This window comes from Varanus komodoensis, unplaced genomic scaffold (assembly GCF_004798865.1).
Source record: "Varanus komodoensis strain SLA01 unplaced genomic scaffold, ASM479886v1 scaffold29_1, whole genome shotgun sequence".
Taxonomy (NCBI): Eukaryota; Metazoa; Chordata; class Lepidosauria; order Squamata; family Varanidae; genus Varanus; species Varanus komodoensis.
Window position 1 is genome coordinate 7,425,407 of NW_025335759.1, and position 115,600 is coordinate 7,541,006.

The 115,600-nt window shown below is 46.4% G+C and overlaps 5 protein-coding genes and 2 long non-coding RNA genes across 10 annotated transcripts; 1 reads left to right on the forward strand and 6 right to left on the reverse strand.

Moving 5' to 3' along the window:
• Positions 1-7,759: 7,759 nt before the first annotated feature.
• Positions 7,760-12,176, reverse strand: LOC123026105. Its single transcript, XR_006415238.1, has 2 exons — positions 11,970-12,176; positions 7,760-8,791 (listed from the first exon to the last, which is right to left on the reverse strand). It is a non-coding gene; the product is annotated as an uncharacterized LOC123026105 (long non-coding RNA).
• Positions 12,177-15,667: 3,491 nt separating this feature from the next.
• UBXN11 (UBX domain protein 11) lies at positions 15,668-34,602 on the forward strand. The gene is made up of 14 exons (XM_044435055.1): positions 15,668-15,732; positions 16,387-16,424; positions 16,867-16,977; positions 18,908-19,008; positions 20,714-20,768; positions 21,180-21,256; positions 21,762-21,876; positions 23,218-23,435; positions 24,784-24,861; positions 28,759-28,879; positions 30,030-30,133; positions 31,557-31,627; positions 32,864-33,010; positions 34,403-34,602. Exons 1-14 carry the CDS (start codon positions 15,668-15,670, stop codon positions 34,572-34,574), a joined length of 1,473 nt encoding a protein of 490 aa, XP_044290990.1. The 3' UTR covers positions 34,575-34,602.
• A 3,447-nt stretch (positions 34,603-38,049) lies between these two features.
• SH3BGRL3 (SH3 domain binding glutamate rich protein like 3) lies at positions 38,050-43,108 on the reverse strand. Its single transcript, XM_044435326.1, has 3 exons — positions 42,983-43,108; positions 41,810-41,977; positions 38,050-38,952 (listed from the first exon to the last, which is right to left on the reverse strand). The coding sequence occupies exons 1-3, from the start codon at positions 43,028-43,030 to the stop codon at positions 38,887-38,889; spliced, it is 282 nt and encodes a 93-aa protein (XP_044291261.1). The 5' UTR covers positions 43,031-43,108; the 3' UTR covers positions 38,050-38,886.
• Positions 43,109-44,332: 1,224 nt separating this feature from the next.
• On the reverse strand, positions 44,333-62,683 carry CEP85 (centrosomal protein 85). Of its 4 annotated transcripts, XM_044435170.1 has the most exons (13): positions 62,606-62,683; positions 60,001-60,135; positions 57,069-57,748; positions 55,643-55,776; positions 54,823-54,940; positions 53,911-54,096; positions 52,816-52,968; positions 51,836-51,990; positions 50,455-50,572; positions 49,400-49,450; positions 49,207-49,314; positions 47,917-48,142; positions 44,333-47,066 (listed from the first exon to the last, which is right to left on the reverse strand). In XM_044435170.1, exons 2-13 carry the CDS (start codon positions 60,053-60,055, stop codon positions 46,903-46,905), a joined length of 2,148 nt encoding a protein of 715 aa, XP_044291105.1. In that variant the 5' UTR covers positions 60,056-60,135; positions 62,606-62,683; the 3' UTR covers positions 44,333-46,902. The 4 variants fall into 4 exon arrangements, with proteins under 4 accessions (XP_044291105.1, XP_044291106.1, XP_044291108.1 ...); XM_044435171.1 differs by lacking the exons at positions 60,001-60,135; positions 62,606-62,683 and adding an exon at positions 58,068-58,283; XM_044435173.1 differs by lacking the exon at positions 44,333-47,066 and having other exon boundaries at positions 47,961-48,142; positions 49,207-49,324.
• Positions 62,684-67,446: 4,763 nt separating this feature from the next.
• Positions 67,447-96,390, reverse strand: CNKSR1 (connector enhancer of kinase suppressor of Ras 1). The gene is made up of 23 exons (XM_044435285.1): positions 96,339-96,390; positions 95,718-95,796; positions 94,208-94,283; positions 93,249-93,464; positions 92,925-93,127; positions 91,652-91,736; positions 86,041-86,082; positions 85,464-85,583; positions 83,582-83,641; positions 82,959-83,027; positions 82,306-82,434; positions 81,318-81,403; positions 78,552-78,685; positions 76,840-77,021; positions 76,107-76,137; positions 75,310-75,482; positions 74,383-74,456; positions 73,747-73,818; positions 73,216-73,289; positions 72,091-72,155; positions 71,472-71,610; positions 70,077-70,258; positions 67,447-68,296 (listed from the first exon to the last, which is right to left on the reverse strand). The coding sequence occupies exons 1-23, from the start codon at positions 96,388-96,390 to the stop codon at positions 68,090-68,092; spliced, it is 2,550 nt and encodes an 849-aa protein (XP_044291220.1). The 3' UTR covers positions 67,447-68,089.
• A 1,495-nt stretch (positions 96,391-97,885) lies between these two features.
• On the reverse strand, positions 97,886-103,764 carry LOC123025879. Its single transcript, XR_006415206.1, has 3 exons — positions 102,615-103,764; positions 99,847-100,800; positions 97,886-98,115 (listed from the first exon to the last, which is right to left on the reverse strand). It is a non-coding gene; the product is annotated as an uncharacterized LOC123025879 (long non-coding RNA).
• Positions 103,765-109,452: 5,688 nt separating this feature from the next.
• On the reverse strand, positions 109,453-113,690 carry ZNF593 (zinc finger protein 593). Its single transcript, XM_044435248.1, has 3 exons — positions 113,460-113,690; positions 111,566-111,628; positions 109,453-109,972 (listed from the first exon to the last, which is right to left on the reverse strand). The coding sequence occupies exons 1-3, from the start codon at positions 113,654-113,656 to the stop codon at positions 109,840-109,842; spliced, it is 393 nt and encodes a 130-aa protein (XP_044291183.1). The 5' UTR covers positions 113,657-113,690; the 3' UTR covers positions 109,453-109,839.
• Between the last annotated feature and the right edge of the window lie 1,910 nt (positions 113,691-115,600).

Genomic DNA, 115,600 nt, shown 5'->3' on the forward strand with positions numbered 1-115,600 from the left:
TTATTGTCATTTGTACGTTCAACCAGTGGAGGGCAATATTTGTTTCACACATCACATTGTGCAAGAATCCTTCCCCCAGTTTTACCCAAGAAGCATCTTTGTATGTATAGGTCAGGCTCTTCACTGTGTTGCAAAAAGTGCAAAGCACGAGGATTCTTTCCATAGTTTTCTTGAAGATGCAACTTTGCTTGTGCATCTCAAAGTGCCTGGTCACTTTTTAAACTTGCACAACGCATACAGATTTTTTGCACCAGTCATATTCCTGTGGTTCCTGACAGATGTATGGACACTGTAGGGAAAAGCAGGAAGTGTTCTCTTTGTTGGTTATGGAGTTGACTTCTTTTAATACCTGCATGCTAAAGTACAGTGTGGCTGTAACATGATAATGCTATTTGAACCAGAAAACTCATACCAGGATGCCTCATTTTTGTAACCCTAATCCTACCCTGGTGCACACCCCTAACCCTAATATATGGGTAAAATACCATTGAAAAGAGGGCAATTTTGAAAAACCCTTCCTTGAATAGCTTTTTCTGCACAGCTCATCATTTCTGCCCATTCTAAACACATTCCAACCATCCAAACCATGCCAGGACACCTCCTTTTTCTAACCCTAACCCTACCCTGGTGCACACCCTTAACCCTAATATTGGGCTATTCACAGTAGCTCATTTAATCCACAGCCAACCTTCAGCGGCAGGGTAGGTGGTGAATGCCACCCCTCATCACCTCCGGAAGTTCTGTTGAATGACTGACAACAGCCTAGTATTGGGCAATGGACAAGTCCATCTAGTTCCAGTAGTGGGGCCATGGCTGGAAGTGTGGACCACACGGCCACAGCCCCATAAAGACACTGGCCATGGCAATTGCATTCTCTCTCTTGTCTAGTGAAGGTGTGCTGCTACACAACAAATCTGCACAGTCGCACCCAATATATTTGTTTCCTGAATTCACGTGGCCCTAGAAAAAGGTTTTAAAATGGCAGAAGAATGCACCTGCCATGGCTGTTGAATCAGTGAGTGGAGGAAGATAGCAGGTCTCCCTTCCTTCCTCTCTTTAAAACTCCTGGGTACAGCAGCAGCAACCACGGGTTGTAGCTTTACTGCACAGTCCCATGTGTGTTTTGGCAGGAAAAGATCCTACAGCTCCCAGCATTCTGCAGACAGCCATGCTGGCTCAGGAGTACGGGGACTCATAAGGCATTTTTCTGTATAAATGTGCCCAGTCTTGCACTCCTGGGTTATCAGGTGAGCTGGCTGTGGCATAGAGCCAGTGTAACGGACAAGTTGTCTTCAGATTGTTAAAAGAAAACAGAAGGGCCCCTTTGATGCTTTCCTGCCACCTGGTGAAGGGAGGGGCTCTCTTTTTGCCCTTTTATAGCAAAGAAAAACTGTTTGTTCTCCTCGCTCCATTGCTCACCCACCGCTGCATGAAATATTTAAGGCTCTTTGGACAGTTTATCATGTGTGCACCTAACCGTTTGTATGAGGCATTTTAAAAGAGTGAGAAGAACACTTTGCAGCCTTTTGCACAATTACGCTCAGATTGCGTTGAAGTGTGCACATTTTCTGGTGTTTCTTTCAGCCAATGCGTTGTGCCCCAGGAATGTATGTAAAACACTTTTGGGATGCGCACAACTCCCAAAGTCTGCTGGAGTCTCTGCATATTGACCAGAGAATATATAAAATGCTCCTAAAATATGGACGGAGATCAAGATTGTGTTTAATGGCTGGAGAATGGGGCCAATTCCCTTATCATGATGTTCAACACCTTTTTCAGACAGCGCAAAGTGGGCAGTTGCCGCGCATATTATCCATTCAGCTGACGGTACCCCTAACAGACATATCCCTACACATCCTTACACTTCCTGCCATGACCCGCCTGATCTTTAGACACCTGCCTGCAAAAATTTGGTTCAACATTAGGGATGTGACAAGAACAACGTTTGTACAGTTGGTTAAACCAACAGCCATCCTGCAGCTGTGAAGGTAACTGGCATCATCAGTGCCCCCGAATTTTCTGTTCGCATGATTCAGGCCAGCAGAGGTGGCTTTGGGAGCAGCTTTCTAACACTGAATCATGCCCTGCTACCTGCTAACCAGGGCATTTGCTGAAAGAAAGGGATGGAAGCCGGATAGACTTTGCTGCATCGGTCTCCCAGGATGAGCTGCCTTTCGGCCTACAGGTGTTCCGCTCCTGTTCCCCCCCCCCCCACACACACACCTGAATCTTTCTGAGTGAGTTTTCTTTAATCCCTGAAGTCAACTGCCCCCCTCTCCCCATGCATGCACCCCTTTTGGCAAATAGGGGTGACATTGGGAGATGGGGTTGTTTAAAGGCATACATACATGCACCCCAAGACTTTGGAGCATATACAGTTATACAAAAGCAATGTACTGATATGTAAATTAGCACTTGCAAATGTTAAATTCCGGTTGCCCCATTGGCCCAAGCCCTGGACCTTTTTGGCACCTAGCACAGCCTCTGCAGGCTTTCTTTCGACTCTCTTTTGGCCTGTGATTATCTCGGCCTGTGGCTGCTCTGGGAGTTTTGCAGAGTTACTTCTTTCTCAGTGGGAAGCTTAGTTCCAGGGCAAGTTCCAGGGCAACTCAGCACCCCTTCCCAGCTTGTGCCCGCCTGATGTTACGCTTCAGATTGCACGGGGTTCCCTGCTGCTGCTTGTATGAACCCCACACTCCCTCAAGAGGCAGGAGTGGAATTGGTGGAATCTGATGAGCATCTGGCCTGTTCTCCTCCCACCTTCCTATTCTTGCCAAGAAAGACTTGGATACACAGAATACAAAGACTTGCTTTGTTATATGAAAATAGAACAGACAGAAACTGAGGTGCAATCTAATGTCAGTCATGCTGTAGAAACACAGAGCAATATAATATTCTTGATCTGTTCCATCACATCAATTACCCCCAGCATACAGAGCCCCTCGATGGAGAAATTCTAATTTCTTTAGCATGGACCGCCCATGGCATACACTGCCTGTAGCTCATCCCGTGAGGCTAGTGGTGAGAATCATCATGTACAGCAAAGTCGTGCTGTGCTGTGTTATCCCGTTGCAGTTTGGATCCTCTGGTGTGAGGTTGCAGCATCTTCATCTTGGGAAAATGTGTCCTGCTACTGAAGAGAATGCATCCCAGTGTTGCCTCTTCCTCAGGCATTTTGGTGTACTTCCTTCCTTGTTTGACCCAAACCCTTTTCTCTTTTAAACTATCTGCATTTCCTTATGAGGAAAGGAAGGGCTGTGTGAATGAATGAGAAAAACTCTCTTCATGCCACAACATCATGCCTTTTGTTCTCACTGTTGTATCCCCTAGGCAGACATTTTAATTTAAGTTAGAATTAATTAAGCCCGTCCTGATGAATGTATGTCTCCCAGCTCAGCCTGGGTTAATGTCTTCATTCTCCAGTTATCTGTTTTCTGCTTTTCCCTCTTTACTGACCTAATTTCAGCAAGACAGGGATTCCCTGCTTGTGATTCCTTAATATTATCTCCATCTGCAGCTCCACTTATTTCCACTTTTCATATCAGAAGTCAATTTGATTCTTCTTGGCTATTCCCCCATCATATGTAGCAATGCGCCAGGCCTGTTGAGGAGTTTGCTTCTTTTCTACATGGATTTTTGATATACTGCAGCATGCCAAAGAAGACTTACTAAATCATTAAAAGCATAGTTCCCACACATGACTGCTGGACCGTAATTCCAACCATTTTGGCTACAACTTCAATAATGATTGCAATGGAAACAAGAGAATAAGCCTGAAGATATAGGAAACCCAACCAAGCTGGGCTACTTTGAAGAATAAACCATTCTTTTCCTACACACTGAGACTTGTGTTCATTGTGGATGATGAGTGTTGCAGTCCAACAATGGTGGGTGTCAAGTAGAATAGAACCAGTCTCTCTGGTTGTTTTTCTCAAGAGCAGCATAGTATGAGAATTCACAAGATGCTTCTAATTTATTTATTAGATTTTTCAAAAGAACTCAAAACAGCTTACATCATTCCCCTCCTCCTGCCCTCAGTCTTATCCCCGCAACAACCCTGTGAGACTCTATGACTGGCCCAAAGTCACTCAGTTGGCTCCACGGCTGAGTGGGGAATAGAACCCCGATCCCCTGAGTCCCGGACACACGCTCTTAACCACTGCACCACACTGACTCTCACTGAATGCTTCTTGATTCATGACATGTATGAGTATTTATGTGGAACATTTTTATCCTGCTCTTCCACCCAGAAAAAGGCTCCCAGATTATTAATGTCAGTTGCTGCACTCAGGTTTATAACCTAAATGACATGACACAGAAGGAAAGGGGAATGAGAGGGAGGAAGAGGAAAGAAGCAAGACCTCTCCCTCTCACGCCCACGCCTGTTCCCATGCCCAGGTAGGTGGCGTTTCATTTCAACATTCTCCTAGGTGTTCTTTCTGCAAGGAACAGCAATTTGCATTCCTTGCAGCTGCTCCTTCACTTGCCAAAACCAACCTCAGGCTGGTTTTTCCCTTCCTGTCATGAAGTGGGGGCGCTCCAAAGGTTATTGGAATACACCTTGCATCACTTCCACCCAATGGCCATGCTGACTGCAGCTTACAGGCACTAGAGTCCAAAAGCAGCTTCCCCACACTCCGAATTGGATAGTTGTAGAGAACAGAAGGACATCAAGTCATCTGATTTGCTGTACCGCACTTTGCCTAACGCTCAGCCTAGGGTGACCACTGGTAAATGACCAAAAAGGAGGGCAAAAGGCACCAGAATTACATAAAAGGTGCATAAGCTATTTGATATGCACAGATGCAGATTTAGAAATGATACTAGAATTTTAACAGAAATATGAGGCATCTTGTAGAGGGAAGGACAGCAACCTGCCAGCCTGGCTCATCTGCTGCCCAGATTAGCATTTTCCGGGCTCTCTAATTCTTCTTTCTGGCGGTTCGTTCTCCGATTTAGACTTGAGCTAGATATCGCTTCAGATGCTTTCAACCAGCACACAACCCCCTGACTGCCCTTCAAGCAAGGGCTGCAAAAGAGGGTCCCAGCCCAATGAAGACTTTCGGAGATCTCAAAAGCGCACTCAGAGTTTGTGTCAGTTTGGCAGGTCCTAGTGACGGGTGTGAAAGGATGATTTGAAATAAAGGAGTAGAGATTTAAAAGGGTAACAAAGAAAGCCCAAAGGTGGGGATGGGCCAAAATCAGGTAGCACAAGGTATGGGAAAACAGGCATGTAGGCAGAAGGGCCAAATACTGTTTAATTGACAAGCCGGGCAGAACAAAATGAGCCTATTGTAGCCCACTGGGGGCAGGGCTGGATTGGGAAGAAGGGCCGGTGTTGGGGCAGCGTGGAGTAGGCGGGCGGAAAGAGTGTAACCTCTCAGTACCCTATTAGCCAATTAAGGGAAAGGAGGAAGGAACAAGGGGCCGGGAGCAGGGTTCAAAAGGGGTGTGTGAACATGTGCTCAGGTGAACAGAACAATGGAAAGGAAGCCATTCCTTTCTGTTCCCTTTATTGCAATACAGTTTTAAAAAGAAGTCTCTGCCTGCCTGGGATATTTTTCTCTTCTGAAGGAAAGGAAAGAGTGTTTTCTAACACTAGTAAAAGCATTGCTTGATTACGGAGTCTGGATTTCCACCCTCCCCTTCTTTGACCCACATAGCTTCCCATGTTTACAGTCTGTCTTACGCATTTGGGGGGAAAATATTTCAAAAATTGATTTCAGAGATAATCTCCACTCCCTGTTATGGTGGTTGACAACAGGAAATCCCCATCCGATCTTCATGTAATCTGAAACTGCAGATTGCAGCGTTCATGTTTCATGCAAAATGGAGCATGTGTATCTCTTTGCCAAAGAAAGAATGGGCTGTATAGGCATCCTGTGCTAGATGCTTGCAACATGCCTTTTCAGGAGCAGCAGGGAAACTGTCAGCTCTGCTGCTTCTCTTTTTGATTTTAAACTTTTCCCTTCTATGGTTTTGTAACTGAATGTTGCATTCATGCCATAGCATTTTGCTCAAGCCAGGATGTTAACAGCTCCACCCCACAGGTTTTGACAATAGTCTCAGAACCAACAGTGGTTGATTCCAGACAACAGGCCAATCCCATATCCTGTGCTAATCAGAAGTATTTTGTATTACTTACCCATGTCACCAACTTCGCAGCGGCACCCTGTAGCTAGTTGCTTAAGCAGGGCATCTGTTGAACGCCATGCTATGAATAGTTCTAATGTTTACTTGGCAAGTTCTGAATTTGCAGAAGTAGGGCTTTTTCTCCTGGTAAGCTGGCAACTCTCAACAGCCTCTGGCTCAGCTTTGAGGCCACTCATTGGGACTTTTAAATGCTTGGGGTCATCGTCCCTATGTAAACACAGAACTCTTCCTGCAAAGTCTACGGCAGGATCCTGAAAGAAGGCTTTTTGGTCAGGGCCAGCCCATTTTGCTGCCTGAGGCAGAAGACTGAATGACAGCTACCCACCCGAGCCCAGAGGCCAAATACTGAGTGTGGGGCTGACACAATAAAGTCCTCTATGCACCGCACAACAAGTTTCATCATGGAATTCACTGCATGTGGGTGGGTCCTGCTGCTCAGACTGTGGTTGCGGTTGCGTGCGATGCTCACTTCACTTATGCACATTAGTTGCGATAAATAGCCCAAAATGGAGGTAGCTTGAGGAAGTGTGCAGGAGCCCTCCCCAGCCTGAGACTCTAGAAGTTGTGGCCTACAACATCTTTCATCCTTGGCTATTGACCTTGCTAGATAGATAGTTTATTTATTCATCACACACACACACACACACAGAGAGAGAGAGAGAGAGAGAGCCTTTCTTCCTCTTGCAAGAAACTCACAGTGGTTCACAAACTCCTCCATTTTGTCCTCACAACAACCTTGTGAGGTAAAGTGGGCTGAGGGACAAAGACTGGCCAGTGACTCACCCTGTGACTCTGTTTGGAGCCAGGACCTCAGTCTTGCCCGTCCCACTCAACTGCTCTCACCACTACCATCCTATTGACTCCTCCTTGGTTCATATGTGCTAAGAAGCTACATGCAAATTTCCCCAGGGGCAGGGGATCATGTGGTGGTTGCAGAAATATTCAAGTATTCAGGGCATGGTGGGGCAGGGCACTGGAACCTTCTCATTATGTACAGAGGTGGGTGATTAACACCTATCCACAACCCTAGCACAGCCCATGGGCTCTAGGTGGCTTCTCAACCACTCCAACAACCCACCTTTGCTGGTTTCTCACATAAAGAGAAACCTGGGTATGCTCCTGTTGCACCCTGATTATTCAAAATGGTGGCTACCACCACAACTGAAAAACCCTACAGGGAAATTCACCCAGGTGTCTTCTCTTTACATGTAAACCAGGTCCCTCCCTTGTGGACCAAAAACCAGGAGCAACCCAAGTTAGGGAAGGTGTGTTTAATCCTCTTCCATCCCAGCTCTGAAACAGTCTCTTATGAGAATCACCCCACCCCAAAGCTGACATTTCCATCAAAGGAAAGCCTACACCAAACCCAAAATGGGACTTTCATGGAGGAAAGCTTTATTCCAGTCTTTCTTAACCTGGTACCACCTAGATATGTTGGACTACAAGTCCCATTATCCTCAGCATGGCAGGCGAGAAGCAAATTGGGGAAGGCTGACCTTTCCTATATGCCAGGTGCCAACATGCATTTGACGCATCCCACTGCTTTTGTTGTGAGGTGTTTTTTGCTTTTTCTAAAAAAAACCAGCCAAGTCAATGAAAGAGCAAGTTTGCCAGCCAAGAAGCTTTAATTTCATTCAGGGAACCAAGCTGCATGGAGATTATGGAAAAAAACAGAATCGCATTTACAAGTACCACTTTTCCCTGGCATCATTTTCAGCTCTGTTCCACAGACGTGACATTGACTGACACCTAAAATGCCATGGCTCAGGAGCGACCTTCTTGAAGGTGAGGCTCTTGCCATGGGCGTGTTTTTGCAAATGGTCCCTTAGCCAGGAAAAGACTTCCCTCAGCATCAGCGTTCATGGCACATTTGCACAAACAGAAGAGTGCAGTTACTCATCAAGGCAAGGTGAGAGAGTTGACTTTGAATTCGGGGGTTCCCATGAAGGGATACAGGTCTCAGCCAGGATGGCTCAAGAAGCTGTAATAACTGAAATGAACAGGAGTGGTTCCAGCAGGTTACGGTGTTGATGCACATCTCCTGCCTGTTCCATGACAGCCTGCCCAAGAAAGTCTTTTGGCAGGGTTGTGCTTCTTGCGAATTCATGGATATGAGGAGGCACCATCCTGTGGTGAGTCTCACGCACCAAAAGCTCTTTGCAACAGTTCATTCTCAATCTTCCATGTGGTAACTGTGCTTTTGCATACGCCTTCTCTGAATATCACCCGGTACAGAGACCTTCTCAGTGTGAACTTGTGCATTTGGTATCTATGGCAGACAGTCCTCCAGGTTTTGCTTGAATTTTGCAGGTTATTTGGCTATGTGGTGAAGACTGAGTCCAAAGCCTTGGACTGTGGATATTGGGGCATGGCACAGCATTCTCAGGCTGATGGCAGCAAGAGCAGAGTTACTGGCTGGGTTGTCAGGCTGCTAGCGATGCAGAGGAAGGATTCCCCTGGAGCTGGGCAAGGTAACATGGTTCCCCATGCAAAACTCTCAAAGCCTTCAGGATTAGTTCACTCGAAGGAGATAAATTGCAACCAGCATGAGTGGTAGCAGAAGGGAAACTGGGCCACCAAAGAGCATGGCCTGGCTGTTTGATTTGGGGGTGATTGTTTTTGCTGTTGTCACAGGCTCCTGAAGAGGAAACAGAAAGGGTGCTTAGTATAGGGTCAAAGAAGTACTCAACAAAACTGGAGATCATTAAGCAGTATTGGCCACTGATGCAGAGAACTGAATTGAGCTGCCCTTCTTGGAGTCTGCCTTTCCCAACCAGATGTCCTCTGGATCTGTTGGGCTACAGCTCCTAGAGTCCCCCAGGCAGCATAGCTTTGACATCCTTTTATTCCCACCAGATAGGTCTGAGAGTCTGCCCAGTCAGCATCTATAACACATGCAAGCAGAGAAAGTGCAGCTTCCAGACATTAACATAGAACTCATCCTAAGCAGCTCCCATTGTATTCTCGCCTGATTTAGGGCCTGACTCAATAGTGGGGAGACCACCAGTCAGTACATCTGAGACCATCCCATGGGAAGAGGTGCCACTTTGCCTCAGGCAGCAAAATATCTTGCTGGCTCTGAAAGAAATATTCTAGGTGCATTTAAAGAGCAAAGAACTCTAAATCAGACATGGAACCAAATCATGTGCCAACTGTTTCCAGTTATCACAGACAAGTCTCAGAATTCTGTTGTCTGAATCTGATAGCTTACACACACACAACTCTTTTTATTGTGTCTCACTTTATTACACTTTGCACATACTGCATTTTTTACAAATTGAAGGTTTGTGGCAACCGGGCATCGAGCAAGTCTATTGGCACAATTTTCTCACTTCATGACTCTGTGTCACATTCTGGTAATTCTCACAATATTTCAAGCTTTTCATCATTATTATATTTGTTATGGTGATCTGTGATCTTTGATGTTACTATCATAATTGTTTTCGAGTGCCATGAAATTAATCCATCTATGATGGCAAACTTAATAAATGGTGTGTGTTCTGACTGTTTGACTAACTAGCCAATCATCCCATCATTTTCCTTCTCCTTGGGCTTCCCTATTCCCTAAGACACAACAACATTGAATTTAGGCCAATTAATACCCTTACAATGGCCTCTAAGTGTACAGTATGGTGCAAACCAAACTTTTATATGCGCTGGGGAACCAAAAATTTGTGACTCATTATTGTGATATTTACTTTATGGCGGTGGTCTGGAACCAAACATGCAATATCTCCGTGGTATGGCTGTAATCACATTTCAGGATACACTGCTCTCACTGATTAGTTTACAAGACCAAAAAAGAAATGAAAATACAGCTGCAGCTTTCAGCCCTGCTCCTCTGCCAGAAAAGAGAATGGGCTTTAGAATTCCACCCCGGTACAGTCCAGTTCCATCAAATATGAGTTCAGAATGTTTCTCCTCTTTCTGCCTTTTCCTTCCAGATGGTGTGTTCACAATTTGGAAGCCTTATGTTTTTTCAGGATGTAGCCCCCTGCCATCCTGTATCTCTGGTATTGAAATGCTGAGCAGATGAGCGTATGGCAAAAGAAGAGAAGGATGCCCTGCTAAGGTCAGACCAAAGCTCTGCTGGATGAGCCAGCTTTCTGTTCACTCAGTGGTCAAGCAGAGGCCTACAAGAAACCTACAACCTCAAACCTGGGGGCAGCACAGGGCCACCAGGACCAGGAGTTGCGGAGAGCTCCTCTGGGGATTTGCCCCATTCCTCTTTGAAGCTATCCAGAATGGTGCTTGTCTCTAACTCTTATGCAAGTGGTCTCCCTAGTTTATGCACTGTGGGAATAATTTCTTCTTTTTATCTGCCCTAAATCTCCCATCAGGGGATTTTGTGGGTTCTAGCATTATAAGGAGAGGAGGAAAAAATGCCACGTCTTCGATAAGTGTGAGCACTTCCTTCCTCAACTGTGTTGCAATTATCTCCTGTCTTTCCTGCCCTCACCCACTTCCCAGCACCTCATCTGGGCTTTGAGGTTGTCAGAGAGGCTGTGAAGAGCTGCAGCATTTCAAAAAGTAATGCGAGCTCTTAAAAGCCGTTTCCTGTCATTGCAGCAACTCTTCCATTCTTATGCACAGGGAAGAAAAGCTAGAGAAGACAGAGACCTGGCATTTGCAGAACCACAAGGAGGAGGATGTGATCCAACCTCCGATGGAAGCGCACAGAGCCATCAGGAAATGTCTGTGAGGTGGGGAAGCCACTGACCGCACCTGGGCTCACTGACTCATCAAGGGAGGGGCCACCAGATGAAGCTTCTCTTGTGCACTCACACCCTGCCTCTTACCAGCGATAGGGGCTCCAGCCCCTGTCACCTTCCATTTGAACCTCTTCTGCATTTCCTAACTACTACTTTTTTTCAGGAGATCTAGTGGCATAGCACAACCTCCCAGCTGCACAAGTGTGTTCTCAGTTGTGCTGTCCAACCAGAGTCTGAGAGAACAAGCACGAACCAGTGGCCATGATCTCTTGCCTTTGTGGCAAAGCGACAGACAGAAAGCACCACTTAAGCAATTCCAGACCACATAAACTTGAGTGGAAAATTAAGCATATGTTTAGCATTTATGCACTACAAGCCATGGATCACAAAGCAACTTACATCTGGCTGATCATAACCTGACAAAATAATTGTACGTCTTTGATACAACACATAAATTGTTCCTTACATCCACTTTGCAATTCAAGCTGGGTCTCCATACTTGAGGGAAAGTGCATTTAAATTTGTTTTCCCCTTACAAACTAAAAAAAGTGATGATATAAGCTTTTGAGGAGCAAAGTACACTTCATCAGAGGCATTGAACGAGTTCACAAGTAAGCGTGTATACACACACACACAGAGTTGTAGGAAGAAGGGGAAGAAGAAAATGTTAGCCATGAGTTCAGGGCGGAATTAAATACAAGAATCATAGGCAGTATTAAAGCTCAGGTGAATGTCAAATAATTAAATGCCTATTCACAAAGCAGTGCCAGCAGACATCTTGGTAAGTTAACACCTGTAGGGGATAAAAACCCATACATTCAAATAAATATGCACAGGACAGGTGATATTCTTTTTTATTGTTGTATCAATTGTGATTTTTATTTGCTTTTTATTTTATACTTTTAATCTTGTAACCTGCTCAGGGAGCCTTCTGGCTAACAATACAGCATAAAAATCTAATAAATATCAGCTCTGTCCAAGCCCTGTGTCTTCATCGCAACACTGCAGCCAGTATGCAAACACATGAAACGATTGCAGATTTTAATTTCAAATGACACATTTCAGCCTGTAATTTTACCTTTGTCGAATGAGACTGGTCCTTACCTGAAGTTTGTCAGCCACAGCCAGACTCATCAATAGAGCAAGAGCAACAAGCAGGATGGCCTTCATGGTTAAGCTGTCCACTGCTCAGAAAGGTGGGACCTTCTGTGTGAAGAGACTCAGATGTTTTGCAGCACAGATGGAAAAGAGGCAGGAAGAGCACACCAACCACCAACTGCTTATTATTTTCCTTTCTAGAGATTCTGATGACACAGGAGGTAGTTTGTGTTCGCGCGCACGCGCACGCACGTGTGTGTGTGTGTGTGTGTGTGTGTGTGTGTGTTCTTAGAGACAGATTTATTGCCAGTGGCAGGACCTTCAACATGCTTTTTAAAATACTAAAACTCCACTGATCTGAATTGGGCAGAGCAGTGCTCCTCTGCTTCCAACCCTAAATCCTCTGATACACCAAAGAACAACTCAGTTTACTGCAGATTTTTGTCAGTTATTATTTTAAAAACTGGGATATATTACTTCTACAAAACTTAAAGTTTATTTTCTTCTCTACCAATATAAATATCTCTCTTGGCCTTTTTCTGTTGTTTAAATATACTGTGTTTATCTTGCCACAATAGCAAAATCTCATATTTTATCTAATCCCAACATTCTTAGAATGCATTATTTGCACTTTCCGATCTTTGCAGAAAATATTCTTACAACAACCAGCATGTAATGTTGTTTTCTCACAAGCTCACCCGTAAAATTAAGTATATAAAATAAGGGATTTAATGGGATTTTGTAACCCAGTATTTTCTACATTGATCATTCATCAATACAGTGGTACCTCAGCTCACGAACACCTTGGTTCACGAACAAATCAGGTCACGAACAAAAATTTCTGAAAATTTTTGACTTGGGTCACAAACACCACTTTGGGTGGTGACCAAGATCGCAGCCATCTCCCCCACACCCCACAAGTGGGGAGATGGCCACGATCCCAGTTGCATTCATGCAGGGAAGTCAGGCGTGTGCTTCCTCTTCCTCTTCCAGTTTTGTGTGTCTTAATCACTTTCAACCCTATTACTCATGTATAGAGCAAACTGCCCATGTATAGAGCAAATGTATAGAGCAAACAGCCTCCCCAAAACTATGGATGTACAACTGATAGGTGATATTGCACAGTAGTCTTAGTAGTCCCTTTGGGGGCTGCCTACGTATCACATATATTTGATGTATGTCTGAATAAACTGTAAATGTTCTTTGGATTGCACACTTCGTACAGTGCACCCTCTGTAATCTTTCTTGTCAGATTCTTGTAGGTAAAAAGGCGGGAATATAATATATCATCTTATCAGGGAGTTTAACCGCTAGGTTAAAATGTTTGTTTGTCTAACCACAGCAGACAACAAACCACCAGCAAGAGTCAGAAGAACAAAAGCTCTTTACCGAAGCGTGCACCCAACAATACGAAGCAGTGGCTCTCCCTGCAAAGGAAACCACCAGCAGCCAGTAACCGGCCACGTTTTTATACCTTTAAGAGGAAACGCAGTTGTGGGTCACTTTGGCCTGTCCACATGCCACACTGTTGACCAAATGGTCCATGTCCTGGTGTGCATATGCCCAAAATACACAACAGGGGAAGGGCTTTTTTGGAAAGATTTATTCTTGAGAACAACCAGCTGCCAACGAATTGTTCCAGATGGTGCACCTGAGCAGTCCTCAGTTGGCACATTTATACATTGATCATCAAAGGGTTACATATAACACAGTTAGCACTTTCCAGTAAGTTACAAAAGAAAAATGTTACAATGGCCTGATCTCTCTCATTTTCATACCAAAGAAGATGCTCTGAAGAAGGGGGAGAGGGGTGCTATTACATAGAGGAGAAAGAGGAGGAGGAGGAGGAGGAAGGCTGGTGTGAATTGCCATTTCTTTGAGCTGCTGTTATTTGTCAAGTACCAAGGAGCTTTCTCTGGTGGGTGCCAGCTACATTTGAAGTGTGCACACTTGCTGATTTCTAGATTTCTCTGGCCTAGCTGTGTGTCTATGAAAGTTATGCCTATTGATTTGTGCATCAACACTTATCTGAACGGTGGCCAGTTAAGCAGAAGTTGGGTGCCAGCAATTGTCTTCTCACCATTATCACAACTAAGGATGCTGTTTCAGCCGAACAGTTTGGGTTACATCAGTGGCACATCCCTACCCACAAAATGTTGAATTTCCGCGCGACTTGTGAGGGGGGCGCTTTTCGGGTCGGCGCCTCAGCAGCGTTCCAAAGAGTCAGACATTTCATCGGATAGAACGCTGTGTACCTCTCACCCCACCAAGCTGAATGCTGGGAATTGTAGTCCCTGGAGAGTCTCCGGAAGCGTCTCCTAGGCGCTGGCCCGGGAGTGGTAACCGTGGCAACCGCCTGTAAACAAGATGGCAGCGCCTCCTTCCGGGCTCCAGATGGGTGGATGGGTCTCGGGATAAGCCGGGAGAGCGGGTCCCTCTTAGAGGGGGCGGCAGGGGCCTTTGCCACCCCCACGGCCGCTGCTTCCACCCCTCCGTCTCGCTCACGAGTCCGCGCTGCCCCCGATCTGCCTTGCGGCAGAAGCAAGAAAAGCGCCTTCCTGGCACCTTAAAAGAGCCTGGGCGCGATCCTGTGCGTGTCTGGCTGCGGGGGGAATGTCCTACGAACGTTCCCCAGCGAGCGCAGAAGAAAGGCCCTACAGCTCCTGACGGGAGTAAGGAGATAATTAGGATAGCGCCCCAAAAGTCGCGTCCAGGATCCGCCTTGCAGAAGTCTCACTCGTGAGTTCACTGCTGTGAGTAGACCAACATGGGACGCAACCTTAATTGTGTGCGTGCTGACACAAAAGTAGCTTCGGCTGTCTTCCTGGGTGGGTGTGCATAGAATAGTTGAATATAGCTGCTTCCCTGGTAAATATGCGTAGGGTCGCTTCCATGAGGTGCTCTTTTAAGTGTGTGTACTCAGATACGTGTGCCACTAAGTTCCTTACAGCTTATTCCCTGGCAGGTGAGCAGCCCTTCCAATTGCACTCCAAAGTGAGTGAGGCTCATACCACTGAGGTTAGTGGTGTTTTCTCCTTTTGGCATAGCATTGTTGTTTTGCTGGGATGCAGTGCTCTGCTTGCATAGGAAGACATAAATGCCACTGCAATCCCTGAAATGTGTTTCCATGCATAGGATGGAATTGTAACATGTGTGCATCAGGTGCTAGAGCTCCTCCTGGTCATTGATTTTATCTTGGATACTTTTGGGCAATGCAGACATACAATTTCTGGTTTACTTTTCATGGTTGTCTGGCTCTTGCTCACAATGGGTTGGCGCTAGGATCATTCCCACTCATGGATCTCCCCCAGTGGTGACTGGCCCCATCTGCTTCTTTGCTAACTGGAAGGCAGTCTTGCACTTTGGACGATATCCCAGTTTGGCACTATATCTCACAATCAGAAGTGCAAGAAATATAAATGGAGTTGCAGTCTAGGCAACCTGGAGGCTTTTCTAAGTTTTATGTTCAACCATGAGGTTGGGCAAAGGAGCAGCCTCAATTAACTCCTTGATGCATCCAAAAGTTTAGATTACGAGGGTCAGATGTGCTGTAGAAATGCATCACATCTCCAAAAATTAATCATGTACAAGATGTACCCCTCATGTAGAGGAGTGCCAGCAACAATTCAGCGTTTCAAAAATTCTAATGTATGTTTCTGCCTTTTTTTTCCCCTTAGGATTTAAAACTGTGTTCAAGATAAACCATGACATCACCTCTCTCCTCTCTGGGAAAGATTCGCAAAATGCCACTTCAGCTGGAGTCAGAAGGGTGAGTGAGGCCTTACCTTCACAGCTACATGGACTTGTGGTAGCTGCAGATGTCTGCACATGTGTTGTAGTCAACTTCATTTCTTCATGGGTGTTTTCCTTTTATGTGTACATATCAGGAAACTAAGAGGTTTGATTAATGCATGTCTCTGGTGTGGATTCCAAAAAAAGAAATAAACAATGGCTGTTGTGTAGTTGCGTACCAACATAATGGGCAAGGTCAGTGATGGTCTGCTGCAGTAGATGTTTGATTTTAAAAATGCTGTTTTGCTGTGCTATATGGCCCCACACATGGGGCAGCGTGAAAAAGTGTGGTCCTTGGTCCCTTCTGAACCAAAGTAAAGACTCTGTTCCTCAGTTTCGTTGATTTTTCTGCATTGCTTAAGTGTATCTAGAGACCTTGCAAAAGAGGAAGACAGAACAATTAGGCCTAGTTGTCTGCACCTGTGGTAACTCGTTGATGCCACTCTGATTGACCTCACTCTGCTCCACCAGCCTCCGTGAGCACTTGGCTATTGTTATTGCACTTCAACAATGATTTAGATTGCAACATTAGAGGCAAGTTCCTTGCCACTTGTACTGAAACTATACATTTATATAAATAACCACTCATTTCCTGTTTGCTTTATGTGTTACCTTCTTTTTTGGATTTCAGAAAAAGGGCAGTGCCATTCAAAGAGAATTTCCAGACGGGTAAGTGATGAACGTGCTGTCATTTCTTTGTATATCTTATCCTAGATAATTGTTTATAGATCAATATGATGTCCTCTTAATCCCTTTTCATTGCTTTCCAAAATTAGCTGTGAGTCACTTGTTCCCTTTTACAGACAGAGGGTGAGGCTGAGAGAGTGTGACTTAACCAAGGCCGCTTAAGAGTCCATGGAAGAGCAGGGAGTTCAACTTTGCTTCAGTCCATTGACTGTGAGATGAGAAAATTCTGTGTGTATCTTGTCTTTCAAATTTGCATCTCCTTCAGCTTTGATAATACAGTTTATGGCCCCCAAAACATTTTCCCATTTCCTTTACACATCCATACAAATCACCTTTGTTTTAAGTACCCTATCACTGGTGAAGTCTGAGCAAGAGGAAATCATTGTTTTGCTTTCGCTAATGCCTTTATCACTTTGGTTCACAGAAGATGAAAACGCTATGATAGATGAAATCCTGGGGCCAGGAGCTCAAATTCCAGTACAAGTCAATGTGCCTTCCTGCTCAGATGGAGTGACAGCAAATCCAGCTGCACTTGGTATAACTGAAAGAGTTGGTGATAAGTTGGGCTAAGTTACACTATAATGCCAGCTCAGCTCAGAGGTTGCATGCTCTGTATAATGAAGAGTGTTTTGCCTTTTGTGGTTCCTCATATGCAGGAGGAACTGGGTATTTCATAGATTTGGGTTCCCTGCATCCTCAGTTTTGAGTATTAAAAAGAAGGAAGCATGCATTTCTAGGCTCCATGGTATATCTCAGCATTATGTAGTAGTGACCAGAATCCAAAGAAATGCAACAGGGCTTTAGATCAGTTTTTCTCAGGTAGTAACCCACCCATGCCAGCTAACAAATTGGGTTTGAACCTGGAATGAGTGATAGTTCAGATGTTCATAGAAACAAAATCAACAGTTCCACTGGGCAGGCACAAGCCTTTGAGAAAGCCTGAAGTAGATCTTTGGATTCCAGCTGTTTCCTGTTTGTTTAGGGAACTCAGTTTGTAAGCCCTTCTTGTTCCTCTATTGTATAATAAATGAACTCCAGACCAAACTGGAGAGACTGTGGGCCTATTTCACTGTAATGGAGGTTGTGTATATTCCCTTCCAGCTTCCTCTTCTGGCTTATCTGTGCATCTACTGGTTTTTAGATAGCCATGCTGGCTGGGAATGATCAGAGTTGTAAGTTTAGCTGATCCAGAGAGTGCCAGATTGGAGAGGCGTGGTTTAAACCTTGTTAGTGAACAACCCAAGATAATAAACTCAATGGGTAGGATGCCAACAGCAATTCCTCAAAATTCCAAATGTCTCCAAAATCCAAAAAGGTTGGGGATTTCTACTGCATTAGTTTAATATATCCAAAACCTCACTTCCCCCCTGCAAATAAGCTGATGCCAGATTCAGAGAGTGTTGCACAAAATCTGCACAAATTGTGCAGAGGGTTATCTCATATCAGAAAGCCTCCAACACCCTCACAAACCCTGCTTGACCAAAAGCATCAGTGAGGTCAAAGAAATGTGCACGATTAACATCACAGGAAGTGAAACCTCCCTGAAACACAGTTCTTTTACAACATAATGTTTATTTGCCAGCTAGGGATAAAAGGTCATGCAGATTGGAGAAGTATATGCAAAATTAAGTATCTTGATATAAATGGCACCCATCTCAAAATCCTAACCACGCCTTTTTATTTTTTCACCATGGTTTGTGTTTTGCATTTTACACGTAGCAAAGGGGTTTCCTTTGCATCAAATGTGGAACTAATTAGCACAGAGTATGAACAGTGTTGCTTATCACACTGGTTGAACCAGTGAATGAATAATGGTGGCTTTGATACCTCTAATTAAAAGATGCAGGTGCTCATTCTGGGGACTTACACAAAGCTGACCCATAAACCACACTTCCTCCTTTCTTGCAGAAATTTACCTAACCAGATGGAAATGAAGACTCACCCATTCTCTTTCTTCTTTTAGTTCAACTTGTTATTTTTTCTACTTTTCTTACCTCCTGCAAGAGGAAGAGAATGGAGCTATGGTTCCCTGGCTGTCTCTGTGGCCTGGTTAAGCTGCTGGTTCTTTCTTTCTGCCTCTACATGTGTGCACAACCTGGACACAGAACGTAAAATAGGCAATCACAAAAAAAATTCATCTGCATGTGTGGCGTAGGTAGAAATGTTACACTTGTTTACTGCCCAGAGAGCTTTGGCTGTTGAGCAATATAGATGAGAAGAGAGTAAAATAAAAGGCACTGGAACACTCCCACTGGAACACACCCCTCCCCCCACACCCAGGAATTTGGTAGCCCTTAAAGCAGTTTTCCCCCTGTTTCGCCCAAGGACCTGGTCAGAGCACAGGCCACATGCCCACCATTCTGGCCCCTGCCTCCTTTGCAAGGAGCACAATGAGCCACTGTGTGTCCAGCAGCAACATGCTAGACCCTGAATTGTTCTCCTGATGTCTTGCTGTTGTGCCTTAGGACCTGCTCCCACAGACATGGAGCTGATGGCCTCCATGATGCAGAAGATTGCTTCTTTGGAGCACATGGTCAAAACTCAAGCACAAGCGATCCACCAGAAGGTGACGATGCTCTCTTTGGGGAGAATGAGGGGACGGTTGGCTTGCTTGTAAAACTGAAATCAAATCCCAGTAAAGATTTCGGAAAGAAAGAAGAAAGCAGAGGAATAAAAGTTCACAGAGTGGAAACCATATTAAGAACCACAAGATCATTTAAAAGGGCTGAGAAAATAAAGGGGTCTTTGGCATGCAAAAGTGATTAGGACCTCATCAGGGAGGATGTTCCACAGTTTGGATGCCTCTAGTCAGAAGACTCTTTTGCTTGTAGAAACCCACATGCCTCAACTTGTTGGGGCACTCAAAAAAGGACCTCATAGGATGATCTCAAGGTCCAAGTAGATCCATGTGAGGAGAGGTGGTCTTTCAGACCCAACTTCTGAAACCTTGGAGGGTTTTCAAAAGGTTAAAACAAGCAATTAAGCCCAGAAATGGACTGAGAGTCAGTCCATTGGGATAGCATGTTCACAACAAGTTTCAGTTAACAGTCCTTCGGCCATATTCTAGGGCAGGGGTCTCAAACTCAACTTACTTGGGGGCGGTCTGGGTGAGGCTGGGCTGCATCAAGTATTCCACCACCGCGGTGGTGGTGGGCCGCTCACCCCACGTCCGGCCCGGGCGCCGCCGGCGCTTTGAAGGCCGCAGGGCCCCTCCCCCGTGCCCCGCCTGTCCCGGCAACTGGCCCGCGAGTTTGAGACCCCTGTTCTAGGCAAACTGAAGTTTCTGGATTGTTTTCCAAGGTATTGACATGTAGTATAACAGATGGCAACCATTTAAACAGGAGGTTGCGAAAGCATGCATCATGGAAGCCAGTACCCTTCCTAGGGAGAGCTGCAAACTAGAGTTTAAGCTGTTAGAAGAAGAGTGATTGCAGGAGGAATTTGAGTGGTTATGCAAGAGGGTTTCCTTTTTGGTTTGGCTTGGTTTCATTTAGTTTTAAAGAGCCAAGGGTTCTATAATTGTGTATGAGTTTTGAGGCACATTGTTCAGGCCGCCTTGCCTCCCACTGAAATTCTAAGCAACTGACTTGCCATGTAAAAAAGGCATAAGATGGTCCTGCTTTCAAGTCAAGCTGTTTTCGCAGCTGAGAAAGCCAACCTCCCATTCCAAGGTGGCAGGTTAGACATAGAATTAGAGAGACAGAGTGGTAAGTCAGAGCTACTGGGGAATTGGCACAGCCCTCCTGTTCAGACGGGGGTTCTAAGAAAGTCCTGCCTTCCCAAAAGTTCTGTTCCTTGGGAATCCTCTGGGCAGTGAATTGCTTTGACTGCCATGCTATTCTGTGCTGCTCCTCCCTCGTCTTTTACCATCTACCTTCCCTAATCGCTAGTCCTTCTTCCTTCCCTCCCATTCACAAAATCCAAGTTCTGTAGTGGCGATAAATTTGGACTGCATGTTTGGCATTCAGTATATGTAGAAAACAAGCATTGAGACAGGTATGTAGCATAGCATGTGGATGGCCCCTGGAAGCAGAAAGAAATGGATCAGAATTTTCAATGGCCTCTCACATGAAGGGATGAAAGGTGATCCTGTGTTTCCCCCACTGAGACATCGATGCCATTCCTAGATTATTGGGGGGGGGGGGGTGTAATTGATGCACGAAGCACCCCGAGATGAATATATACTTGTGTTCACACAACAAACAGATAATTCAGCCACTGTGGATTGTGCTGAATCCCTAAAGATGACAATGTTGTCTTTTGCTTTGCAGAATAGGAAAATCAAAGAGTTTGAGAAGCAGATAAAAATCCTTCAGAAAGCAAAAGGTAATATAGGACCATACTTCCCTTTGCCTTTTCTTTCTTCCTCCAGCAAAAGACAGGGGCCATGTCTTGCTAGAGATGGAAGAAGTGTGATTCAAGACCATTTTCCAGGCCAAAGCATTGCGCTCATGAGCATATGAGATGAACATCTTTCTGAACCTCACCACAGGTGAAGGGATGAAGTTCTTGGGCCCCGGTGTTCATAGCTGGCCAGGCTCATGTGTGAAGTTGCCCATTTGGAAGATTCATATCCGGGGTGAACCCCAACCTCCTTCTTTCCTGTTCCAAGTCAAATAGCTTGTCATTGATAACAGATTCCCGGACTATCTATGCTTTTTGTGCAAACAAAATACTAAGCAAAATAAGGAGGCCTAAATCTCTTGTAATCTCTCTCTCCCGCCACCCTGTTATCAGAAACTTCAGGACTGAGCAGAGCTAAGGAGCTGGAAGTGATATGCCTTCAGCTGCAACATCAGATTTGGGAAATGGAGGTAAGAGTAAAGGAGGGTAGTAGAGGTTATTTATTTCTCTAGAGCTATTGCTCTAGAGTTTTTTTTAGCTTCGGGTGACCGTGGAAGGGAGATGGCAGAGAAAGGTGGCCGAGTCCCTTACTATTGCCCATGTTGCTGCTCCAACTGAAAGGAGAAAGAACAGGGAAGAAAGAGGGTTGTTTGGACATGGTGGGCAAAGAGGACTTCTCCTCCCACAGATTGGAATGCTGAAGTTCAGGGATCAGAAGACTCGCGTTTCATCTGGACTTGGGTTTGTCACCCCCTTGGGATCAAAGCCAAATCAGGCTTAGGTGACTTCTTGCGCCATCCCTGTTTAAAAACCTACTGATTTGTTAGGATAGGAGCCCTGAAACAAAATCTCCTTTTGGGAGAATTGCTTTCCTATTTTGTATCAGAATGCTAAGTATATCATGAGTTGGTTGTTCACCATGTTCCCTTTCCTATCACCTTCTAAGTTATTCTCATTCTACCCCCATCCCTGCAGGAATTTCTGAATGACTATGGATTGATCTGGGTTGGAAAAGGGACATATTCCCTAGAAGAGGTGGAAGCACCAAAGCAAGAGGAGAATGCTCCATCACAGACTCTCTGGAAGCCGGGTTGGTTAGGACAAACAAATGTCCATTTTCAATATATTAAGAGCACGCAGTATATTTTACTTTGTTCTCTCCCTCCTCTCCCCCTCTTGGTTTGATGACTATTGATATTTACACTGTAAGCTCCTTGGGACAAAGGCTTGTTTTTTGTTTGTACAACACCATACAATATAATGTACACTGATGGCATTGTATTGTATACACAACAAATCCTACCCCTTGGTATTCCTTAAATAACCATGCAAAGAATTGTAGAAAAGGATCTTGTAGCATATAATACAAATATTCAGGCTCTGAAGTGGTTTCAGAAAAACAGTTTATAATTGACTGCTGCTATCAAACTGACTTTTTCTTCAGGCTTTTAAAGACAAGGCATGATCAGTGGTGGACCCGTGACTGTGGATTTTTTCCCAGCAAGAGTCTTCAAACCATCTCTTTTCTTGCTTTCAAGCACCCTCTGCAAACCTTCATATTTTGGAAGGGCTTTTTGAATTTATTGATATGCTTGTCTTGGTCTCCTGAATATTAACTACTGTACTCTTTCAGTTATGATCCATTGAACATTGTAATTGGCTTTAATAAAGCTGCTTCAGTTGTATTGGAAGCTACTTGGTACGAATGGAAGGAAGCCCAGTTCAGCGGAGGATGCTGGAGATCCCACCCCTTCCTGGTGCTTGGCCAGGGCCTCATCTGGGCAGGTGCTTGCATAAGCACTCCTCCCAAGCAGACTGCTGTGTAGTTAGCTGGATGCAAACAGTGGCCCTAAAGCTGTGCTTGGCAGGTGGTCTCCTCTGTTCTTGGAGTCTTGTTTGTAACGGGGACAGGGGAGTCCAAGAGCTCAGACAATTGACTGGGGAAACTTCTTGTCTTGGCTGTCATTTGGTGTGGTGTAGTGGTTAAGAGCATGGGACTGGGACTCAGACAATCCGGGTTCGAGTCCCCGCTCGGCCATGGAGCCAACTGGGTGACTTTGGGCCAGTCACAGACTCTCAGCCCAACCTACCTCACAGGGTTGTTGTTGTGGGGATAAGATGGAGGAGGAGAATGATGTAAGCTGCCTTGAGCCCTTTGTAGGAAAAAGGCAGGTTATAAATCGGGAAAAAAAAATCTGGGCCTGAAGTTTCTTCAGAATTGTTGGGGATGCGGGAGCTTGCTGGGAATTCCTGATCATCCTCCAAAGATACTCTAGGATCGAGGTCTGGGCAGGGCAGAGTCCTGACAATGGTGGGACTGCTCTTCCAGCACTCTTTTGATACTGGAGAAGAGTTAGGAATAAAAATTACAGGAGTTAAGAGTTGCCTGGCATTGTCTTGCCCTTAGTAATGTTTCCTTTCTCTGTTGTAGGTGATGCCATCATTTCAGAACCTTCAATCAATTTTGATCTAATTTTCGAAAATCTGAAAGATCTAAATGCACTGGCTGGGGAGGGCATGTCCAAAATCGAACACACCTCAGGGGGTGCTCGTCTGAGGCAAATGGACTCAGTCCCCCTCACTTTCTATCGGAATGGAATTGTCATGTTCAACGGACCCTTCCGGTCCTATGAAGAACCTTCCACACAGGTATGCATCAGTTTCCGGCTGGCTGGGGTCTCACAGTAACTGCTAAGGGGTATGAGGGAGGCCTTTCGTGGAGATGGTGGCAACCTCAAAACAACCCATTCTGCCCAGAAGGAGATGGATGCCATTTGCATCTCTAAAGGAAATCTTGGTGTATTGTAAGAAACCTGCTAAGAGGGTGAGGCTGAGACCAGACGGCTCCCTGGGCAGCAGTCCAGGGAGCTGCATTCGACCTCTTTGGTCAGAGCCAAAACTGAAAACTGAGCTCGGGGCCAAATAGAGGAACCAGTCGGGAAGAGCTGCATGCAAGTGTTTGCCAGTAAGTGAAAGAGGCAAGGAATCAGTCCTGAGCAGAGAGTGCAGCTAGGCTATGGCAGGGTTTGCATGTCACAAGCCAACAAGTGGCTCTCTTGTTGTGGGGCCGGGGTTCCACAACAATGGGTTCTGTCATTCAGGTTCGGATGACATGCTGATCTGCTGTGAATCAAGCAAACCTGCAACAAACCATTGGTTCTTTCCATGGTTGCCAGCTGCAACTGGGTTGCTAAACGCTATTGAGTCCAAGCAAATGGCAAACAACCAGCAACTGGCAAACAACCAGCATGGCTGCTTGTCATGTTGTGTGAAGCCAGTCAGAGGCTCTTAGTTGTGGGTACTGTTAAACGCTTGGAAGCCACACACTTTTGCCCATCTGTTGAGAGATGTGTCAGTAGGACCTGACCTTCCTATTGTCTAGCCCTGCATGGCATGAGTGGAGCCAGGGGTCAGACTAGATGGCCTGGGAGGCCCCTTCTGACTCACTCTGTTTCTATGTTGCTCAGCATCCACTTGTCTGCCTTCTGCTCTTGCTACCTGCTCTTTTAAGTGCCCAAATTTCTTGCTCTAGACCCCACTGTAATCTGATCTTTGCCAGAACTGGACCTGCAGGATTGCTATCCAAAATTGTGGCCCCTTCTGTCTTAGAAAATAACACTGTCCCTCAAACCATTTGAACTACACATTCACCTTAGAATCTTGGTCTTAACATTTGCATGTGGTTTCAAAGTGGTGAAACTGGATGTGTTGCTTGTTAAAGTATGTTTTTACTGATTTTAAAGTTATAAAAACATACAAGCAGTAACATATCCCAGATAATCCAACATCTGATCAGACTGATTACAAGTAGCAAATGTTAATTTTTTAAGTAGATTGTTAAAAAAATTCAATTTGAGCTCTGAGCCTTGGTAAGAGAATACGTTTAAATAAATAAAAAGAACCCATCAGAAAGGCCTGGGTTTGAATGAAGATGCATTAAGGGTGTTCAGTTATTGCAGAAGAAAATCTGAGATCCAGGTCCTGCTTCTGGTTTCAGCAATGCCTGCGTGACCTCATGGATGGCTATTTTCCTTCTGAGCTACAGAGATACTTCCCTGATGGGGTCCCATTTCAGGTCAGTTTCCTGAGTGTTAATTGAGTACTTGATTTGCAGAAGTTCTATCTATTTATCACAGAAATGTGGTCAGAGGGTGGGACAACTTTCTGTTTAAGTCACTGTGTTGGTGTTCAACCCAAGCATGTGAACTTGTTTTAAAGAACTGAGAGAAGCTTTCTGCTTAAGCAGTTATGACTGATTTCTGCTTTTGAAAACCAATTGCTTAAGAGACTAGAAAATTTTCTTTCTCGAAGAACTGAGACTATTCTCCTGCTTCCGCTTTAAGTGAATCTATTTGATTACTCTTAACAATGACAGGCAGAAATATTTTTATGCAATGAATCGCTGTGGCTGCATGGATAAGCTTTGTGATTGCATTGTTGTTATGTGCTGTCAAATTGTCTCAAAGTTTGGATAACCCTCCAGAATGTCCTGCCTACCATCACCTTGCTCAGCTTTGTAAATGCAAGGTAGTGCTGTCCTTTATGGAGTCAATCCATCTTGTATTTGGTCTTCCTTTCCTTCTCCAGCCTTTGACTTTCTCTAGCATGATTGTCTTCTCCAGCGAGTCTCACCTTCTCATGATGTGTCCAAAGTATGACAGCTTCAGTTTTGTCATTTTTGCATCTAGGGAAAGTTCTGGCTTGAGTTAATCTAGGACTTTTTTGTCTTTCTGACAGTACAAAGTAATCACAAAGCTCACCTCCAGCACCATCTTTTGAAAATATCTGCTTTCTTCGCTGTCCACCTTTCATGCCCATACATTGTGATTGGGGTTACAATAATATTTTGGCCTTGAAAATTACTTCATATTTCACTGTGAAGCCCAAGAAAGGAAAAACATACACACCGGAAAAATGCAGATATTGCAGATTTACTTAATATAAATTTTACTTATTTGGAATATGTTGGAATAGTATCATTAAGTAAAAGGAAAATAAAAACATCCAGAAATAAAAAGACGAAAGATACGAGAATACTCTGTAAAAAGGTAAAAGCAAGACATAAAAGCAAGAAGTATAATTTCCCTAAATAAAAGCAAGAAGTATAATTTTCAATGAAATTTTTCAATGAAATGCATAATGCATAAAAGGCATCATCTGAGAAGAAGCATTCCTTCTGCAAGGGGGAGAAAAGAAAATACCTCTTTTTGGAAGAAGACATGATGTAAAGTAATTATTTTCTAAAAAGACAATCTGCTACATTTCATGCACAACATGGTCCAACATAAACACAGAAAGAGATGGGCAATTTGACACCTTTCAACAATCCAGAAAGATGAATATTAAGGTGAGAACTGGGAATATTTCCAATATATTCCTAGCAGAGAGAACCGTCAGGCAGGAACTCTAGCCTGTGTGCATGGAGGATACTTGAAAGGAGATGTGCAGGTTGTTTCTGTGATGGGAAATACAGGCCACTGTGACTCTTCATGCTCAGGTCTGTCTTCATAAGCCTGCCTTTATTACAGACAGCCTGGCAGAATGCAGGCTGAAGCCGTTACTTCTCGGCAACAATGGGCCATGTATTGGAGATGCAAATTGAGGATATTGCTACAGGGAGCAAGAAGCAATGGGTTGGATTGTTGCTGTTACGTGCCATGACGTTGTGTCTGACATACAGTGAACCTGTCACAATATTCTGGCCTTGACAGCCTTGCTCAGCTCTTGTAAACTCAAGGCTGTGGCTTATTTCATGGAATCGATCCTTCTCATATTTGCTTTAATAAAATATCCTGTTGGGAGACTCTGAAACTTTAGTTGAAAATCAAACCAGAGAAAAAATTTGAATAATAGTTGCATCATTGATATGTGGGAAGGTCTAGTTTTTCAAAATTTGGAACAAAATATTCAACAGCAGTATTTAAGAGAAAACCCTCTAAAAAGGTCACTAAATGAAAATCCTATACAGAGTGACGTGTGTTGGAGATGTGGACAACCTTGGGGTATGCCTAGAACTCCCTTCGTCCCTGTAAACATGGAACTGGACACGGGTGCACACACGTACAGTGTACTTGCCTTTGGAAAGATTAAAGTGATGATAAAACCCAATCATTTAATATGATTTTGAGAAAAGAAAAACATTTAGAAGCCTTTTACTAGTAAGTGGAGCTGAATTTTAACTTTCTTGAAGAGATTATTCAGATAGGGCATAAATGCTGATCCATTTTGATATCACACACATCATCCTTCTTGGGTGACATCATATAAAGATAGTGCAATTGCTTTTTAAGGCCTGGTGGGGAATTCTTTTTCTTTATCATCATTATTCACCGTTGTATGGAAAATGTTCTAAATGCAATGTAATGAGAAATGAGCAACGAATAAGTATCTGGAATTTCTAAAACCAGCCTTTGAAGAAGCAAGGCTGTGAGGCAGCTGCGGGGAGGCACCTGCTCCCTTAGCTGAGGTTGCGTGGGCACCACAACCTTGGCGGCCTCGCAGAAGAAGGCGCAAACGGAGCACGTGTGTGGCAGGGCTTAGACACAGGAAGGAAGGTTATGTCTTCAGGGGCGTATGAGTTTCGAGATTCTGATCTCGCTATCCTGAGGTCTCAGTGGATTCCAAGAGCTTTCTGGCAGTCTAAATTGCTCTCCCCTTCTGTGATCTGAGAGCCAGTTTACACAGCCATCCTAAAGGGACACTCCAAACGGTACGGTGGGACAGGGAGGCGGTTTGTGTGCTACGGAATAACTCTTCTTGCTCTGGAGAAAAGACTGTGCCAAGTGGAAAGGTTAAACAGAAACATTTCCCCAGCATGCTTGCTTTTCCTACGCACGCCAGGCACATCGCTCCCTCCACCACCCTGCCCTGTCCAGTGGGCAAGGATCGTTTCAAGCGAAGTGGGGCAGCCTGGAAATGTGCTGCCATTGCATCTGCGGAGAGCATATGCAGGCCCTGGCAGGTGGTGGGTCCCCAGGCAGATGCGCATGGGTCTTCCAAGTGGCCGCCTCTGTGCACGCATGCACCTTGTGGCAGCTTCTGCAACAAGCGTGAAACAGCAAGGTCAGTCACACAGCAGCGTGTGGTGCTGTAGGAAAGCTCAAGCTTGCTCGCTTACCTACCTTCAATTATTTTCAGAGATTCACCAGTTTGGCTAGTCGCATTTCATTCTCGGCCATGGAAACAAGAGAGTCCTGTGGCACCGCAAAGATCAATGGGCTTATCGTGATGGCAGCTTTTGTGGGCCAGATCCTACTTTATCGGCATCATGTCTTTGTTGCCCACTGATTTTAAGTCCAGGCTTTTATTGATCAGCACACCAACGAGCAGGAGCTCAACCACCCTAAAAGTGGCTCAAACCCTTTAGGAGCCAGTGGTTGATCACTCTGTGGACACAGGCTCTCGACATTTATAATGCTATTTATAACAGCTATTTGGGTTAGCATCTACGTCTAGGCTGAAATATCCGAACAGGCCCAGAGACTGCTTCTGTGAAACACCTTCTCATACAGACACCTGGCAGGCTAAAACTGTATGAATCTTCCCTAGACAAAAGCAAGCTTCACTTACAGATGTGGAAAGGGCAACGGTGCTCTTTTCAGTGGCAAATCATTCCCCAGCTCTGTGGGAGAGGGAATGAAGCCGCTGCTGATGAGAAAGTTGCTGCTGCTAGGAACATACCCTTGTAGTTCCAACCTTCTGGGGCACAAGGGTCCATCTGCCATTGTATCCCCCCCCAAAAAAAAAAGATTCCCCATACGACGGAGGCATTATAAACTTGCATGCCCTACCCAGCCATCTCTGAGAGTAATGTGCTCTGAGGCTTCCACAGAAAGAAGCGAGGACTTGTTTTTCATGCTCCACGTACTGCTTTTGCGAACTCACATACTGTAACCGTTGTCTAGCGTAATACTGACCTCTGGAGTCCAGGATCAGGCAGGGCACTGACTAGCGACGTGGATTTGTTCAACAGGTCACTGACAAGAGAGACGTCCTCTTCCAAGAAAGGCAACTGCCAGCAGTTTTTTCCGGCAAGGGGCATATCATTGGCCATTCCGAGCCAAGCGGAGGCAAGGAGACAAATGTGATCCCAGGTGAGATGGTGGATGATTTTTTGGAGCTGTTCCTTGCACTTCCTCACCTCTGCCTTCTGCAACTGGCGCCCTCTGGTTGTGATGGACCACAGTGCCAGTATAAGGTGGTGCAGTGGTTAAGAGCGCAGGACTGGGACTCAGGAGATCTGAGTTCTAGTCCCCGTTCAGCCATGGAGCTCAATGGGTGATTTTGAGCTAGTCACAGGCGCTTAGCCCAACCTACCTCACAGGGTTGTTGTGGGGATAAGAGTGAGAGGAGGAGGAAGAGAATTAAGTTGCCTTGATTTCTTTGAAAGGAAAAAACGGGCAGGGTATGAGTATAATAAATAAACGCCATCACCCCCAGCCAGCCTAGACCATGCTGCATGGATAGAATTGTTCAAGAGTAATAACGTGTGGCCGGCAGGCAAGGAAGGCAGACAGGATGCGGCAAGGCAGGGCAGGACAAGGAATCAGGTAACGTTTCCGCAAGAAAAGCACAGAAACAGGCTGCACCGCTCAGGAGCCCTGTGTTGCTGAGGCAGCTCCTGCTCTTCTGTAGCTCCTCCCCAGGGCTCTCCGTTGGTGCTCATCAAGGCCCTGATGGGAAGGGAGAAAGGCGGATATAAATAGAATAAATAAATAAGAATCCAGCAACTAGCAGGGCAGCTGTTCTGGTGCTTGACCAGCAGATGGAGCCCTGGAGCTGCCCAGATCCTGACGTGTGTTGGGGTTGCTCATTGTGTGTACACAATTTTACTATACGGGATTTCTGTGAAAATGTAACACTTTTCTGCAGAGAGCTATCAAAGGTAAACCTAAGCATGTGTGATCAATAGTAGATTTCAAACAGAAAAGGTGTTACGTTCCTCGGAGCTTGGCGATTAGGCCACAGATGGGCAACTCAGGAGCTGCATGTCCCCACAGATGGCCAAGACCCCACCCTGCAGAAGTGCAAGTTCTCTTTCCCATCGCAGCCTGTGGGCCTGTGCGGGAGGCGGGGAGTCTGTGGGCCTCTGGCCAGTGGTGGAGGCCAGGGAGGTCTTGCTGTCCCGATGGCAGTCACAGGTCAGCAAGATACTGGTGCAAAAGCCCCAACAGCCAATGGCACTTCTTCCTCCATGGGCTCTGCAAAGCATCGGCTCCAGAAATCTTCCCTCCCTCACCACAGGTCCCAAGCTCACCGCAGAGCAGTTTCTGAGCAAGCTTCCACCGTCACTGATCCGAGATGGGCACGTGATTGACGTCCGGGAAGAAGTCAAACAAACCCTGCAGGTAGTTCAGAATCCCCTCCTTAATCCTGGATGAATGGGGCTTGATCCTATGTTACTTCAGCAGCCCTGCTAATAAGCAGTTCTTTACAGTAGCGGTATCTAGTCCATGCACTAGAACCTTTCTCTACCAGCTTGTGCCAAAAAATTCAAAAACAAAAACCAAACCCACCAAGGCAGAATATGCAGAATTCCTGTCCTGGTGGGATGTGTCTGTCTGTCTGCTTTCCTGCTTTCCAAACCTGGCTTAAAGCCCTACAGTAGTCCAAAGAGTAATGTGCAAATCTTTAACCACCGCAGACCTTCATTTTGGGAATCACTGTTGACATGGTAACCAAAGGCTGGAAAGCCCACCACTGTCCTTGAGTAGCAGCGACCTAGGAGGACCACCCACCCACTCTCCCCACTGGGCGTATGATTAGTGTTAGCAGTAATATTGTGCTATCAACATGCACAGCACTTTGAAAATAAGGTGGGAGGGACACAGACAGGTCTCGTAAGGGCTTGCCATTTTAATTGTGGCAGGAGAGGTTGCAACAGAGGAAGACGAGGGGTGGCGTCAAGGATTAGTGGCAGAGCCCCTGCTTAGCGAGTTGGGAATCCTTGGCATTTCCAGAGAAGAGAGGAAGACCTTGGGGTTCACTGCCTGCCCCATGACACAGTGCTGGGCTGGGGTGAGCCACAGACTGGCTCACAAGAAGCCGGCTTTAGGCATTTGCCGATGTGAGAGGCACAGATATGGATGGTGTTGGAGGATGAATATGTGCAAAGCAGTTGCAAGCACTTTGGTTTTAGACTAAAGGTTTAGAGGCCACGTTCGCTTTGTGTGCTGTGGAGGCTGCAGCAGGTGAGACTTCCTTTCAGAGCTTCACAAGTAGCAGAGAATTCAGGCAGGGGAGCAGAATAAACCAGGCCCTGCCTTTGTGTGGCTTATAGTGCTTCATGGCCGAGGTGGGGACAAAGACCCTGCCCCCGAGTCACCTCTTGGTGACAGCTGATGCACCACAGTCCAGGCATCTGTGGTTTAACATAAATCGATGGGATGGCAGGGCACCGAATGTCCACCGAAAGGAGCCCAATTTCTTCAAAAATCCCTGTTAAGTTTTGACGCTCTAAGTCACAGCTGGGGAGGCTGCAGCCCTCCAGATGTTCAGCTCTTATGTTCCTGGCAGCATGGCCAGCGGTCAAGAATGAGGAAGTTGTGGTCCAGCAACATCTGGCAAGCTGCAGGTTCCTCACCCTGGCCTAGGGGCTGAGTCTGGGAATTGTAAGTAATACTAAAGAACCTGCTCTAAATGAGACTTGTAAATAGTTTTGCTTCTTCACTACACTGGGGGCTGTGACAGGAGGAACAAAATGGCCCAGTGCCCACAGCTGCTTCTCGGGACAGTCAGAGGTTGGACAGAGTGCTTCCTCTTTGATTTCAGGGCTCCAGTGGAGCACCAAGCCATGAAGTGGTCCTGGTGGAGACGCCCAGCCTTGTGGCGATGAGAAACAGGTACAGCACAGCCGCCGTTCCCCGCCGCCCCGCATCTTCGCATCGAAGAGGCCTCGGCAAGCGGGCCTGCACGCGCTGTGGCGACCCGCTTGGCGCTCCTCTGAAATCGCTGGGCGCCCTCCCTGCAAGAGCTGCCCAGAGACGTTTGGGCTTTGGGTCTCTCGTTCACCTGTGGAGATGCCCCGATGGGAAGTAGAACAGACTCGGCAGCACCTTTCAGCCCGAGCCTCCAGCTGCAGTGGCGCAGCTCCTACTTTGCATGCAAGAAGCCCCCAGGTTCAGTCCCCCACCCCTCCGATTAAAGACAACTGTGAAGGAAGTGGGGAAGAAGGGCCTTCTGCGTGAAAACTACGAGAGCTGCTGCCAGCCAGAGTAGGCACTTGCAGGCAGTCCTGTGAAAATCTCTCACCCCTGCTCCCCTTCCCCAAACTTACAGTGCCTCCTGTCTGCAGCCAGGAAATGCCTGAGAGATTTCCCTCTCCGGATGGGTGGGGCAAGAAGGCCTCCCTCTCCCCCCCCCCCGCTTCCTCCCTCTCTATGGTGAGCCTTTGGAGGCCTTCCTCTCTGCATGGCCAGGGAACTTTCTTCACATTGATTTGACTGCCAGGAGCCACGTGTTTCTGCCATGGAACCACTGTGCCCTTGCCAACGTTTCTGGGGAGCGTTCTAGCAGGGAACACATGCCATTGCTGGCTAAGCTTCATGCTTGCCTTGAGTGAACAGCATGTGACCCAGAACATACCCAGCGTGTTGCCAGTGAAGACCAAGGGGAAGAACGAAGGGTGTCATCAGTTATCAGAAAGGCCCGTCTCAGTTGTGCCAGCTAGAAGATTGCAAGGAAGCGGATTTTAGCTTTAGGGAATGGCAAGAGCTGTCCACAAGTAGAATAGATTGCTTTAAGGGGCAGGCTCTCCTTCACTGGAGTTCTTTAAGCAGACCACGCAGTGATGCTTTACATTCCAGCCTTAGGCAGGGGCCAGGAAACTGCCAAAGGGATGGGGAAAGCGCTTGGGCCCGGAGCACCGAGCCTGGAGCCGCTCATAGGCTGGATCTGGCTCCCAAGCCTGTAGTTCTGCCCTGGTCTTGTAAGACCCACCTCTGGATTTTCCTTTGTATGAAAAAGATGCATACAGTGAGGGGCCCGTCCAGCACCCAACCAAACCTGTTTTCAGACGGGCTCATCAGACTTGCCGGTTTGGTCACTGACTCTGCTCATCACTTTCTCTTGACTGTCAGGTTGGGGCAGGAGAAGAAAAAGGACCCTTCTGAGCCCAGTGTTGCGACTCTGCGGATAAAGTCAGAGAACGGGGAGAAGACATACATCATCAAAATGCTGTTTTCAGAAACTGTTGGAGACCTGCGTCAGCACCTTGCTCAGAGCAGGTAAGAGCCATCGTTCTAGCAGTTTTGGAGGAACAAGTGGCCCTGGCATATCCTTGGGCACAGGGGGTGTCCACTCAAAATTTGCAACTCAAATGACTTGCTCTGAAACCCATTGATAAGGAAATGAATGGATTTGCAAAGTTCCCCTCTGTATTCAAACTGTACCATGGGCGGGGCGGGGGGGGGGTGCTGTGCGAAGCAATGTGGTCTGTGAACCAGGGTCCTTTGGCCTACCAGGTGGGCCAGGTAGTGCTTAATAGCCCGAGGTCGGAGGGAGTGACTCCATCGCACACCAGGATCCTGGCTCCTCTTCAGGAGCTCTCTCCACAGTGGTTCTTCCTGCCCCACATCTGCCATCCCCTCGGGTCCAACTTCCTTCATGGTCTCCACAGCCAATTAGTTGAATTTGGTGCAGAGAATGGGCCAGGCTGCACGGTCACAGAGGGGAAACAAGCCGTGATGGCGCACTCCCTCGCATTCGGCACCGGCTAGGGCACATCACGCTCCTCGGCTGCACGGGATTCTGTGCACCCAACCAGAGCGGCTTCTCGCACAAGGCAGCAAGCTGCCCAGAACCCTCAATCAGACCATGGCTGTCTCTGGCAAGGAGACCCCGGCCACTGAAGAGGATTATGCCTCCTTCACACTGGTCCCATTCCTTTCAATGGGCCTGCTCCACACAGGACAACCATCAGGTTGATAAAGCAGGGGCGGGGCGAGCCATAGGCTCACCAGCGTCCTCATGCCCCCATCCCTGGCTTTGCCTCCTTGCCCCCAGTCATGAGGTTTCCCAGCTTTAATGCAGCTTTGTCCCCATTTTAAAGTCGGGAATGTCTCTCCTGAGGTTGCTACTGGCAGTAAAGGCTTTAATCTAGAATATGCAGGTATTCTGGCCTTACCCCCTTCTGCCTTTGGCTCTGCCCACCAAGAGTGCAGACACCAAGAGATTATTTAAAATTGAATTCAGCCCTCAGACTGACACTTCCTGTTTGCAACAGAGTTGGGTTTTTTCTGTAATGCACTCTTATGGCTTACAATAATGTTGAAATGGATTTGCTTACTAAAACCTTCTGCAAATGTTGATCTTAAATCGCCTTTGAAGCTGAAGTATTTGACACCTACTCACCAAATATTTGATAGGTAATGATACTGTATTTTATTGTTTGATATTTTTCCTGGAATGTGTGTGTGGGGGGATAGCATCTGACAGCTTCACATCATTTTGTACTTGATGCAATGAAGAGCTGTCAGTACGTCTAAAGCACTTGGATTTCCAAGTCAAATATACGCAGAAAGCATAAATTCAGCTTTAACCAAATTACTTCCTACATTTCAGATATCAGTGAATGTTCCTGCCAGCTCACTTGCAAGCACTTTTCTGCTCTTTTCCAGGGGAAGAGAGGTGGAACCGTATGAGATCCTCAGCACTTTCCCCATCCGGGTGTATAATGATGACTCTATGACCCTGGAGGAATGTGGGCTGGTCCCCAATGCCTCCCTTCTGCTGCGGAAAAAGGGCCCTTTGGCAAAATCACAGGGCACCGACTGTATTGGCTCACAGTGAATGTTTCATCAGGCTCGGCTGCCACACAGATGGGAGCAGTGTGCTGTCTTCTTCCGCAGAACAGTCTCTGCTGCCAGTAAGAGAAAGGGCGCACTCCGTGGTCTGATAGAACGAGATCAGGGCCAACACAAGTCGGTTAAAACATGCCCTCGTGCCCGCAGGGGCTGCAGCCTGCCTTCATGGCTCTTTTCACCTCCACAGGTAAACAAGGCAGAGGAAATTACGTGCATGCATCCAAGAGCCTGAGCACAGATTTCCCCCAACCCTCGCTTGCAAGCTAACCCGAGGAGGGGACAGTTTAGCCTGGGGTGTGGCTGGCCACAGCCAGCGAATTTCCATGGAGCCGAAGGAGATGCTGGCCCTCACAGACTCTTCCCAGGAGCAGTAGCGCATTGCTGCAAGGAAGGTGCCCCCGCGCGACCGCTGCGGTTCTGCCATGATTGAGCTTACGCGAAGTGCAGCACCAACCTGGAACTGGTTCGATGCACAGCTGCCAGGCTGTGCGTTGGTACATGATCTTCGCCCGTTTTGGTAGCTTGCAAGGGTGAGCTGTACCAAGTAGCCGCTGTCATCATGATACAGGCCCATTAATCCACGCGAAAGCTAACTGAAAATGGTTGCCTTTCCCCAAGGAGAGGACTTGAGCACCCAGCCATCCAGCTGCTCTGACTGGGAGTGCAGAGGCTGCAAGGAGCCATTCTGCAGGTCCTTAGCAGGTGGCTAAGAAGGAGCCCAGCTGCAGTCAACCCATCCCCTTCGGACCGCCCCCCACTGCTTGAAAGGAGGCCTCTCACTGCTCCGCGGATGAGATGCCAGAACCTCCTGTTCCAAGTTGATGGCCTAGCATGGCTCTCATCCACTTAGAGCTACCCTGGTTGTTCAGAAGTGAGCAGCAGCAGGGACCTTTACCTGGGCTCTTCTTCTGGCGAGCTTTGTGCCAACCTGTCCCAGTCCCTTGGAGGAGATTCCCTGGTATAAGTTAGTTCCCCTTTGCTGTTGTCACTCTCTTGGCTCAAGGCTTGCCTTGAGTTGATGGTTTTCCCTTCATCCTTGTAGTGGTCCGAAAAAGGGGCAGGCAGAACTTCCTCAGTATCCAAGGTGTACTTTTCAACAGGTCCTGCCTTGCTCCCTCTGTGCTCAGTCCTCACAGGGTTGTATCAGAATGCAGAGTGGGGCGGAACTGCCTTTGCACGCTCTCTTTGTCAGAAGCCCTCTTCCATGTAGAGCTCCAGCTGAGCAGGGAAAGGGGCTGCTGCTTATTACACAATTCTGCCAAGAACTGCAGCCAAAGCAGTGCGTAGCACTGTACTGCCTGCCCCATTCCCTGCGTGCTTTTGTCCATGCAGGTAGCTCTGGACACCGAGGGAGAATTCAAGCATTTGCTGATCACTCTTCTCTCCTGGCCCTTGTGCCTCCTGAAATCGTAAAGGGGGGGGGGGGCTGTTCTGTGAAGGCTTTGCCAAATGCTCTTCAGAACTTAAAAACCTATTGTTAGCGTGACTAGTCTGCGGTTGCCTCATATCCTTGCTTGTCACTGTTGCACACCACAAGCAGAAGATGCCTGCAGTCTGGCGGACTTGCGTATCACTGCAAAAGAAATGCCAGCAGGGCCAAACATTCTGCTAAGCACGTACCAGCACATCCGGCCGTGTGCAACTGCAACTCTTCCCTGCAACTCTCCCTCATTCCAAATTAGGAGTGAGGCTGGGTCACCACACCTAAAGAGGCTATTGGAGTGTCGGGAAAGGGAAACTACATTGGTCAAGGAGCTGGGGCATGTCCCCTGCGAGGAAAAGGCACAACAGCTGCCCTTCCTTAGCTTTGAAAAAGGTGAGACATGCTAAAGGTGTGCAGTTATATGCATTGTGGGTATGGAGACATTTTTCCCTCTCCATCATAATACTAAAACCCAAACAGGTCATCCCATGGAACTGATTGGTGGAAGATTCAGGATAGATAAAAGGGACTCAGGATAAACAAAAGGGAAGGACTTCATCACCCTGTGCAGTTAAAACTGTGGATTTCCCTTCCACAAGGTAATAGTGATGGCCACCTATTTGGACAGCCTTAAATGGGAACTGGAGGACAAAGCGTTCCCAAATTCATGGAGGACAAAGTGTTCCCAAGTTAGTAATCCCAATGGCTGAATGCTGCCTTCAGCATCAGAGGCTGTATGCCTAGACATGCAGCATTTACTGGGGAGCATGGGTGAGCCCCTTGGTCCGATCCAAAGGGCTCTTCCGAGGGTCTTACCTGCTGGAAGCTCTTTCCAGTCATGTTAAGCAGTGTGGCTTCTTGCCATTTTCCAAGGCTGGTGCGAGGTTTGCTTTCTTTCTTCCATCTCAAAAGTTTGGGGAAATTTCAGACAATGTCTCCAGAATAAAAATGAGTCACCAATGGTCATTTCTGGAGCTCAAACATGTCGCCATTTTCCCATTAAATATTTTGTCACATCGTACACTGCAAGAGCAAACTCAGTCCTCTGCATGTCTATTCCTATATTGTCAAACTGGCACAGTCCACGAATAAGGGAAGTCTAAGCCAGCTGCGGGGGGACCCAATGTTTACAAAAGTGCAAGCAGTAATGGGTGGTAGCAAACAAGGCCAAGGCCAAAAAAACCCCATAACTGCCCAGTGAGGATGGAACGGAGTGTCCTGAGAGAGAGTGTGGCTGGCTGAAGAGGGCCTTGAACAGGATTACTCCGTGCTGCAACATTTTGCTGCAATTTCTCATTTGTACACGTCTAGCAATGCCAGATTATATTCCATACCAATTTACAACCTTCCCGTTTGGGAGGTAAAGGGAGCCTCACCCGTAGCTTTTTAAAGCAAAAGGACATGGCAGGTTAGGGTCATTTCTTGCTGATCATGAGCAACTTCTTATCTTTTGGGCAGTATTTTTTCACCCACAGGTAAGCCCTTCCAGGAATCAATCATTCTTGCAAGAGGGGGAGTGCAATACCGTCTATGTTTAGACAGAAAAAACTCCTACAACTCCCAGGATGCTGCTTCTGGCTGTGGCATGATGCAACTTGCAGATCCTTTTTGTTACTAAGCACTCACCGGTTTACACCTGACACTTTCTTAGTGACAAGTACGCCTGTGTAAAGCAACCTTCCCCAACCTGGTGCCCTCCTGCAACTCCCAGAATTTTCCAGCCCTTGCAAATACTGGTTCGGTGGTCCCATCTTCACAGCCCATGCTTTAAAATAACCCACTTCCTCTGTCTAATATGGTTGAAAAGGTCCTGTGTCCTTCCTGCCAGATGCAAATCCTATTTTAGGTTTCCTTGGATGTTTGAGGCAACTGCACCAAACCCTTCCCATCTACCTGATGGTGCCTCCCCAACACTTGGGCAAAGAGTCGTTCTTGTGCTGTGGTCTGACCATGAACACCATCCACCCAGCTACTAAGACAGCTTGGAAGTAAATTTCCCAATGGTTAAGAACAGCAGTGAAACACAGGGAGTCATGGATGAGGTTTTTAGCAAATTTAATAGCATCTCAGAAGACATGGCCATTTACAAACTGCTTTCAGCAAGGAAAAAAATGAAAATGCACTTGGTCCATATTGCAAAAAGCTGGTTCCAAAAAGGAAAGCCTGGAACAGCCTGCAAGAATAGATTTCAGATCATGTGTGTGCTCCCCCGCCGTGAGGAAGGAGGGGGAGTTTTCCCACTGCCATATTGGGGTGGGAATGCACTAATGGAATACAAGATCTGCTCTCACCATCCTCTTGGAAATCCCTTTTCTAAGAGGGCCTGAGCTGCACTGAAGTAGTTTTAAGGTATACATGTGCACCCACCTCTCTGACAGAGACGGGAATTTCGGCAAACAATATTGTGCAGTGCTTTTGCATTGCTGTAAGAAAAACTATTCTCATTAAAGCAGACATCTGCTGCTCTTGCTTCCTGGGACGGAATGAAAGAAGTGCAGAAGCCAAACTGAAGGGCAGCTGGTGGTAAGAAAGCCCGCCCTTTTCTTTCCAAGGGCAGGTTAGCTCAAGAAAAGACGGGACAGCTCCACCTCCAGCCAAGGACATTGGGAAGAGTTCTCCATCCACAGAGGCCCGATCAGCAAGGCCCAGCTGCATTCAAAGGAATGTGCAAAGTCTCTGAAGAGCACAGTGAGAGGGACGCAAGTAACAAGACACGGAGGCAGCTGGAAAGAGGTTTGGTCGCACAGGGCTGGGAAGGGATGACAAGCACTTAGGCAGTTAGGTGGCGATCCATTTGGAATGCAGAATTCAAAGTCCAGGGGTGGCAGGGTTTGGGGTGCAGGGAAGAAATGGGGTCGAGGAGGAGGAAACACGCTCAAGCTAACTTCAGGAATTCCAGCAGGGCTTTCTGTTCCACTGCTTCCACAAACAGTTCGTAGTCCTGCCAGGTAGGAGAAGGGAGAGAAAGCTCAAATGTAGGAACAAGACCAAGGCAATACACAACCAAAGGCTAGAGGCCTCTTTCGATACAACTCACTCCTGGGGCAAGAAACCCAACACGACTCTTGGTCAAGGTGCATGCTCTGCCTGCAGAGTTAGGCCTGGTTTAGAACGGATTGCAAAGATGCCGTGACCTTGAGAAAGCAAGCGTGGGTGTGTGGACAGAAAGAGCTGAGCAAAGATAAAACAAGAATCTTGGATGTTCTCACCCAAGGAGTTGTTTTTCTATGTCTTTTGCATCAGATGGAAATCTCAGTCACTCAATACACAATTTCTTCCAGACTTGGCCCAAGTACCACATAAAAATCTATCTCCAGGCAGAGATTGGAGCTTATCTGACTACTGAGCAGCAGCCTTTCCCCATCCAGTGCCCAGTGCATGTCTTGGGCTGCCACTTCCATCACTCTTGACCATGGCCCAAGATGACTGGGCCTGACAGGAGCTGCTGTCCAAAACATCTGGAGGGCACCAGGCAGGGGAAGCCTGATGTATAACACTTTATTTATTTATATTCCACTTAATCGTCCAGCAAGACTCTCTAAGCAGATAACCTAGGGCAGTGGTGGCAAAGCTATAGCACGCGTGCCACAGCGGGCACGCAGAGCCCTCTCTGTTGGCATGTGAGCCAAGACGCCCCAGCATCGCCCCAGCATCTGAGCATCGGATGACAGCGCACATAGGGGCCATGCGCATGCTCAGAAAGGAGTAGCAGCGCCAGGCGATGACATCACAAGCTACGACTCATTAGAGCTTTCGCATGGCTGGTCAGTGCGCTGCCAAGGATATATATGTACGTATGTACGTACGTATGTATTTGCTTGGACTGGCTGTGAGTTGTTTTTTCTAAACTAAAACCTCAGTTTGCATGTTCTATTGCAGTGTTGGCACTTTGCGATAAATAAGTGGATTCTGGGTTGCAGTTTGGGCACTCGGTCTCTAAAAGGTTCGCCATCACCGACCTCGGGTGACAGGCTCCTTTTCACCAAACAGCTTCCCACCAGCTGGGTCTAGAAGCCAAGTTTTCACAAGGGCCCGGAGAAGTGCCTTTTAACTTGGGACATGTCACTATGGAATGTCACTGAAGTGTCATCACATTAAGCCCTATTCTAGAAGTTCCTCCTACTTTTTCAGGGCTTCTGGAGCTCAGGAGCAGAGAAAGAGAAACTCTGTAATGCCATAGGTAGTCTTACAGCCTGGACTGGCCACTGCCATGGCCTTCTGACTGGCAAATCTACTTCTCTACCTGGAAGTGGCTCACCTTAGTCACCCACACTGCGCTCAAAGGAAGGCATGGCTGGGATCTTTGACATTTTCCCAGCTGTCTGCAAACCATCTGAGCAATTAAGTTGAGTCCACCATCCTCTCTGGCACCTGCTAACCCACTGTATCCCCATACATTTTGAACATTTTGCTACATGCAGCAGTAGCTCACTGAAGGGTATGGAGAAAAGTGGGAATCCCTTATCTATTGGCTGCCCAGATTTAATTCAAATTGTGCAAGATAGCATCCCGGTTAGTTTTCTTAAAGGGATTCTTAAGGCATCATTTACTTAAATTGATGCATTGCAAAAAGAAGCTTCAAAGTGACATAATACAACAAGCACTTTAAAAACTACACTCATAAAGAGCAGAGCCTCTTCACCCAACTTATTTTAGAACAGAATGAGCAGAAGGTAAGATCTGGAGCTACCAATAGATTATGATGATTTGGAGCAGATCAGTAAGGACAACTGGCTTGTCCTGACTCCACTTCTGCATCCAGATTGCACAGCTTAAGTAAACATACATACACATGTACCCCTCCCCCAGCCTTTGCAGGTGCAGCATCAGCCAAAAAAAGGGTCCATCGAAAAATCAGCAGTTTGCCACCAAATGTTTGTGTGAGCCACGACGGAGAATTAGCTATATCCAAGCCGGTTTGTTTTCAACATTGCCAGGCTTGGGTTTTTTTGGAAGGGGGAAGTTGCCACCAAAATGTGCCCCATGAGCGTAGGAAATAGTTCCAGAGCCCTGAAGTTGCTCACTCCTGTTCCGAGTCTTCATCCTAAACTGGTCAGCAGAGATGAATAAAGATTTGCTCAAACCACAATTAGTGGCATGCCAATTGTCAAGATGAGCAACACTTTAGGCTGAAGGTGAAGAGGATTTTTTGGGCAGGCTTATGTGAAATTTAATTTTTATATTACTCTTATTGCCTTTCTTCCTCTTCTCAAAGCAGCTTACAAGCTTCTCCTCTCCATTCTATTCTTATAACAACTCGCACAGGTAGGGTACGCAGGTAGCTCAAAGTCACCTCTTGGCCTTCATAGCCGAGTTGGAACTAAAACCCGGATCTCCTAAGTCTCAGTCAGTCCAACACTCAAACCATTTTGCTACACTGGCTCACTCCTTGCTTTTAATAAAGTACTGGGAGCCAGAAATGCAGAGCCAAAGCCCTGCTGCAAGTCAGCCAGAGAACCAATCACGAGAGCCACATGTACCTTCTGCTCAGCCCTGCCTCAAGCAGCGTGCCCACTCTTCTGTGGCAGGCAGGCTATGCAGACAAGAGTTGTTTTATTTGCATGTATAAACACACAGTCTGCACCAAGTCTTTGTATTCCAAGCCCAAGGTCTGCACTCAAAGGCTCATGCAAGCAGCCCTACAGTTCTGCAAAGCCCAGAGCTTTTCTCACCCTCCCAGCTGACCACCCTGCCATGCCTCAGCTCAGGCCTTGCAGCCTGCTGAGCCTTTTTTTTTTTTTTTTGCTCTTAGTCTTTTTAATAGGGGCACACATTTCCCCTATAGGTCTCTCACTCACCCCACAGTAGTGGTCCCCATTGAAAATCTGGGGAGGGATGGCTTTTGGGTTGCCTGATTTGGCCCTCATTTCTTCCCGGAGGGCATTATCCTGGGAGATATCCACCAGGTTATATTTGATCTGCTTTCCATCCAAGATCCTGGTCACTTCACTCTGCTGGGACTTGATCTGTGGAAAACACAAAGGCGGTGAAGGTGGTTTAAGGAGGAACAGGAAATAGTTAAAGATTAATCTCTCTGTTCCACAATTCGCTATGTATGTGTGCACATGAACACATGCTGCTGAGATCACTCATTGCAAAACCGAAGCAGGAATATCCAGAGAACCACACCTTGCTGATTTGTTCCTACGCATGCAGCCCAGCTGGGGTGGTGCAGTGTTCTCACCGGTGGGATTCTCCACATCCAGGAGGAGGCAGGCATATGGCAGCCTTCCCCTCCAGATCAGCTAGACCACAACTCCTGCCAACCCCAAGTAGGAAAGGCTGATGTAGCGGGGAAAGATGTCTCTGCCTCACACGGAAAACTGGGAAGCTGGATTCCCTCCAGGGGGCGGGGGGGGGGGGGGGATGCTCTGAAAAGCGGGACTGCGTGCCTCCGGCCTCGCTCTCGTTCCCTCACCCACTTCAGATTCTCCTCCGATTTTTCACGTCTCGGAGCCAGAGAGGAGAAAAGGGAAAAACAAAGGTTGGCTACCGTCACATCTGGCCACGGAAGAGGGCCCGGAGGGAAGCGGGGACGAGCCCATCTGGAGCCAGGAGGCAGCGCCACGGGGGTGGCGATGAACAGCGCAGCCGAGGCAGCCAACTCCGTGTAGGGCGGCGGCAGAGGGCTGGGCGGGGAGGCCAAGGAGAGAGACGGCTGGACAGCGGAACGCCAGGCGTTTCAACGCCCTTCCCCAGCCTGGAGCTCCTGCCGATGGTTCGGGGCTTCCGCGGGAGCTGCAGCTCAGCACATCTGGAGGGCGTCCAGTCGGGCGAGGGCTTAGCGCAGCGTAGCCCAGAGGTGTTGGACTACAACTCTCAGCATCCCCCCAGTAGACGCTGGGAGTTGTAGTCCCGAACCTCCCGGACGGAGCGAGCTTGGGGAAGGCTGGCTTAGAGGGGGAGCTGGGGAGCGCTCTGTCGGGCGGGCGGGCGCGCGAGCAGCCGCCGGCGCCTCGTGTGTCGCTTACCTCCCTGGAGCCAGTCACCGAGGTGGAATAAATCGTGAGGCAGGCCATGGTGCGAGATGCCAGCCGCTCCCCTCTCTTCTCTGGCCGCCGGAGGGATGGGAGGAAACGGAGGAAAACGTTGGGAGGGAGCTGCTTCCTCGCCAGCCCCGCCCAGCATGTGATGGCAGAGACCAATGGGGTCGGCAGCCGCGGGCATGCGGAGCAGGTCGCGCTCGATCCTCCCTGCTCGGAGGCTGCTCGCGCCCAGCCGTGCGCGGTTCCCTTCGCCCGTCCCGCCTCGGGTCGGCGTGGGTTCCGCCTCTTGCCGGCGCAGCGACCGCTACGCCCTTTGCGCTTATCCGCTGGCAGAGCGATCCTGCGTTTACTCCGGTAAAAGGAATCGCCCCCGCGTAAGCACGCATAGGATTGCAGGTTTATTTTATTTTATTTTTATTTATTATTTATATCCTGCCTTTTTCCTACAAAGGGCTCAAGGCAGCTTACATCTCCTCCTCCTCCATCTTATCCCCACAACAACAACCCTGTGAGGTAGGTTGGGCTGAGAGTCTGTGACTGGCCCAGAGTCACCCAGTTGGCTCCATGGCTGAGTGGGGACTAGAACCCAGATCGTCTGAGTCCCAGTCCATGCTCTTAACCACTACACCACAAGGTTTACGTTCGTTCGTGCCTCGCCTGCCGGAAGGGAGGACCTGAAGCGCGAACACCAAGTGCGAGGTTGTTGCGATGTCTGAACTAGATGCCCATTCTTCCGTTATAGGGCGCAACGTTTAATCTGCGTGAAAAACTCGATTTACATTAAAAGGTGCCCCCATTTAATCAAGACTAATTAAAAACGTGCATGTATGAACAACATTCGTTCAGTATCGCAGAAGGCAAGCATCTTCTTGGAAGATGTCTGATTTGAAAGAAGAAATGCTTTGAGGGTGGCATTACAGGGCATCATCAAAAAACAATAGGTTGGATTCAGGCTTGAACTTGGATAGAGTATGCCAAGTCCCATTGATTTCAATCAGTCTATGACTAGACTCAAATGCATATTTAGTTGCTCAGATGTCTTGTCACTCTGAGACAAAATTGTACTTCTTACTACTACAATATGCCTCGCAATTGAAGGGCCAAAAGGTAAATTTCCACAAAGTATTACCTGCTTCATATTGTAAATGGTCCAGAAAGCCTTGCAACATAAGGGATATGAATGCAACAATGCTATTTAAAAAAAAAAAAAAACCAAAATTCTTAAAAAAATGAGGAATTGGATTTTTGGATGTGAAATGGGAGGTTGATAGAGCAGGGCAAAGAGTATGTAAGAGTACAACTCTGAAGCGAAAGATCAGTAAATCAGCATAGCAATCTTTTAAAAGAGGAAATCCCATTTTATTTTGTAGCCAAAATATTAAGTACATTTAGAACAAGATCTCTTGAGCACAAGTAACAACAAAATATATGCCTCAGATATTAAAATTACACCCCTGAGATTTTTTCCTCTGTTGATGCCTGCATGTCTTTCTTTAGCAAACAAGTTCTACCAAATGCCATGAAAACGTTTGTAAACAGCCTGAAGGAAGGCAATAATTGTCAAAAGGAAGGTGCACAGATGATATATGTCTGTTAGAATTTCAGCATTTCGGATGCCCTTGGATGAGATTTTCCTGAGTAAAAGCCTGAATCCAGAAACTTTTCTTCCTTGGTCAATACCAGGACATGCAAACTTGGACATTCGCATATTAAAAACATCCTTTCATGTCAGGCCGTGTGCTTGGGAGAAAATAGTTGATTTGTCACTTCCAGCACCAAGTGCTACACAGAAAGTACAGCTGATCCTCAAATTGTTTTTTTTTCCCCAGCAGGCTTGGCAAAACTCCACCAGAAATTAATCATAGCCACATGAACATTCTAGAAAGTTTGATTCTTACCAAAGCTGTTCTGGAAACACATTTTAGCCACTGAGGATTTTCACTACCCTTCTGTGCTGAAGACTGAAAGACCACAATGCACTCTGATACGGAGATCAATTACCATGTTTTCCCTGTTTTGTTAAACTAATTTCTTAAACTAATTTATTCACAAGTTCTTCATGTTCAAGGTTGGTAGAAAAATGCACTGAAGTGGAAAATGCTGTTAACAAAATACAGCAAGGATTGCAGATGGGATATTACTCAGGTACACATGACTGCATGTTGAGGCACAGAAGTTTGAAAGGAGTTTTGCAGTTTCATCTTTGTGGACGGAAAAGAGTGGCAAGATGGGCTGATAGCAAATGCTGTCTGTAAATTGATTTTTTGAGTTTAAAATTGGATGTTACTCATATTCTTAAGGTTATACATTACAGCACTGGCATAACATGTATGTACCCTTATTTATATGAAGGTGAAACCCCAGGTAAAGAAGCCCTACTTAACTTTCTTGCCAAGGTCCAAATGTAAAAAATGGATAAATTTATTTGCTTGTCTTAACTACAGGCAAGGCAATCAGGAACCTACCCCCTTACCTACATTCTATATCTAGAGGAAGAGATTTATAGACCCTTAGATAGCAATCCTATGTATGCTTAGACAGAAAAGAGCACTACAGCTCCCAACATTTCCAGCCAGGTCTAAACATACATAGGAATGCACCCTATAGCTTAATGACCAATTAGTGAGCTTCTATTGCCTTATCATTCATGGAAATCAGGTAAAGTTCTAGGCTAAATCAGATCCACATGATGGACAGAAAGTGTTATAAGCCACTCAAGGGAGTCAGGGGAATCAGGGTGTGCTGCACAGAAATGCAGATACACACTTATAAGAATGCAGGTTTATTCCAGAAGGAATTAAGGCATTTCAGTGTGAAAAATCCACAATCTTCAGCAAGTCAAAATAGCACTTGGGTGAAAAACATACAAAAATATAGTCCAAAAAAGCTTTTCCCCAACCTTGTACCCTGAAGATATTTTGGACTCCAACTTCCAAAATTCTTGAATGTTGACCATGGTGGCTGGGTCTGATGGGATTTGAAATCTACACTACCTGGAGAGCACCACTGTGGGGAAGGCTTGTTTAAAAAGCATCTGCACGGGAACATTCGATCCAGCCTTTCTCAACTTGGTGCTCTCCAGATGTTGTGGATTCCCATCACAGCCTTTCGTCAGAAGTGCTGAAAACGGTCATCTAACACATCTGCACAGTTGGGAAGGCTGATACAGCCCACTCTGACACTCAATCACCACCTCACTAGTGCAGAGCATACCTTTTACCACCACCTACCACAGCCGCAGAATATGTGGGGAGCCAAAACATGCTCACAAAGTGTTCTGTTTTTTTGAGCATATCACTCATGCTTCTAGTTTATAAAGGAACCTGAAAGAATACTTCAGGGTACTGAAGAATTTAAGCATCTTGCTCCGTGGCTCCTTTGTCCTTTGGACACTGGTTTGTCCTTCCAAACCAATGCAGTTCTTTTCACATTCATGCTACCATAGTTCCTTCGAGCTACGTACATGCCCACAATTGCATAAATGTGTGGTGTATTGCAAAGATACAGCCACAGCAATTTCCATGACGGCGGTGTCTGGAAAAAGTGCTGCCCTAAATAACCGAAATGGCTAGTTGTAATCACAACTGCTCTGTTCAGACATTTCTCCATCACGTTGCAGACATTTGGCTGAAGAACCCTGAAGCTCCTCGCTTGCAACTGTCAGTGTCAACCAGCCTTAAAACTGTAATTATGTTAGTGTTTAGGATCTATGTTTGCTCAGTTCTCGAAAATCAAAGGGAAGGGCACACAAAGGAAACATTTCCCTTGAAGAGCCTTCCTGAAAAAGAACAATGATTCCCTGTTATGGGGGAGGCTCCACCTGGCATCAAAGCAGAAGTAATATATTAAGGAGATAGCAGCTCTTCTTGCTTTGCAAGATTAGTCCTCATCACTCTCCATCATCTTCACTGCGTGATACAGTTGTCACCCATATCTTGTGCATATCTATCAGAAATAGCAGTCCGTAAATCCTCAATCTCTTTGTGCAACTGTTTCACATCTTCCAGTTTTTTTGCCAGCACATCTGGTTTCAGCAAGTCTTCTTTTTCTTTCACTGAACAATGCACAGCTGTGAAGTCACACAAAGTCATAGCTTAGCCGTAGGGTCACTTGACAGAGAAATCATCTGTTCTGTGTCACTTGACAGAGAAAACATTAGCAGCATCTGAGCTGCATGTATTCCATTATAAGGTCAGTGTTGGAAGTCTATTTTCCTTTAAAAAGAGAAGCAAATGTCTAACCATTCCTTATGAAAACATTTGGGCATTTTCTCCAATGAGAAAACTAGATGAGAAAGTGTGGAATGTCAATGGTTCAGCAATTGTCAAAGTGTGGGTCAGGGAAGGAAAATAAGCTGCTGCAACTTATTTTCCTGCCCCCACGCATGTTGGCCACATCCCACCAAGTTACCATAACTACTCCTCCATGGTGCCATTTGCTGTGTCATCCAAGCCTGGTGGGCATGGGGGCAGGGTCTGCAAACCCTGCAACCCTAGAATAAGCCATGGGATCAGGGGACTTTGTAACCTACCCACCACCCGCCCTTGTAAATTTCAGGTAATACAACAAACTGTGCCCAGCAAGGATAATCAGGGTAATTCAATGGCACACAAGCAGCACATGCCACAGTGGCTTATTTTCCTGCCCCAGTTATGTGAATCTGGTCAGTTTCTAAATCCTGTAATAGGGAAACTTCGAAGTATTTCAAGTACAGGAAACCCACCTTAGCAAGGAATGCCAAGACAAACAATTTAAAAGATTTCATCACCTGATAATTCCCTCTCAGCCCCACAACATGCTAGCTATGGCAATATGAACAGACATCTACAAAAGCAGATGCTTTACATCTTCAGAACCCCAAAGAAACAGAATCTTCTTCCACCCGAAGCTGCCAAATGCCCTTCCTCAGATTTACTTACTATGAATCCCCAACAGTAAAGACAAGTTAGGATCCTTTCCTTGAACCCTTTGAGTTACAACACTACAGACAGACTGCAAATCTTGCAGGCAGCTGGCCAGCTCACTGTGCAGTTCTTGAGTAAGGTGGGTTGTCACATCAGACAGAGGTGGATCCAGCTCTCTCTGTCGGAGCTGCTCTTCAAGAGTCAGGTTTTTCTCCATCAATTCTTGGTTTTGTGCAGACAACTAAAGGCAGACACAGAAGCTGGAGTATTACAGACCCATGCATGGATGTGCACTGTCCTCTACTTAGAAGCTGCATCTCTAGAGTATCACAGTTTGTGCTCATGCTGAGGAACCTACAGACTGGCAGGAGCATCCAGCTGCTATATAAAATCTGAGAGCATAACTTGGTAAGTTCTACTCCTATAGTGAAATTACTCGAGTGAAGTTATATAGTATCAGATATTAGGTTCTTGCAACAAATGCCCCAGATGACTGTCTCTCTTATCTGCAGAAAGAGTAATACTACTGAACAGGAAATTAAATGTATGCAGAAATGTCTTAGAGGAGTCATTGCAAGTCAGAAACTGCTAATTCAGCATCTCAGGCTTTTGTCCGTGCAGATGGAGATCAATTGCTATGGCTCTACGGTTAATCTGAATATGTTCAAGAATAGTTAGGACTAAAGACAACAACCCACCTGTTGGTATGGGTGAGAAAGCTGCCCCTGGTGCATTCTTCTGCTCTATATTTAATTAACCCTAACCCTATAGTATACAGAGAGGTTTTTTTTAAAGATTAACGCATTGTGTATTATTTACCCTGATACCTTTCAGTACTGAGTGGATTTTAACAGCCTAAAAGTAAACCAAAAACTGGGTAAGGCAGAGGGATAAATCGCAGTGTGCACAATTACATCCACTACAACTGCCTGAGCCGCAGCAAAGCAGTAATCCATTTGCTTCAGCTGCATTCACTCAGATTCCTTCCTGTGCTGCCCAGTGATTGAAACCAGGGAGCTAATTTGCAGCAAACACAATGCTCTTGCAAAGGACAACAAGCTACATCCTGGCATGCTAGAAATATCATGTGAATTTGCTCTAGCTCTGCCAAGAAGCTGCAAAAACACCAAACACAATTCAACAAAGCAAAGCTACAACAAAATCAGAGGGAAGGGGGACTGAAAGAAGACTAAGTAATTGCATGGTAAGAAACAGATGCACTATCAGGGAGCTCTATGCAAGCATAAATGATAGCCTGAACAGTCATTTCCATCCAATAGATGTCAACATTTAAAAGGCAGTTACCTCTCTCACAGCTACACGCAGCTGCTGTAGTGCACTCTCTTGTCTCAGTGCTTCTGCTTTCAGAGCCTGACCTGTGCCCTCCTCCTGAGATACCTGTTCCTCCAGATCCTGGAATACACTGACAGATTCAGCTAATTGTATAGGCAGTGTTGCCACATAAACAGTATCTCTAACCCTCCATCAAGTAACTCACCTTTACTTGTGAAGATAACTGATCAATTTTCTTCTTCTGATTATCCACAATCTGAAAATGAGAATGGTCAAAACATTTCTGTATATTCCCATTCCCCAGATGTTCTTTTACTCCAGAATAAGCCTGGAGAATGAGCACATTCATGCTAATTTGTTCTACTGCAAATAATCCAGTGCGGGAGTCTAGAGTCCTCCCATACCCCAACACAGAACTCATGGCTGTACAAGTTGCCTGCCCCAATCTACAGGCCTGACAATTGAACACGTCCTGCAAGTCTGCTCCAGCTCCAGGCTTGTACTGCATTGCTGTAGGTTGGGGCGGACAACTTGTATGGCCAGTAAAGTACCACAGAACATTGTGATAGCACTGACCAGAGTCTCTCTTATAGGCAAAGGATACCAGGATTCTGTGCGTTTCACAGCAATTCTGGCAGGTTTTGCTGCAAGGGCGGGGGAGCATAGAAATGAGTCATGAGTGAGCAGCCATACATTCTGTTGCTGCATTCGGACTGTGGTTTCGCTGCAGGGGAGGGGGGCAGAGGAAGTAGCAGCTGTATGAGAACTTTGGTGACTGGGTAAATACAGGGCCCTGCAGAAACTGCCATCAAGAGCTGCACTCAGTTTGCAGACCAGTTTGCCTGCCCCTGATGCAGATCTTCACAATAAAAAACAAACACCAAATCATGTTGCTTATCAGTGAAAAGGGTACAGTCAGACAACATACCCTCCTCCCTCCAAGATGTTAGGACCTGCTTCCCTACTTACCACTGCAGTCTCTGGGGAAGGGAGAGGAAAGAAAAAAACTATGCCCCTTGAGCATGAAGCAAAACGACTGGGAGCAAGGACTGAGGCCTCCTGCCTAAAATGGTATCACACAGCTCTAGAAGACTTTTTTTGTGCAAATCTTGAACCCATGTTTTGGACTGCACAGAGATCACAAAGAAGATACTTAGTTGGAAGGCTGGGAGTAAACTAGAAAAATCAGGATGAGATGTTCCAACAAACACAGAATAGGAATCCTCTCATAGTTTTCAATTTCCTGATTGTGGTCATTACCTTTCTGAGGAGATCACGTTCCTTTTGCAGAGAATCTTTCTCTCGTTTTTCTTTCTCTATCTCCCGGGTATAGTCATCTGATGCTGACGTCTTCCCATGCTGCATTTTATCTTGCAAACTGAGAAAAAGGATGGATTGAACACTAAATGGGTTGAACTTTGAAGGCAGGCCTCATAACAGCACTTTCAGAAATACTAGGCCCCTCCCAAACCATGCATGGTTCACTGCAAAAATGCATATTTTGTAATACTTTTCAATCCTGATTATGTGTGTGTGAAGCAGGCAACCAATTTTTCTTGGTATGGTGGACAAAATAGCCAAACATTGTCTGCTGATTCTTCCATACTGTTCTTCCGGTGCAGGAAGAATTTCACAGTCAGACCTAAGCCAAAGGAAAGGTTCCTTAATGCACTCACTGGGCCTTTACTACGTATTAGGAAAGTAAGCGCGATAAGAAGCTGACACAGGCAAAGAGGGCTTCTGAGACTGCTCCAGCTTGACTGTCCCCACGCTATCCACTGAGCTATCTATCACTAACTGCCCTTTGGCTAAGATCTCAATTCCTTATGTTATATGTAAGCCACATAGAAAGAATATGCATCTTGGAATGGATATATAAATATCTTCCTACCAAGCTTCCCAAGATAGAAGAGCAGACTAAGGTAAGAAGAGCAGACTCTGGAAAGCCACAAGCAGGACAGAGATTAAACATATGCGTGAAAGGGCTCTGCTGGTCACTCACACATGTGCTGTACCATCTTTCTCACTTTATGTGGTTGGGCAAATTGAACAGCACTGATCTGCCTTTACATTTAACTCAAGTCTGTCACTACTCTTAAAAGCAGCTTCAAACGCTATGTCAAATGAGCTCTTTGGGTTACTAATATAGAATACTCACCATCCTTTTAAATTGGAAGACAGTATCTTTTAGCATTACTTTGGAAATTAGGCAAAACACAATGCAAGCTTTCTACAGGTTTGGTGCCAATGTTCTGCCTAATATCACACGTGCACCTTCCATAACCTCCTCCCCAGTGCTGTCCGCTGCTTGCCTCTCTCTCTGTAGCAGAATCCTAACCCCAAGTCCACACTTTCCTCCTTTTGAGCCACCACTTTGCCCCAAAGCCCACTTTATTTTTTTAATGTGGCCTATTGACTGCAGATGGTGTTCAAGACAGTTTAAACAAGATCTTTCTTCCCTCTCTACAGTTTTCATGAATTTACTCTCCCTTGGTAAAGACTTCTCTCCTTAACTTACCCCCACCTTTTCCCCTGACACACCTGCTGTTACAATACCTCTCTCCTCCTCCTCAGCTCCTCTGAAAGTCAATATTCATGCCTTCCACTCAATTTCTCTGCTTCTAGTTTCAAAAAGCATTACCTGTGTACAGTGGAAAGCAGTTCCATTTCTTTGTGTTTCTGCATTTCTAGCTGCAGCTCTTTCTCTCTGAAATTGGTACGGACATCTCCAAGTTCCCTCTTAAGAACAGTCACTGTTTCCTGCAAAGCTGCAATTGTCTGCTGAGCTTCCTTTAACTAGGAAAAAGAAAGAGTGTGCATTCCGGAATCTATGGGATTTCTTCTACCAGTTTAGCTACATATAAGAGAGCAACTGCTACATATCCTTTTACAGTTCCAGGCGATGTGAGCAGAAGGGCCATGCTGGACTGGACCAGAGGCCTGCCTACTCCAGCATTCTGTGCCACAGTGCCCAACAGGCTCCTATGGAAAGCCCACAGAATGTAAGTGCAGCCGTACGCACTTGGTGGGCATTCCAGCACCTACCACTGAGCAGCAGGCAGTGCGTGGTACGGCATAATAGTATCCGTTATAGCCACTGACAGCCTTATCCTCCCTAAATTTCTAAAGCTATTCAAGTTGGTGCCGACTACTACACCTTGTGGAAACCAATTCTATAGTTAAACATGCATTATATAAGCAACTGCTCCAATGAATCCAGCTTCATTGGATTCCAATGTTGTGAGAAAGAAATTCTGCCTCTCCATTTCCTATACAGCTTTATCACATCTTCTCCCACTCATCTTTTTTCTGAGTTAAAAACTCTCAAATGCTGTAGGGTTTCCTTATCATATTGGTTGCCCTTTAGTACACCATTTCCTATTCTGCAATATCCTTTTTGAGGTACAGTGACCAGATCTGTACATAATATTACAAGTATGGTAGCACCAATACCATTGTGTAAAAGCATTATGATTTTGACAGCTTAATTTGATTGAAGTCCTAGAGCAGAATTTTCCCCTTTTTGTCATTGCCATTCTAGTCATCCATGTGCATTCACAGCTATGTCCAAAGATCTATCTGTTCTTCAAATCCAGCTATATCTAGGAAGCATTACTTTACCTGCTGAATTTGCTTGCGATGATCTTCTAACATTGGGAGGTCAGCAACGTAGCGCTCCAGAGTCTCAATTCTTTGCTGCTTCTCACGGTTCTGCTCAGATTCTTTTTGGCATTTCTTTTTCAGATGCTCAATGTGTTTATCTCTTGCCTTTACCTGCACAAATAGCACATTATTTTCATAGTTTTATTGTGGTGTTTTATCTTATGATTGTGAGCCACCCAGAGGTGCAGTGGCACAATAGATGGAATACAAATGTTTTTGATAATTAAATGATTGGACCCTCTTATGGCAGTGTTTTTCATCCAGTAGGAAACCACATGCCTTGGATATAAAAACCTGAAGCTGAGTGACAAACACTATCTGTGTCTGCTGGAAGTTAAATGTAAATGAGAGATTCCATTCAACTACAGCACTCCAAAACAGGTGAGCTCATCATACAGAGCAGGATAATCCCACTCTAGGCTGCACAAGAGAAAACTTGTTAACAAGACGTCATGTCAGCCACAGGGGTGGGGGAGGGGGGAGAATCGCTCCCCATGAAATATTCTGGGAAAGAGAGCCACACATTTTATAAGCGGAATGGAGACGTAGCTTAATATTGTAGAACTCAAAGCTAAAGGATTCTAATTCCTAGATCAGTGCAATTGCTTTAGAAAAAATATCGGAAGCTCTTAGCTTTTGGTCTCTTTCACCGCCTTGTTAGATTCCCAATTTAGAAGCTTGGGCACAGAAGCCGTAATTTCTCACAGCAACACTGCATTACATCAGTCAGCAGGAGTAATGTGTGGCTGCTCTAGGTCCAGATGCCAACTAGCTCACAGAGCTCTTCTGCTCACCCCATGAAGTCAGGTGCAAGCAACAGTTCTGTTCTTGCCTCACCCCCAAAAGCAGGTGAGAGTTCTACTCCCTAACACTGCTTGTTCCTTTGTACAAAATATCAGGGATGTCACGCCAAGTAGTCTGTGACAGTTTCCTCTTACTATCGTCAGTGCTCATTTGTGGAATGCTTTATTTCAGTGACCTCTATGGAAAAAAAAAATCATTTTTTTTAAATAGAAACTGAATGGACCCCCACGTGTAACACAAACTACATACCCTTTCTTCTTGTTTCTTCAGTTCCACTGTATGCTTCTGTATGGTTTCTTTCTGAGCCTCCTGGGCCTGTTTTATGCCTCCTTCTGTAGCTGACAGTTTCCTCTCTAATTCAATTTTTTCCTTGCTGAGCAACTCTGTTTTTTCAGCAAACTGAGCCCGCAAGAAAACATTTTCCCGCTGCAATTCCTGCAAAAGTGACACTGCAGATCACAACAGCTTCCTATTATCTTCCTCAAACAAAGGATTCCACCCCCAATGAAGCAGCCAGAACTCTAAATCCCAATCATAGTAACCAAAACAAAAATTGTAGTGATGACAGCTGTCACTTTCATGATTATAACACTCATCCATCAAACAATGGCACATTCTATTCTATCAGCTTTAAGGTCCAAACCTATGCATGTTTAAACAGAAAAAATTCCCACAACTCAGCATGACTGAACTAGGTAATACTGAAAGTTGTAGGAACTTCTGCCTCAACATACATAGGATTATGCCCTTAAGCACAAGCCTGATAGCTACAGGTGACAAGGAAATGCATGCAGACAAATGAACAGACAGGTGGAAAAGCTTCTATGCTGCCCTTCATCTGATCCCAACAGAAAACCAAGTATGCTGCTGGAAAAAGAAAAGCCTCTACCCTCTGTGCTCAAAAGAGGAAAGCTGCAAGGTTGCCGCATCAGGGAGAGCTTTCCACCCCTATTCTACCAGTCCTCAGCAGGCTAGTTACTCGTGTGGTCTTTTTTTAACAAGTCTGCAGCCAATATTGTTGGATTAAAAATTAAAAAGACCCCAAAGTGCCAGACAAATAGGATGACTCTTCCCTACCCCCATCTCTTCCAAACCAGTATTAATTCCAGTTCTTCCAACAGAAAAGCTAAGTCACTCCAATGATGAGATGATGGTGTTTACCTGCATTCTGAGTAGGTATATGTCTCCATAAGGTGCAGGATGGCCAAAGAGGGCATTGTGGACTTGCAGCTCACTTTCTCGTACTTTCTGCTCCAGCTGGGAAATGTGTTGCCTCTGCCTTCAAATAAGAATCATCCCAAAACACATGTATAACATTTAGATAATCAGAACTTGCGAGAGAAAGTCCTTTTGTTGAAGGGACTTTATATGACAGTGTTTACTTATCTCTGTTCTTAAGTCTAAGGAGTGGTATTAAAGCACGCTTAGGAAAAAAAATGGAATTAAGAAAATTAACAGACACAGGCGATCCTTCCTCATTGCCTGGCACTATTTAGCTAATAAAAAACAAAATGATCCCATGTATGAAGATGGAAATTAGTATTAACTACCAGCACACTCAGCAGTGCCCGAAAAGCACCAAAGATATAAAAGAGAATGCTTCAGTTAAAATACAGGCTAAATCTCAATTTAATTAGAAGAGGCCACACAAACCAACTTAAGCATTTAAAAATTATTAGTAAAGAAGTGGAGAAAAATCTAGGAAAGATAGCTATATTCACCCACCAATTCTATGGCCATAGCACAGCAGAAACAACTCAGAGTAATGTTGTTGAGTGACAATATACTGAACTATGTAATTATATTCTCAGAACAAATTTTACAGCATAACCCTAGCTATGTATCTGTAAGGAAGCCCAATGTACTCAAATGTCTTGTGTGTTAAAGATTGCAAAGTTAATATTTCTGTTAACATGAAATACAATCTGGCAATTATTAGCTGTTATAGATATCTACAACATATTCCTGTTCTCATTCTTACCTGTCAATGAGAATTTCTTTTTCCCTGAGCAGGTTCTCATTTGCATTCATGATACTGAACCAATGAGCTGGATCAAGACTGTGCAGTAAAGTGCTGTTCACAAAGGGATGGTAGCAAGCAGCTTTATTTTGCAGCTGAAATCATGAGGTTCAGGACAGAGAAGGTATGAAGTTCAGCTCTTGGTGAAATCAATATCACACAGGCTAGTTTATTTTCAGATTTCTTCATATGCCAGTACACAGAAGGCTCAATTCACATTCAGTTATTTCAGACCCATATCTAAATACTACAAAATAGTTCCCTGCAGAATACATTTTAGATCACTGTGTGTCAAAGGAAAACAAGTGAAGTCACTAAACAGAAACTGCCTGTTCTCACTAGAAGACACTGGATTTTAGGGCAAGACTAACAAAGCAAAATGAGATACACTCATTCTGCTCTCATTTATTGAAACGGGAACTACTGATACATCACAGCAATATCTAGCAAAACAAAGAATGAAGAAACACACAGGAAGAATCCCTGAACTTGACACAAAGAACATGTACAGATACTGTCCATACCCACTCAATGCCTCTTTGGCCTGGAACTTTACCTCAAGAACCCTTCATGATGCCACCTTAGTTTAACGCCTCATAAATTAAGATGTCATCAATACAAATAATTCAAATGTTTTAACTGTTTCTTTCTCATTAAGCATTGAATAAGATAGCCTATTACATTGTATTATTTCACCAGACACAGTACGATGTAATCATGGAATCATAGAATAGTAGAGCAGGAAGGGGCCAGAAGGGCATTTGTCCAACCCTGTTCCATGCAGGACTCCAAAGACCATCCCTCTCAGATGGTTGCCCAGTTGCATCTTGAATGCCTCTAGTGTGGGATGGCCCAGAACCTCCCTAAGTAATTGGTTCCACTGTCATACTGCTCTAATAGGCTACCTTGACTAATTATATTGTTATTGTTATTAATATTACAAAGCATTTAGATTTTTGCCTTTCTTCCTCTTGCAAGGAACCCAAGGTTATTTACAAGATTCTCCACCTCTCCAAGTTATCCTCACAACAAATCTGTGTGGTAGGTTAGACTTAGAGACAGTGACTTGCTCAAAGTCGCCAATTGGCTTCACGGTTCAGTGGGGACTCGTATTTATAACTTCTGGGTCTCCAATCCCACATTATAACCACAATACACTAGTCCTCATAGAAATATATGCATCAGCTTTAGTGCATTTATTTCCACTTATATTTAGCCACTGCACAACGGACTGGGGCAGGAAACAATTCAGAGGGTCAATACCTACGCTTAAAAATATAATTAAAAAGTGAAACAGAATACCAAGTTAATATGCAACTGTGAATATTAGCTAAAATTGTTATTCTAATTCAATGTATATACACACAAAGCTAAAAGAGTCTTCTACCTGCACCTGCTCCAGTTGCAGCCGAACATGGTCCAAGTGTTGCTTCCAGGCACTGAGAGCGCAATTCTCCTGTGGATGCAGAGCGCAGGCTTCTTGTTTCCACATCCGAGACGGAGCAGTTGTTGGACTGGAACACATACTGGCAAAACTAAGCCCTAAGGGCACTTGCTTTTCATTAACTCTACTAGCCTCTGCTGCTGGATTGGTATCAAGCAATGCTTTGCTTGGTTCTTTTTCTTGGCCAGTAGCAGTAGTATCTGAACTGCACATTTGGAGCTGAGACCAAGGACCAGTGGACTGCCTGTCTAAAGCCGTTTGGTTAAATGTGAATTCAGCTGCAAGTCTGACAGGTCTCTGAGCACACTCCACACTTGCTTGGTCAGAAGTAAGGAACACTGATTGATCACAACCATTTTCCACTGAAGTTTGATACAGATGAAGAGGACTCCTGTGGAGGACCTGCGAGTGCCTCAGAGGGTCAGGGTCATGGTTAGGAATTGGCCCTCCTGCATCACCTGAAGAAACTGACAAGGAGGAAGCCAGGGTGGTCTGCGGTATGCTTGATTTCCCCACTGAGCAAGAAGAGCGATCCAGCATGGAAGGCATGACGTGAGCTGTAGGGATGGCCACTTGGGTCCTGATGGGCTGAAATGAAGATCTGTCACTGGAATTGCAGGATGCTAGAGAAGAAAAACAACCAGGGAATTAGAACCAGAACATTACACATTCACTGATAATTAATTTTTCCATGGTCTTTTGCACAGTCAGCTTTGAGGACACTTACATGGTTTAATAGAACTACTAATTATAGAAGAAGAAAAATGCCACATTATTATATAGAAAGGATAGTTAACATGCCTAATATAGAAAGTAACAGCATCAGATGACAACAAAAGTCCAAATAATTTGAAAAAAATAAGATCTTGCAAAAGAAATGTAGCTTTCCAGTTGTTCATAAAATAAGCCTTGATGTTGGCTTTAGGAAGTGTCGAAACTTACTCAGGAACATGGAGTAAAACTCTTGTGTACACTCCCAACTCACAGCACTGCAACTCTCATTTATTGCAAGAAATGTTGAACAAAGCTGGAGATTGCCCCAACGAAGCAAAAGACCAGAACACTTTCTTAGTGCCAAACATGACAGCAATTTAGCTTCCTAACTCACCCCCCCTCCACAAAAAAACCCGAATAAGTGCTGGTTCTTCTCAACAGCTATATGGAATAAGCAGAGCTGAATACTGAAAATCCTGACGCAGAGGTACCAGATCTGACTAGATGGACGTGTGAAGTTATTCTTAGTAACTCTCAGGTTTCAATACAGGAAAAACAGCTCAACTGAGCAGCAAGGAACCAAGTCCTCTAACAATGTTTCTTCCTTTCCAGATGCTTGGATACCACTGTCAGTAAAACAAATATTGCTTCTTTCCTGTTTCAGGACAATGACATCATATTTGCCACATATCTGTAGTATCTGATTGCTGATATAAGGAGGAGTCAATTATTACAGAAATTGATACTAGACAGTACATGAGCCGTCCCGAGGCTATATAGCAAGGGGAAGGCATACAAAAACTTTAAATAAATAAAAAATACATGTTTAAATACCTGCAGACAAGCTACTGGTACACAATACAAAATGTCAGAAGGAAAAGCCCTTCAGAAACTCTAAGAAGGGGAGTAGGAGGGCAACACAGTGCTGTTTACATTTTAGAAAGCTGGTCATGTGACAGAGGGAAAGGCTATCTCCAAGAGCTCAATTGTAATTGCCAAATCTCTTGTTTACTAAAATTGTATCTGGGTGTAGGAGTGTGGCTTGCCATTTTGTGAAGCCCCGCATTTAATTCCTGGCATTTCTTATTAGTTAAACTAGAAGAGTTTCCCCCCTGCCCTTCTAAGACACCCTGGAAAAGTAGATACATGTATTCTGCCTCTTAAATTAGAGGCATCTGGACATGCAAAGAGAATATATGCACTGAAAAAAACCCCTAATTTTAGCTAGGCTCCTTACCTTTCTAGAATGCTACAAATCAGGGATATTTCACAAATGACATTTGCCCTGCAAGCATGTAGACAGCAGAGAGGCACTACACAGACAGCATTTCCACAATGAAACAGATGGCAGGAGGCAAAGTAGAGGCAGAGTTGTAGGTGTATCAAAAGCAGGCAGCTCAATAACTAATTTTAAACTTAGAAACTCCTTGAAGCAAAAACTCATTTAAATTTGAAGGAACTTTGAAAACTATATGCAATTTGGTTACAATAAATAGATATTTGACTGACATACAAAAACCCAACGAATTTGGTACCCAGAGAATCTGACTGGTAGGTGCTGCCCATATACAAAATGTGAGCACTCAGAGAAAGTCCTCCAAATATTGATATAACAGTTAGGTATGTGTGAAAGAAGGGCGTATCTTTAAGGCTTTGTTGGTAAAGAGCAGCACTTTGAACTGTGCTCAAGACCAGACTACATGCCAATGGAGTTGTTTAAAACTCTCTGTAGCCAGTCTAAAGTAGCAATCTTGCAAGTACCAAACTATTTCCAAAATAGTTCAGAAAAAGACTCATGTGCAACACACTACACAAGCCACCAGAGTATGTATCATGTGTATCATTTAGGCCTCCAGAAAAAAATGCTAGATCAGCAGCCCAAAACAGCTAATCTGATCTTGAAGAGGCAGGGTAGCACCATTCAGAATGGAGAAAACACCATGTAACTGATGAGGCTAACTATCCATCAGTAGTATTTCTGTCTTACCAGAACAATACCTCAGTTTATTGGTTGTCATCCATTTCATTACTAACGGCAAACCTTGACTCATCCCTTCCATTGTCTCATCTGACATGATGGCAGTGATACAGAAAAGTGATTGTGGTATGGAATATAACTAACCTGTACAGGACTTAAGCAACTTAAAAACAAAAAGCTTACCATCTGTACTGTTTGATGAGAAGGTCCCGATTACTGTACCCCCAGAGGCAGCCATAGTAGAAGTATGACCAGAATGTCTCCAGAATTTTGGGATTTACAAGACTGTATCTAGGGAACTACTCTTCTAATCTTAATCTAAAAGGGGAGAAAGGATACATGGTTAGGATTTATGATGTCTGTAAGAATAATTTATGATGATTTATGATGTCTGTAAGAACTCTCAAACCAAGGTAATACAACCTATCCCTTAACCATTCTTACAGGCCACTCTCTTGCATAGAAAAATCCCTACTATCAAAGTAAAAAAAGCTTAGATATGCATCTTCAACCATGGTTAATTCAGTCTAGGATTTACTGTTAAATCAAGTAATCAGAACATACTAACAATGTGCAATTACTGATGTGAGTCACTGAAAACACTGATGGAATGACAAATCAATCCTAATTTAATGTAACCCTTTGAGCTTTAACTGTATTTGCACTGCTGTCCATCACACTGAACTACAGGTCTGAATGGTGCAGACTGAAAACACATTTAATGATATCAAGGCAAACAGGGTACCAAATAAAGCATATATGCAATCACAGGAATGTTCAAGCAGACTCTGCAAAAATGGGTTTGAACGGTAACATGCTAGGAAGGATTGAAGGGTTTAGACAAGTCTTAGCTCTTAATATGCTAAACATGTTCTTAACATACTAAGTACACACTTGGACCCCAATAAAGGTCTAAAAATACAGTCAAACCATGTTTTGCCAAGACTGGACAAAATAACAAGAACTACAGCTAACTATTAATATACTGTCACTGCAAACTACAACTTAGCATTGCCTCTGAATACAGTCGCACCTACAGCAGACTTCTCCAACCTGATATTTTCAATAGTATTGGGCTACAACTTCAATCATCTCCAGCCAGCAAAACCCACAGCAGCAGTACTGGTTTGGAAAAGGCTGACATAGTAAGAGAGTAAGACAGAAGTAACCCATGATAAATTTTTGAGGTGTAGATTGTTAGAACAAACACACAGGTTCCACCTGAGCGAATAATAGGCCAAGATTCCAGAGAATTCTGGCTTATTGTGAGCAAGCTGTGTGCTGCTACATGCAACCAATTCAACATGTCATCTGAAGAAAGGGCCCAGGCTTTACAAGATATAAACCAAACGAGTACTGGTTCTTTATGAATCCTGGCTTGTTTGGGAACAAGAAGTCAGGATTCCCATTCAGACAACAAACTAAACAGAGTCTTCCCGGTTTGTTTACCAATTTCTCTACAAGGGAGGAACAAAGCAAGCATGGTCAGTCTATACACAATAGCCTGTTCACAGTGAATTACAATTCTCAATTATTCTTTACAAACATGGCCAGATCAACAGATTTATTGCAGCAAAAGCTTTCACACCACCAGAATGAGAATGTTCTCCTTCAACTGGAAAATTACATGGGTGGGGGGAACATTGTTTATGGCTGCTCTTTACATTTTGCAGCTTTTGTCCCATTGCTGACATGTCTGCTTCCTCTTCTCACCCATGCAGATATGTAGAACCTATGTACCTCAACTGAGGATAAACACCTAATAAATCTGATAAAGTTAACTGTAGTCCATGAAAACATATATCATAATAAGTAAAATGTGTGTGCAATATTTATAACTAGCATGTGTATATAAGTAAACTGGCCCATATATTAAGCTGCCACAAGACTATTGCTTCTAATCCTCAGTGAGGCTGCAACCCTACACACCCTTACCAGAGGTACTCTAAATTCAGTGGGAGTTACTTGTTGAATAATCCTACTGAGTACTGCACCTTACGTGATCTTTAGAAGTATTTAAACAAGTTATCAAGGGAGGCTCAGAAAAGAACAAAGCACATTTGGGTAGTGGGAATAGGAGGAGCTTTGTTCAATTAGTTGGAGTGCTGAAAAATAAAATAGCAATATTTTAGCATTTCCGTCCTAAACACATTTCTTCTGAGACAGTCCCTATCTTTGTTAACTGAGTTAAGGTGCAATCCTGTGTCCATTTAGGCAGAGGCAGTAAAGGTCTTTAAAAACACAAGGTATGCAAGCTTAGCCAGAAAAAAAGTCCTACAACTCTCAATCTACCCAGCCAGCACAGCTGACTATGAACACTGAGAGTTGTAGGTCTTTTTCTTTTCTGCCTAAATAGTCACAGGACTACATTTTCAACTTTTCAAGTCAGCATGCTTCAGAAAACAGCCTTATTTTCAGCTTCCACTTCGTGATTCTGTCATCATCTTCACTCACGTCCTGTTATTTGAAAAGGGCCTTTCCTCTAAGTCATCCCAGGTATCCGGGAATGGGAAGCAGAGAGAAGAGTTATCTCGGGATGCTTCGGAGGGTGTCTCTCTCCTCACCCTCTGCTGCCATACCCTGGGAGGGTAAAGTTAAGCAAAAGCTACCTGAGGGAAGGAACCAACCGCACCTCACTGCCGCCAACCCTCTCACCCTCAACCACGAAGGTAAAGCGCGGTTGTTCTGTCACACAATTGGAGGGGGGGGCAGTGGAGAGTTGCGGGGCGAGGATTTAAAAGGGGTTACAGGATAGGTCCCTCACCCCACGGGAAAAAAATGTTATTACCTCCGGAGCAAAACTGAGCAGGTCCGCGGGCGAGAGTCCCGCCACTTGAGGGAAAAGAGCACCTGAGCCCCGTCACTTGGGTAAGCACGGAGCAGATTTAATTAAATCTCCTCAGACCGACGGAGGAGCAGCGCAGCCCTCCCGCCACAGACTGCACATGCGCAATGAAAGCTATGAGTTGAGGAAAGCCAATGGTCGCGACGCGCTTTCTCCTCCATGATTGCCACGCCCCCTCGCGCCGCCGACCGTTGAACGCTCGCGGCTCTCTCCCGCGGCGTTGCGCGAGGCAACGCCCCCTTTCCTCTACTATCATAGCACCGGGAGATGACTGGCCAGTGAGTGCCCAATGAACGATCTAGAACAGCAAGCTCCTCCTCCTCACCAAAAGTCAAATTCGTGTAAGACGATTGTCCACTCTCAAGAGCGGTGGAAGAGGAGGAGGAAGTAGCAAAAGCTAGAATATAGAATTGGTATTATATTGCTGATACATGTGGATTTTGCGTGCTTTAAGGTGTAATCCTATATATTTAGACAGAAAAAAGCCTGCAAGTCCCAGCATTTCCCAGCCAGCCATGCATGGGAAACTGTGGGACACTAATTTCTAAACTTGCCTAGAAATTATCCCTTGGTTATATGGTATGCACGAACCTGGTTGCTGTTGTTGCATTTCACACATATCTCTGCTTTCTGTCTTTTGCAAGGAATGCAAGGCAGCTTACAAGGTTTGCCTGCACTTCACAACAAGCCTGTGAGGCAGGTTAGGCCCAAAGTCACAGAGGGGTGTTTACAATTAAAATTGTTTAGCTGCTTTTCCAGCACTTTGGCTGTGTACAAGTAAAATTACTGCACATGCACAACCTACCAGGGGGACAAACGATGCAAATTGCTCCATGTGTGTGTCTGGGTTGGCTAGAAAGACATGTTTGCAAGACTGAAGAGAACAGAGCAAACTGCATGTAAGGCTTTGTAGAAAAATATTCACATATAAGGATATTTCACTGGAGACCAAGGCCAAGATCATCCACACTATTCCATTCCTGATCACTGTATGGATGAGAAAACTGGACAGTGAAGAAAGTTGACTGAAAATTGATGTATTGGAAACATGGTGCTGGAGGAGAGCTGTGCAAATACGCTGGAGTGACAAGAAGGATGAACACGTGGGTCCTAGATCAAATCAAGCCAGAATTTGCCTTGGAAGCAAAAATGGCAGAACTGAAGCTGTCATATTTTGGACACTTCTCATGGAAGGCAAGACTCACTGGAGAACACAATCATGATAGGAAAAGTCAAGGGCAAAAGAAGAAGAAAAAGAAGAAATGATGGACTCCATTAAAGAACCCACATTCCTGAATTTATAAGAGTTGAGCAGGGCTGTGGAGTTCAGGACATTGTGAAGGGCACGATTGCTGTAAGTCGGAAATGACTTCATGGCACATAACAACTAATACCTACATAGCAGAGTTGCGAGACTGGTAAAAATACCTTGTACCAGAAAGGTCACATCAATTTAAGATCCCCCAACCAAATTAGGAGGATAACAGAATGATGAATTGAAATGCCTGTTTAATAATATGTAGTGTTACTTCTCTGTAGTTAAATGTTTCTGTCACTTGAGCACTGCACTTCCATACAAAAGGAGGCTTTGGCTTTAGGAAGGAATTCCAAATGGTTTGATGGTTCCTTGGAGGCTTCCTTGAGAGGTCAGTGGTGGCCTCCTCCTTTAGAGGGTTTTAAGCATGGCGAGCTACCTGGACTTTTACCTGCATGGCCACCTATGTTGTAGCAATTAAGTTTGGACTAGATGACCTTTGGGGTTTCTTCCAATGCCAGGATTCCATGGAACTCTATGTTTCCATTTCTCTTAAATATTTGACTTGTTCCACAAATCTTCCTTGTACATTTATCTCAGAAGCTTAGCTGATATCTGGTTGCCCTGTGATTGAATTGTACGTATATTGTCTTAAACATTTATTTTCAGGGTGTAACAAATCTTGGCTGCAGACCACTGAATTTCAAGCTCAAAAACATGTATTTCAAATTATTTTTCCAATCCTACAGAAACTCAAAATGCTTTCTGCATGTTGAATATTCTAATACAACAGATGGATGTTACCTGCTTTAAATTTAAGGTTATATTAGGTTGCCAGTGCAAGTATTAATATGCAAGACAAATAGCTATCTATGGAGCTGACAAATTGCCTATTAATGATTAAAGAACTTCATTATGACTGACCACAAACAGATTCCAGAAATAGAAAGAATGTCAGCATTAATATGTAACCAAATGGAGTGAGTTTGCCTTGTTTGTGTAACAGTACTTGTTCTTTCAGAAGGCAACCCTTTTCCAAGTTTACTTGTAATCATGTACATGTGTATGAAGGTGATGGGGCTACTCAACTATAAAAAGCAGCTCCAGCAACTTGTTCTCTGAAATCTGTTCCAAATTGCAGGGAGAAGCAGGTTTAGGCTGTGCTCCTGTAGTTTAGGAGGGAAGGATTTTTCCTTTTTTGCAGAAGCATTGTTCCCCACCCCCACTCCCATCTCAGATTCCTTTACCGCATTTTTAGTGGATTATGGTGACTGATGCCATGGCAGTTGGATTAGTCGTTGCACCAATGGGATGGATCCTGATGCTGGCAGCCACAGTGACACCACAATGGCGTGAGTTTGCTCGAAGACCTGGCTTCCCTCAAGATGTCTCCTTCAGCGATGGCCTCTGGGAAGGCTGTGTGGAGGAAACCAGCACTCAAGACAAGATATGCCAACCTATCGCAGAAGAGTTGGCAGTCTCCTGGCCCATTCAGCTGGTGAGGGCCCTGACCATCCTCTCGGTGCTTCTCGGCTTCCTGAGTTATGTTCTAAGCCACGTGGGGGCACGCTGGTGGGCTGAACAGCCCAACAACAATCTTGCAGGACTGTCTGGGCTCTTGCTGCTGCTGTCTGGCATCTTGTACCTTTGTGCAACTTCCTATATGGCTTACAGAGTCCTGGCTGATATTAGAAACGCACAGATTCCAGCTGAGGACAAGTACCATCCTGGAGCATGCCTGTATCTTGGGTGGAGTGGAGGAGCAACAGAGGCCTTTGCTGGGGTGTGCCTGGCCACCAGTTTCCATGGAGAAAATGACAACAACTTAAGGAATCTACCTGCACCCTACAACATCAGTTATTAAGAAATGGAAGGTCTTTCGGGGCAACTGGTTGGAACAGGAGCAACAGCAAGATGAATTGGCAGGTCTTCTGATTCAATCATGTGAGCACTATCAGTATGTGACAAGATAACTTCTTCCCCAAATAGTTGTACTAACAGGTAGCAGTCTGGGAAAAGTCAGGTTTAGTGTCCTTCCTTATAGATGGCAATCTTCTATTTGAAGACATCTGATGGGCTGTTAACTCCCAGTAGCCTTAGCCAGCATCATGGAGATGAGCAATGGCAGGAGAAGCACCATCTCCTCCCCACCCACCTCCACTGTTGGTTACCATGAGGGCTGCACTGAAGCTCAGCGGGAATGGAGAAGCTGGAGAATCCCTGTTACTCAAAGCCCTTCATGGCTCCACCACATCACTGCTTGCAATACTGCTAAGGGAAGGCAACTGTGCTTTGCACAACGCTGTGCATTGTTCAGAAATAATCCCACGGCATTTAGTAGGCTTACTCTGAAGTAAGTGTGCACAGGGCTTCAGTCTGTCTTTTGATATAAGACCCAGTTGGTTGCTGCCAGAAGACGCTGAAGTAAAACAGAACTTTCTCTTGGTTACCTCCCACAGTTATCCAGACTTGGTTATTAATTGTAAAGTACACTGAAATTTGGGCTTGCCCCTTTTACCTCCACCCGTGTCGAGTGAATCTGATCTGTACCCCATCCCCAAAGATCTGCTTGAAAACTGAATTTGGCTTTCAGACCAAAAGAAGTTGGACACTGCTCTTTTAACAGATCCTTTCCATGTGTTGCTTTTATGATTGCTTGCTAATATTCTGCAAGTCATTTGCTGTGTTCTTTGAAAGAGAAAACTTGGACCAGAGTGCATTAAATAAAATGCCTCGGTTGTTGTGAGAACCAACGGCCTGCCAAAAGTCCGTAGTGATAAGTAGCAACAATGGTGTAAAGCTATTCTTTCTGACTTCCCCTTCCAGTGCTTCCTAAAAAATAGCGTTTTTTGTGCTGAATAACTTCTGTATTCTCAAAACAGGAACCAGTCCAGTGTCCAAGAAAAAAATGCTCTGCTTAGACACTTTTCTGGCATTGCAGTGCTGCATTTGACCGCAAACATTCCTTCCTAGTTACTCATTGAAGGGTGGAGGCAGGAAAAGTGTGTCTATGTACTAATTATTGATGAGTGGGAAGTTTAAATAGCTTCTTTCCAAAATAAACATAAAATCACAAGGGCAGCAGCTTTCAGCCTTCCAGCTGTTTTGCCTACAACTCCCATCAACCCTTGCCAGAATATCGGTGCTAAGTGATCATGGGATCGACGTATAAGCCCAAATATTTGCAGCCACGAGTTGGCTGCATAAAGAAGCTTTGTTCTCTGAAGAGCTGTAAGGTTAAAAAATAGAGAATGTAGAGTGGACAGAATGTCTCTGAATTGCCTGTCAACAACACCTGGACAAAAGGTGTACAGCTCACCTGCCAGGTGGCATATCATTTCTATTTAAATTATACTCGTTATTTCTAGATATGTAGATAATGAGTCTCTGAAATGAGCTTAACTGTCAAAATGGATCGCTTTGTTATTCCAGATTCTTGATTATAGCTTGACAGTCATTTTATTTTGTGACTGGATAATTTCCAAGCTGTCATTTTGAAGACAACTATAAAGTAATGTGTTTGGCAGATCTGCAAGTATATTTTTAAAAACCTGTAGTAACCATTTATTAGTAAAAATAGTAAACATCATATGTTTACATGTTGATTATGCTTCTGTTAACCAAACCTCATACCCAGCAAAAACTGTTGTCATAGAACATTTTAAAACTTCTGATTTGCTATTATGTCTTTTTAGTTTTTAAATACACCTGAGGAAGAGTTTCAACTTGAAACGTGTTGGGGTACTGCTTTTTTCAAAGAGCACTGAAAGGAAAGGAAGCTGTTGCAAGCCACATTTGAATCTTTCGTCTAGAATGTGCGATTAACCGCGGAGTGCTTCCTTGGGTTTCTTTTTGCACTGTCAGAATGTCTCTGTATAAAAATATAATAAAAATGCCCACTATGCAAACAAACCAAGCACCTTTCTCCCCCAGTTTGACAGTGGGTTCTTCATTATTCAGCCAGTGCTGAAGGGACCTCTGGAGCCTGTGGTTTAGAGTGGGGTAGAATCCAGGGAACTGGGCCCAAACACAGCAGGGCTGGCATGCTATTTTCTGAAGCGGGTGAAGCAGTACAGGGTACCATCAAAAGAGAACGGCCTCTGTAAATCCACAATCAGTGAACTGCACCGCTGCCTTTTAATCCCACAGTCTGTATATGCTGCCCACAGAGTTTATGGAGCTGCAGCTGCCTCCTCCGGCTTGATGCCTGAGACAGCACCTGTTCTTGTGCCATTCTCTTGGCTGAGCTTCCTGGCCCACCACACCTGGATTTCTTGGTACAACTCCTGATGACAGTCCTTCCAGTGCCTGAATTTCTCAGATGTCAGTTCAGAATCTGTGAGGATAATATCAAGTAGCTGGAGCTCAGCTGTTTTTGCCTAGAGAAGGGAGGAAATGTTCCGTCTTTAATGCTGATGCAATATTTGCTTTCATAAAAGGCCATCCAATCCCAGAATAGCAAGAATCACCAAGACTCCAGCTGAGCCTCCTTAGAAAGATACCTCTCTTGCCCCTTGCCTACAGATTTTTCTGAAGGTATTTTCTGTGTTGAGCAAAAAGTCCAAATGGCATCCCCCAAAATTGGATAAAGAAGCTACTTATCAACAAAACTGCTGCATCCTTAAAGTGGTATTTATTTACTTAGTTACCTTTATACACTACTCAGTAGCCAAAGCTGCCTGGGCTGTTCACAAAAGGCCATGGTGTAGGTGCCAGGTGTGCCTCAGCTGGGGTGTACCACCACCGAACAGGCCCGGCACTTAGTAGCTCCCTGCCTCGTTTTGGGGCACCAGAGGAGAGCCTCTGAATATGGACTTAGGGTCTGTGCAGGTACAGATGGGAGGAGTCAATACCTCAGATACCCTGGCCCCAAGTCATTCAGGACTTTCAGAATTAATACTAGCCCTTTGAACAGATTGGAAGCCAGTACAGTGCTTTGGTGTACCACTGTTAACCATCCCAGGCAGGCCATCTACCTCCACACTATTGTCGGGTTGACCCTGGTTCTACATATAGACCTATATACAGACTGTACTTCTTCACTGAAGCCCGCTAAGGATCCAGCGAGAGGATCCAGCATGGAATGAGATGGCTTCCTCTGAGAGCCAACAAGCTGCATAGCAGTTAGAACAGGAATGGGGAACTTCTCGCCTTCCAGATGGTTGGACCTTACAGCTCCTAACTTTCTGCACCATTGACTATGTGACTAAAGCTGAGAAGAACTGCAGGCCAAAACATCTGGGAGACGTGCTTCCCATGCTTTGATTAGAGTGTGGTGCTATGATCGGAAGAGCCCCGTTTTAAACCCACTGGGTGAGCTTGAGACAGTCACAAAGTCTCAGCCTAACCTCCTTCACTGGATTGTTGGGAGCATAAAACTTGCTGGGAGAAGCATGTACGCCACCATCTTTGGGGGAAGGTAGAATGCCATGTATTAAAAATTCAGCAAATGGCATATATGAAAAATTTGCCTGAGCATCTGCATTTTAGAGGTTGCATCCAATGATAGTCCTATGGGCAGACCCACTGAATTGAATGGGGCTTAAGTCAGACTAACATAACATATTAGAACCCTATGGCACAAAGAAAACTGGCATGGAAATTAACAGTGACCATCATATCAATTCCAACATTTGCTCTAAGTACTTCTGTACCTCAAGAAGTAAAAGCTTTTTTTTGTAAAAAAAAAAAAAAAGGTGCCGGAACTCATGTCTTGGAGTCACACTTTTACAGTAAAAAAGATTTTCAATTCACCAACTTTTTTTGAAATAAAGAACTTATTTACCTTTTGCACGTAGGCAGTCACTCTACACACACATAAACATAACGGTTGCCGCCGGCAGTAAGCACTCAGTGCACAACCACACACACCAATCCCAAGTCGAGCAGCACCCTCACAAGCAGCGCCAACACACAAGCAGCACACAAGATTCAAAGTCACTTCGTAAAATCCATTGGAAAAATCCGTCAAAAAAAGGTGCCGGAACGCCGTTCCGGTGCGTTCTATGCCAAAAAATGCCCTGCTCAAGGCTGTGATACGGTTGGATGCTTGGCCCAGTCCATCCCATGCTCCCTTGCTCTGACTTGGAAAACCAAGAAGCTAAGAAAGGAGAAGGCTCCCAAAAACAAAAGTCTACTCAGTGCAAAGTTAACACCTGCCTTAAGTGTGCTTTGAAGGGTCCGGATAAGATGCACCTTCTCGTTGATCTCCGGGTTTTTGTTGCGCTTGATGAAGGATTTCCGATAGTATTCACGGGTGAACACCTGCTGCTTCCCAATGAAAGAGACCCCACCTAGTTTCAGACACTTGAACAGCGACTCAAGTTCTTCTCCTGCAGAATCTTGAGACACAAATTGGGAAACCACAAGCTAAGTGGACAGGAAGAGCTTTCCGGACCAAGTGGGAAAATGAGCTACAAGCAATCTGCTGACTGCAATTGTTCCTACAGCATCAACTATATATAGCCCTCAAGTATAAAATCTGGTCACTAGAGCAGAATGTTGCGACTTTAAAAATAAATTCATTTTTTAAATAGTTATTCTAGTCCCTGTATAAGCAGGAAAAAACTGCATGTAGGTTGTTTTGCAAAAGGTTTAAGCAACTAGTAAGGAATCTGGATGGATCTTCATTAAATCAGATGGGCAGGATGCCCTTTTGCACAGAACTAGTCCCGGCTTCCGTATTCAGCCCCCCCTGATCAAGTTCAAGCCTACATTTAGTGAAAAAAGTTCTATTCACTCAAAGAGCAGCACAGATGGATGGAGGTGATCAGGAGCACAACAGGAGGCTGAAATCTACCTGATTCCCATGCCGATGTCCCAAATGTATGGAGCCTTCCTGAAACAGCAATTTACTTTGTAAAAACCACGTACATAATTGCTAATAGTGTCTTATCTAGTTTGGCCCATGGTCTGCAGTCAAATTAGCAAGCCAATAGCATGAGTGAAGGAGACCTGGAAAGAAAAGAGTGGTGGTTTTTTTTGGGGGGGGGTGCGGGGAAGAGATCTCCAACTTGCATTTAATATTTTACATCAGAAGGATGCCACAGGGTGGGCAAAGGAAAAAGTCGACGGGGATTTCCAATTCCCAATTGTTTAATTCTTTCTCAATTTAGTTCCAAGGAGCTCTGCTCAGTTGTAATTCAGAGGCAGATCTGTATTTATACGTGTAGGTCAATCCAGCATACATCTCATAGGCATTGGCTCCAGCCCAGTTGGAGGACCTTGGGGCTCTAAAAAAAACAAAGGCTTCAAGGCTGAAGTCCCTCAGGTGCGTGCCTGGCTTGTCTCCATGTCAGTCTCTCAACCTTATGCATTACTCCACTCCACTACTTTGGTTCATTTCTCTACCCATACCTGCTCAGGAATGCCAATCACATAAAGAAGACCCAAGCTGAACTTTCAAAATCCATCCCATGCAACAAAAATGGAATGGCAATTCAAAAAACTTAGATTTCAGACTCCCTGACTGTCAAACGCCGAGGGATTGCAATTCGTTCTTCATGTGGCTCTATCTAGGTTAATACCTGGAAGTGCAGTCAAAGTAGAGCTTACCTGTTGAAGAGGGAGATGCCGTGCTCTCATCCATGTTGGGTTGGGGGAGGGGGCTAGACAGGGGGCTCCCACCTGGGGAGTCATTATTCCTAGTGGCACCTGTTAATAGTAGATCTTTCTCCAACTCCCTTCGCTTTGGCTGCAAGAAAATAAGAGTTTACTGTAGGTACATGAAGAGCAGCATAGGGGGACTAACTCAGAAAGAAATATAATATGGGGTGTTCCGCTTAGCAACATGTCTTTGGGTGCACTCAGTGGCATCTCACTACAACAGGGAGTAGGTGGCCTTTTTCAGCCAAGAACCACATTCCCCCGTGTAAGAATTTACAGAGGAGTAGCCAGCATAGTCTGTTACAGCAAAACCAGCAGAGCAACCTGTGGCCCCATAAATCTGGCTGATTTACTTATTTCTATACTGCCCAATATCTGGAGCTTTCTATGGGAAACGGCAGACTGGGTTAGCTGGGCCTTTTCTCTGATGCAGCTGAGTATTCATGTGCTCAGAAGAACTGTTTGCCTGTAATGAGGCTGTGTGTCCCTCCACTCACCCTGGCACCCCTCCCTCCTGCCCCCCTTGTCTTTGCTATAAAATGAAAACATTTTTCAAAGAGACCCTCACCAGATCAGCACTGTGCCTGGGAGAGTCATCCTCAGGATCCTCTGCTTCTGTTTCACTGTAGCAGTCTGCAGGAAATGAAGCACAAACCACAAGGTCAGAGTGGAAAACCCAAAACAGGAAGTGCTGTGTTGCCTCCTGTCCGAAGCCAATATTCCATTACCTTCCACAGCCTAGCGCCCTTCAGAGGTTAGACAACAGTTCTCATTATCCCCATCCAACAGGGTCAACAGCTGTACTGGCTAGAGATGATGGGAGCTTCAGTTTGATACATCTGGAGGACCCCAAGGAGGGAAGGCGGCATTAGACTGCATCCTACAAGGTCCAGTTCCAGATGTAAATGTTTTCTTCACTCTCCTGGGAGTGGCCATTGGCAAGGAGTTACGGAGGGAAGCAACCCACTAGTTGCACCATGTCTTCAGACTGTTAGTGCCCGTCTCTTCCTGTAAATGATGGGGCAGCTCTGCTCCTCCACCTCTGCTTAGCATCCTGGCAGAATGGATGCTGCTAAGTGATGGACGGGTACTGTTCGACTGCTCAGTGGTCGGTCTGTCTCCTGGGAGCTCTGCCTGCAGAAAGTCCACATCCAGTCCCTGCCACCTCCACAGAAAGCTTGGAAGGAAGTTTGCCTGAAAGCTGGCAGAGCTGCTGCATGCGACTTTCTGAGCCGTTCTTTGCTGCTTTCACCAAGAGGCTCTTCTGCGGCTTCACCATGGCTTCCTGTGTCATCTGGGTTCACTAAGCCACAGGGAAATTTCCACCGCAGGGGAAGCTAGTAACCAGCACCACCTTGAGAAGCAAAGGTGGTTCAGGTGGCAAGCTAACCCCCCCCCCCCCACTTGTGGCTTGGCATGTCATAAAAATTCAGCCAATGAGCCTATCCTGTGTCCATGTCCCAGTGGTGGGGTACCCTCTCCCTGTTCCTGTCTCCCCCCACCCCCGCCCCAGGGCTGCTTGCTGGCCAGCAGATTTTAGGTACTTCCAAAATTTGCAGGTGGTTTTAATTTTTAATACATCTGATTCTGCTGCTTCTGCTTTTACCTTTCTTCCAAGCTTTGCTGCTATTTCAGGATATAGCTTCATGAATTCTGTACATTATAATGAGTTTGGTTTCAGGTAAGAACCCACCTTCTTGCCTGTGTGGAACATTCTGATGAACTGGAGTGTATTTCATCATTGAAGTAATCAAACGACTGACCCACCTGTACGGAGAAACAGACTGACTGAGATGCTCTGGTTCCCAGACTGCTACCCACATGTTGCCCACCCTGGTGCATTCTGACTTTGTTTCCCCCAGAATTGTGCTTTCGGGATCTGATGGAGAAAACCAGTTGCTCAGGGATTTGCTGGCTCAGACTGCCAATAATGCCAAACGTCTGGTAAACCCAGGCCACAATTGGAATAGGGCTTTCTTCCTCTGACATCAGGACCCTCCCCAATTACATGTGGGTCTTCAGGGAAGCATTTCTGCTGAATGCTGCCTTTGAGTGCCGCAGAAGGCTTTGCTTTTGGTAGAAAGATGGGGCATGAATCAAACCAAGAAACAGCCAGCGAAGTCTTGGGAGTCACTTGTGGGAGACACAGGGTTCCCTCCTGGTGTCAGGCAGGTGGGCTGGGACAGAGTCAGCTTGCTCAAACCTGTCCTTGGTGCTTACTCACATGCTCAGGTCAGCCAGAGTTTCTGTTGCAAAGATGAAGGGCTTGTACTTCTCATGTGTGAGCTGAAAAACGCTGAAGCAGAAGAGAAAGATGTTGATGATGATGATGAAAGGAACTACTGGCTTATCTCCTGCTTCGTTGCTGCTGCAAGGTCCTCCCATACCCAACAACAAAACTGTATTGCACACCATGGCTTCAAAATAAATAAATAAAATAATTAACTTCATCAAGGTACACACAGGCAAATAACTCCACTCTGGGTGCAAGGAAGAGGCCTAGAATTCTTGTGAGAATGAATGTGAAACTAATGACCAAAGGATGTGAGACATAATACCCACTGCCTTTTCAAGTGGTCGGTGTTTGCGTGCCTTCACATGCGCTGCCTGCCTCTCATATATTCTCTTTGTTATAAGTTTTTAAACGGGAAATCACAGCTGTGGCAAGCCGCCTTGAATACTGCCTCAGAAAGACACAGAGGGCAGGGGGTGGGCAGTAGAAATAAAAGTACATTCAAAATGCTGGACTATGCCGTGCTCATGTTCAGGCCTTAAATGGGCTCCAGACACTTATTTCTTCCTGGGAGGGGCCAGCGAAGGTCTCGGCCAGAGCGACCCACCAAAGGCCACAAGTACTCACTATTTCTTTTTCTGTTCTCGGGTGCTTTCCAGCCTATAAGCTGACACGTTGATTAGCCCCACAGCCTTCTCGTCCTGCAAGTGGGGAGGGGAAACAGAACAGAACAAAAAGTAGAGGATCTTTTCCTGCACAAGGCAGTTCAACTTGCAGTTGCTTGTATAGACAAGTTCTGGAATGTTCCACAGATTTGCGCAGCCAGAAGCAAAAAAACCAAGTTTTATTATGAACAGCATGCAGCTGTGAACCTATTGCAGGGTGACCTTGTGTCCTGCTGTACAGGGGACAGTCCTCCATCTGAAATGCTGCCCAGTTCAAGTCCACTTTGAAAATAAAAAGCTGTACGAAGGGAGAGCAGCCAGGCCTTGAAGTTGTCCAACATGTCACACTGGGAAAGCACTTCCCAGTACAGGGAAATGTCTCCCTATTTAAAAGATAGCAGTTATTTCTAAATCTGCCGCTATGCACACATGTCAGCACACACAAATCCGTGTCCATTTCTGTTATCTCTCTCTCTCTTTTAATGATGCATGTTGCCAATTGAGGAATGTGCAGGTTATAGTCTAACACATCCCAAGGGCACCAGGTTGCAGAAGGGTGCCATGAGGAATCTCTTTGAAGTGCCAATGCTTAGATTTACTCTGCTGCAACAAAACCACCCTACCAATCTTAAGCTTTGCTGTACCGTAACTTTATGCACCATGCTGGGAACAATTGACGGCAGGAGGAGAAGGGGACAGCAAGGGTGCGGTGGCTAGATGGAAGGACTGGGGCAGTGGGTGCGAGCTTGGGCGGACTCCGAGGGATGGTGGAGGACAGGAGAGACTGGAGGAATGTTGTCCGTGGGTTCGCGATGGGTCGGATGCGACTTTGCTGCTAACAACAACTTTACGGACAGCAGACAATCTTTCACACCGAGGATGCACTCACATTGGGGTTGCTGTACCAGTAGAGGGTCTGTCCTTTCAGCACAAACCAGAACCGCTTCCATTTCTGGGCCATGAAGCCCACATGGTCTTTCTTCTTCAGGAGCCAGCCGTCGCAGTCCACCTGGCCCAGTTCTTGGCAGGAGATGCGCCGTCGGCTTAGCCTGGTAGACATTCCTTTTCACAAGCAAAAGTGAGCAGGGAGGGAATCACTCGGCACGCACATCACAATTCAGTGCAAGACAAGCTGACAATAGCCCCGCAACACACAAGCACTGCTTTGGCTTGGCTTGGTTACATTCTTGCTGACTTTGAGAGGAATGTGTAGACATGCCAAGCACAACCCACAGTGAGGTTGACACACACAATAGAATGAGGCATGTGGGATCCACAGTGTTGAATTCCTCCCCATTCAGGACTTCAGATGCTACATTCTCTTCCCTCCTCACCCATTTTGTGTTTGCAAGTGTTGCAGAAATCCATGTCCTTTTAAAATTTAAAATACAAATATACAATATTAAACATACAATTGAAATTAATCAATTGTACTTTTAACAATATTTTTTTTCTTTTTGTTCTTTTTTATGATGTGTAAGCAGCTTCTCTACTGTATACGGCTTTAACAGAGACAAAAGTTGTAATACGATGCATGTTTAGAGAGGGAAAAGTCCCACAATTCCCAGCAGTGCTGGCTGGGGAATGCTGGGAATTGTGGGACCTGTCTTTCTCTAAAAATGCACAGGATTGCATGCAAAATCTTCAGACTTACCTCCTTGCCAGGTATGAACGGACTCCACTCACCTTTTTGCTTTCGCCGATAGTCAACGCTACCCTGAAAGGATAAAAAAAGGGAGAAAAACAAATTGCCATAAATGTACGAGCAGGGCCTACAATGACTATTGCACTGTGGTGAGTCAGCCATGCTCTCCCAGGAGGCCCCCTGCAAACCCTCCCCTGCAGTTTTCCTTTCCCCCCACTCACTCCCCACATACAGCCCCCAGCCAGCATTCCCTCTCCATCAAGCAAGCCCTTTATAGAGTATGCCTGATTCAATATTTCTGTCTACCTTCCAAGACTTTTTAAAAAAGTTTTAGATACTTATTTGGCACTGCTCCTGCTAAATTAACTTGTTGGCTCAATGGATGCTTTTCCTGATGCTTTTGGAAACTGTGCCAAGCGCCTTTTTTTAGGACTGGAGATATAATGGGATGGCAGTGGGATGGAGATTCATCAAATCCATGGCCAAATCTAGCCTTCTAGTTCCCCAGAATGTCACATCCCCTTCCCAAGTCCCACCCTTGGATGGTGTGATGGTCTCCTGTCCTTTGTGCAGTTCCCCCACTCCCATTGCAAAAGCTTGAAATGCCTTCCTTATTTAGGCTAAAATAGGCTGCTATTTTGCTATTTTGGCCCCACCCCTTTTGCTGTAGTCCCCACCCACTATTAGAATGTGGCTCCCAAAATTGAATTCTGACCTTAGACTGAAAGAAATTCAGCACTTCTGATAAAAAGAAACATATAAACAAACATTCACCTCTTTGGAAGAGTCTGAAGAACCCAGACCCCTGCTTCCCCGGACAAATCCATTCCCTGGGCTTGAGGAGCCCTGTTGTCCGAGCTCCAACATACTGGGTTGGGTAGGAGTTGCAGCATCTGGGGACTTGTGCTCCTCAGAATCTGCTTCAAGGCCCTGCCCTTCAGGCATAGTTTCAGCCCCTAGGAGAATCAGACAGAAGCAAAGTAACCACTCATTTAATCTCAGTAAGTAATTTGCACTAGCAGGATCCCCAGACTGTGTGAATGTGTTTAGAGATGTGGCCATAGTCAGAGGCCCTGCTAGATCACTGCTCCTCATGATGGTAATGAGCCTCGCCATCCCTCTACCCAAGCTCATGTGCTCTGGGAGGGAAAGCATTTGCTTCCATTCGCAATGAACGAAAAAAAGCCAAGTTGGCTGAGAAACAAACCAACTTCAAACCATGGTTTATAAAACTGACTTGTGTAAGAAACCATAGATACAATTAACCATGGTTTAGGATTGAAGCATAATGCTAAATTGTGATTAATTGAAACTGGAAACTGAACTTCGGTTGTAGTTGTGGGGAATGGTGCACATGAGCATGGAATGATGCTGGACTGATTTACATCATGAGAAAGCATGATTTATCTTGACATCCAAGCATAGCCAGTCTCTGCAATGTACGAGATTTCAGGATGGGCCAGAAAGCAGTGAGAGGGGCATTGTATACCTATGCATTTCTGAGTGCACTACCAATGAACATGAAAGTTAGCAGATGAGACAGGATGGTTTACACAAGTTTCAGGGAAAAGGTGCCCAATATTCCTCCAAGTCTTGCCTAAGCTGGAGCAACGAGTGAGTAAGGAGACAGCCAGAATGTGGCAGAGTGGTCTGAGGACCACAGAGATCCAGGTTCAAATATCCCCTCCGTGTCAGAGGTCACAGATTAAACTTGAGCCAGTCATTCTCTCTCATCTTAACCCTACCTCACAGGATCGTTGTGAGGCTAGATGGGGAGGGAAAATATGTTAAGCTCTTGGGAGCAAAGAGGTAAGCATGTAATAAAATGAGAGCCAGGGCAGAGTAGTGGTGAGAGAGCTGGGCTGAGATTCTGGAGATCCAGATCCCCTGTCCCCACTCAGCCCCGATGCGCAGCACTTGCTTCTGGGCCAGAGGCTGATTCTGAGCCTTACCCAGCTCACAAGTCTGCTGTGAGGATAAAATGGAGAAGAAAAAGACTGTGAGCTGCCTTGAGTTTCTCGGAAGAAGGGAAAAGGCAGGATATAGGTATAACAAATCACACACAAAATTACATTTTTAAAAGCCCAGTGTGTCGCGTCAGCTGTGAAGCTCTCCAACTGACAAGGGGTGTGGCAGCACCGGGACTCACAAGGGCACTTTTAACGGAGCAGCGATGCTGACATCAGCAGCCGCCCGGCTCAAATTTCCGTTTCCTGTGAGATTGACCACAGTCCTTCCTGTAGCCAGAGGGAGAGGCCTTTTTCCAGCAACAACACGCTGCTCCTGTTTTATACAAAGTATTTGGATTGATCTGAATGGGACCAGCTTTCCAAAAAGCTGGGGAAGAGGAAGATGGCTACAAGCGGTTTTTGGGTAGGGGTCAATACCGCTCCTGAATGTTTGGACTCTCCTCCTGCAGTGCGGCTGTGGGAACTGCACTTCCAAATTCAACACTGCACCAGACATGCAACTTTCCAACGTCTTACCTGCTCCAAAACGGTGCTCTGCAAGCTCACAGGTGCTGCCAGCAGAATGCCGTGAATCTCTTCTTCGCTGCTCCTCTTCATCAGCAGGGAAATCGGACACCAAATCCTGGCCCCCCGTTAGCTCAGAAGTCATGCTGGGAGGACAGGGATGGGGAACAGAACACGACCTTTGGCTGGCTGGCTGGCTGGCTGGCTGGCTCTCACAGCTGCTGCATGTTTATCAGAAGGACACTTGCCAGATGTTGAGAAGCACCCCAGGGCTACGAGCGCACTTCCAGCCAACGCTGCTTAGACCACAAAACACCTGAACACAGGGGTCCCAGAGACAGCACTGGGGCTCTCGGCTCTCTTCCTGCTCATCCTCGGACCAGCACCCTTCCTCACCCACCCACCCACCCACCGCGCTTGAGCTCACACTCGGCCATGCCTCCCCGGAAGCATTCTCTCACCAGAGCCGCTCTGCACTTGCCCTTTCTCCAGACTTTGCTTCTTGCAAGCGGTAACAAAATAGGGAGGGGGGAGAAGCTTGTTGCATCTGCTCAAAGAGCCCATTTCCTTACCAGAAAGTAAGTGAATCCTGGCAAGTACTAGGATTTTGCTTGCTACTTGGCAAGAGGATGGAAACATGTAGAAATATGTGCTTTGGGGGCGGGGGTTTAAGCCAGGCCAGGCTTCTGCTTGAGCAACGGAATGGGGAAAGTCACCCACTTCTGCAGAGACACTCCATCCGCTCATTGAGTCCGGGAGCATCTCCTTTTCTGGGCAAGTTCCAACAGAGCCCTTTGAAGTTTCGCTCTCACTGGAAGCCTGAGTGGAGCGTGACATCATCACCCCCCCCCCACACACACACACGCACCGCACATTTTGCTTAACTCCCAAGCCAAGCCTCCTGGGCCAGCAATGGCAGCTGCCAGGCGGCGCTTGCCAGGCCCATGCGCTGCACGGAGGGCTCAGCTGGCCAGAGGCTCCTGGCCTTCCGCCTTGCCTCTTACGGCCTCCAATATGGGGGCAGTTGATCCAGTTTCACTGTCCACTCCTTGAAGGGCTGCCCTGCCCAGTTCCCTGTTCGAAGGAACCATCGGCACAGTTGGCGGGCAACATTTGGCACCTGGGCAGCAGACCGAGCAGGCAGGCACATGGCCCTGGACACAATCCCCAACCTGGTGGTGAGATGGGCAGCTTTGCACATGCAGCTGTCATGGCATCACTGCCCTCCTTGTGGTGACACACCCCTAACCCGGAGTGGCCACCTGCCCTTCAAGCAAGCATGCAGAGGAGCTCAGGAGGAGCAAAGTGGCCAGGAGGGGCCCACTTGCAGAGCAAAACACCTGAAGGGCGGCAACTCCAACCCTTGCCAAGCTGGCCAGTGGAGAGCTGGGGCCCGAGCCCAATGCCGAGCTAGTGGCCACCTCTCTCAGACCGCCCCCTGCCCCCGGTTCAGTGGCTGCTGCACTCAGTCTTGGACATTGCCATTAGCATCTGGGACATTCTGCTGTTAAAGCTTACTCCTCTGTGTATCCTATTTTCTGAGGAAAGTCCGCACTGCTCCTCCGAAACACTGCTATGTGTTGTGAGTCCCCTGTGCACGTCTTTCCACTTTCAGAGCAGGGAGGAAAGGGGCCGCGCCTTCCCAGCAGCCTTTCCTGGGATCCTGCCAGCGCCTGGACACGTCCAGCCAGGAAGTGGGGCTCTGGTGCATCTGGTCTCAGTCAGTGAGTCACCACGCAGGGGACTCTGGAGGGGCCACCAGGGCAATGAGAGCCAGTGTGGTGCAGTGGTTAAGAGCATGGGACTCCGGTGATCTGGGTTCGAGTCCCCGCTCGGCCATGGAGCCAACTGGGTGACTGTGGGCCAGTCACAGACTCTCAGCCCAACCTACCTCACAGGGTTGTTGTTGTGGGGATAAGATGGAGGAGGAGTATGATGTAAGCTGCCTTGAGCCCTTTGTAGGAAAAAGGCAGGATATAAATCGAAAAATAGATTACTAATAAATAAAAAAATCCCAACCAGTAGAGGAAAATGCAAAGGTCTTTTCCAGAGCGCAGCCCTTAACTGCTTTGGAAATGTCAAGTATGCACTCGTCATTTATTCAAGAAATTAAAAACATCCAGTGGTGGATCATGGGGTTTCTAGTGGGAAACTAAGTGGTGCAAGGCTAAATGTATCCCACTGTTGTTATACAGGGTAGGATAATATCCTGCATTTATACTGGGACGATGGAGTGGGCCTGGCATCAACAAACATTTGCGCAAACAAAGTCACATGCTGATTTTTTTCTTCACAAAAGTGTCTGATAAAACATTATGCTTCAACTGGTCTTCCTACAGCCCCTTCCGTTAATCTAGGAATACCGCCATGGTATTCCAAAAAAGCATTCGGCATTGTTGGAACACACGCCAGTGAATACAGTGCCATTAGCACTGTGTTGATGGGCAACTTGGCATCTGGAACCAGGTCAGCCCCACCCAAATCAAGCCCAATTCCTTGACGGAACCTTTCCCTAGCACAGAGCAAACCATTCCTCTCAGCATATTGAGAGCAGGAATATAAAATTCCCCATAATATCATACAGCTTCTCCAGCCCTATACCCTCCAACTATGTTGGACTACAACTCACATCATCCCCAGCTAGCAAGGCCATCAATCTGGGGATTGTAATCTAGCACATCTGGAGGGCACTAGGTTGTAGAAGCCTCTATAGCAACCCAACATCTCCCCAACCCTGGCCCTGAAAACAATGAAAACGGCCAAAGAGAAAGTTCTAACCTGGAAGATGGTGATGCAGAATGTGTTGCAAATTCATCACTCCTCGGGCTCAGGGACTCCAAAGCATCCGGAAATTGGTCCGGGGCCTGTGGAGCAGGCAGGGAAGTTCAGCATCCGTCACAGGGACAAGGCAATGCTTCTCTAGTGCTCATGCACACCGTTGAGGGGAGGTCCTCTGCTTTCCGTTGAGTCAGAATGAAACTCCAGGTAGTGCTATTAGTCACAGCCTTTATTTGGAAATGCGGGATGCTTAAGGAGTTTCTGGAGCAACTACTGTTTGTATTTATGTCATTTCATGAAGAAGATTTATTTGTAGACTGCTTTTCAGTTTTACCCAGATCTCAGAAAGATCCCAAAGAGGTGCACACAATACATTAAATGGCAAAGTAAAATTTAAAAAACTCAACTGATTAATACAATAAACAGGTAAAATATCTTGGCCTCTACGATTGAGTGCCACTGGCAGGAAAATGTCCAGGCAGACAACATGCCTTAAACCAGGAGTGGAAACTGTCCTCATTCACTGCAGGGAGATAATTCTACATTGTGGTGCCACAACACAGACGGCGGGCACACTGTTGCTGCAAAATTGCTGCCTGAGGCCACTGCCACACTCTGCCTCATGGCTGGCCGGCCTCAAGGCCAATAAGGCCCAACTGGAACAGGAAGCCCTTCCTGCCCAGAAACATCCAATGGCCAAGCTGGTGAGCGGAGCCACTCCAAGGCCAGAGGTAGAGGAGCGCCCACCTGCTGTTCAAGAGTCTACTGCCTTGGGCACAACGTTCCCAGCAGCTCCTGATGACCGTGCAGCTCTGGCAAGCAGTGGTCACACAGAATAGCTGACTTCTCGTGGCCCCGTCTCAAAGCGCAACCATCCTCCTTGCCAAAGAATCTGAGATTTGCCCCCCAACGTCTTTGCAAGGGTGGAAAGATGAAGTGCTCAAGACCCCTCCAGATGTATGTTCTGGGTTGTTCTGCACTTGCTTACCTGCTGCAGAGATGATCCAGGGGAACCGGGGGACCCTGAAAAAACAAGCGGGAGTTTCTTCAACACCAGAGTCACTCCACTTGCCGTCTCGAGTAGCTTCTTCACCAGATTCATCCGGGTCCAGCCTACCTGCACGATCGACAGATTGCCTTGCTGTTAAAAGTAGCTCAAACAAACACTGGCATTATTTGTTTTACAATTTCACAGGTTGTTTTAACACAACTTCCTGTGGGTTGTTTTACTATTTATGAAAGACCTGCCTGCTAGTGGCTTCAGTAGCATTTATTGATTTATGGCTCTTCTATACCATCATTTATTCCAAGAATCTCATGATAATTTACAAAGATTAAAACAACAAAACAGTTAAAACAATTAAAAACTCCACAGTGGCAGTATCCGATACAAAATAAGATAGCTAAAAATACTATCAACAATAAAAAAAAACTTTCCATGGTGGTTGGCTGGGGAAAAGTGGCTGTTTCAGGACTTTTTCCTGTCAAAACATGCATAGGACTGTGCCCTAAATCAATCAGTTACTAGATGAGATCTGCCAAACTCAGCCAGGGCCTTTGCTATAGCAAACTCAGCATCCTGGTTAATCCTGCCCATGGAGTCCAGTCTTCCAGTCAAGCAAGGAAGAAGCCCACACTTACCACCACTTGGTCATTGACCTGCACTATCTCGTCTCCTGGGAGGACCTTGCTGTAGCGTTCAACCGGGGACTGGAACAGAAAAGGAAAGCAAAGAGCCACAGGCAAGGTTAGGGCCAAGATTGCCCTTGTTTGGAGGAGAAGGAAGCCACATGGACGCACTCCCTGATCATAAAATCCAAGTAAGAAGCTTTCTGGACAGTGAAAGTCAAGATTGCAAGGTTGCTGCAGAGGGGATTAAGCATTAACTTAAGGCTCTGACCTTTTGGGTAATTCCAGTTCAGTGAAGAATGCCAGGGAGCGAAGGAGCTAGCGGGCTGAGTGCGGCGCAGGGGGAGCCCTGGCCAAGCTTGGCATGACGCACAGGCTGCGTCAGGGGTGAGCAACGCCTTCCTTCCAGCCTCGCTTAATGAAGGAAGATGAGCCCTCGCCCCTGAGATGGGCCATCTCACGTTTCGCAGGCTCATTGCAGAGCCATGAAGTCATCAAGGAGAGAGGGGTCCTATTTTGAAACCCCAGTTAATTATACCTTCTTTGCTAGGGGATGGGTCTGAGGGGAAGGACCAGAGCCACAAACAGCCCCCATAAACAATCACACGGTCGTCTCTGCCTCTCAACATACTCACTTCTGGAGCTGTTCCTGAGATGAAGTGAAGACAAGAGGGCGAGGACTTAATTTCAATGCCCTGAAGAGAGAAGATTTAGGAGAGACGGTCATCAAAGCAAGTGGTGAGGCCAGAGGTTACTCAAGGGACGTTTGGCTCCCTAAATCACCGCCTGGTCGCCGCAAACCTTGGAGAGGGACTCCAGGCAGCGCAGCACGTCACAGAGGTCCACCGCATGGCTAGTGGCAACAGAGGGTTTTGGGTCCGAGTTCCTGGCCTGCCAAATTCCCTCCATTAATATTTGGCAGGCACCATTTCAAAATCCAGGTGGCATACCTCTTCACTCAAGCTTTCCCTGAAGTGTGGCCCAGGTACATGTCCTGCCTTTGTTCATCGTGCAGTTGCTTTTATTCTGTGTTTGCACTATTGCAGGTTTTCTGCCATGCACCACTTCGGTGCTGTTTTTATGCTGAGCACAGCGCTGTGGCTGAACCAGAGCTTGCTGGAACGCAGTACCAGCACTTTTTAATTAGCAGGGGATGCTGCTGGCATGGGCCATTTCCCTCACATTTCCCCGTTCCTTCGGTGCTCAGCTGCAGTCTCCACAGCAACCGGGGGCCAGAGAAATGATTTCTCCAAGAAGGCATTGTTCCTTGTTGCAGTGCAGGGTACTGGGGGCAGCCTGGTCTTGCACAGGAGCTGAATGGGCACTGTCCAGTTAAGCTGCACTGGCTCCACAAAAGAACTGCTCCTAGAACCAGTTTGTCAATATGACTTGGTGTCTGCAGTTGTGGACTCCTCCAGGGGCTGTCAGGATGAGTGTCCTCACTTCACAATGTACTGGCATACCACTGGTTCAGCGACCTGTAAGGTTACCACCTGGGCAGATCTAAATTACAGCCCCTTCCATTAATCTGGGAACATCGTATTTCTGCAAAAGGCTTTTATCATTTTGAGGGCACACACAAGTGAATAATTTCAATGAATAATTGAAACTAGTGAATAATTTCAATGTTTTCAATAGCACTGTGTTGAAATCATGATTTTGGGAGAAGCAGGAGGAGTCTGAAAGGTGACCTGTGCAGAGAATGTGACTCTTTTAAAAAAGGGGGTTTTTCCCCAGGTGTAAATGAGTGAACATCAGTGCGTGCATGTTTAAAGAAATAAAAAAGGAAAACCATGGGCAGTGCTTCTCCCCCCTCAAAAAAATCATAGAGGAGGAAAGGGGGTGGATGGATGGGCTATGGTGCTGCCACAGACCTCCCACCTCCCATAGGGTGAAGCCAGAGGTGTTCGTACCCCCATTCCCCTCAAAAGCGATCCCGAAAAGCAAGTGTGGCCCCATTCCTGTGCTGACTTTCGCAACAGCAAATGCCCCTGAAGATGAGTAAACATGCATCTGCAAGCTTGCAAAGACACTGCCAACTTTATGCTTTCCGAAGCCAGAGGAGGGGCGGGAGGGGCACAGGAGCCAGGAAAGCGGGCGAAGGATCTCTGCAGCATTGCTGCTATTTAGTCAAGGCCCCAGTTTCTCACTGCCTTTCTCCGCGAAGCAGGGAAGCCACTCCTGCTGGCCTCAGCACAGGGCCGCGAGTTTAGCACTCTCTGTTGCACACCTGCACACGGAAAGCCCAGCTTCTAAACAATTGAGCCATGATAAAACTGGGCACGAGGAGGACAGTTTGGGTGCGGACCACATGAAATGCCAGTGAATCAGGCAGTGTAACTCATGCCGAGTGCAGAGCCAGCCCTGGTGAATATTTACCTGGAAGGGTGAGTACACAGGGAGCAACCTGCAGCCCACCGTCATGTGCCCTTCTGCAGGTGGCCCGTCCAGGCCGCTAGCAAGGGCAACCCAGTTCATTCCCCTCTGCCCCAGCCAAAAAGGAGAGCACAGGCTCACCAGGGTGTCTTCTGGCCCCGCTGGGACCAGCTCCACCGCCTCCAAGAGGGCAGTTTGATCGAGGAGATGAGCCGGGCTGGAAGTCAGAATCTGCTCACAGATGCCTGAGATGCGTCGTCCCTGCGGGATGCCAAGAGGGGAAGCGCTGCCTTTAAAATTGGGCCATGCACCATCAGGGAGAGAGAAGTGCAAACGGGGGCACAAGATGCTCCCAGTCACTTCCCTCCCCTCTGATTGGTAGGTATTTGCTGAACAGGCCAGGAGGCACATTATGGGTCTGCCCCATCTTTTCCCAGGTAAGGGGCTGCAGTGGAGGGATGGGGAGGAACAGTGCAAGCCACTGGGGACCAGGGCAGTGAGAAGGCAGTCATGTGGCCCAAGGGCTCCTGACAGCCAGGAGCCAGCAAAGGGACAGATCCACGTGGCTGTCTGAAAAGGGCTTACGGGCTCCAGATTGCCCAAATTGGGATGAAAGGAACATTGGACAAAAAGAAAAGACAGGTAGACAGCAGCCCAGTCAAGATCCCACCTGGGGTGCCTCCCCTCCTGCACTGGATCCATAGAGCACAGTACTTACGATCCACAAAATCCGATCCTCCCTCTCGAACGCAGGGCAGTCCTGCCAGAAAGAACACAGAGAAAGCCATTGCAAGTGAGGCCATTGCAGGATCCATCAAACTGGCCCAGAGACAGTTAGGGACAGAGTTATAATGATTTAGCAATCATTTATCAGGCTAAGCGGCTGGTTACCTTCCTGACTTCACCAGCAACCAGAGCAAGGAGCTCATCTGCACTTGTGTAGGATGGATTTTCTGCCAATTTAACCTTCTCTTTTTGCATAACTTGCTGTTTTGCCCTGTGCAAGCTGCTTTCCCCCAGCAACAAACATTCAAACAGATGCCTGTGTTTGCTTGTTTTCCCTCTTCCCTCTTCATTGCGTTTTCCTTTTGTGACATGCCTCTTAGATGATGATGATGATGATGATGATGATGATGATGATTACATTTCTATGCCGCCCCTTGCCGAAGCCTCGGGGCGGCTTACAACACAATAAAATACATTGAAATACAATAGCTCTGTGCAAGGAACACCTTATTTTTCCTCAAGCTTATATAAGCTACTTTTCAGCTGAAGAGCTGGATAAAAACCCTTCAAATAAAATCAAATTTTAAAAATTGCCACCCTAAGTCGCTTCAATCATGCCCCAACTGAGAATGCTGAAAGGTCATGACGTTAGGATCTTCTCCAAAGTTTTAGCCCCCTTTCTGAAGTCAAGAGGGATGGGTTTAATCTCAGGAAGAGGAGCACGGCACATCCTCACCCTTCTTTTTCATGTTAATATTTGCCTGTTCCAGCTTAGTATCTTTCTTTCGGTCTCCTTAGAGCCTCTTTCATGTATGGAAGCCTTTCCCATTATGGTGCTCTTCAGATGTTTGAAGCATCAGAGATGAGTACCAAGAATAGACTCCCCCCTTCCCTGTAAATTGGGACAGTTTGGGGATATGAAATCGTCCAGCACTGCAGAACAATGAAAGCAGCCTTCTCCAATCTGTTGTGTTGACTACAAGCCCTATCATCCTCAACCAGCACAGTTGTGCTGGTTGGGGGTGATGAAGCTGTATACTGTCCAGCACACGTGGTAAGCATCAGGTTGAAAAAGGCAGAATAGAAGGAGAACCTTGAGAACTCGTTTATTTTAAAAGACAGACAGACAGACAGACAGACAGGCAAATTTTGGCAGGTCTTTTCCTGCTCCAGCAGTCCCTGCCCTCCCTCTGAGCTGAAAGCTTCAGGAAAAGCAGTTATCCAGTTTGGCAGGAATTCCAATGCACAGGTAAGAAACAAAGTCAAGATCTGGGATTGCGGGGGAAGGAAAAACAACCCTGTGCAATACTGCAGAGAAGGGTGGCCACTTAGGAGTTACCAGAAAAGAGGAAACTCACAAACAAACACAAGATGTGAGGAAAAGGGACAATATGAAAATCACACCGGCTAACTTACATGCACAGATGCCCATTTAGAAATGATTGTTATCCAAGCAGACATGCACTACAAAAACAAAGGAACACCCAGACAACTAATCATCATGCCTCCAGTTCATAGCAGTATTAACAGGTTTTAAAAGTGCGAACTGGTTTGTCATAGGACACCCGTCCCAGCTGTATGCACTGTGCACGGCTCAGCCTTGCTCAGCCCAGGCCCGTCCAGAGAGCTGCCTGGGAGATGCAGGGCAACTGTAGGTCCAGACATCAGAAGGGCACGACACTGAAGCAAGCTGGTGCAGGTCAAGAACCAGATTCCTTTAGCCCTTCCTTGTCCCACTTTTATACACACACCATCTTACTTTCAGCCATTTCTTCTCTTAAAGATCCTCAGTTTTTCCTTAAAGGGCTCTTATTCCTGATTCCGTTTCCCATGTTCTCTCTCTCCTGGAACTGATGTGCTTTTCCAACAGGGCATTTAGCATCAAGTCCCTCCTGCTCATTCCAGGGATTCCAACAGAGAAACACTCACACACATACACCCCCGCCCCATACACCCCGCAGAAGCGTTTTTCAACCCTCCTACCTGTCAGTATTATTCTGAAGAGACTCTCTCTTTAGCAGATTGGTTTCGCCTTGGTCAGTGGGGGTACATCCCACCGAACAGGGGATTGCCCAAGCCCATCCATCCAGCCCTGACCCCGATCCCAAAGCGTGACTCACGGGATTATTCCTATCAGAGACAACTCGCTCACTCGCCCCTTCCAGTTTGTTTACCTCCCTCTTCTTGTCCTTTCTCCGCCTACTCACTCTGGTCAGCTGCCATTCCTCTCAGTTCATTCAAGTTCAGAGGCTGCTCGGGCATCCGCTGTCAGCCAACACTGAGCCCAGGAAGCTGGGCTCCCTGCAGCCAAGGAGCCTTCTCCGCTCCGCCAGCGCAGGAACCTGTCTTCCCGCCAGCCCAGCGGAGAGACCTGCCTGCGGTCCCGGTGGCACAGCCAGTCTGACTTAATTTGTGGCTCTGTGCTGATTAAGGCGGCTACTTGTGACTCGCCACCAGAAGATGGTGGCGGCAGGAGCCTGCATAAAATTAACCTGTGCTAATTTCTGGAAATCAGTATTATGATTCAAAGAAAAGCATATGTGAATAACTCCTGCCTGTCCAGTCTGCTTTCCAGGGTCGAAGTGCAGATGTGAAGGTTCTTGATCTTCAAACCAGAATTGGACTGGATATGTTTTCCAACAGGAGAAACCTTCAAACAGAGGACTATTCTCTGTAAAAGGACAGTCCTTTGGGCTAATTAATGCAGACTCTAAGTTGATCAAGTAAATAACTAAATGAGGACATGTGGCCACCCCATGAAGCCATAGTTATGGAAGCTTTATGGTATTATTATTATTATTATTATTATTATTATTATTATTATTATTATTATATGTCCTGCTTAAAGTGAAAGTGGCTTACATCATAAGATTGCGAAGGGTGCCATCTTTTGCATATGGAGCCTGAACAAAAGCTCTGGGATGTGCCTGCCAGCCAGCCAGCCTGTCTAAACACACAAGGGATTGTTCCCTTACACACAAAAAACACGAACTGGAGTGGACACCCTGCCCACTGACACTGGGGTCACCAGCTTCCACTGAAAATAGAACCCTCCCACCAATGGAGTTTGCTTTATGAATGCTCCCTCTGTTAGACACTTAAATTAGCAGAGCTGGAAGGGGCCCGTAAGCCCATCGAGTCCCACTCCCTGCTCAGCGCAGGACCACAAGTTAAAGCATCCCCGACAGAGGGCTGTCCAGCTGCCTCTTGAATGTCTCCAGTGTTGGGGATCTGGGGAGCACAAGTGCGTGAGCTTCTGAAGGAAAAAAGCTGATAGCGGCGCCGTACCACCCATGCTGATGTGGCAAGCCTGTGAGGCCGGGGGCAGCTGACCCCTGTGCCCCCTCTCTGAATAGGCCCTGCTTCCTTCTTATTGCTCTTTATTTTGAAAGCTGGCATCCAGAACCTTTGCCCCCAGCCACCAGATGCTGCTGGACTTTTGCTTCTGTCTTCGCTGACATTCAGCCTGGCTGCCCAAGGCTGATGGGAATTGCAGTCCAAACAGATCTGGAGGGCCATCTGATCCCCACCCATTTAAAATGTCTACTTCCAGAAGAAGGGCTTCTGACACCCCCAGTCCAAAGTTCATGTGTGACCATTTTAGCTTCTTTTCCTTAATAGGTTCATTTTCCGGGTAAGAAAATAATACAGATGCAGTGGTGGGGAAATTTGGGTGGGAGAGTTACACATGAATGACCGCCTCCTCTGGATCTGCGGGTAAAATTTTGTGAATGAGCGGGGGGGCGGGGGCTGCCCAGCAGAAGCCTCATCTGGAAGCACCCTTGAACTGGACAGCCCTTTAAAGAGAGGATGGTCCTCTATAAAACAGGACATGTGGTCACCCGACTAAGGCAACACAGAGACCTCTGTCTCACTCATTCCAGGCATCACCTTGTCTTGGTGGGGTTAGCCCAGGTCTCTCCAAATCTACCTCTGTGGGTGATGGCTGCCACACGTGACATTGCAAACAAACCCATTATCTGCCATTTGCCCACGCAGCTGCCTCTGGGGTAGCGATATTCAAGGACCAGATTCCGTTTGGAGAACATCTTGCAAGGGAAGGACATGTTCCACTGCTGGGCCAGGTTGAAGGCATACGGGCAAGGCCAAAAATAAAACATATCAGCAGACTGAAGCTTAAAACTCTCACTGCCAGTAACTAAACCTTAAGAAAAGCATTTCAACCTTTCAGGTACAATCCCATGCCAGAAAACCTAAGCCAGCATGCCCCATCCACAGAGGTTGGCATATATGAGCCAGTGTGGCATAATGGTTAAGAGCCTGGGACTGGGACTCAGACGATCTGGGTTCAAGTCCCCGCTCAGCCATGGAGCCAACTGGGTGACTGTGGGCCAGTCACAGACTGTCAGCCCACCTACCTCACAGGGTTGTTGTTGTGGGGATAAGATGGAGGAGGAGAATGATGTAAGCTGCCTTGAGCCCTTTGTAGGAAAAAGGCAGGATATAAATCGAAAAATAAGTAAGTAAATAAATAAAAATATGCCAAATTTATGCAGGTTGCCAACTCCCAGCATGCCCCAGTCAGTCATGACTAGGATTGCTCTCCTTAGAAGGAGGAGAAAACTGAACAAAACCAGGAAGGCACCAAACTATCAGCTGAGGGAAAGACGACAGGACTAGGAGAAGAGGTGCGGCCTTCTTGGAAACGCCATATTCGCAGCCCTGAGATTCTCCACCTCTGTGCCAGGTGCACTTGGCCTGCTCCTGATGGGCACTCAGAGCAGGTGGCACAAGCCAGTTGATCCCATCCTGTGCCTATGGGACTGAAGATGCACCGTTGATTTAACTTTGCACCAGGCTAAGGTCCAAACACATTCAGACATCCAGCTTGCCAATGTCGGCAGGGCAGTCTCATGCACGAGGGTGAGATGAATGCCTGACAGTTCCACACAGCAGACCGAGTGCTTCTCACAGCCAGTAGGAAAGATGAGCAGTGATGCTCAAGAAGAGCATGTGAAAAAATCCATGCTTTTCCCCAAGAATTCCTAGCATGGCCAAGAACACTGCTCATCACTTCTGTGACTTCTCTTTCTAATCCTGAAAGGAACAGATGCTTTCTCTCTGTGAAAAGCCAACCATCAGTGAAACACAGAGGTTCTCAACTATCACCCCTCTTCTAAAATTCAGAAATTTTACATTTTATTATGAAAGTATTTCTGCACTGGCTATTCTCCTTATAAATACCGGGCAAGTGTGCAAAGGCAAGATTAATTCCCTCTATAAAAACGCTTAACAAACAATGACCAAATCAGCCCCATAAAACTAGATTCATAATAAAACAAGCAACATCACCATCAGAAGCATTTAAAAAGAACAAAACTAGAACGGGGATGACCTACATTCAAATTCCTGGGCAAATACAGGAGTTTTGAGCTGACATCCAGACGATGGTAGTCACACTCCTAAACTAGCACCCTCCAGCTGTGTTGGACTACTTCTCCTATCATTCTGAGCAACCAGGCCTGCTGTGGATGCTGGGAGCTGTAATGTAACACAGCTGGAAGGCTCCAGGTTCAGGGGCACTGCTTTATGGGGAAAGCATTCCAGTATTCCACAGCTGGAGCGTGGGCACCCAGTCTTACCTTCTGCACAATTTCTGCCAGTTCTCCACAGAGCTGAATGACATCTTGGCTGGCCGAATAATCATTTACATGGGAGAAGAGATACCTGCGAGAAAAGATTCATGAGGTCCCCTACAGATTCCTCCACAGAGATATTGAGCTAACAGGCTACGGCATGACAGTGGAACAAACAAAATGGAAACAGACAGCTAAGAAAAATTGGGCCTGAATCTTAGCAGAGACTGCTAAGAACAGCCAGATATGACAGGATCTGGTAAGAATGTTTGCAGCCACAAACACCCTGCATACATCAAGTGTAAAAAGCAAGGAAACCCATGATCCTATCTCAACGTGTACATTGTGTGTCTCAGTGTACACACTCATCAATAAGCTTGTATACAAGAACAAACTTCCTGTGACGTTTCCATTGACCAGCCACGTTCACTCACCCTCCTATGCACGTTGTACTTTCGTATCTCAAGGACAGAGGCTATATATAGTGAGAGCACATGGCATTTTGACAATTCCCTGGTGGTTGTTTTTCCCCCTCTCAGTTGTCGTACTCCGAAACACAGAGCAGGTTCGGATGTGCTCTTCAACGAGGCTGCTGGGGAGGAGCCATGTTACGTAAAGCTCCATGCCTCCTCCTCAGTGATCCCAAGGAAAGGTCACCATTTTCTCATTGCCTTTTTCCAGGAAGAAAGAGTGATGTGGTTCCAGATAACTGGAGGGATGAGAGACTCTAAGCTTCCCAGCCCCTAATCTTGGAGGGCAGGGAACAGATGTTTCAAGCTTCCAACTCCTACACTCTGAGAGGGAAGAACCTGCTTGCACGTACGCGAAGTACAAAGTACCACCTGGAGCTGCATGCAGCCTTAGCACCCAGAAGCTCTGCCCTAAAAAATCGTTTAGTAATGTGCAAATGAGCCTAGGTGAGTTTCGAGCTTGCCTACCTGCCCACTCTGCCCACCTGAGGTGTCAACTTGTGAAACACCAGCAAAGAGGACAAAAGAGATGCTGGTTTTTGTAAAATTTGCATGCAATATTTTAGATGCATAGAGGCTGATTTAGAAATAATGACTCCAATTTAAATTGAGCTTCCATAAATCTCCCCTGAGTGAGGAAGACTGTGGTCAAGGGCCCTGGGTGCCCCCTGCCCAGGTTCTAATGGCTGATGAGGAACAGTTCTGCACTTCCTCATCTTTGAAACAGGCCAGAAGAGCCAACAGAGAACAGTCCTCTGGAAGTCCTTCAAACCGAGGACGCTCCTCCCTAAGAAGACACGTGTAAGTACCGGTTGATCCACAGGAAGAATCCTTTTGCTGCACCAATCAGCTCTGCAACGCAAGCCAGGAGGCCCGAGGATGGCCTCTCAGCAGAATTCCCATTGTAGGTGCTCACTTTCCTGCGGCTCAGGATGAAAGCCTGGAGTGTCTGAATGACCCCTTGCAGCTTCTCAGTGAGCGTCCGCAGGTTGGACGTTTCCAGCTCATAGTTCTAGAAAGAGGGAATCAAGCCAAAGCAGCCTCAGCAAAGGAAACAATACCTCATCCTAGGCCACCCTTGCCAAAGGGCCTTGCAGAGAGCTTTCGGGGGCTACTGCTATCTCCACACTAACCAATACACAGAGATGCTCCACGGCTTCCAGAAGCAGCTCCTGATGACCGACACGACTCACACCCAGTTCCTCCAAATCCCGGTAAGACAAACGAAGCAGTGCCTTTCCCGTCAAGCCCCATGTCTCAAATGGGTAGTCTTGCAATGCCGGATCCAGTCCTAAACAGGGACAGAAACACTTCAGCTTCTTTTCTTTCACGGAATTGGCTTGCCGGCTCTGGGGCAGTCATACCTGAGCGGCAGAGCACCTGATTTCCAAGCGGACGGTGACAGATACAACCTCTAGTTTAAAAAAAGGATCCAGCAGTGGGAAATAATCTTCTGCTAGAGACCATAGACAGGGCACTGCCAGTGAAAGGACAATGATGAGGTTCCGACCACCCAATAACCCACATTCAAGAGCTGAGCATGGGCTTGGTGTGAGGTGTCCCTGAACCATGGTTGGCTAAGCACCATAAACTACTGCTCACAACCAAACAACAAGCTAAGGGTTCTTTGTGGTCTGTTAGTGCCGCTAGGTTCAGGCAATGCTACAACCCGTGGCTCAACAACCACCCTCCTTCCACACTGGAGTGTGGGTTGCCATGTTACCTGAACCCAGTCTTTGACCTTGAGTTCAGAAAACAGGATAACATTTGCTAAGATTGTCGTGAACTATGGATTTTTGTACTGTCTAAATTCAGCCAACTAACAAACCATGGTGAATAACAACATTTCACATCAATAAAGCATCGGTTCTTTTCATGAGTTATTTATGGTTAACAAGCAGTGGCTTGTTAGGGCAGCTGGGTTCAAACAACAGAATAACCCACGTTTCAACAACAACCAATAGTTCAAGAACCCCTTGAGTTACTATGCTGTCCGTAGGCTGCCACTGGCTGTTGGCCTAGACAGTCCAGTAATCTGACTAACAACAAACAACAGACTTCAGACCAACAACATTCTCTCCCACTAACATACCTGGTGACACTGCTCAGCAATGACCAGCTGTGCAGCACTTTTAATATATGCAAACTTCCATCCAGGAAGCCACAGCCTGGAGTTTACAAGAGCTGATTCAGGCCGTGAAAGCCATGACGGCTTGAAGGACACCCATTCAGAGGGCTGCCATAAGTCAGAGCACATTGCTCAACAGCACAGAAGAACAGCGACATATTACTATTTGAAGCACTGCCTGGACCCACAGGAACGTGTCCAGGCCTTAAGATCTCGTGGGTCGTAAGAGACAAGGCCTGTTCAGCGTTGACCCTTTTATTTATGCTACCCCCTTGCAAGGGATCTGCAGTGCGACTCCCCATGAACTCCAGAGCCTTTGTTTCATTCTGCTTGCAGTGAAAGACACTGGGCTGGATTTTTAGTTCATCTATACTGCAGTCCTCATCTCCTTTTGATTTGTTTTAAGGCAGAGTCCTATGAATGTTCAGAGAGAAAAATGTCCCAAAACTCCCAGCTATTTTTCCTATCTAGATAATGCACAGGATGGCAGCCCTTGTGGATTTCCTGTCCTCAGCTGGAAAGTGTTCTAGATCACTGCTTTAGTATTGTAAGCTTAAATCAGTTGATTTTTAATTGCATTTTATGGTGCAATTACATATGCCAGTCATGTTAGGAGTGCTATTTGCCCTGACGGATGCCACAGAATTATAAACAGCAGGAAAGCTATTTGCCCTGATGGGTGCCACAGAAATATTAGAAAAAACAGCAAACAGAAAGTGTCTGGGGACTAGAGAGCGGTGTATGTTGACACAAACAATCCCCATGTTAGAAAGGGCCTAGGGAAAAATGTATACCTAAACCTAAAGGGCTGCAAATCTGGGAGAAGGAATATGCCCTGAAAGCATTACAGGATTTCCAGATGAGGATGTGTGTCCACATCTTCTACCTGCCGAAGGAGTTACAAGTCACCCAACCCTGTGCCTACCAAGGCCTTTCTGGATGCCTAAGCATGGCAGCCAGTGCATATATGACATGCCAAACGGATGCAGTGAACACTGTAAAAGAAAGTTTGAGGTGTATAGCATTCTTCTTTCACTGGAGAAGCCTCTTGAAGCTTAATGGGTAATGCACAGTGCTCCAGATGTTCCGGCTTTCATTTCCATGATCCTTCACCACTAGCTGTGGCAGCTAGGGCTGATGGGAGATGTAGGAGTAAACATCTGGAAGGCCACGAGCGTCCCACTCCATAAAAACACTTGGATTTCCAAGAGCCAATAAGCAGCTTTGCACAGCTACCTAACAGGGCAGGACTTGAGAATCTCATTTCACTCTTAAAACTGTCCAAGGGGGAGGCTTTCCAAAGGGAGCACTGAGGTGACACCGTCACCCACATGGATGGAAATCCAATCAGTAAGCATTAAGTCTCAGCCCACCATAGATACTGGCATGATGCTCGTTTGTGCTGCTAACCCTCACATCAGCAGAATATAAATTAGGCTTGCAAACAAACAGCAGCTCTGGGGGCCTGACCAACCTTTCCTCCCCCGCCCCCCTGGCCACCTTTGCCATTTTCATTCCTTTGCTTGCAAATTCACAAAGGGCAGCATTGTTTTCTGCAGGCAACAGGGGAAGGGAGAGAGAAGAGGCATGTGGCCCTTACATACTCCCAAATCCTTTGCTGCGGCCCCCACAACCATCGCCGGGAAAGGGCAGGTGTGTCTAGGGAAGCCGTTCCCCCACCCAGCCATGACACAGAATGCAGTCCTGCTCACGCACCTGGGCAAACCTGCCCAGTGCGGGAACGCGTTTAACTCGCGCAGGCACCAAGTGGGCGCTCTCCTATCATTTGCTCCTGCCAGGTTCTGTTTTGCTTTTGTTGTCCAGATGGGGCTGCCCTCCAGCTCCGACAGGAAGCCTTGACATGGGGCTTTGGGGCAGCCATCCACTTCCTCCAGCAGCCTTTCCCAACCTCGGGGATGATGGGCATTGCAGTCCAACCCATTGGGAGGGGACCAAGTTGGCAAAGGTTGCCCCACAGCCTGAAGTCCAAGCAACCAGAGGGAGTTTCCCACCTACAGTACCACCTGTTCGATGTTGGCTCAACTTCCCCGCTCCAGGCTCCTCTCTCCTTCCCCTTCCCCGCCCCCTCCTTTACCTCTCATCCAGGCCACCACCATCTTGGGATTCCAGGTAGAGATGGGCTCCATGATCGGAGCCCTGGCCGGGTTCTGTCGGAAGACTGCTGCTCTGTGAATCCGTTTCCGTGCCAGGGAAATCACGGATGAAACGCAAGACACACCTGCAGGTCCCAACAGGTAAACTACCCGCTGGGGTTCTGGTTGGTCCCAGCCTTACGTCACTCAGCGGGAAAGCCCGCCTTCTCCCCAAGCGCTGGGTTTTGTCCCAGGCAGTTCTCCTCTGGGATGGATGAGTCAGGGGCTAGGGCGCGCGCGCGCGCGCGAGGGGGAGCGGGGGCGCTCAGCTCCCCTTCGGAGATGCTCCCTTCATGAAAGTGTTCACAAACTTGCAGCCACTCACCAGGCAGCTCCTTCTCCCCCCCCCCCCCCCGTTGCTTTGCCAGCCTCGCGCTGAAAAAGGTGGATTCTACACAAACCAGTTTCTCTGCCCTGCCTAACTCCCTTAAAGGGACAGGACTGAGCCTGCCGCGCGCCCCGATCCGCCGGGCCAATGCGGGCTGCGAACCTGTGCGCGCTGATGGAGCAAACCTCGCTGAGATTGGCGGAAGGGGAGGAACCGTGCCTTGCGAGAGCGAGCCGTGAAGGGTCTCTCGCAGGCTCCAATCCAGGTCGGGAGCCTCTGAAGCGAAGACTTCGGACAGCACTCGCACGTTTTGTGTCGTAACGGACTGCAAGCGGCCAGAGAGAAAACACAGAAGAAGCCATGGGGAACACACGGGCGGTTTAGAAGTGAAGCGCGTTGCCGTTAGGCAGCCCCCACCCCGCCAGGGTGAAATCCTGAATAATGCAAGGCAAAAGCCTTGTCTGGAAGCAGGCCCAAAGGCACGGGCGTGCCAGAGGTGGGCAACACCACGAAATGTTCTGTCCCCCAACAATCAAATAACTAGATTTTTAAAGGAAAGTTGAGGAAACCAGCAGGAAAGGTTTTGCTTTTCTCCGTAAAGATGTAGATGCTGTCATTTTGGGGCTGGGTCACTGTGGGCATACCTGGGATGAATGTATATTTTGACTCATGCAAACACTTGTAGTTATTTTAAGAAGAGGCATGTTGCTCAGTTTAGTTCTTTAAAACACTGATTGGTTCAGCAATGAATTGGACACTTAGATTCAGTTAGAGTTCTACTTTCAGAGGAAGAATTCATTGTCTTTGCACTTAAATTCATCTAGGCATCATTTCCTTCTGAAAATGTTATCTAAGAACTGAAGCCACTGGATGGTTCAATCAGACTGGTTGACTTTCTTTCCCCCTTTCTTACTGAAACTATGCTAAAAATATTGCTATATCTAATACCATTGTTGCAACAGAAGAATCTTTACTTCATCATAGCTTTTCTACTTACTGTGCTGGGACATGGTTGCAAGAAATGCTAACCGAGACTGCATTCAAAAATATGTTTTAAGCAGCCAAGGATGTATGTGAATTTGCTGATAATGAAGTGCCATCAAAACATCCATACAGGCTCCCCAGAAGAGTGGCAAAACAAAAACATTAGAAGACAGGAGCAACATTCAGTATGATCTTGATAAAGGAGAAGACAGGGCAGAAAACAACTATGAAAGTGTAAGGTCACTAATGCAGAATTCTTCATATATGAAAAAGAAACAACACACACAGGTCCAAGCTGGGAGATCATTGGCTTGGCACCAATACATGTAAAGGAATCTTGGAACTGCAGTCCAGCAGAAGCTCAATTGCGATGTCTGTTACAATTGTCCATCAGCAGTATGATGTGGCTGCCAAAAAATCAAACACAATTCTAAGTCACCCCAAAAGATGTAAAGTTTCAAAATCGTGGGCAGTAATAGCTTCACTCTACTCTGTACTGGAACAAGTACGGAGAAGGGCAAATTGGAACAAGTTCAGAGAAGGGCAGAAAAACTGATCGGGGGGTGGAAAATTAAGTCCAAGGAGGAAAGATAGAAGGAATTGGGAATGTTTAACTTTGAGAAGAGAGATTCAGGGGTAGGGAGAAATGACCGGCTGTTTTCAAACCCCAAAACCCTTGTCCAACAAGAGAGGTGCTTCCTCTATGATGCTATGATAAAAACATTTCTGTTGTAGCTTGGTTTTGATTTTATACTAATGGGTTATTAATATTTTAAAACATTTTGTTAACTGGTAACATGAACCATAACTGTTGAAGCTGCTTTCTCAACATTTTTAGTGTACATAAATCACAGCATGGCTGCAAAAATTAGAGTTCAGTAAAACCCAGTTCACATGTCTTTAAAAGGCCTGCAAAAGAAATAATTCCTCCCCTGCTTCCTCCCCCAGACTTCTAGGTTCCACTCATTACAGTGTTTTCCCAATGCTTCTTCCATCCCTTTTCTTGGCCTTATTAAGGGTGCAATCCCATGCACGTTTAGGCAGGAAAAACGCCCCACAATTCCCATGCTAGCTGGAGAATGCTGGGAGCTGTAGGCCTTTTTTCTGTTTAATCATGCACAAGATTGACATAACGCTGGTACGAATTTTGGTCCCTTGGTGCCTCTTATGGGCTGAGCGCATGTGCTTTAGCCACCACTAGAGGGAGCTAGAATGGCAGTGACAGAATGCCAGACCTGTCTGTCCCTGAATAGACCCAGACATTCATAACTAACTGGGTAGTTGTTATGTAATGGGACCCGTGCTGGCATTTCTGTGACAAGATCGGAATGACTGGTTCCCTCTAATTCCCTCAAATTCAAGAGACTGCATGCCAATCAGTTGGGAAGCTGAGCAGGGCCACCCAAAATAGGATAATTGTTTCAACATATTTCCCAGGAACACAGAACAGAAGCAGTGAATGCATAAAAAGAAAGATAACATTTAGAAAACCTCAAGACAGAACTTCCAGGACCTACAGAGCATTGCAGACACAGATATTAAAAAATTGTAAAGGAACTCATCTCATCACTTGGAGAGGGAAATTCAGGACTCCTGTTGCACCCCAGCACCCAGAAACCCCATTTTTGTTGGGGGTGGCAAGGAGGACCTGACCACATGCTACTGCTAGATGGGCAGCTCTCTCTTGTGCTCCAGTGGCACCCAAAGTTGTGTGTGACTCTACAATTAAGGTTGCATTCTTCGACCTGGTAAGACCAATTCAAGAGCACGCGGGTACTGGATCGTACTGCAAGTCCATGACTGAGAGGAGCTGAGTTATGGGATAGTGAAGATGTCCATGCATCCCCACCTGCATGGAGATGGCAAAGAGAGGGAGAGAGGGAACTGACATATTTGAACTGGGCCCTGGCCAGAAGTGCCCTTTCTTACAAAGGACCCTCTTTGCCATTGGAGCTTGCATGTCCACCTGTCTTTCTCTGGCCCAGGCAGCAGTGGCGAGGGGCAGGAGACGCCATGGCGCACTTTGCCTGGCTCTTCACCTGTTGAGGATGCAAAGATGAGGAAGAGGTGGAGGAGCAGGGGCAGCTGGTGACAGAAGGAAGACCCCCCCCCCCACAGGAGGGACCTACTAAGGGTACCTTGCTCCAAAACCTTTAGCCGTCTTGAGGGCCCCTTCAAGCAAAGGACTGTCCTCCGCTTTGTCCAAGCAAACTGGACCCATGGCCACATGCTTCACGATTTCTGCTGCGTCACAGTGCAAGTCGGTCCTCCGGAGATGCTGAACACGGCGCAAGTTTTCTGTTGCCCAGCCAGAGCCACTTCCTCCTGACACACGGCTCGTACGCGGTCGGCAGAGCATCAAGCGCTGATCTCTTGTGACAGCTGTTCCTGAGGCCGCTGCAGCGGCATCGTCATCGGGCAGGGAGGGGAGGGCAACATTTAAAAGCACCATAACACAGGCGCTCGGCAGTACCACTGGAGCGTGGCATATACCGACTGGGACCCAGAAACTTGTGAGTCGCCATGACATCCCCTTGCCTTAGTGGCCCAGGAGGAGCCGAACAGGAGGGCGAGTGTGGCAGGCTGGAGCTGTCCAAGAGCAATGGGGAAATTTAGGAAGACGCTCCTGCAGCAGGAAAGTCGTGCTTCATCCCGCATTCCAGGGGACGGGATGTTCTGGGCAATTGCCCTGTCTCTTCTCATGAGCCGGCAACGCGTCTGCATTAATACCCAAAGTACAACCCGTGCAAGTCAGTGCCCGGCGTTCCATGAAGATAATTTTGGGGTAATCCACAGACGGGATCTCCAGACAATTTCAAAAACGAGATAGTGTTTGCTAGTCATCTCTTTTCTTCTGCGACTTCTCTCCCACCATGTTCTAACCAATTCTATCACGCTTCGTCTCACAGCTTTCATCAGCCTAAATAAAGCCACAAGGAAAGTGATCGGGAACGAACCGACCTCGCCAGCCTCCCTCCCTCTGTGTTATGATCTTCCGCCTCCGGCATTTAACCCCAGGGTACTTCCGCCTGCTACAGGTAAGCTGTCTACATCCTATCCTGTTGGGCATCCAAGTGACTGTGCAGATCCTCCTGAAAAAGAACGATTCATAGATTTGGAATCTTCCACTATTTAATATATCTCCCAACCCCTTTCCTCGACTGAGAAACCCAGGAGCAGCATGCAGATCTGTGGTGTAGGTTGAGCTGAGAGTCCACGAATGGCCCAAGGCTAGAAGCTAGATCTCTTGAATCCCAGTCCAACATTTTACCTACTGCTAGACACTACCCACTGACTGCTTCTGGAAACCAGCTTCAAAGTGGGGAATTTTATTTCTGCAAAGTTTTTAGGAAACTAGTAAAAGGATCAGCACAGAGCTATAGTCAAATCCTGCCATTTCTTACGCTTTTGCACTTGTCCTGTATCCAATTGGCAGCACCCACAGAGAAGAGGAAACTAGCAGGAGGTTTGGGCAACTAAAGAGATTTGCAGAAAAACAGCAGCTGGGAAAGAAACCTTACAGGGGAATCCCAAAAAGAGCCCTTGGAGGACTGAGCTTGGGGGGAAGAGAATTTTGAGGAGAGGGAATGCCATGGCTCAGATCCTGGACAGGGTACATCCCATACTGTAACAATTTGTTGCAGAACCATTTAGAATACTTTAAGGCTATCTCTGTACCATATTTCTTGGTATCCTGCCGTATGCTAGCCAGACAGCATTGTTTATTGGGTAATACAGAAATAAAATAAGCAAATAAATAGTTGAAGGTGTCCTATTATTAAAGCTGCCCTTCATATGAAGGGCTGTCCAATTCAAGTCTGACTTAAGGATTAAAAAAATAGAAGATGAGTAGAGCAGGGCCCTTCAGGTTGCTGCCAGGATTCTGAGGTTTCAGCATACATTGGTCACGGAGTTATCATTAGAGCCATGAGGGCTAGTGACTTGCAAAAATTAAGACTTGCAAGCCTGTAAGTCCCAACTGATACAGGACCTACTTTTGAGAAGGTATGTACAGAACCGTGCTATGCATTTCAGGTGCAGGGGTGAGCTAGAGGCTTCTGCTCTTAACCTGAGTGTACATGCATCTGAATGCATGCATAGAGATACATAATACCAGTGGGGACTTCACCACCAGGTTTTTTTTCCCACTGTACCTAGTTAGTAAGTGCAGCTCAGGATGTACAAAGAACTCATTTCAGTTCAGCTTTCTTGGAATGTACCCAATGCACACCTCCCAGAAGTGAACATGGCCCAGACTCCAAGCTGCAGTTGAAGTCTGCACATTGCAATGCGATTTGCAGACCTCCCACAAAAAGTGTTCAAAAGAAGCATACATTTGGAAAATGTATACTTCAAAAAAGTGCACACTTTTGAAAAATGCATACAAACCCAATTTAAGAGCACACACTTCTAAAATGTGCAGTTGACATGGGCATTGGGCATGCAAAAAGATGCGTGTATTTTCATATGGAGAAAAAAAACAATAGTTTGCAAATTGATACAGGCTGAAATTTGGAGAACGTTGACAAGCTTCAGTTTTGCTGATTCATACATCTGTTCTGCTGAGTTGATCTGCAGGTGAAATGCTCAGTGAGATTAAACATTCCAGCACATTTCACCTTAAGGAGGCTGCAGACTCCGCTTCATTTACTGCTAAAACTGCTTCAGAAGGCTGTACATGATCAACAGCTGCAGAGCCAAAGTGCTTGTACAGCTAAGCAGGATGACTGTCCAGGGGCAAACCCAGAAGAACCCAGATTTCCCATTGGCTGGGATGCAGAGAGCAGGTGTGGCAAGCTTAGCTGGAGGGTGGGTAAGAGCCTGCAGCTGTGCTCTCTGGCCTTGAGAGGATAATGTTTAATACAGGATGTCCTCAAATGCTAAAGGTGTGAAGCTGTTTGTTTACCCATGAAATAAAGCAGAATTCAGGGAGGCTCCGTCCTCCAAAGGGATCATTTCCATTTCTCTTAGTCATTCAGGCCATGAAGGTAATTCTTAGTGAAGGATTTCGTCCTCGCTGTAAGGGAAAGGAAGGGTGTGTATTTATTCTGTGCTCCTGCTCTGCCGATAACTACAGTTTGCAAGATGCATATTCCGTGTTTGGTAGAGGGACAGATAAAATCACTGTATGAATGTTTCCCAGTTTGCATTATGCAGATATTTTCTGCTTCTCATGTTTGGATCCTCAATGCAATGTATATTGGGCTGCCCCATTTTATCACAACATCCCTGTGAGGTAGATTCTGCTACCTAACAAACTTCAGGGCCAAAGGCAGCATTTGAATGTAGATTTCCCCGCTCGCATTCCAGCACCTGTCCATTCCAGGGTGTGTATTTATTCTGTGCTCCTGTCATCCCGTTGGCTCCCCTTGGTTACTGGTGTCATGAACATGACAATTCATTGGGAAAGGGTTAAGGCTGGCTGGGTTCAGATCTGCACTCAGCTTACTGGATGACCTGGGCCCAGACATCATTTCCTGGCCTAACTTTCCTCACAGGTTGCTGTGAAGATAAATAAATGTGTGCACACACCACAGAATCCTCCATTCCGTAACCTCTTGCTATCCAGCCAGAGCAGTGTCTATCACAAGCCATGACAGTGTTCATTGCGTACCCCCATGAGGACTAGAAACTTCTTTTAAAAAATCAAAAGTTATGCAAATTGTGCAAATCAACCCAGTTAAGCTGAACTAAGCCAGACTTTACCATCTGTCGTGGCTGCATGCCTCCACAGGCATGAATGGCATCTACAGCCACTCCTAATTGATAAGATAAGGGAAATGTAGCCCCTTCCATTTCAGCCCGTGAGCATGCTTCCAACTTCCTAAAGGTTTGCCCTTTCTTCACATTCACACAGATGCAGCTGGCCAGCAGACCCGAGTCAGAACCTCAAGACCGGCTGGTGAATCACCTGGCATTGCTGCTGGCGATGGTGGGACTGAGTCTTTCCTACTACAGCGCTCGGCAAATGAGCGAAGAGACCAAGCCACGTCCAGACCTGTGAGACACACTGGAAAAGAGGATTCCAGCCATGCAGACTGAAGCGAGGAAGGCCAGGTCTCTGGCATCCACCCAAACACACACCCCTTTCCAGTTTCAGACTGGGTGGTTTGCTGGTGGCTCCCTTTCCAGCAGTGCCCTTTTGTCCTCCTGGATCATCACTAAAGAAGCAGAAAGCAAAGGCCAGGCGTGCCCTTCAGGCCGTGTTCTAGCTCTATGGGGCCACTCCCCACTGGCCCTGACCCTCCCCTGAAGACCCGGGTTGCACGGCGAAAGGGGCTTCAGAGGGTAAGCTCACTGGGCCTGCGGGACTGCCTTGGCTTGTGCAGAGTCTGTTTGCTGCAGCCTGTTGGGAGTTCCTCCAAGAAACCCTTTTCCCCATTTTTCTGGAGCAGAGTTGGGCCTTTTCTTTGCAGGGACTGATGGGACACAGAGCAGGAGTCACGTCAGCAGATGGGCAGAGTAGTACCAAGTCTCCTGCAGAGGCAGTGGCAAGGCTACCCCTGCCCTGCACTGGATGCAGCTCCCCGGACTCTTTGGGGAGAAAAGGGCAGAGGGGCATTATTCCTAGGAAGCTGCCTTATACTGGGATTGGTCCATCTCATTTGGATTGTCTGGTGGTGGGTGGTGGCAGCCCACCAGGGGCCTCCTGCCACTCTGCGCAGAGGTTGAGGACCGAATCTGGCCCTTTAGGAACTCAGGAAGCCCCCTTATACTGCGCGAGACCCCAATCCAGGTAGTCCTGCATTGCCAACACTGGCGGGCAGAAGCCCTCCGCTGCTTCAGGCAGGAGTTTTTCTGGCCCTGCCAGGAGATGCCAGGGCTTGCGGGGGGGGGGGGGGGCTTTGGTGTGCAAAGCAGGCTGGCAGCAGCCTGCTGCTCCAGGGAGCTGCTCTTTGGCAGCAGCAAAGGGTGGCAGCCGCCGCAGTGGGGGTGTGATGCAGAGGCGCCTGTGGGCCGCATGTTGCTCTCCTGCCACACCTTGGCAGGGGCCCACGGACAAGAGCCCCAGGTGCCACTCACCTGCCTCTTGTTCTGGCCCAGAGGACGGGAGAGCCGAGGGAGAGGGGCAGGGGATGCCCTGGCCAGCTTGCCTGCCTGTCATGCAGCCAAAGGGGCAAGGACCCATGAGAAAAAGGGGGAAGAATGGTGAGAAGATGGGCCTGGGGAGCTGGCAATAATGGGGTGAGAAGATGGGCCTGGGGAGGGGCCCATGGAGAGCATCCTTCCCAGGGGCCCGCAGAACTGGAGCCAGCACTGGCTTGAAAGCACATCTGGGATCTGGGGTGGATTATCTGATGTGAGACGATGGGGAGGGTTTGCAGCGGTGGCGGGAGGGAGGGGGATGTGGAAAACGAGCCGCACTGAATGTAAAGCAGTGGATCTTCTTGCGGAGGGCTGTGCAAACCGTTTGCCAATAGCAGCTCCGCACCAGCTTGGCCAGAAGTAGCGCATCGCGGGAACCTGGAAGGCACGGCAGAGTGCCTGCTTGCATAACAGAACACGTGGCCAGACAGCTGTGGCCTCACTCGCGCATTTGGACCAGCCGGTAAAAAGAGGAGGGAGGCGGGATTTTAAAAGATGAGGCATCCAGTCCCCTTCAGTTGTGCAGAATATATGGCAAAGCTGAAAAGGCTGCACTGTCCTGTTCTTACAGGGAGCGATTTAAGTTCTCAAGGGAATTTTAGAGTGATCAGCTTGAAGAACATTTATCCCGGAAAGCCAATATAGTGCATACTAGAGTGCTGGACTGGGTCTCCAGCGATCACTCAGTCCCCACTTTGGGCAAGTCAGGGGCACGCAGCCTAACCTACCTTACAGGGTTGTTGTGAGGATAACATGGAGAGCAGGAAGACCATGGAAGCTGTCCTGAATTCCTTGTTGGAGGAGGAAAAGGGGGCTATAATCATAATGTAATTATAAGAATCCACCAAACTGTTCTGCTCACCCTGTATCACATTCTCCAACCTGGTGCCCTTCTAGCAGACCCAGCCAGCACTGCCTATTGACAGGAATACTGGGACGCGTTGCCTGAAGTATCCGAAGCGGCATCTCCCAAGCTTGGGAAGGCTGCTCTGTTATTCCGGCTGGCACCAGCTCCCCAGCCAGAGGTCTTTGCCATCAAATGCTCCTTGCTCTTCCTTTCACTGGAAATGCCCAGAAGTGAGCCAAGGAGCGCCTGCATGCACAGCTAGACACTCCGCTCCAGACTGATGGCTGCTCCTCAAGCTTCCAAGTAGACTCTACTCTAGCACCCCTCTGGGTTAGGCTCCTCCTGAGTAGGAGAGCCAGATCTGGAAGAATGTACAAGCACAGATCCACCCGTCACCAGCAAGGGTGGGGTACGATGCGTTGCACTTTAACAGTAAATTTCTGTTCTAAAAAAAACCGTGCCTGGGTCATTATTACTATCGAGGGAGATTCGTTTGCTACAAGACAAAGTCCCACGTCTGTCTTCACAGGGGTGGGGGGACCTGTGGACTACTGGTGTTGGACTACAGCTCCCATCAGCCCCAGCCAACATGGCCATTGATCAGGAATGAGATGAGTTGTGCTCCAGAAATATTTAGAGAGCCCCAAGTTCCCCAATCCTGCATTAGAAGGGGCCAAACTGCCCCAACAAGGGCTGAAATGATGTACTTAGAAAATACAACTTATTTGCTTTACTCATCCCTGGTCCTAGATGAGAATTCCTGAGCCTGAAGCACACGCCTAACAAAAAGAGAGAGATGCAGTTGTATGTACATTCTTCTGAAGCACTGGATGCAAGTTGGTACTGCATTTGGCTACTTTTTTAAAAAATATACTGAGATTTCTAAGTTACTAGCCCATATGACTACAGAAATATGCTTGAATGTCTGCAGCATGCCAGGAAAGATCTTGGAAACCAGGAGTGTTCAGGATCAAGAATGTCACCAAGTCCATAGTTCCTTCCTCTTCCATATCCTTCCTCAACCCACAACTCATAAAACAGAATGAAATATGAAAAGAAAAAGTTGGCATGAGTGAAATAGGAAAAGAAAAAGTTGGCATGAATTATACAGAGTGCAGAATTTGGATTCTTCTGGTGGGAAGTGAAATATTTTGGTGGGTAAATTTTACATCAAAGCCTACACATAGGATGGTAAGAAAACCCATCCCCCATATGCACACACACATTTCTGCATAAACCTTGACACCTTGACACCAAGGTGCATAAACCTTGACACCGTAAGTCAAGGTTTATCATGAAAACAAAGCCAATTGTTTTGAATACTGCACGAAGTAGCACCTTATATTCAAGGGATTCTCAATCCAGACAGAAGAACCAGTCATCAAGAGTCTCGCCTGGACTGTGCTTCAGTTCATTAGCTCTCACCCAGTTCATTGTCACAGCCAGGCAGAAAACAAACCCCAAGAAATCACATGCCAGAGAATCCACAGGGCTGAACTACATATTACCCAGTCAACCATCCAGTGCTGAAGGGCTTTCGTGCATAGGGTTGCCATGAGACCAAGAAAACCTGATGGCACGTAACAACTATCCAAGTAGGAACAGAACCACTGCACTGCAGTGCCACAACTTCCTGTTCACACATCTGCCTCAGAAGGATACCGTGGTTGATGTGAGAGGTAGGGTCACATTCCTCCAGTCTCTCTCCCCACTGAGGTCATCATACAGGTGACGAAGCCAGTTTCCATGATAAAACTCAGCCTAAGTCCTGACTGAAACAAACCCAGATAATCACTCTCATCTGAGAGAGCCCACCACACTACGATGCACGCTCAGCCTGCGTAAACTTTTAAGTCCAAGATCCTTTTCACAAGTGTTATCACCAAGCCATATATTGGCAGCATCTCACTTCAATTCGGAAAGATTGTCCACCATAACCATGAGGACTAGGAAATCAAAAATAAAAAGCAGATTTTTAGAGGCATGCAAAAAATCCCATGTTTAGAGGTATAATCCAGGCCTAAAACTTCAGTGGACTCTTTGTTCCTCTGAAACAGCTAAGGGAGACAGTAGTGAACCCAAAGCATTCCCATATCTTCTTCCAAAAGCCTTTGTAAAGGGCCTTAATCTCTGCTGATTCATAGCAAAAGATGTGCTTGGTTCAGCAGCTTCAACAGCTAAATGTGTTGCAGGGATATGTACAACCAGCCGTAGCAAAGGATTAATTTTGTTGCTAGTATGCTATTCATCTAGAGGGTCTAAACAGCCTAACCAAATATACCCAGAAACCTGCAACAATTTGTTCAGGGATCCACCAGAAGATCTACACCTCTCTTCCGCTTGTCCTCATACTGCACCAAAATGGTTACTTCACCATCTGGAAAACAGAATTCAGAGCTCACAGTTCCAGGTTCTCACAGGAATACACCAAATGTATACGTCTTTTACCCTTCTCCTCTCATCCAACTATCCAACTATTGAAAAAGATGTCTAGATGAAAAACTGAGACCCTGGTAGTTGCTGATGTTGAGTTACTGGGATGTTTGTATATACCAGCTAAGAATGTTACCCAAGAATTTAAACAGCTGCCTTTCTTGGCAAAATACACAGAAACAAAAAGGGCAGGAAATGATTGAAATTCTGCTGTTCTTCCAATAAATTAGCTCAACTTACTGGATTGGGTTAGATTGGAGACTGGACACCAGGTTCAGGTGCAAGATCTTAAGACCAATAAACCATACTTTGTCAGTATGAGAATGAGTTATTTGTTTGTGTACGCACTCCAGCCTGAAAGAACTGCTCTAATGTTTCTGGTTGCACCCAAACCAAGGATTTGATTTAATCAAACACAGACTCATTCTCATTAGCTTTGTTTCTTCCTGGATCCCTATCCAGATTTATAAGTAAGCAGTGAGTAAGCAATTGTTTTCCAGCTTGGATGTAAAAGAGACCTACAGTTTAAACCAACCAAAGACAGAAGCACTAAAGTGGGGCATACAAGAAGAGGGAAGGGCGAGGACAGAATGTAGGAGCTTGTTTTTGAATTAATAAACTAGTTACATTGGAACCTGGCCAAAATTCCTCTTCCACTGAGGTTACCAAATTAGCTGAGTATTTTGCCACACGTGATGAGAATAAGTCAGATTATTAACCTTTTACTATTTTAACCGCCTAGCCATATACTTACAATAAGAATGGAAAGCAAGTATGGAAAGCAAGATTTGTCTTACGGCTTTAATGTAAGGTCTGACCAGCACAGAGTAGAGAGGAACTATTACCAGCCATGATTTGGAAACTGTACTTCTGTTGTTGCAACCCAAACCTGCCCTTACCTTTTTGCAGCCACATCACACTGCGGGTGAAAGGGGAAATGCAAGTTCAGGCTCACTATTCTGAGCACAGAACCAAGGCGGTTATTCTTAAAGCAATTCAAGCGAAATGAATGGGCCATGACCTTGTGTGGCAGCAGCTACTGCTTTTCTCAAAGGACCAAGAAAACGTTGCTTAAGGCAGGGCTGGGCAGATGGTAGATCAGGTTCTTCTGTTAGATGTCTGGATAATTTCCAGTAGATCACCAAGAACTTCTGGCTCCCAACTGCTTCAGCCAAGCATCGGCATACTCACTTGTCACCATCACCACCTACAAATTCAGTTCTGGTGCACGGCATCCTGGGCTCAGGACTCTAATCTGGAATGCCTGCCTTTTTGCACCAAACCCACTTGGTTCTAAAATAAAACCTGGAGTAGATCCTAGAAGCCTGATGTCTGCCCACCACTTTGAACCAAAGCAGCAACACAGAAGAGCCGGGGGTCAAGTTAACAGCTTATGAGCTTATTTATTATGAGGGCTCACTCGGGAGATGCAGAGGTCATATTAAGAGCAAAATGCTGAAAATCCACAGCCACAGCTTTGAGCAGGAGAAGCAATTAGTTACATAAACTGGGTCAATATGACAGGGGAGCATCTGCTGAGCCTTTCCCTGACCTCCCGCTGAACTCCAGCCGCTGCTGAAGAGAACAGGGCAAAGCGTGTTTTTCATTGTGAAAGACACTCCCCTCCAATTTGCGAGACCCGCTGGCTGGCCTTCTCTGTCTCAGTTCTGCAACTGTGCAAGAGGGACGTGTGATCATGTGCATCCCTGGCCAGTTATGTCCAAATCTCCACAGTCAGACGGGCCACAGAAAAGCTCTGCTCGTCTCAGCTGGATTCCTCCATCTCCTCAAGGGGCTGTGTGTGGACTTCAATCTTCTGGGGAGGAATGTAGGAGCCCATCCCGGCTGCTCTCTCAGCCTCTTCCTGGGTATAGGGTTCCTCGCTCAGCTGTTTCAGTCTAAACAACCAAACGAAAGGAACAAAATAATAAAGCTTGCAAGCCCCAATGCTTCTCTTCAAGAGTGATACTTTAAATCAAAGTTGCAGAGCCATAATCAGGGGAGTAGGGGGAGGAATTGCCCCACAGGGCTCACTGGTGCCTACTGCCCCACTCATGTCATCTCCCCAGCACGATTTTTCCCTTCTCCTTGTTGAACAGCACCAAGGCCTGCAGTTTGGCAAAAGGATGCCTGGAAGAGATGCTGCACTCCCCACTCCTGGCTGTCTCTGGATTTAATAAGGTCCTGTTTAAGGGCCAACAGGAATCCATCTCAGCTGCTGCGTCTACTCATTACAGAGAGAGGAGCTGTCAGTGGCATTTAGAAGTGACCGCTTGGGCTAAGGGGAATCCACTGATACTGGGTGGAAATTTTTCCACTCTATTTCCTCGAGAAAGATTGCCCATCTCTAAAAATGCATTTGTTGCATAGAATTGATTAGAAACATAACAAAAACAACTCACTTCTAACTGGGCAACAGGAATTGATTCAGTTATAGTCTAAGTTATAATGCATTTTTTCAGGTGACTTTACCCAGGAAGTGCATACAGCTATGCACCCGGTTCTTTGGGTCGGCTAAACTGGGCAAGTCGGGCCATAATCCGATTGCGATGGTCACGAGCCCTTGAACCCAGAGACTTACAGCGATGCAAGGCAGAGGAGAAGCAGTGGCGGCAGCGGCAATTTTTGCCTCCCTGCCCTGCCAACTTCACTACACAGGCAGTTCTGCCCACTCAGCTGGAGCATTTTGGAGCAGGAGAGGAGGCAGCTGGGGAGGTGTCAGGATAATTCGTACTCTTGCCTCTCCAGTTTCCTCATATCGCTGCCTACAGAAACTTCCTTTTATGCCCTCAGAGGTCACTTTCCTGACCTCAGAGAATATTTGGAATTATTCTTCCTGTGCCAACTACCAGAGGTTGTGAGAGCAACCTCAGGGAAGGGCAAACTGCCTGACCCCACCATGGCTTATTTGAGGTGGCTTATAAGCCCAGTTTCTGGGCTTAAACCACCTTAACAGGCCACAGCTTTTTCTAGGGTTTTGTAGCCATTCCTGGTTTCACTTTGTTACCTAGACTGTAAAAGGAAGGGCATTCAAAATGCACCAGTGCTCTCCCACGTCCCTCTGCAGTCCCCAAACTCTTCTATGGACTCGGAGAACACTTTGGGAATGCAGATGTGTGCATGGGGTAGACAGAGATAGAGTGGTGGGCAAAAATTTACTGCATTTCTATTCCAACCAGCAGTCAAAGCTCTGAGAGGTTTGCCACAAATAAAACCATAAAATAAAGCACAGTAAAATATAACAGGCACATTTAAACCTCTCTCTCCTTGCATGAACAATTCTAGCTCCAAATCTTTGTCTTTTTTAGAACTACAAGTTCACTGTGGTTGGTTCAACCTCAGTACTGGCATAATACTTTCCTGAAGTAGGAGGGTCAAGTCTTGAGGTGGCAGGGAACGGCATGTGTGCCAGCACCTTGCAAAGGGAAGCCAACCTTTTTGTGATGAATCCTTCCCCAGAGGAAAAGACTAGGCTACAGAATTCACCTTACCTCTTTTTGTGAACTTTAGATCTGAAGTGATCCTTCATGCTTTTTAAATCAATGAAGTATCGCCTGTTGAGGAAGCAGATTTTTAAAAACCCAAATTACAGTTGAGTAATTCTTACTGGAAAATATGGCATTTATTCCTAAAAGTCAGTTTATTTCTACTTTCCTACTTTATTAGATTTATATCCTGCTTCTTTCTTTCTTTTCAACTTAAAGTGGCTTACATCATTCTCTTTCTGCTGCTCTCAATCTTATTCTCAGGATAACAACCCTGTGAGGTAGGTTGGGCTGAGAGTTTGAGACCGGCCCAAAGTAACCCACTTGGCTCCATGGCTGGCTCAGTGTGGATTGGAACCAGACTGCCTGAGTCCCAGTCCTGTACTCTTAACCACTAGCTCTGTTTCAGTAACCACAGAGGAAAATGTGCAAATCTTTAGCCAAGACCTTATCACACAAAAACTGTCTGCATAGCTGCAGACTGAGCTTTCATGCCACTTACACTACCTTAGTGACTGAACCCAGCTTTGCTAGCGTACAGATAATGACACCAACCTCCTAGTTCCAGTTCAGAGAATGGGATGCAGACACAAATGAATACACTCCTAGGAACATGAATGAATACACTGCTCCCTCTACGTCAACCACTATTAAGCAACAGCACAGGCAGCTGCTATTAACCAGATTCCTCAACTGATTTGGTTCCAATTTGACCTCAGTTTCAAATCCTAGCTGCAACCCTAGTTAATCAGGACCTTGCAGAGCATCACTGATGGTCAGGACGGTGCTGACACATCTCTCAAGTATGGATAGAGCTGTGAGTGTGTCTGCATGCATTATCACATCTGTGCACACAAACTGAAAGCAACAAGTGTGATCATGTGGCTTGCATTACAAGCTCCTGGCCACAACTAAGAAAACAGGAGCAAAATAATGGCCCAGGCTCATTGAGGCAGTTTATACTCATAGCTTAGGAGTGAGGGAGACAGGAACAGATATAGAGAATACCAGGGCCCGCAACAGCTGGATTGTCATCCTCCTCAGAATGAGGGAAGAAAGAGGGCTGGGCCACCACTGCTACTAAAGCCCTTCTTTGCTTTTCCTCTTCCCTCCTCAACTCCTTTTTCTTGTGTGTCATGTCTTTTTTTTAGATTTTTTTTTTTTTTTTTTTTTTTGCCTGTAGGTGGGGACTGTTTTGTTACTGGTTGACTTTAACCCATTACAGGGGAACTTTTTTTGGCTGGAGAGCAGCATAATAACTAGGCAAGGCAGGCCCAAGTCTCCAAATAACAGGCCATCAAGCAACCCATGTTTCTTTAAGGCACTCTCCTACCCATGTTTAGACAGAGAAGTGAATTACAACTGGCAGCATGCCCCAGCCAGCTCTGCTGTCTCCACTAGCATAGGATGGCGCCCTTTAGTTTGATACACAGATCAATAAGTATAACTTACACAGGTATAACCATGCAATCATTGACACATAGCTAGGCCAGAGGAAAAACTCTCTTTTCTAGAAATCTGCATGGGTGCATCCTGGCTGACACTATCCAGGCACCATTCCAAAGAAAGCTTGCTGACACTTGACATATTTGTGCGGATTTTGCTATTTTTATTTTTATCCAGCTACAGGTACCCTGTACTTCTGTGTTGGCTTCTATGGGAGTTCTCGCCTCAGCCCCAGGGCAAAGAGAGAGGAACAACACATGAAGAAACCAAAAATTTGCACTTCCAGATAAGCGAGAGAGCTACTCTAAAGCATTTCTTATCTCTATAACACGAAGCAGACGCACGCTACAATTCGTCCCGTTGCCGCGCAAGCGCAGTAAGTAGGCCCGAAGCCGTCCAGGCAAAGCAAAGCCCTTAACTCCCCCCACCCCGCAGCTTTCCCCCCTTTACGCACGCGCAATGCAGGCAGTAGTGCTGGGCGCTTCCGGGCATGTCGGGGTCTGGCTCCTGTCGTAGGAGCTTCGACGAGTTCTCGGGCAACATATCCTGGTGGATCTGATCGAGATCCCGGCGCCGCCGCTTCGCTTTCCACTGGCGGGCCAAGGAATGCGCCTTATGAGAGCCCGTCCGGCGGCAGCTCCTGGGAGCCATACTTAGCCTAAACAACACGCCGGAGGAAAAAGAAACGCACCTCCGTTTCCGGCAGTTCCGCGTGACGCCATCACATGGCGCGCTCCCTGATGTGTCCGTGACGTCATCACACGGCGTCCTGACGTGGGCGGGCCTATGCAAATAACTGTGGGGAATTGGTGGAACGGTGGGCTGGATTCCCTGCGAGGCTTACTTAGGTCGTGTGCATTTCAGTAGGTCTCGCATTGGAGACAAACAGTAATGATAAGTGAAAGATTTCCGTGCTGTTGAAATCGAAGTTATTAATAAAGTAGCAGGGCCTCGCATTGGTACTTCCCTTCTGCAGTTCCTTGAGGCATAATATTTACTTAAACTATGTATATACCTCGCTACTTCGCAATATATATTATGTGAAGAAAACTGACAATGTAAGGTAAAAAGATAGTAGTGGTTACATTTAGGCACAAAGGTTACCTGGACGGTCTCACTGGGGTGAGATGTATTGCACTTTTATTTAAATTTTAGTTTTAGAAATTAAATTTCTAAATTTAGAGGGAAAATAAATTAAAAAGTAATAAGAGTGCAACTCACCATAACGGGGAAGACTGTGTCCAGGTAACCTGTGTGCTTGTCTGTTAACCAGATGGCTCAGTATGGGTGGTCAACAGTTCATTTCTCCTTAAACCAGAATTCAGGAGGGCAGTTCTTCAAACAGAAGAAACATTTTAACAGTAGACAGTCCTTTGTAAAGGAGAGCACACTTTATAGGATGACCATGTGTCATTTTTTCCCTTTGATGTTGAGAGCTGGAAGGCTTGGGTCCTGGGTACCTTGAGGGTATCTCTTTCTTTCTTCCAAAGAACTTCAAGTAGTCTAACTCCTCCTGCTGCTCTCATTCTCATCCCCTCAACAAAAACCCTGTGAAGTAAATTGGGCTGAGATTCTGTGAGTGCCCCAAAGTCATCCACTTGGCTGCATGGCTAGAACCCAGATCGCCTGAGACCCAGGCCCACATTCCTAACCACTACTCCACATTGGCTGTCTTATAAATCATTCAAAGTAATTAAAGTGGGATACACCATTTAAAAAATAGATACACATTTTCCCCTGACCTCTGGATTTCCTGATCTGACTATGCTTCTTGGTAGACCACAGTCCTTTGACAACGGAAACATTCTTCCCTTTATCCTTTCTTGGAATTCTGTGTTAAGCCTCTGAGATGAAAGCAAGTGGAATGTAATTCTATCTGGAGATTGTGTTGCAGCTCACCACTGATTAATGTCCAGTCCCTGCAAAGGATGGCTCTTTGACCTGTGTTACTGTTGTCATGGTGTTTGGCTAATCCTCCATGGAGGGATCTGAGGCCAGAGCATCAAAAGATCTTGTAGCTCCTTGCAAGCAAAGGGTGATAACCCAGCATCCTGTCCAAGGTCATTTGATTCTGATGACCTAAATTTCTCCTGCTGTTTGAATTGGATATGGTAGGCTTTGTTTCCTGTTATACAACTGTCCCTTCCACCCCATATATAATTGCTTAATTCACATAGTAGATTTATGGTTTCTTTTATCAAGAGTTTCCAAATGGCAGTCACATGCAAGCTGATACAAGTGCGCTAGATCATGGGCAGCATTCCACATTTGAACAGAATGCATTTTAAAGTGCTGTAGGATGATGGAATACAGACTTAATCTTGAGCCCAGTCCACAGAAAACCCCCACTTTTCCCATCCTTTCTTTGGACTTGTGCTGCACTGAATTTGACACACACATGCTATTTACTGGTTTGCTTGCTTACTGGTTTGCAAGTCAGTAGAGTTTGACAATCTCAGATTTCTTTCCTTCTCTCTGGTATAGGCCACAAGGAACTGAGTATTAGAAGAGAAAGATAAATGCCATGTTTCACCTGAGTATTAGATTTCACACTTTTCAAAACCTTTTATTTTCTACTGGCAGGCACATGTTGGC

What these genes read in the sequence shown, in the direction of transcription:
- SH3BGRL3 (XM_044435326.1), bottom strand. Translation starts at nt 43,030, where the DNA reads ATGGCCTGCCTCACGATTTATTCCACCTCGGTGACTGGCTCCAGGGAG. An exon ending in CGGTGACTGGCTCCAGGGAG is followed by an intron (nt 41,978 to 42,982) that starts GTAAGCGACACA and finishes TGTTTTCCACAG; the next exon opens with ATCAAGTCCCAGCAGAGTGA. An exon ending in ATGGGGACCACTACTGTGGG is followed by an intron (nt 38,953 to 41,809) that starts GTGAGTGAGAGA and finishes CCTACCTGGCAG; the next exon opens with GACTACGAACTGTTTGTGGA.
- UBXN11 (XM_044435055.1), top strand. Translation starts at nt 15,668, where the DNA reads ATGACATCACCTCTCTCCTCTCTGGGAAAGATTCGCAAAATGCCACTT. An exon ending in CTTCAGCTGGAGTCAGAAGG is followed by an intron (nt 15,733 to 16,386) that starts GTGAGTGAGGCC and finishes TTTGGATTTCAG; the next exon opens with AAAAAGGGCAGTGCCATTCA. An exon ending in AGCAAATCCAGCTGCACTTG is followed by an intron (nt 16,978 to 18,907) that starts GTATAACTGAAA and finishes GTTGTGCCTTAG; the next exon opens with GACCTGCTCCCACAGACATG.
- CNKSR1 (XM_044435285.1), bottom strand. Translation starts at nt 96,390, where the DNA reads ATGGAGCCCATCTCTACCTGGAATCCCAAGATGGTGGTGGCCTGGATG. An exon ending in AGAGCACCGTTTTGGAGCAG is followed by an intron (nt 77,022 to 78,551) that starts GTAAGACGTTGG and finishes TGATTCTCCTAG; the next exon opens with GGGCTGAAACTATGCCTGAA. An exon ending in GGCATCTCCCTCTTCAACAG is followed by an intron (nt 70,259 to 71,471) that starts GTAAGCTCTACT and finishes TTGTGTCTCAAG; the next exon opens with ATTCTGCAGGAGAAGAACTT.
- ZNF593 (XM_044435248.1), bottom strand. Translation starts at nt 113,656, where the DNA reads ATGGCTCCCAGGAGCTGCCGCCGGACGGGCTCTCATAAGGCGCATTCC. An exon ending in CACTACTGCCTGCATTGCGC is followed by an intron (nt 111,629 to 113,459) that starts GTGCGTAAAGGG and finishes CTTCCTCAACAG; the next exon opens with GCGATACTTCATTGATTTAA. An exon ending in TCTAAAGTTCACAAAAAGAG is followed by an intron (nt 109,973 to 111,565) that starts GTAAGGTGAATT and finishes TTGGTTGTTTAG; the next exon opens with ACTGAAACAGCTGAGCGAGG.
- CEP85 (XM_044435170.1), bottom strand. Translation starts at nt 60,055, where the DNA reads ATGGCTGCCTCTGGGGGTACAGTAATCGGGACCTTCTCATCAAACAGT. An exon ending in AAAGAAATTCTCATTGACAG is followed by an intron (nt 54,941 to 55,642) that starts GTAAGAATGAGA and finishes TCTTATTTGAAG; the next exon opens with GCAGAGGCAACACATTTCCC. An exon ending in ATCGCAAGCAAATTCAGCAG is followed by an intron (nt 51,991 to 52,815) that starts GTAAAGTAATGC and finishes TCTTTTTCCTAG; the next exon opens with TTAAAGGAAGCTCAGCAGAC.